The sequence below is a fragment of the Lynx canadensis genome, chromosome D3 (genome assembly GCF_007474595.2).
Source record: "Lynx canadensis isolate LIC74 chromosome D3, mLynCan4.pri.v2, whole genome shotgun sequence".
Classification (NCBI taxonomy): domain Eukaryota; kingdom Metazoa; phylum Chordata; class Mammalia; order Carnivora; family Felidae; genus Lynx; species Lynx canadensis.
The window spans coordinates 20,233,576-20,377,754 of record NC_044314.2 but is presented as its reverse complement, the minus strand read 5'-3'; positions in this window follow the sequence as shown (position 1 = coordinate 20,377,754).

Below are 144,179 nucleotides of genomic sequence, written 5' to 3'. Positions count from 1 at the left end.
GGATTTCTGAGTTATCCCCCATCTGAATTCAAAATGGAGAATGCATAAATTCATATTTTTTCTATTGTTCCTGTACTGGCGTAAGTGTAAGCAGAGGCTGCGTCCAAATTCAGTATTTAAAATTTAGTATAATTAACATGAAATGTCAAATGTAGAGACAGATACCTCTACAGACTTCACTGTATTCTGACATTGAATCCAATGTTCCAAAATAAACAATTTTCCTTTCACCTTTGTTCATTTAGCACTTGATGTATCAGTGGAGGCCCCCTCAAGAAACAAAAGCCACATAGTAACTTGAACAGATTATATAGATGACAATAGAAAGAACAATTAACTTAGGGCTGGAGTAACAAGTACTGGGTTAGTTAAAGAAAACAACACAAAAATATAGAATAGCAGATATGAGGAGCAGCCTCTAGGCCTCGGACCGAAATAGAACACCAGAGAGAGATCTTCCTCCCTAAACAGAGCTGAGATATAGACTTCATTAAAAAAAGGCATGACTGTAGCTCACTGGACAGCAAGAAGCAGCTGAGGGGTCATGCAGTCAGGACATGCTGGAGATCTGTCCTCTGGGATGCTGGGGAAAGCCATCCACAGGCAGGTGCTGTGCCTCAGAACTCACTGCCAGGTCACCCAGGAGAGGAGTGGGAGAGCGTATTCATGGGCCCGTGCCTTCCTGGCAGCACTCCACTCTGAAGCCTTCCTAGGAGGTTCCGGGGAAGCTGCTGGCTGCTGTCGATCCCATTGAGTTTTTGGAACTGGGACCTACAACAGCCTTCCGAGACGGGAGCAGGTAGGTAACAGAGAAATTGTGCTCTGTAGGAACCTGGCGGGTGAAGCACACCAGAACACGGAAGAGAAACCCGTACCTCCTCCAGTGTCCCTCCAACACCCTCTAGAACGACAACATTTAATACTGTGCCAGTTGGCAAAGAAGAAGTATTCACAAAGGCCGCCTCCGTTATTACAGAGCAGCAGGCTAAGAAGGGCATATTTTGAGTTAAGAGGTAACACATCAGCACTAGCACACTCGGTGTTTGTGAGTATGCCTTCAGTGTGCTGTGGCTCTTCATCACGGTTGCAAATTTCATAATTGTCCATTTCTCCATACAACACCATAAATCTACCTGGAAGCCTTTTTGTAACCATTCATTCAACAAGTACTTACCGAGTGCCTTTGGTGAGTGCTGTGTTCTCAAAAATCAGGAGGAAAAGACAAAAAAATTATAATCCAAGCCATAAAAGATCGTACACTTGGAGAGTAAATGAATCAGGGGTTGGATGCAACGGGCTGAGCACTCTACCAGAGATATAGGTGCCCGATGACCAAGCAGCACAGAGGAGAAGCTGAGTGTGCCCTGGAGAAGAGAGGATTGAGGGTGGTTACGGTTCTGAAGAGAAGGTGGCATCTTATTTGCATCTTGAAAGATGACTGGGAGTTTTCCAGGAAGACAGGAAGTGAAACGTCCTCCCTCTGAGGGTACAGAACGTGCAAAGGGTCAAGGTCCTAAAAATAATGACTTACTGACTGAAGGGCCAGTGTTTCCAGGATGCTGGAAACTGCCAAGGTAGCTAGAAGCCAGATGGAAGGCCTTCTGATAAAAAAAAAAAAAATTAAAACTTGACTTTAAAGGTTATCCTTTCTCCATTTCCTGAAACGGTTTTGTTGTTTGAGAAATTACTATTTTCATTTGTCTTCGTGGGGAATTGAAGATGGTAAAATTAAATCCTTTAGATCTGTACTTCCTGAAAGAAGCAGACTGAATGCAAAAAAGAACAAACACTACTTAAAAAGAAGTGACTTGCTCTGTTTTGTGTGTGTGGTTTTTTTAAATTCAAATGTGACTCTGGAGTGCAACCAACATAATATATTGGAGGATCAGAACATCTGAGCCACATCACTGATTAGCTTCTTTTCACCCAAACTGAAGGGGAAAAAAATATTGATGAATTAAATAAATGACTCATTGAAAATGACTGAGCATGCAACATTTTGGTAAATGTGGCATGGCAACTGTTCTGAGCCATATTTTAATTTTGCACCACAGCAGAGGGCAATACAATTCCCTGGTTTTCAGTTTAGGATTTTAGAAAAGCTAATAAAGGTTTAGTGCTATATTATGGAGATCTGAGTTGCTGCCCAGCACAGAAGAGGAGGGAAGTCTCAGGATTGATTTTGATTGCTGGGGAAGATCCTGTTTTCTTGTCTTCTTGACTGCAGGAAACATGTGTGGTCTGAGCATAGTGAGACTGAGGGAGAGGTTCTTGCATCCAAAACTCTCGTTTATAACTTTAAAGAGAGGTCCTGTAGCAAATCCTGTTCTAAGTCAGGTTAAAAATCCGGTGTTAGCTCTAACACTTGTACATGGCCCTTGAGAGACCCATCAAACTAGCTATAAAAGCTGATTAAGGTTCAAGGCTAGTTTGACCCATGGGTAGAGCAGGTAATCACTTATATAACCCTCTCTGCACAAAGAATTCCCCCAAAGCCTTGAATTCCCTGCTCTGTTGCCTAGCCTTTTACCATATTACATAATGTATTTTATAATATCGATTAAGTGATATTATTAAGTGATCAATTAAGGGATTACCATTTCTGGAAATCCCCTGCAAACAGTATGTACCTCTATGATAGATGGTAATATCTAGCATTTATTTGGTACTTACTATTTCTTCCTATGTCTACATTATTAAAAACAATATACTCGTTTAGTCTTTTACTTTGGAATAGGTTTTTTCAGTAACTCTATTTTCCAGATGAGTAAACTGAAGCACAGAGAGATTAAGTAATTTGTCAAAAGTCATACAGCTAGTACACGTTGAAGCTGATACCTGAAGGCAGGAAGCTTTCACTATGCCAAGACCTTATATTGACCCAACACTTGCCACTAGAACCTTAATTAGGATTACATCATAGAGGAATGAGTGCTTTTATGAACTAATCACTGTTTTAAACATTTTAGATACATTATTTCACGTTCTCTTTAAATGTAATACTCCTCAAAGATGGGTAAATGTTCTATTTTGTAAAAGAGGAAACTGAGGTACAGTAAGATAAAGAGATGATCCCAAGATCACACAATTATTAAGGACAAGAGCCAGATTTAGGACCAAGGTCAGCCCGATTCCCAGTCCTGCAGCTCAAGCCAATTTCTCGGTTCTCCCAATCATTACCCACTCACTAACCCTCCCCCAATATATACTTTGGCCATACATATTCTTACTTTTACAGATTTTAGTAGGATTCTTAGAGTTATAGTTGGCAATATAAATGGAAGGGGGGGTGCTAAGAATTTTTCTTAAAGTCGTATTTGTATAGCAAACCCATTGTGTTTGGCTGAGCTGGAGGTGATTATGAAGGGTGGAGGTTAAGTGATCTGTTAGTGACACTATTTCCAGAATCTTTTTGCTTATCCTTTCTTTCCAGCTGAGGGCATTTCTCCCATGAAGCAATTTCGATCTCTCTACTCTTCCTCCTCTTCCACCATTTTGATAGCTATCATGTATGCAAAAAAAGAAGAAAGAGGGGCACCTGGGTGGCTCGGTTGAGTGTTGGACTTCAGCTCAGGTCATGGGGCTCAAGGTTTGTGTGTTCGAGCCCCACGTCAGACTTGCTGCTGTCAGCACAGAGCCTGCTTGGGATTCTCTCTCTCCCTCTCTCTGCCCCTCCCCTGCTTTGCTTGCACTTGCTCGCTCTCTCTCTCTCTCAAAAATAAAATAAACATTTAAAACAGAGGAGAAAGAACCATTATTTTAAAATCACTAAGTTTTGGTGACAGCACTGTACTCTATAGATCTGTATCTCATGGATTCTGAAACATACAATATTATTCACATATTAATGCCCCCAAAATTGGGATGCTCCTCACAATTCACTGTGTCTGATCATCACTGCTGACCAGCCAGCAGTCATGACACAATTATCATTGTTCAGTTATTATTCTTTTGTTAATATGTTTTATTTCTTTATTTTTGAGAGAGGAGAGAACATAAGCAGGAGAGGGGCAGAGAGAGAGAGGGAGACACAGAGTCTGAAGCAGACTCCAGGCTCTGAGCTATAAGCATAGAGCCTGATGCGGGGCTGGAACTCACAGACAGTGAGATCATGTCCTGAGCCAAAGTCGGTTGCTTAACCAACTGAGCCACCCAGGAGCCCCTTGAAGGAATGACTAGACAACTCCAACCCTTTGTTGACACTTTAGTCAGCAAAACACTTAAGGACCATTTGAACATGGATGACCATTTCAGCTGGTGTTTGAAAACCTGATGCCCAGCGTCTAAGCTTGCCGTTGAGTGAGAGTATCACGGCTGAAATCCCAGATGCAAGAGTCATTCGCTCTTATAGGACATAGGCTGCATCAGCATTGCTCCTGTAGGCCCAGAGAAGGATATTGTAGGAAAAGCACAGATATCAAGATCTCTGATTCAGAGTACCCCTGAATCAACCTCTTAGTGCCTCTGTATTTCCAGAATCTCTCTGCTTATCCTTAACTACGGAAGGTCAGATGTGAAGAAGTCTAGAAATATGTAGCTCATTTATTTCTATCATATTTCCCCTTTCATGTATGCCCAAGAGTCATATTTGATTTTTAACATTTATTTATTTATTTTGAGAGAGAGAGAGAGTTGAAGCAGGGGAGGGGCAGAGAGAGAGAGAGAGAGAGAGAGAGAATCCCAAGTAAGCTCCGTGCTGTCAGCGCAGAGCCCAATGTGGGACTCGATCCCACAAACTGCAAGATCATGACCTGAGCCAAAATCCAGAGTCAGACGCTTAACCGACTGAGCCATGCAGGTGCCCCCGTGTTTGATTTTTAAAAAGAAAGCCTATATCTAAATAAGTTTAAAAGAGCTCTTTGAATAAATAAATAAATAAATAAATAAACAAATAAATATTCTAAGTAATAAGAAAGATTGTAGATTAATTGGCAATATTTTTCTCTTTCTTAGTGAAACATTAAATAATATTGCCATTTACAGTAAGTTATATCTTAGATTTGGGGAAATAACAATGCCCCTCCCCGATGTCTCACACTAAGCCTATGAAGTAGTTTTATTGTTCTCATTGTTCTCTTTTAGAAGCAGCAGAGACTGCTCAGCTGGAAGAAATTAGACCCCATAGTCTTGCCTTTTCGTTATCCCAAGTGGTCTTTATGGGGTTTGGGGTCTGCCACTTAGCAGTCTTGGACAAATCATTTAACTTGCACAGGTTTCTGTTTCTACTTCTGTAAAAACACCAGCTATTTCACCGACTTGCCAGGAGGATTAAATGTGGCCAGACTTCACAAGCTTCCAAATCTGTAGACATGGCAGGCATCCTCCTTGCCGTGAATTAGCCTCTTCCCCATGGCAGTTCTCGAAATGCCTGCCTTTTGTCAGAGCACAGCCGGAGATGTTTTCCGGGTTTCTGTGCACGTACAATGGCAACTAGATGGTCAGCATTTTGAGGACAGGGATTTGTCGTTGGGATCTATTTGAACATTTGTAGCATCCTGTGCACATAGCTGGCACGGAATGGATATTTGTCTAAAGGAATAAAAAAGCATTTGAAAAGTTGTGAAGTGTTCAATGCTACTGATGTTACTCCCTGTGAACCTGTTGAAACAGAGGATAGGCTGGGAACAGCATATGTTGGTGACGATTTGGCTGCAAAAAGTGTGAGACTTTTTAATAAAACTGCACTAGACCACATTCTCTCCCATGATGATGTTTATGACATTTTAGGTAGCAGGAGAAGAAGACTCTGGAGAGAGGAAATATCGGCACATGAGACAGAACAAAGAGTTGGAAGAGCCGATTTATTTTTTTTTTTTTTACAGAATGCGAGGCCGTGAAAGAGTCCCACTTGCTGTGTGATACACGCCTTTTCATTGTGTACTAAGTCATATGAGACCCTGTAGAAGGAGTTTCTGTCCTTAGAAAGCAATTTCCAGTCAAGTTCCAAAATAATGTCAAATAAGTATCTTCTTAAATACATGTTTATGTATTGTAATTAACTTTAGAATCGGCGTTTCTAATCCCCAGTGCCTAAGAAATTCTCTGGTAGTAAGTTAGTTATTTAGGGAGGGGCATTCATTCTGGGCCTGTAAATTTTATTTAAAATTGAGCCGTCTTCCTGCTGTTTGCTTAACAGTCCCTGTGTTGTTTGCGGGAAAGCAATACATCTCCCTAAATGCACCTAACTCTGTACCAGCGAGTGAGTCGGACACAGGGGCCTCGATGTATGATACCGAGAAGAAATTTGTACACACGAAACATATGCCGACATTGCAGATTTTTTTTTTTATAGCCAAGATGTATGTGCTTTTTCCTTCTAGAGCCCCTCCACCCAGCTTAACACCCATTTCACAGAGAGGGTGCTTTGAAGTCTGGGTGCAGGGACGAGGATGCTGAACACCCCAGAGACTCCCCAACGGTTCCCATGTGTGGAACGCTTTGACTCAAATTCATGCATACAGAGGCAGGGAGTAAAGATTTGTTTCGTAATTCTGATGAATTGCACGTCTGGGGCCCCATGTGAAAGAGGGGAGCTGGGCAGGAAATTTGATTTGGGGGATGCCCCCAAGTCCTGGGACCCCAAATCCTCTCTCTATGCTCTTGCCATGGCTTCCAAATCTCCTGCCAGGAATGTTATGCCTTTATATAACGTCCTCTCGCCAAACACAAGGGACACAAAGGGCTGAGTGAAGATTTTATCAGTTAGTGTTAGTCCCCAGTTATCCTGAATCCGCTTCCTCTATAGTATCCCACGGGGCTCTTTGAATCCCATACATTTGAATCCCATACATCTAAGGATCCCATACATTTTTACACCAAAGTTTAAAATTAAAAATGATGTGGGATCAGGGGGGCCATGCTCAAGGAGACCAACCCAGTTGGGGACAGCATCCCACCCTGGCCGCACATCCAGCTTCTCTGTGCCCAGGTGTGCAAGGGTGGGGGGTGGGGGGGGGGAGTACAACAAGAGGAAGAAAGTCAAAACAACAAAGACAATTCTATTTCTTTAACCACCGTAGCTGGCTCAGGGGGGTTCGCCTTTTAGAAAGAACGATACACCCTTCGGAGGACTGACCCATCGTATCTTAATTTGAGCCGTACCGCAACGTACGGTGAAGCGATGGGAATTCACATCACATGGGAGTAGGAGGGTCAGCCGGGACAGCAAATAACAGCCACACACAGCCCAGCCTACCTTCCCGGGTTGCAAAGCACACTGGCAAAACCAATTACGGCGGGCGGCGCCGCATTACAGAATTCAAAAGCTATAACCCATTGTTATAAAGAGAAAATTGAGCCACATGCTACGGGTTGCTGGTTCCCCCCCCCCCCCCGCTTTCCATTAAATCATAACAGAGTATCGTTGGCCTAATGTCCCCTGTGAGACGGGTTGGGGTGATTTGTGTAGAAATTCTCACTTGACAAGCAGCTGTGAAAGCAAGCTCGCCGGGTTGACAGGCAGAGCAGAGCATCATCAATAGACATAATATTGCAAAACACTGCAGCAGGATAAACACAGCTCTCACATCTATTTGATTTTTCTCCCTCATCTGTCAACACAATTGAGAAGTCGCGCTTGCTAATTGTCTTCAATTGGCAGACTCCGCCGACTTTGACGGGACTGCGACGCTTGGATGTCACAGTCGTTGCCGCCCGTGGTCGCCGGCCTGGCAGCCTTGCAAGCGGCCTCCATTTTGGGCGGGCTGCGTTCATCTGCACGACTTCTCTCTGTCTGGATGAGGCGCGCTCTCCATTATGCAGTTCTCATCATTAGCACCGACTGAAGAATCTGTGCCATGTTCTCTGTATCCAAAATATTTGAGGGAGGCAAAGAATCCCAGGAAGTCAATGAAAATGCGCTTCTATTGCCAGCTAGCATTTGCAACTGCCAGACTTCCTTGCATTCAAATTAGATTACCCAGCCGAGGAAGGACGGAGAGGGACCGGTTTCAAACCAGGCTTTCTTTTGTGACTAATTGGCTACGTTTGAAACGAGTACATGATTTGCGCCCTGAGAGGTCATGCCCATCGGCTTCTTCGCTCACTCCATGCAGGACGGTAAGGTCACCAGCAAACTTTTAAAGTCCCCAGAGACGGGGACGGTGATGACTGCGTCCCTCCGCACACACCCGACACGGCGCTCCACAGACAGTTGAGGGCTGGCAGATCCTGGCCATACTGACCAAGGGGTGCTGGCACTGCAGAGGACAAAGGAAACTGTCCCAGGAGCTGGTGGGCCTGCGACTTTCTAGGAGGAGGGCGTCCTCCGGGCTCCAACGCTCTAGATAGTGTCTGCGGAATGAATTCATCCGGTCTGCTTGGCAGCGATTGTCCAAGCTGTCTTTGCCAAGTCCCAGGCAGGAGATCCCTGAAGTGGACAGTCAAGGTATGCCAACCTTACAGGTGAACCGGAGTGGGCAGTGCTGGCCGCCCTGGTGAGTAGAGCGGCTGTACTCCATTCCACCCTTCAAAGACCTTCTCGGAGATTGCCAGGGGCAGTGCCAGGAGCTTCCCCTGTTCCCGCGCCTGCCTCCTTCGCATCCCTGGGGTCACCAAGCAAGAACCGAATCTCCTCCGGTTTGCAAGTTGATGCCTTGAAACAAGCTGTCCTCTCTTGGCTACTCCACTGCTCTCTCCCAGGCACCTTTACCTTGCCTTATAATCTCAATCTCTCTCTTTCTATCTCGACCTACATATACGCATACACACAACAGATCCGCACGCACGCACACACACACGCACACCTCTTTATTTTGGACAATTTCAAATATACCAAGTAGACAGGGTGTATCATTGAGCTCCATGTACTCCAACACAGCTTCAGGTAATATCAACTCAGGGCCAACTTACTCCATCCATTTTCCCTCTCACACCTCTCACACCATTGCGAAGCAAGACCCAGATCTCATGTCATATTATCTATAAATAATTCGGGGACATATCTTTAAAAGGAAACCAAGTAGCGTCTCTGAGAAACCTCACAGCCCACCGCACACGGCTTTGGACTCCCTCCTTTGTGCTTCCGTGATATTTTGCTCACTCTCGACTAGAACAAAATTGTTGTCTAGTCTGTTTCCAGATTGTCTCTTTTGCTGGATCGTGGAAGCCTGAGATCCTGGCCTCGCAGACAGAAGCTAGCTGAATTGTACTGTGTTGAATAGATCGGCACCCCTTCTGCCCACCACTGGCTACCCTCCCAACCCCTAAACCACGTAGGCACAGAGGGGAGGGAGCAAAACAGCCCCCTTGTTATTTCCCTTTGAGATAAACCATCAAGATATGTGAGGAGACAAATGACAGTGTGGTTTTTAGACTAGTTCTTAAGGGTTTGGGTTTTTTTGTTTGTTTTTTTCTTTTTCCTAAACTAGCCATCGTTTTGGTGCCTGGCCTCAAAGGCTGTGGGAATCACCAGCTTCATTTCCCCACTTCCTGCAGAGGACCTCATGTTTTCACACTTCTGATTCAGGCACTGAATTTTCCTGCCAGAAAACACAGCTTTAGGTTATAAAATCACAGCCACTGAAACAAACTGCTGCCCATTTCCATCTAGATTTCTCAGCTGCAAAAACCATTGTTTTTTTGAGACAGTGTTTGTACATTTCATCAGTAAGTAGCCACCCTCTGCTTTCATTTTTGATGGTAAAATAATAGAGAGGAGGAAAAATGGTTTTTATGAGAGTATTCAAAGTTGTACATCGCAAGTCTGATTTCTAATTGCAATTTCCCTGGTCATAACCCTCCTTAAGTTTTAATACACGGTCAAATTACTTGGCTATAAAATCACAGAGTGAAGAACAATTTTGATACTCCGTGTTAAAATAACCATTTTACAGAAGAAGCAGGAGAGCCAAAAGTGGATTTTATCTTAAGATCTTTAATAGTGTCATTTTGTGGAATAGAAAAAGTTGTCATCAGACCTGAGACACCTGGAAAAAGAAAGAAAAATATTTTTATTTTTTAAAAAATCAGTGATTAAAGATGTTTGTCCATAGGGCAATTACGTAGAGCAATGTGTCATAGAATGGAAATCTTTTGATTTTGTGAGACCCAGGTTCTAGTGGTGAATGTGCCACAAAAGTAGCTCTGTGACCTTGAACTTACCACCTGAATGCCCTGGGTCTAGGGTTGCCAGACAAAATATAGGACAACTTAAATTTGAATTTCAGAAAACAATAAATACTTTTTCGGGATAAAAGTGTCCCGACTATTGCATTGGAAAACCTAACCTAAAAAAATATTTGTTGCTTATCTGAAATTCAGAGTCAGCTGAGATTTTCTATATTTTGATTTGTTCAATCGTGCGCTCAGCCTGGGTCGCATTATCTTCAGAGGCCCACGGTTCCTGTCTTAGCTTTTCCTTTCTGCCCTCCTTTATCAATTCACGAGAAAAGATTTTTGCTAATTTGCATTTCACTGATCTTTGAGTTGTTAATCTTTAAATTGTTAAAGAAATATTATTTCTATTCCTTTATTAATTTTCCAAAGGTGTTTTGAATGTATCATATTTCCTATGCATATGTCATCATTTTTGGATACAATCTCAGAATATTAGAATCTTTGCAGTTCAAAACAAATGCTCTCAGGTTATTTCAAGCTTTGTCAAACTGAAATCAAAGAAAGACCTAAACTCTGCCTGTCATTTTATAACCATTTTCCCTTTGGTAAACGTGGCAAGACTGCCATCCATCTTCCTGCATGCCCATGAACAGAAAGGAGAGTCAAGCCCAACAATTACTTGTAAACATCATGTTACTAAGAGAACGTAAGATCCATGGCCAGAGTCTTGAAAAACCAGCCTGGCACAGCATCAACTGTTCTTTTATTTTTTTAATTTTTTATGTTTATTTATTTTTGAGAGAGAGGGAGAGAGAAAGAGCACGAGTGGGGAAAGGGCAGAGAGAGAGGGAGACACAGAACACAAAGCAGCTCCAGTCTCTGAGCTGTCAGCACAGAGACCGCTGTGGACTCGAACTTACAGGCCATGAGGTCATGACCTGAGCCGAGGTCGGATGCTTAACCGACTGAGCCACCCGGGCGCCCCAAATGTTCTTTATTTGCTATTGAAATCCGGAAGTTAATTTCTCCATGTTTTCTAAGTCAGTTTTACCTGAAAAACAGGTTAGTTGACATTAAAAAATACAAAAATTGCATTGACTTTGAACAAGTGAGTTTACATCTCACAGGTTATATATTCCATTCTTGGCAGCCTGCATTAGTTAATGCTTGAGAGCGAGGTATAAATATATAACATCCTCAGAAAGAATAAGTAGGAAAACATTTCCTCAAGACCTGATTTGGGTTTCCCCCATGATGGTATATTCCTTGTGATACTCTTGGTCAAAACATGTCTTTAGTGTTTGTGCTTTTAATAAATTACAGAACACTTTTTTTTCTCTTTGAAATCTCTGTTTCTCACAAAGCTAATGAAAACAATATGGTATGGCTCTAATTATAATAACAAAAATAAAACGTTTGGGATTCATTTGGTCTTATTGAAGAGAATGTTATTGAGACATCCTTGATCTTGTATTGTAAAGATTCAAATGGAAATCCGAGCCTCATCAGGACAGGTGGCAACTAACGGAGTCTTTCCTGAATTCTTAGTTTTAATGATATTTTAAATTCTGCTGGTACCCCGGGCAGAGAAGGATAAAAAACAAGCTCAGTACTGATGGTGTATGAGTTAATGGCAGGGTAACTGATAAAATTAAACCTTTGCAACCTGCTGAGCTAACCTAAACTTGCTAAGCTATGAGAACATTAATGAGTAAGAGATCTTAATTAAATTGTTTGTAATTAACTCTCCCAAGAGTAAAAAGTGTAAAAGTAGCTCAAACTAAATACCTGTGGTACATACTTGCAATAGACAAAGCAATTTCGACACAAATGATATGCATAAATACATGTGAAATATGTGTATTCCCCACGTATGTCAATGCCATACAAACGACAGTGATTTCTTTTCTCTTGAAATTCCCCTGAGCTACCGTTTTAGAATATTTATATTAATATCTACCTGCTACTTGATGGAAATAATACATTCTGTCTTACCAGAGATAACACTGAGTCCTAAGACGAACTAAGGATTTCTAATTAAAGGTATACCATTTTCTATCTAAATTTAACGAGAGGTAGATCGTCTGAAGACTGTAAGACAAATTTACACACTAAAAGACCTGGTTAGGAAGGGCCCAATGAGCAGTGATGTTTACAAAAGTATCAACATCATCTCGGGCTTTTCCATGGGATCAAGACAGCCATTCATGTGACAGTTGTGCAGTCCCACTCTGGGGTGGCCTGGCGTGACAGTCAGCCAGGTGGACTATAACCCACTGAGCCAACCAAACTTAGTACACACCCTGTGTCATGAATGGCTTATTCATGAGCCCAGGCATTGCATTAGGTGCTGAGATGCCAAAGTGCAAAAGACATGGCCCCTGGCTTAAGCATATTGCAATCCAGTGGAGTGATGGCACGGAGAGGTAAAAGTTTTGACCAGCTGAATTCAATTCCATTTTTGTGGTTTTTCACATGTTCTTACAGAAACTACATTGCTTATTACATGAAAACTTATAAATGATGAAAAGCGAAAAAAACCAAAAGTGTACATGGGTATGTTTTAGGAGCTGTAAGAGTCTAATGCACGTATTAATATTATGCCAGTGTAACCCAACTTATTCACACTGTCTTTGACCTTGACTCTGGCCGTGACACTGCCGTAGACCAATGGCCCCCAAACTTGTGTAAGCCTAGTAGTGCCTTAAGAAACAGAATAGCAGACTGGGCAGACTGAGCCGACATGGGCCCCACTGTGCACTGCCTTTGCCAGAGTAAACTTCAAATGGCCACCATCCCCACTGTTCAATGGGTCCTTCATTACCTTGAGGCTGCTGAGATCGCCGAACCTGTCCTTCCAAAGACTTGAGGGCCAATTGTGGCCCTGAGGAGTCACATCTGCTCCATTTATGTCATCATTACTCTTGATCTTGGAGCTGTCTCTGCATTACCTGCTGGCAGCAGTGATGTTAAGCTGAAAGAAAGAGTCCTCTGCAGACTACAAGGCACTATTGCACTAATCCAGGGACTGGCTGACTCAGACAGAAAAGGATGTTCGGCCAGCAGCCTCATTGCCCCTCTCTTCCCTCCACTTCCAGAGGTGAACCGTTTTCCTAATGCATTACATCCATCACAGGTGCAACTTTTCTCAGCTCCTGTTTTCTCTTAGCAGAGGAAGCTCCAAGGTAGGCTCCCTGCTGCAAAGTCACCTGACATTTTATTTACTTATGCTTGTGCTCAACTTCCAAGAGACTTGCTTCTCTGGACACCTGCGCCCTCAAGTTGCCTTAAGCTTTCCTCCATTCCCAATTCTCAGATTCCAAAATCCAGTCGAAAGCCTGTGTTCACCCATGGCTTTATATTCCTGAATCATCTCACCTGTGAGCCTATGGTTTCCGAGCTCAAGTTTCAGATTTCTTTTTCTGTGCTTAGTTTATCTTTCTAAGAAACTCTGCCCCTTCGAACATTCAAACTTTGGCCAAGTTCGTTAATACCTCTAACCCTGAATTCTTCATCCCTGACATTGGAAAAAATTCTATTTCCGACTCTGTTGACTTGCCATGAATTTGAATGGCATCAAATGTGCACGAGGGTTGCAATGGCATCTGCCATATCGGCTATTCATATCCCCCATTCATGTCTTTTGCTCGTTTATATTTAGACATAGCTGTGATGATTAATATTATGTGTCAACTTGACTGGGCCTTGGGGTGCCCAAATGTTTAGTTAGACATTATTTCTGAGTATGTCTATGAGGGTGTTTCTGGATGAGATTGAATCAGTTGTCTGGGTAGAGCAGATTGCCCTTCCTGATGTGGATGGGACTCATCCTGTTCATCGAAGCCAGAGTAGAAGAAAAGGCCAAGTAGCAAGAATTCCTTCTCTCTGCTTCACCTTCTTTGGGGTGGGATATCTGTCTTCCACCTTTAGCCTCAGACTCAGACTGGAACCATAACATCAGCTCTCTTCGATCTGAACTTAGCCCGCAAAATCGCATGATCCAATTCCTTATCACTGTAAATGTATTTTCCAGACTGGCGCCTCACTTTTGATCTCATTAATCCTGTGTTTGGACTTAGTAAGTTAAACATTTTTGTGTAGCTACCTATTTCTCAAGACTTCCTCTTAGCCTTCGTGGAACTGAATGAAGCAATTCTGCTACTTTAATAATGATGTCTCTAGTACACCTTCCTATAATTAGCTTCTAAAAGAGAACTTTGCCCAAAGATCGGCCCTCTGACTTGTTTTCTTTTTACAAATTTTATCTCAGTATAGCATATACACACATTTGAATCGTAAGTGTTCAGCTCAAAATATGTTAAAGTGAACACACTTACGGAGCAAGCACCTAGATCAAGAAATGAAAGAAAACCCAGGATGCCAGAAGCCCCTTGTGTCCCCATTCCAATGGCAACCACTTGGCTGACTTCTAACAGTATACGCAACCTGGCCTGTCTTTGGTCTAAATAATCACACAAGGATGCACTTCTTTGAGTCTGATCTCATCTACTCAGTGTTACCCCAGCGAGATTCAGCCATGCTGTTTGGAGTTATCGCCTACCAATGCTCTCCGCCTACTAGTATCCTCTTGAACAATAAGCCATGATTCATTAATCCGTCCACCATTGGTCAACTCTTGGGTTGCTTCCACTTCTCACTGTCATGTATGGGCCTGTTAAAAACAATCTTATAGACATCTTCTGTGAGCATACATGTCCATCGTGGTCAGGTAACTCTAGCAGCGGAATTGTGGGCTTGTACAATGCTTCTGCATTTGTGTACCCTATTTCTATATATTTTGCTTTATTTTATTAACACTTATGTATTGGATTATCCTCTAAACATGAGTAACTTGCAGTTTTGTATCCCCACCTTTCTGCTCTCTTATGCACCGACAGAATTATACATTGGTCATAAAAAAGTCCAGGTTCAAGTCTTTGACTACCATCCTTCCCCCTGCCATTGTGGACTGACCCTCCCATGGCCTCCCCAGGCAAAGGGGCATTATGTACAGCTGGAAGTTTGAACTCAGACACCCACCTAGCCTCTCACCTCTGGACCATATGTCAAATATAAAGATTAATTTTGTCCATTTATTTAAGGCCTGGGAGGGGAAAAAAAGCCAGGGTGAGACTCCCCCCACCTTCCCCACTTTCTGGAAGGCCCTGCCCTGGTTCCTCTCTGGGTTTCTAAAGTGGGAAGGGTTTAAAGATAGAATGGAATGCCTCCATAGCAGGGAAAGTTCCAACGCCTGCCTCACCACACCAGCTGCATGAGAGACAGTTCCAAGACAGAGACGATTCAAAGAGGAAACGGTCCTTGCATGCAGAAGAGAGAGCACTAACCACCTCACTCCTCCCTTAGCATGCTTACGCCAAATGCCTGAGTCTGCTTATGATTTTGACCATATCCGGGCTCCTCCTTGGATACAGAAGGAGGGGAGGGAAGCTCAAGTTTCGTGTGTTCCACCAACCCAGAGTCCACGTGTAATAGTTCTTATCCGGAACACCTTTAATCTAACATATGCAAAAACAAACCCTTATCTTTTCCCCCAAACCAAATTCCCTTTCAGACTTCTCAGTTTCTGTCAGCTGTAATATCATAATCATGCTGCTCAAAACCTTAGAAACCATCTCAGATTCTTTTCCTTTACCTAGTCAGTCAACATATATTTTTTTCTTCTTCATTAAAACTGTCCATTCTTCCTCAAAACGCCTTTTGTGTCCACTTGATATTGGCCGTTAGCACCTCCCAACTGAATTATTACCAAGGCCTCCTGACTATTTTGCCAGCTCAGTCTACTACCCCACCCAGCTTTGCCACCACCTTGACATCCATCTTCCTAAAACGATGATGTCCTGACGTTACTTAGCTGACTACCCTGGAGTGATGGGCTTTTCAACTAAAAATGAGCAGCTATAATTTACATAATCAAATAGTTTTTTTTTCAAAAAAATATAGATGGGGTGCTGTTGAATGATGGAGTCTAGAAGAATCAAAACTAGGAAAACTTATCCCATTTTCGACTTCCAATTGATCAGTGCACTTGAGAGAACAGTCACAGTAGAACATTGCAGCTGAAGGCCCAGGCAGATGGCGGTGAGGTGAGAGAACAGAGATACCTTGTGGACAGCTGGAATGCAGGCTTGTGAGGACTCGTGGCTGGTGAGTTTTGAATAATGCAGAAAAAACAAAATGTTCCCCCATGGGAAGCCCAAAATGGACAGTCTCTCCCTGCATCTCCCTAAATAGCACATGAGCCTGAGCACCTAATAAATCTCTCCATGCTGGAAATGGCCAGTTGAACTCATTCCCCTTCCTGTTCCTATCACTTATGGCCAAAGCTCACATAGGCGACCTAACCCCCAACCCACTCATTTCTGGTCAGTCTCTTTATAGTTCAAGATTCCCAGCTTCAACTTCTGTCTTTTTCACTCCTGTGCCATATTCCACCATATGTACACAAGCGTATTCACAGGACTCTACTAGGAATCCTGCAAAGGATGTAAAATTCAGGCTGGCTTGACCAATCCTTCACTTCCTTCTTCTGTTTTCCTACAAATATGAGGTGAGGACCTACTTTCTGCCACATTACTATGGATTTTTGTGAAGGCAAAATTAAATATCATATAGTTCCTATCTTCAAGGAACTGACCTGCTAGATGATGACTTAAGACTCTCTCTCTCTCTCTCTCTCTCTCTCTCTTTCTTCCTTTCTTTCTCTCACTCATGCTCACAGGAGCATATGCACACACACACACGCACACACACAATTATGATATTGGGGTTAAGGAACAATTGCATGTGATCTGTTTGTCTACTGTACCTTGTATTATAGGGTTAAGTAAGTGGCAGAATGCTTTGGGTATAACAGGCCTCATTAAACTTAAGCTTCTGCAAATAGAGTCACTTTCACAGGTAATCCACACAGCCTGGGGACTAAGCAAGGTGGAGGAGGTTAGGAGAAGAGAGAGATGGGAATAGCAAATGGAAGGGCCAAAAGAGCAAACAGAAAATACAGCTCCCTTTTCTCACGCCTTTTGTTCATAGAGCTGATGCTTTAGGAGAAGTGTGCTCTGAAGGGCACCAATTCTTCCAGAATTTTTGTTCTTCCAGACTACTCAGCCTGTCATTGAGTCTCGTGTAGGCAGCAAATACAGCAGGTGAGGGCTTCCTTCAGGGCTGCCTTTAGGAGATACTGAAGGTGAGCATCTTTGGGAGGCTGCTAATTGCTGAAGCATGAAGATGACGGCTAAGACAAAAAACATCTGCCAGCTTGCTGACTTGTAAAGGGGTCCTGTCGACCCCTTCTCATCTCCATTTAGGCCTCCTGAGAGGTTCCTGGCATGGAGCTGGACACTGCATGGGCCAGGACTTTGATCTCTTTGAACGTGGTTTCAACCTCAGAACAGGCAAATAGGCGGTTGTGAGTGTTTCTCAGGGGATACCTCACACCTGCCATCTCTGTCTGAGCCCTAGAAACACAGGCGTAGAGGGTGGCAAAAAAGTTGAGATTTTCCTTATTTTCTCTATCACTCAAGAGGCGGAAACGTAGAGTGTTAGTTGCTGGTTTCTTGGCCACACGTTATTTGATTAACCTCACGTCAAGAGCTGAAGTCTTTGAAGCCTCCCCTGGAATCTAGGTAGACCTCTGTGGTTGCTTTGACCATTTGGACTACGATGGAAATGATACTTTCAAGGTCAGGTCCTAAAAGACCGTGAAACTTCTACCTCATTCTCATGGGACACTTATTCTGAGGGAAGCCAGTGTCCATGCAAGTCTGAGTAACAGGCAGCCATCGTGCTGCAGATGCTACATGAAAGGACTTCAACTATCACTCCCAGCTGAGCCCCACTTTCCAGTCAAGCCACCAAAACGCCAGATACATATGGTTGTTCTGGTTCCTCCAGACCAGGCCTTCTGCCAGCGAGAACCACTTATGGACCTTGGTAAATGCCAAAAGGAACAAAAGAATCCCCCAGGTAAGCCCTGCCTGAATTCCTGAACTATAGAATCCAGGAGATATAATAAAATGCATGCTGTATTAAGCTTCTGTGTTTGGGGATAGTTTGCTACACAGTGATTGTAACCAGCACAGAAATGTATGCAGTCTGGGGATAAGTGCCAAAAGTGGGGTTAAGGGTGCTTTGGGAGTAGGGAGGGAAGGTTGTGTATAAGTTGATGTTGCTGAGTACCATGATCTCTGCCTCCGTCCTCACATGGCATCCCCCTCACATGCATGTCTATGTCCAAATTTCTCCTTTCTGTACGGACACTAGGCATATTGAATTGAGACCCCTTCCAATAACCTCATCTTTTTTTTAATTTTTAAAATGTTTACCTTTATTTTTGAGACAGAGAGAGACAGAGCATGAGCAGGGGAGAGGCAGAGAGAGGGAGACACAGAATCTAAAGCAGGCTCCAGGCTCTGAACTGTCAGCACAGAGCCCAACGCAGGGCTCGAACTCATCAACTGCAAGATCATGACCTGAGCTGAAGTCGGACGCTCAACCGACTGAGCCACCCAGGCACCCCTAATAACCTCATCTTAACTAATCACATCTACAATGACTTTATTGCCAAGTAAAGTCACATTCTGAGGTACTACGTGATAGAACTTCAACATACGAATTTGGGGGATAGGCACACAACTCAAGCCACAGCTGGACTATATAATCTTGACTATAATGGAAAGTACTAATGCCTTGACTACCCCTCCAAAGAGATGCTGTAAGATTTAAATAAAGTAGGCAAACTCGAAGGACTATGTGCTGGGTGTCAATGCCTCAGTCTTCCTGCTCTTGTCCTGAGCAAGGCGGTTTGTGAGGTGTGCAGTGTGATGTCCCACACGCCAGGTGCTCAGCTGCTGTGCCTGTGTGAGGGTGTGGGCTGAATGGGAGTCTCGGTGGCATTTTGTGAGGGGATTTTTTTGGCTGGTGTTTCTGTGCTGCGTGGGCTGGAGCGCATTTGTGTTATTTTCACTTCCTACATTAGCAAAGGCAGGTGCACAATTATGGAGAACTTCATCCCTCCTTGTCTGCATAGGGGGTTTGTGTGTGGTCAAGTTGTTATGATTAAAAGCAGCACGCTGAACACAAGGGGGCACAAAGCAGCAAAGAATTCAACCCAGGCTACTTCCCTTGCCCTATTCAGCTGGGGCTTGGCAAGTCATGATGAGAAACGAGCAGCCACTTCTACACAGAGGCCCTAAGGCAGGGGTCTCAGTACCCAGAAGGCAGAGATGCCTGCCCAAATTCGTCATCTATAGCCTCGTCCGTCCTTCTCCCCTCACGCCCAGTGGACGCTTGACCCAGTGCCTCACAGAGTCCCAACATCTGCATTGTGTCCATGGCTGCCAGTGGGGAAGTGTCTTGGGAAGCCTTCTCAGAGGGGCCTGAGTTTACAGAAAAAGCCCAGTTTTCCAGAAAATAGAGACATACATGACTTACTCATTTTGCAAAGGCCAGGTGGATTCTGAACCAGTGTCTGCTGAAAGCCCGAGTAGAGGTCTGGACTGTGTTGAAAATCATTTCTCTTTAAGCATTTGTGCTTCTACATCTGAAAGCCAAATCTGACCATAGGAACAAACTCAGCCTTAGTGAGGGCATCTCAAGTGGCCTAGGATGGGATTATGCCAGGAAGCCCATAGAACTCTGCACACTGGGACCAGAACTCCCTCGGGATTCATTGGAATTAGTTGAGGATTAGTTGAGGAATTAGTTGAGGATTATTCAAGGAATAATGTATTGAGTGACGTTCTCTGGGGCTACTATCTCAAAGCCCAATGAAGTAAAGGCCCATGATCCTGCTTCCAAAAAAGTCTTCTCACTAGTGACAAGCAAATGTACATTTTAGTTGCAGACTATACACTTGATTCAACCCCCACCCCCATGTCGATGGACATCCTCCCACAGCTCTATCCTACCCCTCCCCATGCCTTTTCTATTCTCCTCTAAGATCATGTCCTCTCTATTCACATGAGGCCAAGAAAATCCCTGATACGGGAGCTAGGTTTACCAAAGTATGTTCTGAGGTCGCCTTATATCAGAATTACCTTTCCAAGTAGGGAAGGAAATCAAAAGGCAGAGATCTCAGCTCTGTCTTAAACTCATGGAAACAGAGTCTTTGGACGTGGGGTTCTGTTTAGGTCCTAGGTACTTAAAGGATGGTCCAAGGACCAGGAGCACCAACAGCACCTAGCGCTTTGTTAGAAAGTCAAACTCTCTGGCTATACTCAGGACCAACTAAATTAGCAATTTCATTTTATCAAGACTCCCCAGGGTGAATCGCAGACACATTTATGCACATTAATGCTCAGAGGCCTATTCATTGATCTGACTCTTCATAGCCAGATTTGGGTTTCCTGCCTGCCTTTTGGTATTAGCAGCAGGACAATAATTCAAGAAGAAGCACTTTAGCCAGTTGCCCTTAATTTCCATCTCCCTCTTACTTTATCTGGATAAAATAATCAGAGACTACAATAAAGGTTCTCTAGCCCCTAAAGAGTCAGTATCATATCTCCCCTCCCTGCATCCTGAAATTGCCTTTGGTCTTCACATTTTCTGACTTTCAAAGCACAAAACACCTTTTATTAAAGCACGAATAGAATTGTCACCTAGAACAAGGCACCGAGCTTCACGTACTGACATACTATCCGGCACCTCCTTTTGAATGCAGCCAGTGTTGTTTCTTGGTGCCTCATGCTAACCTTCCGTTGCAACACTTACATACGGATAAAATATCTGTATGAAATGATAGAAAACCGATGATCCCCTCCAGGGAAGAAGGGAGGAGGTGGGTGGCTTTGGAAACAGGGGTGAGTGGCGTCTCCCTGTATTCCCATTTGTAACTGTTAGGGTATGAAGCTTTACAAAGAAAAGAAAAGAAAATTTAAAGTAAACATGAAACTGGAAAATCATCCTGTCCTTTAATTATCCTGTGCAAAGGCTACATAGTTGTGACCGTTTCTGGTGGCTCACATGCCAATCAGCCAAACGTGTGTATCGATTAATGGATGCATTCTTGGAGGAGAAAAGAAAGCTGAAGACAGTGGAGGGAGAAAGAAAGAAAGAGAAGAGAAGAAATGAAACTTATCTCAGCACAAAGGAATTGGCTGGAAAATTAGGGGAAAAGCTGGAGGTTTAGGGAAAGTGCGATGCGTATGGTCTTCCTTTCTTCTCGCCCCAGCTAGCCCGTGTTCACCTTCTTCTAAAATCTCTGCGTGATGCTCACAGGAGCCAAAATGTTCAGAGCCACCTGAGACTCATCTTCCTTGGGTGAATTCCCAAACGTTGCCCCACATCACTGTTGGACATTTTGGAATTCACCGAAGCGGCCACAAAACCTTTAGTGAGAGTTTGACGGAGATATGGAATGATATGAGACATAGGACAGGAAGAGGGTGGAAGAAAGTTACTTTCGGGACCTTCTTGGAAGAGGTCCCATGCTCATGACTTCATTTTGAAATGGCAGGAAAAACAAAACACATTGAAACAGGGCTTCAGTAGCAGTCCCAACTCAAAACGGATGCACGGAGAGCTGCTGAAGTGTTCAAAATACTGCCAACTGGCACTTACATATGCAAATGAGCTACAAATGTGACGGTCCAAATTTTGGGTTATGTGTGCCAGGACAGAGGGGACAGAGGGAGCATGTGTCTATTTCGAGACTGCACCTTTTTTAGAAGCGGATTTCTACATTGTCAGCTTCCCTGAAACCATTATCTCACATTTTGAATTATAAACATATCTTTAATTCCATTGCCTGATTCACATTTCAGAGAGACTATCATGTGTATCTGGAGGATGTAATTGGTGTCGAGTGCTATGATGTTGAACAACACTGTTCTCAACAATAGCATCTTTTTTTTTTTTTAAAGATCATCAGGATCTGATCTGCTGGCAAACGCATTTGCTGAAAAGTATAAATGTCAGTAGACCCAGGGTTTAATGAGGACACACTAAGAAAGACGCACTATATTTTTATTCTCCTCTAGGAAAATCTATTATAGCATCTCAAAAATAAGATGTCATCCTCAAAGCATCTTTTCTATCTTGTCTTCGCATGCGTGAGTTAACCCAGGACTAACTTGCAAAATGCGGGCTCGGTCTCCTCACTCCCAACTTGCCGCCATTTGTAGCCCTGCTCAAGTCGCACGTGGGGACTGGCTCTGCCTGGGGAAAGAACACAGCATCTACCCTCCTGCTGGCTGGGCACTCACCTCTGCTACCAAGTTCTCCCCCAAGCCCTGCTCACCCTGCCCTGAACCTGTCGTGCCCTTTCAGGTCTCCTGGCTCTCCAGGGTTACGCAGCTCTGGGATTTGCATCTAGCCTTATAACCTGGCATTTGTGTCCTGGTTCTTATCTGTATGCCCGGCCTCTGACCTGTTCCTGGCTTTAAATGTCACACTTCCTGGCCGCCTCGTTTGACCTGTGGACCTCTCGGTGACTCACCAGGCTCTCGGGGCTTTATGGTGCCAACTTCTTGCATCAGCAAAGTTGCTTCTGATTCTTCGAGCTGCATCCAGTTGGTGGGCACCCATGCCCTGTGTCATGCATTCAGTTTTATTCAACCTAAAATTAGTAACGAAGATTTGACTGACACAGAACCTTCTTGCCAGTTATTGTCCTCAACCCACAAACACTACAGAGATGTGGAAAGAGCAATAAAATCTTCAGGTATAAGACGCTTCATAAAAAACTACACATAATGAATGTGTGCCATCCTACCTGAGCCGTGAACAAAAGTGGTTCATTTGGAGAACAGGGAAGAGAGGAACCACAGGAGTGCAATTCTCCACTCAGAGCACACCTGAGAGCCAAACAGGTTCCAGAGCCTTCCTGCTTACTCAACGCAACCTGTCTTCTCAACTTGAGCTCCCTTTCTTATCAAGAACTGGGCAGGGTCTGGGATTTTACCCCATTCTAAGCTTATAAGTACTTGTTATCATTTCATGGCTGTTGGTGGAAGAATCAAGTCCCCAGGGACAGAGACAAAGGACTTTATCATTTCTGGCAAAAGCAGTTCCTGTTCCTGTTCCTGTTCCATGTGTTCCTGTTCTCACAGATACCCCAAGAACCCCATGTCCCACACGGTAGTGCAAGGGCCCACTGTGGATGGCCGCATGGGCAGTGGGCCACAGTAGAGGACAGGAACAGAGATTGGAGGATTCACCTCTTGTATGGCAAGCAGCCACAAGCCTGCTCTGACTCCATACCTCAAGGCTGTACATTGCAAACACTTCGAGTTGCCCGGGGGTCCGCGTCAGAGGTGGTCAGCACCTCGCCTTCTTGGCATTCTCAGCAAGGATGAGCCAGACTTCCAGGACCTGGGTTGAATTGCCAGCCCTCTCGCTCTTACCCCGACCACCTCCAGGTGTGCGGGCCTCAGGGCTCTGCCCTGAAGACAGTCTGTGCACCTGGATCCCAGGACACACTGTCCCCCAAACTTCTACCCAAGGAAAGTGATCCTTCCTCAAGCATCTTTGCAGAGATCTCTCCTCCCCACCCCCCACCCAATGAAGCCTTCCCTGATTCCTCTTCCCATCTCTAAAGGATGCTTCTCCTACAGCTCAGATTATGTGCAACATTCACTTCTTGTTTGGGCATTAGTTGCATGTGTGTCTGACTCTCCTCCAGACTAGAAGGCCTGTGTGCAGCTCTGTGTCTTGTGTAAGCTCATGTGCATGTCAGATAAACCAAAATGACCAAGGGAGAGAAAAATGTTGAAATCCAAGGAAAAAAACTATAAAGATATATTAAAACCAACCACCGCCCTTTCGGATCTTGATTTCTAAACACCGTTCTATAATAAAAGAAACTAGAACCCCTTGGAGAAACGGCTGGTTCCAGGCCTGGGGCAGGGACAGTCTTAGATGCACCTAGAATATCCAGTGGTGTCAGAAGGCAAAGAAGTGCTCAGAAAGGATGGGGGCATGTTGGAAGGACTCAAGAGTCAAGTCAAGGAGCTCCAATGGCCACAGCCAGAACAATTTGAACAAGTAAAAAACAATAATATTGTACTATAACCCAAAATCTAAAAGAAATATCCATGAGTCCATATCGATAGAAATCAATGGTTGAATAAACCAACACAAGGGAAAGAAGGGACAACTCTTTCTTATAAGAAAATTCTGATTAATAATGTAGAAAGAATGATCGTTCTCAGAACGCCACGGTAATAATGCTAATACCAGCATGCAACTGTTTAAGGAGAACCAGAATTCTGGCATAGTCTCCAAGTACCTCCCCCAAGCCATTTATTACACACAAAGGGAAAATGATGGCTTAAGGTGGAGAAACCGAGCAGATACCATCTCACCTATGTGATCAACGGTACCTTCACCGGTCGTAAGACATAGTGACATCACGCACCCCTGGTAGGATACACGGAGAAAGGCGTGTCACCTCTGCCATATTCTTTCCTCAAATACATAACTCGAATCTGTTCACAAGAAAAAATCAGACAAACCCTAATTGAGGGACTTTCTCCAAAATACTTGACCAGTTCTCTTGAAAAAGATCAAGGCTATGAAAAACAAAAGATTAAGGAACCATCACAGATTGGAGAAAACTAAGGAGACATGAGAAATAAACATAATAGGGTCTTTTGATTAGATCTTGGGGGTGGGCGGGATACAAAGGACATGGGTGAAATTCCAGTGAAGTCTGTTGTGAGTTCATAGTGCTGTTCCAATACTACTGTCTCAGGCTGAATCACTGCGCCATGATTGTGCAGGATTCCATTAGGGGCAACTGAAAGGAAGACACATAGGAAGTCTCTATAACATATCTGCAACTCCTTTTTAAGTCTAAAATTATTTTAAAATTAAAAAAAAAGTTTTAGGAAAACAAGTAGTGAGAATTCAAGGAAAGTAGCTAAGCACTTTACATATATGAACTCCTTAATTTATACAACAACACTAAGAGGGAGGTACCTGTATTGTACCCATGTTATACCTGATAAAACTGAAACATAACGGGTCTTGGCTATTAAGTAATAAGGCCAGGATTGCAACCCAGGCTCCTGACTCCAGAATCTGTGTGCTTAGCCTCTTCAGGCAAGGCCATGTGGTTCTTAGGGACATTATTTTGTTTTTTTCCTCAGTGCTCTAGGCTCCAGAGTAGAGGTTATCAATAACTGAGAACCTACTTTGTTCTAAGCACAAATAAAAAATCCCTGCAACCATTTTACTCCTTTGGGAGCCTCATTCCCATTTTACAGATGAAGAAACTAAAGCCCAGAGAGGTGTACCAGATACTATTTTTTGATAGAATAGTCTCTGCTTTTCTAAGGTCCCCCCCCCCTCCACCCCGTAGCCAGGTTCACAAAGTAAAAACCCAGTTTCCCAGTGTTCTGAGCCAACAGGTCCCACACTAGATTCTACGCAGGACAGGCCTTTGTGCGGGGTCTGAAGATGAAAAAGAAGAAGCCTTGTCCTACGGCTGCAACCAAGCCAAGGCGCAGGCTGCAGGCTGCAGGTGGGAGGTTCTGCCTGTGGCTTCCAGGCGGCTTCCAAAGAATCTCCCCACCCCCTTCAGATGAGTCAGCTGGAGTCAGCTTCTCCACAACCCCTGTATTTACTGATATTTGTTTTCCCAGCCTCTAATTCCCCGTATGGAACTTTTTTGAAGTACCTAAGTTGGCTTTTGTTTTCCTGACCAAACGCTGCTTACGAATTTAAATGACTTTCCCCAAATCACACAGCTGGTAAGTAGCAAGGCTGCATCTATGAATCTGCTCTTGTAACAAATATTTACTGAATACCTAAACTTTTCCAGTTCTACACTTGGAAGAGAGCCTTTTTTTTTTTAGCCCCCAGAAGACCATTTGGTTGGAAGTCTGACAATCTTCCTAGCTTTCCGTGTCTCTGTCCACTTTCACCCCCCGTGAATCCCGCTTCAAACCAGATGAACATCTCTCTAGGGAGGATGCTAAATTCAATTCGCCTATGAGCATCACCATGGCTGAAACCCATCTACCGCCTTTGACGCTTTCAATCACCGTGGATTGAGCTGCATTTTACTACTCATCCCCTCTCTGGGACATATGTTCTTCTGCTTCCCCTCTTCCAGAACAGTATTAGAACCAATCATTCCTCAATTCCTGCCTATTTCTTTTTGCTGCTGCTGAGGTTCCAACACACATCTTTGCCAAAGCCAAGTTGTTGATGACAGGCAGCTAACACCAAGTGCAATACTCACACAGAGGAACTTTGTAAGCTTTGCAAACTGTGAAGTGCTAATAAAAATTAATTCTTTTCTTTTATGGCATCAGTCACAGTCCAATTCTGTCACTAGAGACCTGGCTGAGAAAATGTAATTTAAAAGGAAATATTGACTTATTAATTAGTGTTAGGAAAGCATCAACCACAAGCTCAAAGTATTAATAGGCACAGGTCTGTCGTGATTCTAATTAAGCAATACCAGTGTTGCAGATTTCTGGTTTATTGTGCCAAATTCGACATAAGCAGCCATTTCTGGCTAACGCTACTAATACCCAGTTAATGTAAATGTTAGCCAGGTTTATTCTTCAACACGAACAGTTTTAGATTGAATTTGATAATTATAAAGCTATGTGGGAAATAATGTGAAGACGGGAAAGAGGAAGCAGAGTTGGAAGGAAGCACAAATTCACAGCAAGGACTCATCCCTGCTGTCCCCCGAGCCAGCTGTCCCCAGCCATAACAGAGTTTTGTGATGTCCAGAGGAAAAGAGACAGGATGGGCCACAGCAAGATGACAGAACACACATGCCTTGTCCAAAGAGGGTAACATCTGCTGAGCTCCAGCCAGAAGTGACTGGGCTGAAATGTGGGTCCGGCATGGCCAGACTTTCCAATTTTTCCAGAGAAGTTAGAGTCAGAAATATACATATACGTATTTACATATATATACACACAAATTTTATATATAATATATATATTATATATAGAAATTATATATAATGTATAAATTATATATGTGTGTGTGTGTATATATACATATATATAATCTTGCTCTTTGAATGTTGACAACGAATCACATTTCATTAAAACAAATAAAACTGGGCCTGTCACCTCTGATTTTCTGACTTCCTTGAGGTTTAAGACACCTATATATATTTAAAATAAGAGGACCTTGGGGCACCTGGGTGGCTCAGTTAAGCATCCACCTCTTGATTTCAGTTCGGATCATGAGCTCCTGGTTCGTGAGTTCAAGCCCCACGTCGGGCTCTGAGCTGGCAACACAGAGCCTGCTTGGGATTCTCTGTCTCCCCCTCTCTCTGCCCTTCCCCAGCTCATGCTCTCTTTCTCTCTCAAAGTAAATATAAAAATATATTTTTTTTAAAAGAGGACCCTTAAGAGGAAGCTGGAAGAAGGAATCCTCCTTTCTGAAGCTTCCATTTGTTAAGCACCACATTAGCGTCAGGCTCTGCGTTATCGCATCTATAGAAGGAAGCAACTGAGAATGGAGGTTGAAAAACAAGAGGGAAGAAAGGAAAGAAGAAAAGCCTTTGATGCCCCACTCTGTGCTAGAGGAGAAGGGGCGCTCTGGTGAGGACACAAGATTTCTAAGGCAGGCAAAGCGGCAGCCTCTTCCTGAAAACTTGGCTAGTTTGTTTATTAATTTATTTCCTTCACATGTTTGCTTTTATTTTTAGAATAACTGATACACTTGGAATCCTAATGTATCATCCCTTAGGGAATTAAAGTCTGCAGCTTCCTTGCTTCAAGTCGCTGATTAAATTTCAAAGGAGCTGGTCGACAGGTCTCATCTGTGTGTGTGTGACCCAGCGTTCTCGCCCCCTCGGTCTCTCGCCCGTCACCGCTGCCCCGCAGGGCTGTGACGACATGCACTGGAAGGGAGTGCTTGCAAACAACAGTCGAGGGCAGTTGGTGGTGTCAGTTCCCTGGAGAGGGTGGGGCATGTGCCAGCCTTCCAGACTTCTCCATTGCAACCCCGCTGGGGAGGACCCAAGATCTGTGCCTCCACGCTGCCAGCCCACTCTCTGCCTATTGTTCCCCAAGTCTGATTTCATACTTAATAATGGGGAGTGCATTCATTTTCCAGGCTGCTGGAACGAAGTACCCCAAACCGGGAGGCCTAAACCACAGACAGCTATTGTCTCACTGTTCTGGAGGCTACTAGTCCAAAATCAAGATGTCAGCAGGATCGGTCACTTCTGAGGGCTGGGGGAGAGAATGTGTTCCGTGCCTGTCTCGTAGCTTCTGGTGCCTCGCTGACAATCGTTGGTGTTCCTTGATGTGTGGAATCCGTGCCCCAATCTCTGCTTCAAGTCCACATGGCCTTCTCCCTCTGCTCATGTCTCTGTGGCCAACTTTTTCCTTTTCACTAGGATATCATCCTATTAGATTAGGGCCCGCCTTAATGACTTCATCCTTTTTTCTTTTTTGATGTTTATTTATTTTTGAGGGAAAGAGACAGAGACAGAGAGAGAGAGAGAGAGAGAGAGCATGAGTTGGGGAAGTGTAGAGAGAGACACACACACAGAATCAGAAACAGTCTCCAGGCACTGAGCTGTCAGCATAGAGCCCAATGTGGGGCTCCAAGTCATGAACCGTTATATTGTGACCTAAGCCTAAGTCGGACGCTTAACCAACTGAGCCACCCAAGGACCCTAATGATTTCATCTTAATTTAACTAATTACATCTTCAACAGCCCATATTTCTAAATAAAGTCACATCCTGAGGTACAGAGACTTCCCTATATGAATGTGGGGGCACACCCATTATATGGAAGGAGTCTCCCCCAGTTGCTAGAGACAAAATAGAAGTTGCAACCCCAAGAAGACTGAGTAGGGTTGAGATCCAAACCTGTTCTCTGCTGTTCATGGAGAAAATCACAAATGTCTGGAAGCTGGAAACAATCCAGAAGCTCCCCAGCGCCTCCCTGCAACCCAGGAGCACTGGCAGTCTCCAAGGCTGAGAGCCACTTGATCATGCAATGCCAGAACTGTCCCTGCTCATAAAATTCCTTGGCCTCCCTCGCCTCCCCACTTTCACCTTGAGCGTGGACAGCTCCCGTGCCCATAACAAACCTGTGAAGGGGACATGAGTGCCTCTACTAATTGCTGATATGGCCAGTGTGCCATTGTCTGTGGTGGTCAGTTGAGAAGAGCTATACACATCAACCTGCATTCTGTTTATTTTTGTCAACTCCACTATATGCACATCTCTGACTTTGAGTGTTAGTCTTAGGAGAATGGATAAGACCTTCCATAGTGGGTTGCAAAAGATCGGTCTCTAGTCACTACACAAATTATTTTAGCCATTTCGAAGTGAATTCTCTTCTTCACTTACATGCTCCTAACTACTCGGAAACTGCTGGAATTCCCACTTGCATTCTGTGAATTCCCTCTGGAGTGATCCTTTTGGTTGCTTCTAAGCAGAGCTGGGGGAGGCACCTGGGCTGTGAGATGCTGGACCTGGTTGGGGTCCAAGCCCTCTGGCAGTGCATGCCCCACCCTCTCCTGCTCTCTGAGCTATCACAATTCACTTCCAAAATCGTCCCCAGCCCTGCTGTCATAACACAGAGCTCACTTCTCACTCCAAAGTACAGCATCTAGACGTGCTTCCTAAAGTCCAGAGGGTCTGGCAGGCAGGAGAGCCAGAAGGGATGTTCCTACATTTTACTTTTGTCTTTGGGCCCAAATGTGCATATATTAATATTTCTACTGCTGTGTGCAATTCTCTCACTGCGTGTCTACAGCTATACCCAGTGCAGGGAGTGACGGATCTACAACTCTTGGTCATGGGTTCCTATTGACATTTAATTAAGACCTCTCTTAATTTTACGTTTGAGGCCGTTCAACAGGGAATGGGACCAAAGTTTATCTTTAGATTTTATGTAAAATATTCATTATGCAAACTGATAATGCCAACCATATTTCCAGGGAGAACTTTTAAACTGTTCCCCCCCTCCCCCAGAACTACCATTAACAAAGTACCACAAACTGAGTAGCTTAAAACAATAGAAACTTATTCTTTCATGGTTCTGGAGGCTAGAAGTCTGAAATCAAGGCATGTGCTGGGACTTCCTTTCTCTGAAACCAATAGGGAAGGACCCTTCCTTGCCTCTTTCCAGTTTCTGCTGGTGGCCATCAATCTTTGGCATTCCTTGTCCTGCAGCTACACCTCTCCAATCTCTGCCTGTTGTCACATGGCATTCTCTTCTCTCTCTGAGTGTCTTTGTGTCCAAATGACCCTCTTCTTATAAGGACATTAGTCATATTGGATTAGGACCACCCTGATGACATCATCTTAACTTGATTACACCTGCATTTACCCTATTTCCAAATAAGGTCACATGCACAGTTACCGGGGCTTAAGACATAAATATATCTCTTTTTTGGGGGGGGGCACAATTCAACCCATAACGCTGTTTAAAGGTAAAATTCTCTTTAGATACTTCCAAAACATACATTTAAATACTGACAATAGCCACACAAACTAAAAATAACTTGGCTCTGAAAACCTCAGTGGTTCCCCGTTATCTACATAATGTTGAAATACCTGGGTCTAAGCAATAGATCCAACCCATCTTTCTGCTCTTCTAGTCCTTGCCAGTATGAGATCCATCATTTTTGTGAGCACATGTGAGAGTTTGCCACTCCTGATGCACCCTGCTGGGAATACTTTTCCCATACACCAACATCTCTCAATATCTCTCCTGTGAAATCTTACCCAACTGCTCAGTTTTTAGCTTATAAATATCTATTGACTATATACTATGTGCCAGGCAGGGTGGGGGCCGATGGAAAGCACACACCCTTCCTTCCAGGTGTCCCCAGTCCAGTGGAGAACACACGAAACAATTGTGGTGCTAGAAACCAGCTTCCAGGACCATGGAGGAGGCAAAGTTGACTGTATGCACCGAGTCCCTCTCTCACATAACAGACCCTGGGCCAGGCACATTGCTTTCATTATCTCTTCTCATCCTCACACACACACTGTGGGTGGCATTAGTAACTCCATTCTGCAGATAAGAAATCTAAAGCTATGGGAGAGTCAGTGACTAGACTCAGTCACCCAGTCAGCAAGTGAAGACTTACTCTTACATGCATCTCACTCCCCAATCCTTGCTGTTAACACTAGAACCTTTTGAAGTTGAATGGCAGCTACCTGGGGATCTTTAACACTGTTCTAATACTTCACATTTGAAAGTGTTTGTACTGAAAATATTTCAGAAACAAAGAATGAAAGCCTTGCTATTAACCACTGCATGGAACCTAACAGGCAGGGCCTTGGATGTCAGCATCCAGAGGTTTACTTCTGAACTCTCCTTGCTCCTGTCTGGACCACTCATGTAGAGCATCATACTTGTATGTGTACTCTATTTTCCATCAATATCAACTCCCAACACACACACACACACACACACACACACACACACACAGAGGCAAGTCTGAAAAAGAATAGAGAAACAATATACTTACTATACAATTGTAAATATATATGACTATTTATTGACCAGCATGGTGATTTGCATGTATTACTAAGAACAAATATTAATTAAAATATTAATTAATTAATTAATTAATTAAAAGACATTGCCTAGAGCTCATTTGTTTTATTAAGCCCTTGAAAATAGCAAAACTGTCTTATTTACAATGTATTATTTAGACCTTTCGCTGTTATCACTATAGTACCTTATTTGATATTAGTTTATACACCTTTAATTAAGTTGTTAATACAAATTAATGATATATGGTCACTCGCCCCCACATACATAAGTACATACTTGTTATCCATATGAATTTAAGCCTCAAATGGGGTGATTTGTGTCTGCTTTTACTCATTAATGATTCACAAGCATCTGGACTAGTACCATGTACACAGTAGGTGTTTAACAATTACTTGTTAAGTGAATTAATGGATGGGCCAATAACACATAGGTCCTATGGACGATCGTGGGGAAGAAGTGCAAATAAGTCACTAATTTTGTATCAGTCTGTAAACACCATCCACATATCAGCAGTCATGTATTTTGGGTTGCATTGAAATAGTACTTCAGCTTAGGTGATTTGGTTTTACTTAACAGTGATACCTTACCCAGATATCATTTAATAGGTCACCCTTGAGCAGCCAGAGTTCAATCTAAAAAGAGCAGCAAAGCAGAAAATACCATGGAATTACCATAACACGTATTACAGAGCTTCTGTCCTTATGAGCTATTCTAATAAGGTTGGCTATCTGTTTTTCTGTATCTCAAGAGAATGCAAATATTAAAATAAGAGGGCCATGATAACATCAGACCAAATGGACATCCATACGTAAAAAAAAATCTCAAACTACAACCTCACATCTTATACAAAAATTAACAGATCAAAGACCTAACCACAAAACACAAAGCTATCAGCATTTTAGAAGAAAACATAAAAGAAAAATTTTATAGCATTGAGTTTGGCAAGCGTTTCTTAGATACAGTACCAAAAACATAATCTACAAAGAAGAAAGTAATAAATTACAATTCCACAAAATTAAAAACTCTGTGAAGGTCATTGTAAAGAGAATGAGAAAACAAGGCACAGATTGAGAAAAAAATATTTGCAAATCACATATTCACAAAGGGCTTGTATCCAGAATACATAAAGAAACTTAAAGCTCAGAAATAATAAAATATACAACATCATCTTTAAAATGGACAAAAAATTATTTGAAGAAACACTTCACTAAAAAAGGTACATGGGGGCACCTGGGTGTCTCCGTGGGTTCAGTGTCCAACTCTTGATTTCAGCTCAGGTCAAAATCTCACAGCTCATGAATTCAAGCCCAGTGTCTGTCTCTGCCCTGACAACGTGGAGCCTGCTTGGGATTCTCTCTTTCTCTCTCTCTCTGTCTCTGCTCCTCCCCTGCTCATGCTCTCTTTCTCTCTCTCAAAATAAAATAAACAAAACTTAAAAGAATTTTTTTTAAGGCACATGGATAGCAGGTAAGCACATAAAAACATGCTCATCACCATTAGTCGCTGGGAAATGCAAATTAAAACCGCCACGAGATACTACCTCACACTCATCAGAATGGCTAAAATAAAAAGTAGCAACAATACCGAGCCATGGGGAGGTTACAGAGCAACTAGATCTCTCATTCACTGTGGGTAAAAATGTAAAGCAGGATAGCAACTCCAGAAAACAGGCAGTTCTGTAAAAAGTTGAAACATACACACGCTTCCCATATGACCCCCAATCCCAGGAGAAAGCAAATTTACTTCATATAAACCCCTACACACAGTACCCTTCAATGGAGGAATGAATAACAAACTGATGGAATTCCTCTGATGGAATACTACTCAGTAATAAAGAAGAAAGACTTGTTACGTGCGCCAGCTCGGATGAATCTCCAAGGCAACATGCTAGGCGAAAGGGTATGACTCCGAAAGCGGACTGTATGATTCCATTTATATGACATTCTCCAACAGATAAAACTGTGAGGACAGAGAACAGATCTGGGGTGTTGGGCTTTAGGGGTAAAAGGAAGGTCTGACTACAAAGAGCACAAAGGATTCTGTTGGAGTACCCTAACTGTGATGCTGGTTAGCCAACGTACCCATGTGGAAATGTGTAGAATTGCATACCGAAAAAAGCATCTAAGTTATTTTAATAGATGAGGTTTTAGAAAAGGTCACTGAGCAGCTGAAGATATGATTGTACCAGCAGTAGTTGATAGCTGACAGGCCAACTGAGGGCGAGGTTGCTACAGCAATCTGGGGCTAAGGGAAGACTAACATCCAGAGGACATATTTCCACGTGCCTACGGCCATTGGTATGCTCTAGTACAGAGAAGGCACGGTGCTGATGACCTTGCTAATTCAATAATGGCAGATGATATTATTTTCAGCATGGAGTTTTTATTTTCTGGGGAAAAATATATATACATACCTATGTATGTGAATATGTATGTTTTTGAGGATAACAATGATTCATCATGAGCTGTCAGAGCCAGAATTCCCAGAAGACAATTCATGACAGAATTTCCTTAGGTCAACTTGGCAAGGTACCGCCTCAGCATGATCAATACCAATCTAGGAGATAGGGCACCATGAGTCAAGGAAAGCTCTAGTTCAGAGGCAAGAGACCCAAGTGACCCAAAGAACTGAGCTGAATCACCTGGACACAGGGGCAAAGCTCAAAAGAGGCTTCAAGTAAAGAGGGTGTCCCAAACAGGAGCACATGAGGACAGAGTGACACATGGCCATGGGCCAGCCCGTCCCAGAGCTACTCTCTTCTTCTCTCCTGAAACATCTGGTTTTCTCTAACCATCCTAAGAATGGGATTTTTAAGTGGCAATCTCCTGCCGGACTAGCCTGGAAGTTTACAGTGCTTTTTTTTAAAGGAGATTTCTATGCCAAATGATTAATACTAATATTTTTAAACTCATAATACGGTACACTTTGTTTCTTGACAAAACCACTTACAAGGAATAGCTCATTTGCTGATGAAACTGGATTATTGATGTGTTTCTATCTCTGCCTTGTGATTTCTATAATAGCAGAATAATGAAGTATTATTTAGCTTAATACAATCACTCGAGTTTCTCTATGGTCTTGGAAGGAAGAGATACAAGCTAGGAACCTTTTTGAGGTATAATCAGTTTCCTATACAAGACATTATATAAATAAAAAGTGGAATTAATTTAAATGACAAGTGGACGGCCGTATATCTTCATTATGTCCTAGGACTAGTGGTACCAGGAAATTACTCAACTGAGAACACTTTGTTATTATAGAGGCTGTGAGAATCTAGAATAGGTCTATATAAAATGATCCTCTAAATAAGATTAAGGTTAAAGAGCCTTATGAACTTTTATGTTTCATAAAACAGCAAAACTCTGTTAAGTGAGAGAAAAAAAATACAAGTATGTAACATTTAATAGGACAAGAATACTAAGTCAGAGTGGACTTTTCATTGAGTCAAATGAAGTCTCAATTCCACCGTCTGGCATTTTGCATTTATCTGTCTGCAACGTAATTTCTAAATGAGTTGACTGATTTTTAACCAAATTCAATACCCTCCCTAACAAAGAGTAATAAGATACATCTTAAACCCCTTTTGCTGCTCAGTTCTTTTCTTGCAACAGCTGATAGAATTCTGTAAACTGATCTTACCAGGAAATTGTACCAGCTTGTTTTGCAAATAACTGGTTATTATTTAAAAAAAGATCTGTGTGAAAGATACGTGTATGGCCATGGCTTATTTGCAAATTGGGTTTACTGCTATGTCCCTCAAGTAGGACTCTCACTTGGGGTGAATACATTCCATAGCTCAGCAGCCTTTCCCACAGGAAACCTGTTGAAAACAAAGATAAAACATCTTGAAAACTTGCCTCAGAATCAAAGTGATGTAGATTGTCGCCGTGGGACAGAAGTCCCAAAGAGCTAGTGATTTCTCCATAATTGAATGATTCTTCAGAACCGCTGGTTAGGGAAACCAGTGACAATGGAAGCTCGAAAGTTGGGTTGCACATATTGGACAATTAGGGGTTCCAGAAGATAAGTAAGTGAATGCAGGCTTTGTTGATTAAAACAACAACAGAGAAGCAATTGATAGTGAAGCACTTCAGATTCTCCTTAGTCAAATGATCACATATCGTCATTATCTGGAAGGCTGCTTGGTTAGGATGGAGACTTCAGGTTGTCCGATAGAATTGCTGGGTGGCGGTGGGGCTCGTGTTTTCTATGGCAGATACAAAATAGTTATGCACTTCAGGTTTAGGGTCAGAGCAAAGGAAAGCTACTCATCAAATATGCCTTCAAAATGGATGTAAACTCCAGAAGTGTGTAGGCTACAAATTGTGGGGCACAGAACTGCAGAGGAAATGTAATGAGCAAGGGAGAAAAGGTGTCAATTGTACGAGGCTATAAACTGTGATGCAGTCATTTTAATTAGGGGTTTCCACTACATTCTCTGGGCTATTTTGAAAATGTGAGAATGTGTCATGGTATACCAGTTGGATCTTTTAAACTGGATCCTAGAATTAGAATAGGAAACTCAGTAAACACGATGCATCTGAATTTAATAAAACACCCGAAAGTAAAGTGTTTTCCTCAAATGTGATTTGAAGAATTGGATTGAACTGGGTCGGATGGAGGCCAGCCACAGAAGCAGAAAGTTGGCCAGCGGTCCACATGCACAACAGGGGATGCTAACCCGCCAACTGTGGGGAAGGAGGGAACAAGGAGAATAGGGTGAAGGCCTGGTTATGCCAAAATATTCATTCGTGGTTTCAAAGGGCTCTGAAAGTATACATATGTAAAATAATTAACCTGAGAATACAAAACGGGAACAGAAAACTATTCATTCGTTCCTTATTGATGGCAGCAAATTCACACCTTGGTTCTGGACAGAGATCTGGAAAAGACGAAATCTACACCTCTGTTTAATTATCCTTGGCTGCATCACCCTTTCTCTGTGTCCTTTGAGAACCTCTCATCTCCTATTTTAGTAGTTATACTTTGAACGATGCCAGCTTACGTTTAATATTATTACCTCATATGTATTAAGTGTTTCCATTCAGAGGGCATTTTAAACGTATTTTATCCTTATAATAGCCCTATGAGGTAGAGATTATTATACTTAAAAAAAATCGATGAGGACAAAGACTTCAAGAAATGAATTTCCCACAGTCACAAAATGGGCACTACTTAGATCCTAGCAGTCAGCCTCCATAGCCCAGAACCCCAACCCCAAACTGTCTCTCATGTCATTATTCCATGTATTTAATATGTTTTTTTTCCATTGAAATAGCAGTTAAAAAAAAAAAAAAAAACCTTTATCTCCTTTGTCCTTGCTTTCTCTTTCATGTTGGACAAGCCATAAATATTTGAAACAAACCCAGAACTGACAAGCAGCCATCAGGCACAATGAGAAATATATCCTCTTATTAGAAGGTGGACGCGACGCCTGCTCGTAACTACAGTTCTGGGGCAGGAAGCTTGGAGAAGTACCTAAAGCCTTCCTAAGCACTGCTGGGCTTATTTCTGAAGGGCAAATACCTTTCAGGGATATTGAAAATCCTGTGGGACTGAAGGGGCAAAAGAGCAGGGGAAGGGGTTAGGGCTGAAAGGGCCTTTGGAGAAAACCTCCTCTCTTCAATAAAATCAACATGACATAAATTGGGTCTTTGGATCAAACTTCAAAATGGAGCATTCAGCAATGTCTCTGATCTTTGTAACATGTTGTCGTTTTCAGCTGTCACTCTGTGTTCAGCTGTTCAGGTCTCCAAATGTGATTGGTTCTTTGCCAGAAAATAATTGTGCAGGTCCATTCTTAGCTTCTTTCTGAGTGAGCGCTGTGTTCACAGGAAAACATGTTGTTTCTAAATAAAGGCTCCATCTTATTAAATTCTTTAGCCTATGCTTTTTTTTTTTTTTTCCTGAGTGAAAAAGATTTTCAAGAGTTCCTAGAAAAAAAAAAACAAACCCAACTCCTGTCATGGCCGTACATGGCTCTGTGCCTGTGTTTTTTGGGTTCAGAACATGAAGGGGAGTGTAAAGCACCCAGATCGGTCTGTTCTACAACAGCATTGAGCACCTTACTGGCTTCAATTTCCTTTTGAGATTCGCTCTGTTAAACTTCGCAAGGATAGGTCTGCCTGTATTCCCTGAGTTAAAGAACATGATATTTTATCCAATTTAAACAAGGACCTCATAAAAGCCAACGTGGCAATATGTTCTCCAAATGGTTTCCTGACCTCAGCAGCCACGTGCTCCAAGAGGCAATTAAGTACTGAGTAAAGAGTAGTAAATGACACGATTCGAGGGATAATGGAAACTCCTTCCCCACCCCAAATGATTCCCTCTCTACGTCACCCCCAACTTGCATGAACGGAGGTTTACTTCTTTGCAGAAAACACTTTTGTAAGTGCAACTACTCTCAGGAGCGATTAAACTATTTGCCATCATTAATAACTTAATGAATTAATTGAGGGCATAATTGAGAGAAAATCAGGCATAGGACAGAAAAAGAGAATGGGTCATCGTAAGGCACTGGCCCAGAAGTCGTGAGGACAAGTGTGTTGGTCTCTTCAAAGATGCATCTAAGTGATGTTCAGGATGGGGGTTGAAGCAAAAAAAGAAGCACAAATAAGGAGAAAGTCAGCAATTTGCACAATTGCAGAATGCGCTACTTTAGGTCACCCCTGAACAAGACCGTTGGTGTCATTCACTTAACTACCGGAAAATCTGTGGAAGGCTATGATTGCAATGATGATAACCACAGAGTTTGAAAGCCACCAAAAAACTGAGGCTACATTTGCTAGCTAATTTACAATATTTGAATGACTGCAACACCACAGATTATAAAAGTGAGTCACCAGAGGCCCCAAGTCAAATCCCTGAGTAGCTTTCTAACTGCCTGTGTGGTGCCAGACCAGAGTTTCTCCCCTAACAAGGGAAGCTGAATGGGAGCGGGGCACACCCACACTTGGCTAGGTTAGAAGCACGTACACCTTATGATCCTATCCACCTCACGGGAAAGCTTATTGAATTTGTGAAGGCCAGACAGAGGAATTACTGGTAATATCTTCCCTTCCTCACAAATCTGTCATTAATCTCCAAATCTATTTGATTCAGGATGGCGTTCCTGGGTCATCGGTAATGACTGCAATTACAGGCAGATTCCAAGTTCTAAAGCATCTAGAAAAAAAAAATCTAAAAGGTTATTTGTTGATTAGGTATTTTCTATTTCAATCTTTGTCACATCTCCTGCTAGCTCACTCCCTGCTGCTTTGGTGTGGTTATCAAAAGCAGAGTTTGCAGGATTCAAGTTCAGCCAAAGCAAACAGACCAAAAATTGGGGAAATGATTTATCTTAATCCAAAGGTGGTAATCCAATTTATTTGACTTGAATGCTTTAGATTTCATCAGCTAAACTAGCAGCGCTAGGGCTTGGCAAAATGATGTCTAGCGAAAGCTGGCCCTGCAGTGTTGACCGCTTGTGAACAGAATGATTTTCATCTTAAAAACACACATTGTTCTACCTTTTCGTGTTTGTGGCTAGCTAGCACAGTTGGTGATAAAGAGGTTGAAGTCTTTCATTTTGATGCCCTGTATTCCCAGTCTGACCAGTCACTGCATAAATGTAGTCGCTGATGATAAGGGAGTGAGAGGTGGTGAATGAATTGATGCACGTCTATCTTCACACATGGAAGACTCCCAGACCAGAGTGCAATGTACCTTTCATGAAGATAGTATACTATTTGAATGGAAGAAGAGATTGTTTGGTCCATGTCCCCGAGGCTAAGGAAGACTGAATCCATCCTACTTAAAGAATCCACAATACAGAAAGAATGGAGATTGCATCCCAGATCTCATGGGATCATTAATCTGCATTTATTTAAAACTGCTTTCATGTCTTTGAAAAATAGCAACATAAATAAAGTAGCATCAAATGGGACAAAAGGCCTTTAATTAGGAATCTATTGCCCTGGGTTCTAGTTGTGCTCTGCCCCAAGTTTTACGTAATTTCTCTGATTAAGCCCCTTTACCTGTAAGTCTCTAGGTATGATATGAAGACATTCCTAAAGTCTTTATAATGATAATTCTAAGCTTAATTGAAGTAACTTTTTGTGTCCATTGTCATATTGCTAGATTCCTACCACTGTCATGTTTAGGAAGTCCTTCCCAGTTTTGTTCTATTTAATTTCTGTGGTAGTCAAAATACAGAATGAAGCATGCCCTGTGCCAGCGATGGTGAGGAGTAGGTTGTTGGCATCTTGGAAGATGCATTTAAGAGGTATTTGAGATGGAGGGTGGTGAGAGGTACTCACAAAAGAAGAAGCACAAATAAGGAAAAAGTAGGCAATTTGCCTACTGCACAATTTTAGGTCACTTCTGAACAAGACCATTGCTATCATTCACTTAATTATCAAGAATCCTGCATAAGGCTATGATTTCAATGATACTGCAGAGTTATCATGCCATGGCCAAGAAAGAGCAGTGATGAATCAATTTGGATTATATCCTCCCTTATTCTTCTACACCTTTGATCTATGGGCCAAATCAGTCTACTTCCTGTTTTAGTCAATAAAGTTTTATTGGAACACAGCCACACTCTTTCTTTATGGATTGTCTGTGGCTGCTTTCCCACAACTCAACTATAGCAGAGTTGAATGGTTGTGATAGAGACTATATGGCCTGCAAAGCCAAAAATATTTACCATCTGGTCCTTTGCAGAAAAACTTTGCCAGCCCTATTCTACACACTTAACTCTATATGCACTGTTTTTCCATTGCAATGTATGCTGGTTTCTTTTATTTTTCTTGGACTTTGGCTTCTCATCTAACCAACATCTTTGACCTCATGAATGTCCCAACCCTTCCTAGTATTTTTATCCCAGTTCTCCTTGTCTTTCTGTTCATTCTAAGGTCATGCTTTGTGTGTTCATACAATCCTTTCTTTTGACCTAGACTCATTTGCCAATTTAATATCAGCCAACATTCCTCCCTTTAAAACCTTTAAAACCCTCTTAGAAAGTTGGCACTGGAGAAGGATTTTAATGACAATGCCTGGTAGTTAATGCGTCCTTAGTCTGTGCTGCATTGTTCTGAGTTCTTAGGGCATTTGTAGTGATAGATTGAAAATTGTTCAGGGTCAGAGACTAGGTCCTTTGTTTGTTACCTCATATACACAGAACTGCCTTGAGCTGCCAGTGTTTACAATGCTATGTAAATTACTTTTATTTTCTGTTGTGAACAATTCTTCTCCGTGAATTCTCTTATTGACCCCCAAACCTGGCCTATCCACAAGCATTTCCATTTCTAAGCAAACACAATTCTAACACATTTGAATTTGTTGCTTCAAAAAATTGGTGTAATTCTTTTTACAGAACTTTACAGAATGGTGGTTGTATGCAAGTCCATGAAAGAGCCTTGTTCTCAATTGACAAATGAAGACATTTGAGCTTGGGAGCTGGCTTGTGCTCTTCACTAGGAAGTTTGGTAACATCTATTATCATATGTAACCTGGTAATGAAAGCATGACTCCTCGCAGCTTTAAGTTTGATAAAAGGAGGCAAGTGAATTTGTTAAAAACATTGCAGAAGAATAGAAATGCAATATGAAAAATAATTTGCCATCATATTGTATCCCATTGTTAGCCTAGTCTGTCTTGATGCAAAGACACATATGTAAGAAACACCTTGCTCTTCCCCAATATGCTGAATTCGGCCCTTATACAATTAGCTCTGATGCTGGGGACACTTGAAATTTCACAAATATTAGTGAAAATACAAAGACACACCCCAAAATGACTGACTTATATAGCTCAAGCTGTATTTCCATTAATGGAGAGGTTCTTCAAAGGGAGAAAGGCATGTTGACTCAGACTGCAGTAGGTGATAGTTCTCTGTGGGAACATAACTGATCTATAATGAGGATTGATTCTGTATCTTGGCCACTGTGATCAGAAGGAGCTTAAAGAAATTGCATGGTCACCTAACACAAAAATTTAATGATAAGAAATGTCTGTTTTTTTGGTTTTGTTTTTTACTTTCTCGTTCAAAGATTCTTAAAAGTACAAGTGTAATAACTACTCAATAGTAGACATAAAATTCATTTAAAAAAACACTGAGTGAGGGGCGCCTGGGTGGGTCAGTCGGTTAAGCGTCCAACTTCAGCTCAGGTCATGATCTCGCTCATGGTTTCGAGCCCCATGTTGGGCTCTGTGCTGACAGCTCAGAGCCTGGAGCCTGTTTCAGATTCTGTGTCTCCCTCTCTCTCTGACCCTCCCCCATTCATGCTCTGTCTCTCTCTGTTTCAAAAATAAACAAATGTTAAAATTTTTTTTTCAGAAAAAAAACACTGAGTGAGTAGGGGCAAAGGAGTAAATATAGAATGGGGCTCCTGGTGCTATAGTCACATCATAGGCTCTATTATTTATGAGATATTTTTGCTGTATCTTCTCTACCAAAGGGTATTTACTGTATTACTGGACAGGTTTATGTGTAAAAAATTTAAGATGGCATTCAATCCCAATGCAGATTTCCCCTCCAACAAGTAGTAACAAACCTTTATTTGACCACTTCCCAAGGCATCATAGGAAGTTTGTTATGAAGGGTGGTTGTTGTTTTTTCCCTCTTTGGTTGTATTTCTTTTTTTTTTTTTTTTTTTTTAAAGTTAACTTTTATTTATTTTTGGGACAGAGCGAGACAGAGCATGAATGGGGGAGGGGCAGAGAGAGAGGGAGACACAGAATCGGAAACAGGCTCCAGGCTCTGAGCCATCAGCCCAGAGCCTGATGCGGGGCTCGAACTCCCGGACCGCGAGATCGTGACCTGGCTGAAGTCGGACGCTTAACCGACTGCGCCACCCACGCGCCCCTCTTTGGTTGTATTTCTATCATTTATAACTAAGAGAAAACCAAAACAAGCCCTTTTAATGTATTTGAGTCAAAGGTTCTAGTAAACCTTTGTCTTCATACATGGGATAGTCATTCATGAAGCATTGTGTCAGTTTCTACTCAGAGCCAGGGACTGTGCTGGGTGCTGAGGATATGAACAAGAAGATAGCTTACTACCTGACTCCTAAGAGTTCACAGCTAATTTTTGAGAAGGCAAATAAATAATTCCAGTCAATAGAAGTATGTGTGAGTACTATTGGGACACAGAGAGTAGAAAAGTTTTCCTGGAAGAAGTCTCAGATGAACTGCATCTTGAAAGTCAACTCAAAATCTATTGGGTAGAGAATGTAGGGAACAGCATTTCTTGACCTGAGGAACATCATGGGCCAGACCATGGAGATATAAGAGTGGGCAACATGATCAAGGAAAGATCAGCAGTTTGGAGTTGTTTGAGCTAAAATATGTGATTAAGGAAAACCATAAGCTAAAACCAACTGCAGATAGACTGACATCAGACAGAAAAACAAAAATCTTTGTGATTTTCCAAAGAAATTTTAACTTTATCCACTAGACAATAGGTCTCCCAAAGCAGGGCTGTACCTTGAACAAATTTACATTGTAGGAAACATCTTTTAATGTATGAATATAACTGGAAGCTAGAAAACCTGGAGACAGAGTCCAATGAGAAGACAGAACAATATGGGTATCTTTTTCATGGTGAACTTCGGGATGCAACTCCCTGGCATAATTGGCGAAGTAAACTTTTCAAGGTTCAGACGTTCCCCTGCTGAAGAGCAGCATAGTGAGTGATGACCTGTGTGTTCTTCCTCTGGTTCTCCACCAAGCACTTTTCCTTTCTCACCATCTTTGTTTTCAACCTTTCGCTTTTTAGAAGGAGAGTGCATGGTATTGATGGCGACTGATAAATTAGTTTGGTAATGGGCACAAAACTAGTAATGAAAATTGAAGGGAAGGGATAGATTCAAGAGAGACTTAAATGATAAGGTTAATTGAATTTGGGGAAACATTGGACACTTGGTGGGGAGGCAGAGCGTGGCTAAGGATCACCAGAGTTTCTAGCTGGGGTTAATAAATTGCACCCCAGTAAAAGTGGACAGTAGAAGAAAGAGAAATGAGAAAAACATGAGTTGGTTTGAGATATGTTGCAGTGTGGTTTCTCAGCGATGTCTGGTCTGCACTGTCTATGTGTTCATTAGAAATATAAGTCTATATCAGCAGAGAAGGGGGTGAATATATTTATTTGAGAGTTGATGTTATTTCATGGTGGTCAAAGCCATCATAATGAAGGTGATCATCAAAGAATACATTCAGACAAAGAATGAAAACAGAACCAAAGGTCACAAATAAATCCATAGGGATTATCAAACTTTGAGTAACAGGCAGAAGATCTATAGGAAGTGGAAAAGAGAGAGAGACACAACCCTGGAGTGGTATTTCTGAACTCAGAGAGAGTTTTAGGATAATGTTATCAGTGTCAAGCCATGATTGATAAATACAGTTTAAGTATGACAGGTACTGTAAAGAGAAAATTAAGTAGCTGGGTACTCCATCCAAAAAACATTCAGAGTAAATGATTGTGGTGGTTGAGTGGGATGGGTATTTGAGGGGGTAGGAGCCCAACTGCAGTAAATTGAACAGTGTGGGGAATGTGGGAAAATAGAGACAGAGGGTCTGACTGCTCTTAGATGATTTCCAAGAAGCTTGTGTTTTGAACCACGGATTCAATCACCACAACACTATCGTGAAAGGGTAAAACAATAGGAATTGAATGAAAAGGAAAAGATCCCACGGAAGCTGCGGGTTAGAGGGCAAGCTCTTTGGGCCCAGAGACCATGTACCATGTGGCCTTTTGCAGGGCCAGCCTCATAGGCAGGTAACCTGTGTGGTCACACAGGGCCACATGCTTAGAAGGGCCTCCACACTCCATTTAATGTTTTACTGTTTTCATCTTGAAATTCTTTTTTTTAATGCTTATTTATTTATTTTGAGAGAGAGAGAGAGAGTGGAAGCAGGGGAGGGGAAGAGAGCGAGACAGAGAATCCCAAGCAGGCTCTGCACTGTCAGCACAGAGCCCGACATGGGGCTCGAATTCACAAACTGTGACATCATGACCTGAACTGAACTCAAGAGTCGGACGCTTAACTAACCGAGCTGTTCAGGTGCCCTGTCATCTTGAAATTCTTAATAAGTTTTGGGAAGGTCACATTTTTTATTCTACGTGGAGCTTTGCACATTATGGAGCCAGCTCTGGGCCTTTGTATCTCCCAATTGGCCCAAAGGAAAACTGATTGCTATCTAACTTAGATGATCTACCAACCTCTGAATATGAATATGGTGAAAAAAAATTGAGCGTTTTGTCTTATCTTTTGTTACCTTAAGAGCAGCCAGACCCCATTTTCCCACTAATTTGAACAATGACATAATAATTGCTAATGTGTATTGACCAATTACTATGTGCAAGACACTTTTGATGCACTTTCCACCTACTAATTCATTTAACCACTACAACAATTCCGTGAGTAGGTATCATTATCACTATTCTTTAAAATGAGCAAATGGAGGCAAAATGTGGTAACAACTTACTCGGGGTCACACAATTAGTAAGGGGGAAAGCTCAGGCTCAAACCCAGATAGTCTGTCTTCAGAGTTGTTGAAATTAAACACACTGCTCGGTCATCTTCATTCTCTGGGTCCACAGTCAAGGAGATCTTTCTTACCTTTGTCCCCATATACCTAACACACAGCCTATCACCAGATATCTGCTCTGGACACAGCTCCTTCAATGCAGGGAAGGAGGAAAACATTCTTCTCCAAAGGAATTGTGGAAGATATCCTATGTGTGGGTTTAGGGATCCATAAACCACTAAAATATCCTGAATTGGAGAACACGTCTCTCCCATGTGACATGGAGTAAGATCATTGAGATGGAGTATGAGTGGACTATGGTCCCTACCCTATGGTCCTGTCCCCTCCTCTTCTCCCTGTCCCCTCCTCACACCTTTGAGTATCATCAAAACTTTTAGTTCTCTTCCAGAAAGGTCAAGATTTGCATTTAAGCATGGGATTGCACATGTGGTCACTGTTCTCTGAGAGTTGTACACTTACTATTTTCTCCCAAATTCCCCCATTTCTCAGAGAGTTAAAGTAAGGGCAATCACACTTACATGTGGAAAATAAATTAGTCAAACCCATAGAAACAGAAAGTAGGATAGTGGTTACCAGATCCTTGGGGGCTGGGGAAGGGGAAGATGTTGGCCAAGAGGTACAAAGTCTCAATTGTGCAAGGCAAATAAGTTCTGGAGATCCTAACGTATGGCATGGTGACTACAGGTAACCATGTCATACTGTATACTTGAAGTTTGCTGAGAAGGTAGATTCTGAGTGTTCTTAACACACACACACACACACACACACACACACACACACGGTAACTATGTGAGGCAATGGATATGTTAATTGGCTTGAGTGTAGTGATTATTTCACAATTTATACATCTATCAAATCATCTAGTCGTACATCTTAAATACATTACAATTAAAAAAAAGAGTGCAAATAGGTCAAGGCTTTTTTGGAAGACAGTTTGATAAAATGTATTAAAAGTGTTAAAAAGCACAACAAAGAGTAAGACAGATCACCAACAATAGGATTTGCAGAATGAGGCTAAGATGGGATCCATCAGCATTTCTAAGAAAAAATCACTCCAGATATAAAGGGGTAGAGATGGCAGGGTGGTCTTTAAAATTCTCACCACTAGATGCTTTTGAGGAAATGAATACATATACATATACACATATACTGATGTATATATCAGTATTTGAGTAATATAAACTTATTATTTCGAAGTTTTAGAACTCTGACATTGGCTGCTTATAAAGTCAGTCAAAGGGGCCATGAGAGAGTTTCTAACAACATAAATATTTTTAGTTTTTCAGTAAAGTTTGTGGATAGCAATTTAAGACTTATTTCTGCCTCAGTATCCATGTGATTATAATAAAGTTTTGAAAAAGTTTTGAAGCAACACCTCCATTTTAAAACTATGGACTTTGATTACAACAGAAGATCTCAAGGCAGCGTTGAGGGGGGAAAATGACAACAGTTCCGTGCTTGTGGCTGCCTTTCCAGGAAAGCTAAAGAACCACAATGTGTTGGACTTGAAGCGTTAGGTAAACAAAGCCATGAGTATTAAAGTTTAGGCTCTAGTGATTAGTAGGGAAGCACAGGATAATAAGCACAGCAGGGTGTCCCTCAAGGTATTTTAGACTCCGACTGTGTTTATTATCCAGTATCAGTATGGAAATATATGCCTGACTACATTTATGGTGCCATTTAGAACTTTAAAATAGGCTCTTATGCTCAGAAAGAGGTTACTAAATTACTCACCCTGTAAGGTTTTCCTCGATTAGCATAATTCTACCCATTCCGTGCCTTATCAAGAATACGTTTCCATTGTGGGCACGTGTTTTGAAGAGACATCAGGGGTACATATTCATGTCAATCCTGAGGTACCCACCTTTCACCGATTTCATGGTGAACTTCGCGAGGCAACTCCCTGGCATAATTGGCGAAGTAAACTTTTCGAGGTTCACACGTTCCCCTGCTGAAGAGCAGCATAGTGGGTGATGACCTGTGTGTTCTTCCTCTGACTCTCCACCAAGCTCTCTTCTTTTCTCACCACCTCTGATTTCAACCTTCCGCTTCTTAGAGGGAGAGTGCCTGAGTATGGATGGCGAGCGCGGTAAAGCTGGAAGCTTCGCGTGGACTTCAGGATTCTGTCGTAAGTGGTGAGGAGGCAAGTGGGAGAACCGACCACGTCTATAACCAGAAGTGGGGCTGTCATGAGGAGAAAGGCGGCCATGGTGCCGCCACCACTTAACAGGAGTGGTGTCGCTTCCAGTGGGAACTCCTGCCCTCGGTTCTCTATGTTCATCAGCATCTCTTCAGCACATCATGAAGTTCCTGAGTCCACACTAGGTGGCAGCATGGTACACAGGTCATGTGGGAAGAGCTGAGGCCCCAGCAGCCAGAGCCTACAAGGCTCAGTCTCAGAACACACACACGCGCGCACACACGCGCACACACACGACTTCTAAAGGGTCCCCGCTTCTCCAGTGTCATCTGTGACTCTACTTCACCTGGCAACGTGGGTCTGAGTGCCGGAAAACCCACCCTAGGACTGCAGCCGCCCTCTCTACTGAACCATGGGTTTCCCTCAAGCATCGTGAATGGACTTTTACTCTGTGCAGCCCTGTTCCCCATCTCGTCCCCGGATGCCTGTGCTTTTACAAGGTGAACGAGGTCTGCAGTTGCTCTACGTTCACTTTGTGAACGCCGACAGGCTCCTTTGGGTTCAGTGCGTGCAACGTGCACGCTGGACGTGTTTGGCTCTGCAGGCTTTCCTTGCAGAACTGATGATTCCATTGAAAAACAACCCCCACCCAGTTGCACAGTGATTCAACATCCCCGACTCAAGAGGAGCTGAAAGTCAAAGGGGACCTCTGCTCAGATCAGGAGTTCATACTACAATTTCAAGGGCCGAGGGAGGGGAGTCTGACCTTGGCATCTTGGACACGAATAGGAGCTTAGAGTTCATCCGAGTCAGTCAACCCCATTTGACAGATAAGAAAACTGAGGTCCAGAATTTGCCCAAGGCCACACAGCTTGGTAGAAGCCATGCCAGGACTAGAAAACTGGTTTCCGGACACCCTGTCCAGCACCTTTTCCATCGCTCCTTGTGTGACTTATAGAGAGTCATAAATACACGGCAGACGAAACCTCAGAAGCCTCTGAGCTGGTTTTCCTCCCCTCCCCGTACCTGGCAACTCTGTACACCCCAGCCCAGCCCGGCCTGGACACCGGATCTCTCTGCCCCCAGGGTCTCCTTCTCCATGGGCAGGAAGGGGGTGGGACAAAGAGAAACAGAGAATCGATATTCATTGGGAAATTGGATGACAGATACAGAAGTACTGAAATACTGCAGTCCTTCCCTTGGCATTTCCTCTTGACCAGAAGAAGGAAATACCAGAAATCTCATAAGCGAGCCCATTTGGGCAATTTTTTTTATACTCAGCATTCATATATTTCACATTTTTCTCCAAACCTTTGAGTACTAATTCAAACCGTCCAGCCTCCAGACCCCCTAGGGGTTCACCTATCACTAAATGTTGTTGATTTGCAAAACACACGGATTCTTTTCATAGAACAGGCTCTGCTTTCATGGCTGTCTTCAGACGCTGAGCCTTTTCCCAATTAAGCGATGCCCCAGCTTCTCTCTGGTTAGGATTACAAACAAACACCACTACCCTTTGCCTTTGCTCCAGCCACCCCTCCCTTCACTTTGACACATGGTTCTTTTGATCTCAACCCCAGACCATAGCAACAGCCTCCTAATTATTCACCAGCCATAAATCATGGCAGTAATGTGGTCCTTGCTAAGGAAAAGGAGTATTGCTGGGCCATCAGAGTCTGGAAAGCTGGGTGTGTTTAGCATTTCCAAAAGCAAAGCAGTAGAGGAAAGGAAAGCAGGAAGAGAAAAGATGTTTTAAATGTTTGTAGAAATAGTTGCTTTGATGTTAAACCCTCTCCCAGAGGAAGTCAAGAGTCTGAAAATGAAGTCTATATTTTCATATTCAGAGGAATAATAAAATCCACAACCCCCATGAAGAGGCAGGTGTATGTTAGGGCCTCCTGCAGTAAATGTGAAGTACATTTCCAAGTCATCAGAGCAAGCAGAATAAACATGCTTCTGTCTGTCCACCTCCTAATTTTTTTTTAATTTAATTTTAGCTATTCACTTGCATGGGAAATCTTAATTCCTCTGTGACCTTATCGAATAGTAGTTAATCTGGTTAGATTTGGCATTTTCACCAGGAGGAAATTCTCTGGGAATCCAAAATTATTTTTTTAATTTGTCTTGGGCTGAGATGTGCCACTGAGTCCACAGAAATCCCAGTATTGGTAAGACTGGTCGGTATCAGTCTAACCTATGGCTAGACCACGTGACTATAATATCTTTCTAATGAGGTTTGTGGGTTCAATTGAACTGGAAATCATTCTCTTTTTACTTTGGGATGTGATATGTGATAAGAGAAAGCAAAGACTATGCTATAGATATTCTTTAGTGGTAAATTCTTCCTCAGAAACAAATACAAAATAAGACATTTTTATTCATTCAATTTTGTTATGTCAGCCACTCTAATTGGCTGTAACATGTAGACAAAATGGGGCTGGAGGAGTATCGTGAGGTTTGTCTTTGTTCAACAAATATTTACTGAAAATCTACTCTGGGCTAGATCCTGGAGTGATGACAGCTATGAATTCAAGAACAGATTAATGCACATATTGCTTATGGTACATTAGAGCAGGGGCTCTAGACAAATGCCTAGTCTAGACCTGGGTTGGCAAACTTTTTCCTAAGTTGCCAGATAATAAATATTTTAGGCTCTGCAGGCTATAGGATCTCTATCATGACTTCTTGACTCTGCCTTTATAACATGAAACCAGCCATAAACAATACATAAAGAGCATAGCTGTGATCCAATAAACTTTATTTAAAAACATAGGAAGGGGGCCAGATATGGCCCATGAGCTCTAATGTTCTAACCCTCGGTCTAGAGGGGGATACCTTTAAGTTTGGAGAAAACTGCAATGAAGAGGAAGTACAGAAAACTAGGCAAAGTCAGAGAAGGGCAATATGCCTAATTAGAGAGTTCGTAGAAGGCCTGGGGGGAGGGTGGCGTAAGCAATAACAATAGCTAAGTTAAGACCTGCTGGGTTCCTAAGAGTCAATCCAGTGAAGAGGACTGGGGAAGAATGTTTCAAGGCAAGGCAATGGCACATTTACAACTCAGAGGTGAAAGCACAATCCACAATCCAGAGCAGGGAACTGAAAGTTCTGGATCCCTGGTTGGAGAGAGCAAGGATAGGAAAGATGAAGCGAAGCTGGAGTCAAGGCACAGCATAAAGAGGTTCACCCAGGGGGAAACGGGAGCCAATAAAAGGTTTGAACAAAAAGTCAGAGATCGGGCACATACTTCTGAGAGATCACTTTGGCAGTTGTATAGCAAATATTTTCAGGATCTTTTCAGCAACCTCACTGTCTCCACATCCAAATGAAACAGAAAATGCTTTACTGCTCCTTTCCTTCATCTCCTCTCCAAAAAGTGTTCCCAGGGACAGCGAATACAGTTCCTAGAATTCTTCCCACAGCATCTGTATTTTAATAGAAATCAAAGCCTAGGCTAAATGGATGAAATTCTAATGGTAGAATTTTAGGCAATAGCCCATGCAAGGAAAGGATTTGGTTGTGGGAGGAGAGGAGAGGAGAGAGACTAGAGCAATCTCAGCCTCCTTGAAATCATACCACATAGTCATTTTTTCCACCAAAGCATCAGGTTCCACTTATAAGTTTCTCTTCACGAGGTTTTCTAACTAAATTGTTCAGTTGAATCATCAGAAATTGAGATTTTATGTTAACCAAGTAATCAAGATTAACCAGGATTACTAATCACATTAATAATGTGAACCCCTCAATATGATGCACTGAGAAAGGTACAAAGTAATTTCTGTGATATTCTTATCAAAAAATGTGGAAACTCATCCTAATCATGAGAAAAAATCAGATGGACCCAAACTGAGGAACATTCTCCAATATTACCAAATACTTGTCAAAAGTATCAGGTCATAAAAGACAAAGAAAGACTGAGAGAAACTGTCACTGATTGGAGAAGATGAAGGAGAAATAACAATTAAATGCAATGTGGGATCCCGGATTGGATTCTTGAATAAAAAAAGGATATTAGTGGAAAAAACTGGTGAAATCCAAATATAGTCTATAGTTTAATTAACAGGACTGTACCAATACTATTGTGCTAGTTTTAAAATTTACACCATAGTCATGTTAACACGAGGGGAGCTGGGTGAGAGGTATTTAGGAGCTGTTATTTTTGCAACTTTTCTCTAAGTCTAAAATAGGATGAAAATATTTTTTTAAAGAAATAGAGATTTCTAATTGAAATAATCTTGATGTATTCTCCCATTCTAGACAAAAATGATATTAAGTGATATTAATTGTTTTCTTGTCCAGTTGTTAGTTTCTCTGTTAATAACCATGGTGATTACCAATTAGCTTTCAAGTTCTTCAGGTCTCACAGCACTAAAAGTTATTGTATGGACACAATAGAGAATCTTACCAGTTAATTACCCACTCATTTGGAGTCTCCCCTTCCACTTCCTGCTGACCATGCCCTGAAGAAGCTTCCCTAAAGAATGCCACCTCTACCTTTCTCTCCTTTGTGGTCTTGGGACAAAGCTTACTCAATGCTGTGTCTGTGTCTTCAATGAGTAACAATGGTTCTCTACTACCTTACACGGTTGGCGGAACATGGTGGAGCTTTGTGAAGTAGAGAATTCTGGATGGGAAGTATGGAAACTGGGATTCTTGGGTAATTATTCCATTCTTGGGCCTGGAATCTTGGGTAATCACTGACTTCAGATTCTTCACCTGTAAATTCAGGTCCTTTCATGAAAGATCTAATATCTAGATCAATAATTTTTTTTTTATCAATAATGCTTCTACTTGCCTAGGCTTTGAAATCATCCAAGAAGCTTGCTTTTTTTTTTTTTTTTAATGCTGGTGCCTGGTCCCACTCTCAGACATCCTGATTTAACTCCTTTAGGATGCAGAGCAGGCATCCAGATTGTTTTAAAGCTCCCCAGAGTGGTGTTAACAGGTAGCTAGGGTTGAGAACCACTGATCTAGATGATCTCTAAATTCTAACCTCCTAAGGCTTATCAGTAATTATTATTTAAACAAGATGAGTCAACAAAACCAGGTCCTGGAAACTATTATCTCACATCTAAAGGAATTCTGGCCGTGGGTAGATAAGACTACAGTAAGTACTTTGCATCGTTTCTTCAAACCTCTGTGGTCTGTGCCTGTCTGATATGTTATCATCTTGACTAATGACTTACACAAAAACTCGAGTATTTGGCTTGTGGGACATACCGTGAAGATCACAAACTGTATACAGATACTTTAGGACAGGGATGTGATTTTTACTATCCTTACACTTCTGTTACCACGTTCTCTTTCTGTCACCTTTCCTTCTTCCTCCAGCTTTATATTCTGCTTTTATACCTACATAGAGACTGACATCTAAAAATAAGGTGAAAATGGTTGACGTTGGTGAAGTGTGTCTATTTAGGTGGGTTGAGAGAGGAAGAAGGAAAAAACCGCATTATTGAAAAGATAGCAAGAAGGTAGAGCAGCAGCAACAAATCCAAATATCTACAGGGGGGCCAACATGGAAGGCAGACAATAGAGACGCGAGGCCTCGTGGGAACCAGAGAGCTCATGACCCTCCTAATGGTCCCTCCTAAGGAATCACTTTTACTCTGCTCCAGCCCATGGGAGCCAGGGACCTGTTGGCTCAGTAGTGCCTGAACTTTCAATCTTCAAGAGAATCAAGAAATCCATAATTGATTTGTAAATGCTAAAAACAATTTTTTTTTAAATGTAAACACTATGTAGGCCAGAGCAAACACTTTTATAGACTAGATCTTGCCAGTTTGTAAGTTCTTCTTTAAAGGTTAAAAACTGTGATAGGTAGAATTGTAGGCAAAACTTAGGGTGAAAGAGGTATATTGTTTTAATTGGGTTTGGGTTTTTTTGATTGCGGGGTGGGGGGTGTTGAGAATATAAGAATCTTTCAGTTGTTCTAAGACATGCCGGACCCTCCCAATCCAGGCTTGTTAGGAGCAGGATATTAGTGCCCGGCCAGATGGGGACTGGGTAAATGAGCTCACATACAGAAGCTGCCTCTGATGAGAACAAATCGACAGTATCCAGCACAGGGTTCAAGCTTAGCTGTGGTGCAGCTAATTATCAATGTCAAGGGCTGAACATACGACAAGCAGGAGTTTGAGAGCCAGAGGGCACGGAGGACAGAGGATAGATGACCTGGAGCCAGGTGATTCTGAGGTGTTATCAATGCCCTTAGAACAGATGCCTTCCAGTAGGTGGTGCTATTGTAGGAAAATTGTACCAACTCAGGCAAGAAGGGGAGTGAAGGGAAGGGTCTTGGCCCCAAACAAAAAGCCTATAGCTCAAATGCCAGAGAGAGGCAAGACTGGGTAGAGTATTCCAAGGACTAGAGCAATGGTAGCATGGACATGGGAAGAAGCAGGAGCCAACCTTTAAGGTTGGCCCACAGCAACGAAGGCAGCTGGTCTGCACTGGCTTATCAGAAATCAAACCTATTGGGAAAGATTTTTCATTCCAAACCCTACCATTTGGAAGACTGGGACTGTAAGTTAACTTTTGCCCTGATCAGGACTAACTCCAGAATGGAGATAGATCTTGGTGTACAGGTACAGCTCATTCGTACATAGATCAGTGGAGAACTGAGAATGAACATGGCAGAAAAAATGATCAGGTCCCCTGAGGTTACCCCAGTGGGCAAGGTGTTTTCTCTGCTTGTGTTTGAAATACTAAAAACACAAACAAACAAAAAATAGAATTTTCACATGACCCACCTTTGCCAGCTCTCTTAGGTCACAGTGAATCGTCAGCTTTACTTATTCACATATAAATCTTGTCTCAGAATAACACACAGATAAATTCTAGATAGACTGCCCCAGAAGCACATCAGGGAACTACCCAGTCATCTTTGCAGTGATTTTTGGTTTTTTGGTTTTTTTTTACTTTCTGAGAGCAAACATGGACCATTATTCTTCAAAGAAGTAGCATATTGGCATCAGAGGAATTATCAGATTCCTTAGTGTGCTCATCTACAAAGTCCCATTCCCAAAACAAATGCCACCTTCACTCACATAATCCTTGCTTTGGCTAACCATGCAGTACACCAGAGTGGTAACAGCATAACAGAAAAAGTCTTAACCTGTGAGTAGGTTCTGGCTGCACTGCTTAGTGTAAGCAGGTTATTTGGGAAAGTAATTGTATTTTTCTGAGCCTCAGTTTCCATGTGTTCAAATGAATTTGACAACATATATTCTACTTCCCAACTTCACAGGGTTGTAAGAAAACTAATGTGATGACTTGGTTAAAGAACTTCATGATTGCCAGCAATCTCTGTTGTCAACGCAGAGGGGCAAGCCCTCCTGGAAAGAGTATATCCAAATTTGTGGGCAGTTTGAAAAAGGATCGAAACTACACTTTTATTTAGGAAAGCAAGTTCAATAAAACCTTCAGTGTTGATTTTCACCTTGTGGCAGCTCCTCATGTGCAGATAAGGCTGTGACAAATATTTTGGTTTTTCCAAAAGAGATAGGGTTTTGAAAAGATGCACAACACTGGTCTATATAAATATCTCAGTTGGTTTATTTCCATCACACTTAGCGTTCTTATTTGCCTTATGTTCGCAAAGGGGTGCATATTATAAACAGGAGGCAAACACTTCTTAGGCTGCTTTAATCTGGTGTTTTTGTTTATTTGGTCGGTTGGCTGATTGGTTGTTTAAAGCAACTTTCACACTTAAAACCTTGAACCTGACTCTCCTTTAGTGTCCCTACCCTTTGAGAAATTTCAAAGGAAACCTAACAAAAATACGGCCTTTGAGCAGGTCACCCAAAAGGATGGCAATCACACATGAGGTTTATTTTATTTTATGCTATGTTATTTGGGAGAGAGAGTTGTACACATTTTATCCTCAATGGTAGAAACAGTTTTGTTGGCTTGACTGCAGCTGTGATAAACAGAGAGCTCCTTGCTGTTTTGCATGTAGATGTTTATGCATGGCCAGGGAAGTGCTGAAGCATTCCTCGTTAACCCACACACCTACAGATTTCATAAAATCTGAGTGAAAACAATCAGTACAAAGGTTCAAATTCTGAGTCACACTTCAAAAATCTCAACCCAGCCTCCATATCATTATAGTAAAAATGCTAATGTTACTTTTCTGTAAAACATTGTTTTTACCTGCCTTATCTTTCCATAAGCATTCATTTCTCCCTGCATTTAAGAAAAGATTAGGTATGATGGAAAGCATTTGTTGCGGGGGGTGGGGCGGGGAGGTGGATTCTAGATAAATTTGGGCTGTCTCCATTGTTTACAATTTATATGGCTGGGGTCAATGTATCTTAAATTCCCTCCTGTCTTCTTCTGTAAAATGTGGATCAACTCACAGTGCTTTTTTGAGGAATGAGAAGATATATGTATGTATATGTGTGTGTGTGTGTGTGTGTGTGTGTATACACATATATATGTATATACACACATACATACAGGGGAGCCTGGGTGGCTCAGTCCATTAAGTGTCTGGCTTCGGCTCAGGTCATGATCTTACAGTTCATGAGTTCAAGCTCCCCATCGGGGCTCTGTTGTCAGAGACCCCGATGTGATATATATATCACATGGAAGATCATAATAAATACTTCGTAATAACTGTTAATTTCCCTTTAACTTTTTTTCTATGAACTCATCTGCTATCTAATTTTCATTCTCTGTTACTCAAATTGCAGATAAAAGATGGTTCAGTGGTAGAAATAATCTATTACAACACTTATTTTATACACTAGGGAAGACACTGGGGGCCAGAAAACTGAAGGGCTTTTCCCAAGATCACATGGAGAATCTCAGAGCCAAAACCAATCATGTCTCCCAATTCCCAGACCAGAGATCTCTCCATGAAACAATATTTAATGGTTTCTTCTATTAATCAGCAGAACTTATTTCAAGGCTACTTTGCCTAAAATTATTTGTAAGACAGTCCTAAAAATCCTTAGTTCGAACTTTTTATTACTAATTCATTGAATCCTTTCAGTTCTTAGAGCTTCATTGTGCTGTGATCTTCAGCATATATACCAATGAAAACACATGTGTCAGAAATTATTTGCAATAGATACTTTTGCAATAAACTATTCTTAGATCATCCACGGCATGGACCAAGACTTCGAACACCTATCACAACCACAAACTCTTCTAAGGATTCATGTCTATAACCTCACCTGAGCAAGGCTGCCCTGGGAGATTCTTTACTCATTCTCTGGCCATGGTTCTCTACTACATCCTGGCCTCAGCTCATTGGACAAAGTGTGGACCACCTGACCAAAGGCAAACAATTCGTTGGTTTGTCAGCATCCTATAAAGGGGCCTGTGATGGATGTTTTAACCAAAAAAGATGAAGAATAATGGAACCAATTATTCTGTTTCAGGGGGAAGAAGAACCAATTAGTTGCTAACAAGTGCTAGACTATTCTATATGAAAGCTGAAAACAAAACAAAACAAAGAGTCGTTACTTCATTAGTCATGATGATGGTGATATGAGTGGAAACATACAACAGGGTCATAAAAAACATGGAGCCGTAAAATTGAAATACATTATCTTTAAGCTTTGGTCCAGATATCTCAACAAAGAAAGAATAACATCAAAAAATGTCTAGAAACATAAACCAGTAGATATCCTTATATCTTAAAATTTCTAATTTAGAAAAGTGCAATTTGTGTTATGTTCCATCCATCTTATCAAGGGTTTCAAACTTTAATCAAAGACACCTTTCCTTTCCAGGCAAGGCACACATCATGAAAGATATTTATAAAAGTCTTCAATATTTTAAGTAATATTTTCAAATTAACTGAAGGATCTGTGACAACATTTTGTAATAACATTCTGCATATCTTAGTGACAGAGAAACCAAACTAGAGGATGAGGTTGAGAAGGGCAAACAGCACAAGAACCAAGGTCAGGTGCAGTCCAACAGGTGCCCCAGTCTGCATCAGGATATGTGAATTGGACAATTTTATGATCACAGATTAAACTGTCTTTGTACGTTCATGAAAAATATCATTTAAAATTTGGCAGATGTTTTAAAAATGATGATTCTTTTAAACTACCATACTAGACAATGTCATTTGTAAATCAATTTGTAATCAAACTAGTAACACTTTGGAAAGATGTCCATATCAGGGCTCCAGATTTTCTCCACATTTGGTCAACTTAACCCTCAGATTCTTGCGTAGCCTGTTGACCATTTTGACTGAAGCAGCACCTCCCCAAAGACAAATACTGGTCGTTTCAGTCCAGAGATATTTCTACATACAAAATTAATCTGCAAAAATTCTTGATGGATTTCAGGATATATTTGGAAATCCAATTGATAGAGAATTTTACTGTTTTATCAAATTTTACCCCTTAATTATTTATTCTAACTTTTCCGTGTGGTTTTATGCAGTAATGATTTGAATGTAATATGTGAAGAGATGACAGTAAAATGAATTTGGCATTATTTGGATCAAGCACCTGGTTGATTTAAACCAGTTATATCACTTGTCTCCAATCCACTGCCAAGTACTAGTCTAGGCTCCCGTTCCCATCACCTGGATACTTCCATCTGGTTTCTCTGCTTCTCCTCTTACTCCTCCAATCTATTCTCAACAAAGAAGCACAAATGAAGAGATATTAATTGTATCACATCACTCCCCTTCATGCATTTAATAAGTCCTAATCACAACTCTTCAGTAGCTTCCCACCGTCTTAAGAATAAAAACTTGAACTTCCCGCTCTGGCTTTTAAATCCATCCTTCATCTGACCCCTGTTCCTCTTCCCCTGGGTTTCTTTCATTCAGTTCCTAAAACACATGCTCTTCCTCACCTCAAGGCAGTGGTAATGCTGTTTGCTCTCCCTGCAATGCTCTCTCCCATCCCTCCCTTCTTTTTGCCTAGAACATTCTTTTTCATCCTTTTCAACTTAAATGTCACCTCTTCAAAAAGGACATGACCACCTAGCTAAAGGATTACCTCCCCACACCTCAGTCCCTTGCTGGTTACCTTCATGACACTTACCACAATTTGTAATTATTCTTTTGGTTTATTGTGTTTTATCTACAGGGGCTGACAAATGTCTGTCTTGTTGATTTTTTGTATTCCCAGAATCTAACAGGGTGCCTGGCCCTCAGTAGGTATCCAACAAGTATTTGCTGAATGAATAAATGACATTTTCCCTCCTCAAATCTTTGCCATCAACCAATCTGAAAGTTGAGGATGCAATGGATGAATTTTCCAAAGATAGTCTAGATATCTTTATCTTTCTTATATTCAGAAAATGGCCATGCTCGCTTCTGGGGCTGAATGGTTAGATCTGCTTTCCCAAAGGAGGAGGTGAGGGTCCCAACAAATACATCAAGTCCATCATGTCCCATCTTGTGTCATAACTACACTCAACTCTTTGTTGTCCTGCTCTCAACATAGTCCGGAAGTAATGGGAGAAAGTGAGGACAGGATAGGCCTGAGGTGGAGTTTCCTGTGCTCCACGAGGGAGTGCAGGGTGGTTTAGAGTAGGTTCTCTGGACTAAAGTTCAACAACTCAAATGCAAACAGTCAGAACAATGGTAGGTGGGTACACCCCTGAACTCCTCAGACTGAGTTTGGGAGCTACTGGAAGAATTTGGAACACTCTGCTGCGTTAACCGAAGAGAACACTTTCAGGTTCTGAGAACTTTCCATTTTCCAAGGACACATTTGTGAACTGTTCTTTCTAATCCCCAGCACTCTTGCACATGGGGTCACAGGATTCTGGGTGGTATTGTCTGAACCATAAGCTCTTTCTGCCTAGTCTATATAGACTGGGATCTTCCGTGGGAAATTCATTTTCTAAAGGGGTGTATCATTCTGTGGTTTCTTCGTAGATTTGAGGGGTGACGCTATCAATTGTCCCTTGGTGCGAAGAATCAGTGGTGAGGGGAATTGCAGGCAGTCCAGAGAATGCTGGGAGTTTCAACTCCCTCCTTTTGGCTGACTGAAGGGTCCTTCCTCTTTATGTACCACCAGAGAGTGGGTAGAGTTTATCAAATAAGCTCCTCTGGGCAAGATGACTTGGTGAGACTGGAGGCCCAGAGAATCTGAGTAGGGCCAAATCCAGAAACTGCGGCCCTGAATTATAAGCCACATGTCCAGTGGGAGAATTCGCTTGAGAGAGCCCTACCCAAAAGTCCGTCAGTTTTTGTAGCTGTTTTGGATCGTTTACTTTACCAAGCCCCTCCTCAACTTCACCCCCACATCTACCTTTGTTTGTTCAACCTTTCCATTTATTGACGCTAAATTAAAAATAAACTTTAAAAAATTTAACACAATAGAGATTCAATGGCTAAGTGATCACGCAGCACTTGCCCTAAAGAATGAAACAATTAAAATCCAATCAGTCCTGATAACGTTCTGTACTGTGATGCTAGACTTCCCTTTGCTTTGACCCCTCTCCTTCCGGCATCCTGTTCTGGGACAGAAATGACACCACAAAGGTTTCCTGTGCCTGTCCTCTCCACTTCTGACCCCTCACTACATCCTCTCTCCATCTATTTGGAGAGCAATGACTTGGTTCCTCTGGAATTCCTACCATTTAATATATTAGATGACACTTGTTGCTAATTTGAAATGCCAAAAATGCCAAGGAAGTCTGAACCGAGTTCATGTCAGCTGTGAGCCTCCCAGTCACTTGCTTATTAGCAAAATAGGGAATGCGATATTTCCAGTTATGATTGGTCATGATTTGTTGTGGGGTCCCTTCTCCCTGCAGTCTGCCCAGCCTGGCTATCTGAAACATATTAACTCCTTAAAATCTTTTGGGTAACTTCTGGATGTTCACTCATTTGAGAGGACTTTCCTGAGGTGTCAGAAATCAGTGTCCTTCAGGGCACCCTGAGAGAGGGACCTCTGGACAGAGCCTGAGGCCAAGGCCACTCAGTCTTAGACTGAGTTGCTACCATCCTGCTGCTTACCCTTGGGCCTTCCGAGCCTTCTCTTTGCCCTCTGAGGATCTTGTGTCTATAGAACTAAGATTTCAGCCCATTGCATCACAGCCAACAGCGATGCTTAATCCTGCGGTCTGCAGAACACTTAGCACATTGTTGCCAGTCAGAATACATAAATAGGAGTCATGCCCATAATACCATAGAATAATAATTAGAAGAAGATGGGCCCCATTGCCATTGCAGCACCCTCCCCCCTAAAACTTAGGAGCCCATGGGGTTGAGAGGCCAGACCAGGTGCAGAAATGAGGTCCCTGGCTGTGGCACTGAGGTGCTGTTTGCTGTCTACGTGTCTGCCCTGCGTCAGGGGGCCTTGGTCCCAAGCCCTGTGCTGCCTGCCTGCCAGCCAGCCGCCCCTGGACTCCCGCAGCTGCCCCCCTGCCGCTCCAGACACACAACTGGAATTCACTTCCAAACTGTACACATTGGCCACATATTTTCGTCTTCTTCCTTCTTAAAGTGAAATCATCTTTTTCTATCTGCTGAGAGAACTTTCTCTTAATTCACACCTGCGTGTGATCATTTACCGCCCCCCACCCCCCAGAAACCAAGAATGCATTGTCAGCCTTGTTTAGGCCTTCATGTCCAGAGCCCAGAAATGCTAGAAATGTCGAACAAAGTGCCTGGCCCAGAGGTAGCACCAAAATGTATTTGCTGAAGAAAGGAAAGAAGAAGGGAGGGAGGGATCAGAGAAGTAGGGAGAAATGTTTTCTGACATTCTAAAACCCAGAGACATTCAAGTGTCAAAGCTCTTGTGGGTCATTCCAAGCCTTTAAAAATGAACTAAATCTAAGAGAAAACAATAATTTTACCACCTGCTACTCTGTTATGTGCTTTGTGACAAGCAAAGATATGAGAAAGCTGGGAAGGATAGAATAACAAAACATCAGCTAGAATAACAGTCCCTAACAGTTACTGAGAACTTTTATAAGCCACTCTGTAAACCTTGTTTGTGCAGAACTCACCAAATTCTCAAAACAACCCTATGGATGCAGTAGGTAATACTGTTATCTCTCTTTTATAGATGAGCAGACAGAATTTAAAGAGATTAAGTGGCAGGTAGGAAGTTTGGGGGGACTGAATTAGATTCCACATCTGTAGTGATTTCTTGAGGTCTCTTTCTGAATGTCCTGGGACCCTTCTCCCTCGTGCCAAGTTCTCTTTGGCTTTGAGCCGGGAGAGGATGAAGGAAGTGCATCCAACCAGCCATCAGCGATACACTGAGTCCTTCTTGCCACTGGGCCTCAGGACCCCCGGCTCCCTGATCCTGGCAGTCTCTTGAAATGACAGCCATGCTTCTCTTTGTGGCCTCCTCATCTTCCGGGGGGTGGGGGGGGATGACAATGGTTCGGTCTGTCTCAGCTGGATGCCATCAAGGCTTTTCTGAGCTGCTGCTATGGAGACAAAGCACAGGTACCGTTTCCATTTGCCACCACTTGCTATTAAAAGACAGGCACGGATTGTGAGCCCAAGATGTTCAGTGAATCAACCTGGAACTTACCCCTTTTTAAAAATTCTAATAGAAGGTAATTCATGCAAGTTTGTTGGCAAGCCATCTGCCTCAGGGACCAAGCACAGGTTAGATAATTAAACTCAACCTGTTCCTGCATGGCTGTCTGACTTACCATTTACCTCATCTCAGACTCCTCGCCTCCAAAAACCCACTCTCCAAACTGGTTAACTCATTGTTCCCCCAAAACACCTGCCTTCCCATCTTATTTTTACTCATGCTATTCCATCCACCTGGAATGAATGCCCTTCCTTTCCTGTCCCTCTCGAAATCTTTCTCATTTGATTCACAATATGGTCACAATGATCAGTCTCTCTCTCCTGAATTCCAATAGTAACGGATCGTATACAATTCAGCTGGTAATTAATCATATGCTGCCTTATGATATTCCTTCTATTGTTACCTTGAACTGTTATTTAAATCTTTAATTTTAACATAACTGTCTCCATATGTTTATCTTGTTTCCATAATTGAAATATAAGATCTTCAAAAGCAGGAGATATATTATGATTTTATCCCCTGCAGTACCTAGCATGGAGCTGATTTGCTGATAGTTTTTCCTTTTTTTTTTCTTTTTTGTCTTTTTTTTCTTTTTATGACCAAAATTATAAAACGTCACCCAATTACTTTGGTAATAGTAGATTGTATTTACTGAGTGATAAATATGTGTGGGTGATTACAGAATGTGGTCTGTGGTCCGTCAGGTACCTCTTAACCCAAAGAACTGAGAAATGAGCAGGAAAGGGGGAGCCATACTTGTGGAATAGCAGGAGCAGGAAGGAGATTCAACCAGCCAGGACTGGTTGAAGATTCTCCCCCATGTGAGTGTTCAGGTCAGACCACAGTCCCAACCAACACCTTAATGGCAGCCTTCTGAGAGACCCTTAGCCAGAGAACCGAGCGAAGATGCTGAGATTCCTGATTCACACTAACTTTGAAATTACAAATATTTGCTATTGTAATCACCAAGTTTTTAAAGGAATTGGCTACATAGCAATAGACAACGAATACAGTGTTTAATTATAGGAAACTATTCAGGAAATGGCCGAGATCAACTGAATGCCTCTGATTATGTGTATGACATTTTCCTTCTGTGAGCTTGAAAAGCAGGGATGGTTCATTTCAGATACAATAACTGAGCTAACACCGAGGTGGTTGCTATGTTTCTTATTTGCTGCCTGTCTTTCGTTGTGGTGAAACTAGCTGATAGCAAGCAACACAGATCATGAACCGGGCAAAGACTTCACAGCTAGCTAAATATCTGGTAAAATAGGCAGTGTGAAATAAATCAGTTAGCCTGCTCCAAATCTCAAGATGTTCAGGGAAAGGCTGGTATTCTCAAGGGCTTAGTACCCAAAAGCCAGTCAAATTCTAGTGATTAATCACAAACGAATTAAGCAATTATTTCACTATTTGTCATTATACCCTCACTCATCTGAATACATTTCACTAGTTTAATGGAGGAATTGGGGTCAGCAAGCCATAGCGCATAGGCCAGATCTTTATTATTATTTTTATAAATGAAGTTTTATTGGAACACAGTCACACCCATTCATTTAGATATTGCCTCTGGCTGGTTTTGCACTGCACTGACAGAGCTGAATAGTTGTGACAGAGTCAGTGAAATCCACAAAACCTAAAATATTTATCATCTGGCCCTTTACAGAAAAGTGTGTTGAACTCTACCAGAAGGCAATTATTTGTAAAAGGTATATTCAAAGGAACTCTATTTCTGTGGAATGTTAATAAATATTATAAGGGAAAACAATGTGTTCTGTGGTCAAATGTTCAGGAAATACTGAGTTAAATAAAGTTATACAAAATGCTTTGTGACATGATTCTCTGAGCCCTTAGTGAATGTCCAAGAGGGGAACATGGAATACTACCTTTTAAAAACGTTTTTGGCCATGAAGCTCTTTGTTTCAGATCACCTCTCAAGATACTAGTGTCCAACTCACTGGGAAATGCTACTCTAGAGCTATGAAAGCAGCAGTTTTCAAAGTATTAACTTTGCAAAAAATGCACCTGACGTAAGCATCTATAAACTTTGACTTTTAAAAGCCTCCATAACAATTTGAAAATGCACGTGGAGATGGCCTTACAGATCATGAGCCCGGTATGAAACTGACATTTGGGAAGTGGCGTAAACATAAATATATAAGTTGTGTGCTAACAGCAGGCTCTGTTTTTGCAGGGCCAGTCACACTCAAAATAATTTTAAAGTTGGAAGGAGACAACATAATATTCTACTTCTGTAGGTCTCAAAATTTGAACCATGGAACCACCATAATTCACATAAATGCCTTGAGGACTCTAGCTGGGAATTAAGGAGGATCTAAGTTTCATGAGCCAATTTTAAAAATCAGGTTCTATTACTCAAAAGCAACTTGAAAATTATTAATCTATTCCAAACTATTTTTCTAGAAATGAAAAACAGATTTCTAAAAAACCAGAGAGATCATGGTCTCAGGTGATCAGCCACTGACCCATGGTCAAGGTTCAGACCTATGTTATGACTGTCCTTTCCCTTACATCCTGCTTATGGCCTTTGGGACACATTTTTGTGGATGACTGGCCAGGGCTAGGTAGGTGCCTAGTCCGTGAGCCTGGGAAACTGCTAACTCACAACCTCGGTCTGAATCAGCTTGGGATAAGAAGACAGGAAGAATTTGGTAAGCTCAAGTGAAGAAAATAAATCACAGTGTATGACACTAATATAATAGGATGTAGCGTAGGATGTTTCCTGCTGTCCCAGAACCATGGCCAAGGTCCAAAGCTGAGCTTAAGTCTATTGGTGACAAGTACTTCCCTACTGTGTTTACTAGAGACTCCAACTCTGAACTGTCTCCAATCAAATTAAGGAAAAAACTACATTGGTGGGTAGTAACTAGCCTTTGGTGATGTCCATGTGAATGAAGAGAGTCTTTTCTCTCATTTCTCTGTGGTTATGGAGGGTGTCTCTCTCTCTCCCCAAAGCCACATAAGAAAGTCTGCAAGAGAACTGTGAATAAATACTGAAGGTGACTCTGTGAAAGGAAGAGATGGGCTGAGCTGCAGCCCTCAGGTCTTCTCTGATGCAGCTACAGGAATGGGGCCTTGAGAGTTATTTAAAAAAATTTGTTTTAATAGTTTATCTATTTTTGAGACAGAGAGAGACAGAGCACAAGCAGGGGAGGGGCAGAGAGAGAGGGAGATGCAGAATCCGAAGCAGGCTCCAGGCTCTGAGCTGTCAGCACAGAGCCGGACGCAAGGCTCAAACTCACAAACTACAAGATCCTGACCTGAGTCGAAGTTGGACCCTTAACCGACTGAGCCACCCAGGCGCCCCAAAAAGTTATGGAGTGGACAAGGAAACAAAAAGTATGGCATGCTGTCCTTTCCATTTCTTCATTTTTTTTTTATGTTTATTTTTGAGAGAGAGGGAGAGACAGAGCATGAGCAGGGGAGGGGCAGAGAGAGAGGGAGACACAGAATCTGAAGCAGGCTCCAGGCTCTGAGCTGTCAGCACAGAGCCCCACGCAGGGCTCGAACTCACGAACCGCGAGATCATGACCTGAGCCAAAGTCAGATGCTCAGGCAACTGAGCCACCCAGGCACCCCTGTCCTTTCCATTTCTTAATAACAGCAAGGCAAGAGGAGAGAAGAGTGTTTATTTGATACCTATCACCTAGAGTCTTTTTCTTGGGTGGAGGGAGTATATTTGAATATAGACAATAGTGTTCACTTAGAGACCAGAAATTTCTCAAGGCAGTTGGTCTAGGTCAGTAGGTCCAGTAAGCAGGGCTTGTCAGGTTGTATGCCTGGATATGAGATGTGGGTAGGTCCAGCCATCTCAAGTGTCTGTGGACATGGGAAACACAGAAGAGGATTCCAGTAGTTTCCAGAGCTCTATGTGAAGCAACATGCATGATGGTAGGAGAGGGGCCATGGAGCCATTTAGGATAGCCATTGGATAGAGTGATGGGAGGCCCAGACAAGGGGTCAGAGATGTTTATCATTGGCATTCTCAGTGATAGAAGGGACCAGAATAAAGCTGTCCCTCAAAACACAACAAACAGCACACATATACACTCGCAAATACATCACCTCCACGGAGGCTGACTCATGAAATGAGAACACAACATCATAAAGGAGCAGAGTGAAGGAGAGCTAGACTAGAACCACTTCCTGTCACTAAGCATTCCAGCCCATTGGTTCTTTCCTTGCTGACCATGCCACAGTGGGCCAGCAGAGGCTCGGCAACCTTCTGAAGTCTAAAGGAAGAAGTTCAAAAAGAGGAGGAAGTGGGTAAGTACTTGAAGAACAGACCGCCAACCTTCAAGCCACCGGAGCCACAAGGGTGGAAAGGAGACAACACTGGGCGGCGGGGAGGAGGACACAGCTTTGAATCTGATCTGAGACTGAAATATCGAAATAAATAGGACCGAGTCTTAAATAACAGAATGGACTGTTCCAATAACCAAAAGTGACAGGGAAGTTAGAGGAGCTGGCCATGTTGCTGTTAAGGGAGTTCCTTCTCAGCAGGAAAGGTAGGTCAACATATCCTAGTGGAAGAGACTGTGGCTGGATAAGCATAAAACGGTTTCATTTTTATACTCAAACATGTTGAGACTCCCCAATAAATTTGTTACATAAGATAAACACTTTGGACAGAATTTTAATGTTTTCATATTTCTAATGTTTTTCTTTCAAGGGATTCTGAAGGCAACATGCCAATATTTTCCCCGTTCTGCAAATTGGCACACCGAGAACGGTATTGGTTATCAAAGGGACTCTGGTCTATCCACAGCCTTCTGTCTTCTGCAGCTATCATGAGGCGGCTGACTCCCTCTCAGACCCAAATGCGATCCATTTATAATTGGGAACAGAACTTTCCAATTCTTGAATCCAAAACAAATTAAAGAGGAGAACGAGGAGAAGGAGGGGACAGAAATGGGAAATGTTTTGCTCTACCCCTTATTTGAGAATCTGTGACTTCTCACTGGTTTTATCAGTACTAAGATCTTTTTGTTTTGTTTTGTTTTGTGTTCTTTCAATTTTTTTAAAAAAAATTTTCACAGTTCTCTATTCAAGACTAAAATTATCTGTTTTAAAAAAATCCATCTGGCTTTTGTGTTATGGAAACCCACACAAGCCTACACCAACCGTTCTAGAAGCAACAAAGAGTTATCAAATGGAATGAGTTTCCAATGAAGGGACAGCAAGCTAATTAAGGGCTGAGTTGCTTAATAAGGGATAAGGCACAGAGGAGAGTTGAATGATGCCAAAACACACAAAAGTTTCAAAGACTAAAACTGTTTGTGAGAAAAAAATACAGCAGAAATGACTTGGCCAAGTTTTCAGGTCCTACCCTCAAAATAAATACATCATATCAACAGACAAGTGTAAATATCACTCAAATAATCTCAAACTAACATTAACATTAGAATGAAATATAAATAGTTCTGAATATAAAGACCAAGTGTAAAATGTACCAAAATATAAATATAATAAAATTAGAAATAACATTACATTACATTCAATGTTAAGAGACTGTCACTGGTTTTCTTCAGAAGCTTTATTTTTCTGCCTCAACCACACTAAGATAGATTTCCCTCTTATACAGTATTCTGGACAGTTTAATTTTTCTTTGACCAACAAATGGATAATGTCCAATAAAATGAAAACTTTCTGCAAGAAAGTCATTTTGTTCAAATGATCTGGTATAAATGAAATGCATTGTTATTTGGCTTTATTGCTAATGTTTATTATTAATGTTAATGGACAAGACAAATGTGAAAAATTACTTAGGAGAGATCAATATTCCCCCAAGTATTGGAAAGAGTGTAGATTTAAAAATGTACAATATATTTCTGCCATATTGGCATGGTCTAGAGTGGGAGCCTACAGAAACTAGGAATGAAGAGGTTTGAAAAGGTTTTTTTTTCAGTTCTGCCTCAAATGTGTTTAGGAAAAATGCTTTCTTACATTGTACCTCGGTTCACTCCTCAAAACAAGAAAGCTAACCACAGCAAACCCTCATCGCCTCTGGGAAATGAATTAAGAATCCATTTGTGAAATGTTTCTCTGCATTTCATAAAGCATTGGCATGTTGTTATTGAGTGACGTCACAAAGTATAAGCAGGGTGTGGTTATGTTAGAGCATTTCTTTGGCTAAACTAAAAAGAAACAAGCAGCCCCTTCTAGATCTCTCAGTTTTTCTGAAAGTAGATTTCCTGGGGGGCAAATCAAATTGTTGCAAATTATAGAAATGGAGGGAAGACAGAGAGATGGATGGAGAATTCTGAGGAGGGCAGAGACCAGAAAAACTCCAAAAGCTCAGTTACCATCCTGTTAAAATATAAGCCCTGAAATGTTACACCATAGCAGTCTTCACAGCCATCTGCTTCTGCCATCGTTTTTGATTCCCACAAACAGATTTCGAAAGTTGAATCTGGCCCTCAGTGACTTTAGGAATATTTAGCAGGATTTTCTGCCTAGGGTCAGAAAAGTCACTAATGAACTCATCATTCCTGTCTCCAGAGACAAACTACCTCTCTCTCTCTCCTCCTTTCAATCAAGGGATAGCACAGTCTCACAATTCCTTGGGTCTCTTCACATCCTTCACAGAACAGAAGACAACAGATCTAGAGCAGAATTTGAATGGAGCGTGCGCTGCAAACTCTTCTCTCCCCCAGCACCCCTACCCCCAGGTCTGACAGACATCTAGTCTCCTTTCCTTAGCTGGATTATTGCAATAGCCTCCTACTGGTTTCCTGTCCTCCACTCTGGATTCCTTCTATGCTCGCCTCCATGGCCAGAACTTTGTCAAAAGTAAATCAGAACATCATCTCCCCTGCTTAAAACCTTCCAGGGGCTTTATGTTGCATTTGGAAACACACAAAAAACAAAAAACCCAAACTCAATACAATAGCTGCTGAGGCTCTACAAGTCATTTAAGTTCTTGCTGCCTTAACAAACCAGCTCCAAATCCAGGGCCGCAAAATATTTTTCTCTCTCGTGTCAATGGGCTAGACGTGGCTGTGGTCATGCGTGTATCTGTGGGTTGGGTGGGGTTCTGCTTCACATATCTCTCATTCTCCTACATGCAGACCATGTGCTAATAGGCCAGATGTTAGCGAGGATTTTTTTTTTTTTTTTTTTGTAGCCCAACACAGTCTGGGAGTGGATTAACCAATTAGGCAGGATGTGTGCAATGCCGAGAGCCCACAATACTTTTAGGAGTCCACAAAACTGTTGTTTTGGGGTTTTTTTTAAATGTTTATTTATTTTCAGAGTGTGTGTGTGTGTGTGTGTGTGTGTGTGTGTGAGCGAGAGAGGTTTATTTATTTTTAGAGGGAGAGAGAGAATCCCGAGTGCTGACAGTGCAGAGCCTGATGTGGGGTTTGATCTCATGAACCATGAGATCATGACCTGAGCTGAAATCAAGAGTTGGACACTTAACCGACTGAGCCACCCAGGTGTCCTCACACAATTGTTTTAATTTCATTTTAAAATCTGAAGGAAAAATTGGACATGATAATAATGATCATATCTAATCACCGTATAATAATGAATCCACAAGTATTTTGTCTTTATTCCAACCCAGTCATAAGTTATAATTTTTAATAGTCTTTTTATGGATGAAGTGGCCCTTGAAGGCAAAAGTGCCTGGGGCCACAGAAGCCATAACGTAAACTTGCATAATCCTAATTAGTCAAACGAAAAACCTAGCAAGCTGATTATTGGACCTCTTTTTTCATTTAACTGAGCCAAGGATATTATGAGATCTCTGGTGAGAGTTTCGTCTACCCACTCTCGAAACGGGGTGCCCCAAATGCTGGATGATTCTGCCCTGCACTCAGTAACTTGCTCTACCCTAGTGCCCTTGACTGTTTTCCATCTAGGGGACACACGATGTCACGTGAATTCTGTCCTACATTTGGTCTATTGCCCTGAAGGGCTTATCATCCTCACTGGGATCATGAGTTGTCAACATGGAATAACTCTGGAGAGTTACTTTAGTCCTATGCATAGAACAGTGGAAGACTCTTTCCTGCAAGAGTTTATGCTATTTTCCAGGCAGATCATTGGCTCGTTTTATTTACATAGACGTCCCTTTTGCATTTTATTTACCTAGAAGTCCCATTAATAGTATCAATTCTACTAGGTTTATAGAAATCCAAACATCATGAGACCTGGAAGGGACACAAAATGGAAGTTACTGCTTGCAGAAGAGATGCCAAACCATCCTTCACCTGTAAAGATAATTAGATTCAGTTCGGAAGTAAGAACTTTCTTTATCTGGTATAGTCTCATCATTCCCACGAGAATAAATGTGCTTAGTAGCCATATACATTGTTCGAATTATTCCACCCTTTTTTAAAGAAGCTATGCACCTTTTAAAATCACTGCATATGGTATATTCCAAAGTTAACTTTGTCTTGTGAAACTCTGAATTAGCTTTACGATTTTAAAATTATTTTGACATAATTCTGTTTTTTAATAGGTAGTTCATTTCCTGTTTCCGGGTGCCTCTTAATGACTGTGTGAGAGCTTGGATCACTTCTCCTCTCTGGTTCCCAAACCACAAATGGGAAAAACTGCCGTCCTGCAATAGCCATGTAAGCTACCTAAATATTTGCACAGATCCTGTGATTTCTTTCCTCGCTGAACTGAGAGAGGAACTTTCATGGCATTTTCACCCTTCTGGAATGTAGAATTCATTTAATCTCGCCTCTGTTTACACGCATTCCTCTTCAGTATTCCTAATGCTTCCACTGGGCTCCACAACAGTATGGCTTTTCACACCCTCCACTTCGGGGGCTCTTTGTGCCTTGTGACCCAGGAATCGGAGAAAATGCTCCTTCTTCTGCAGCTCTCTTTTGAATGGGACCCCTAAAATTTCCTAAGCGTGAGCCAGTCTCCTACTCAGCCTCTTTACCACGCCTCTGAAGGTGACACTGAAACACATCCTTAAATGATGTGGAGGGACACTTCGGAATGCCCAAATGTGTCCCCTGTAGCATGGACTCCTGGGCGGGAACCACAGCGGGCCGGCTCTGGCCAGCTCAACTAGGTGTCACCTGGGGAACAAGCTGGAGTCCAAGCAAGGTGGCCGCTTCCCCTCAGTTGCCTCCTTTCCTCACATTAAGGAGGGGATCCCTGGCTTACCTCGTGGGATTAAGGCAACGGTTCTCAGAGGACAGTCCCTGCACCAGCAGCACAGGCATCACCCGGGAACTTGTTAGAAATGCCAGTTATCAGGCCCTACCTCAGACCTCCTGCACTGCAGACCCAGGCGGTGGGGCCCAGCTACCCGTGTTTTATAGTCCCTCTGGGTGATTACAATGCTAAAGTTGGGGAACTGCTGGGCTAAGACTTTGTTTTTATTAAAACTAAAAGTTAAACACATGAGCTATTTACTTCGCCCCACCAGGGCCTTTTGGAGATCTGTGCTTCCTGGTCCCTATTGGCTCTGTTTCAGGTGCTCACAGCAGCCCATGTGCTCTTGGGTCACAGGCAGGGTTGGCAAAGGGCCACTGGAAGAAGCATGCAGAGCTTGTATTTGACCTTTCAGCGCCTCGATCCTGCACATCCCCTTACTGTGCCACAGCCACACCAAGTGCAGTTCCCTTGATCTCTTAGCCCTACCCCATTTGAGGATGTTTGTTGGTAAAGGCTGAAACTGCTGGTCTTCCAAAGATGGCTTAAACTTTTTTTGTTTGTTTAGAAAGAGAGAGACTGACAGCAGGGGAGAGCGGCAAAGGGGGAGAGAGGGAGAAAGAGAGAGAGAGAGAGAGAGAGAGAGAGAGAGAGGATCTTAAGCAGGCTCCATGCTTAGGACAGAGCCCAGCACAGGGCTCAATCTCATGACTCTGGGATCATGACCTGAGCCAAAATCAAGAGTCAGATGCTCAACTGACTGAGCCACCCAGGTGCCCCCTAGGATGACATAAAGTATAATGCAGTATCTTAAAGGTCTAAAAAACATCATTATCATCTGCATCAGTCTGCAAATCTAGATCGTACTTGCTAACAAACAACCCCAAACCACCAAGGATTATTACCCCCTACACTGCACATCTGTTGTAAACCCATGGAGGACAGAGAGTTCTGCTGATCGGTGTGACCCTCAGTGTGGAACTCAGGCTGGCACAGACTAGAATTTGACCTGCAAATGTGGCAGAGAGAAAGAGTATGACAACGCACGGACTGGCTCACCAGGCTTCTGTCCAGAGTGGTACACATTATTGCTTTACTGTGTTGTCGGCCAGACCAGCTAACATGGCCAAACTTGGTCTCAACGGGGCACTGAAGTTTAATCATCCCCCAGGGAGAAGAAATGGCTACAGCTGAACCATGATACAGTCTTAGTCCATCACCCAAGGGGTAAACCACCAATCTGAGCCACAGTCCATGGTGGGTAATGAGAAAACTTCTGGATGTATATACATGTGGATATACACCCATTAGGGAGGCTCACAATGGAGAGGGATCCCCTGGGGAAGGCTGCTTCTTGTTGGGCCTCATGCACAATCCTATGGACTATTTCCTAGAGGAAAAGGGAACTAACATCGATAGATTGCCGCCTACGTGCTGGTAACTGTGCCAGACCTTTTTCCTTAATCCTCACCTCAGGCAGAAGAGAAGGGCACTGACTGGTACAAGGATGCCAAGACCCAAAGCAATTTGGAACTTACGCATAGTGACATGGGACATGGTAGAACTGGGTTACTGACTTCCTGGGCACCCACAAAGCTAGACCTACTGCCAGAAAAATAACAGGCTGCGGGCGAGACCATTTTCCCACACAGCAAAGAGAAGCATTGATTCTTCCACCAGCCCCAAGGGTACTGGTCCCGAATCAACCACAGGTAATGGGATGGTGATCACTCCCAGGCCAACAGGATTATCGCTGTCAATGGGAAACTGTTTCCTCACTATGAATACAAATCTTCAGGATTCTAATTGAAGAAGCAGTAGGGAAAGCCATAGCATTCTTATTAATGAATACTGACAAATCCACTCCATCTAGAGTGCCCCTAGATGAATGACACCAATAAACTAGTTTAATCAGGCCAATAAACTCCACTGTTTTAGTAAAGAATTCTTCATATCGTGTTTGCAGGAAACTCTCTGGTTTACGTCATTAATGATATACAAAAGAAAAATCTCTTTGGCTCGATTTCAATCTCTATACCACTGAACAATAAGCACCAATAATGCACATTAGAAAATACCATTGGTGGAGAAATTCTTAGTTTCTTAGGATGGACATCCAGGAAGCAGAAGTGCACAAAACTCCATGCAAAGTAGGTAACCAGCGGATAACTTTGTCAACACTGCCTCCAAAAGTGCTTACCTCACTTCGAAACAGCACCGAAGCTCTTCGTGCAAACGCATCATGAAATTATGTCGATGCGATGCTGCACTCAGCAGCTCCATCAGCAGGGCGCCAGCTGACTTCAAACACCTCCTAAGAACACCGTGAACTAATAACCATGAGCGCTGTCCAGGGTCAACCCCCAAACACCCCAGGACACAAATGCTAAAAGTCCAGGAAGGATGTGATCTTTCAAAGTGTTGCAGATTTCCCCAAGCCCTTCTAAGTGAATGGATGGCACGAGGACAGCTAAATCTTAGTTGCTCTTAATCCCCACATTGTCACCATTATACATTAGACAATTTCTAAGAGATTTGTTGGCATTTATTTTCAAACCTAATAGAGGCACTTTTGCAAAGGAAGAGATCTTGCTAGCTGAAGACAAGTACCACAATAATATAGCACGGTGATATCAAAAGCAAGCATTTGTTTTCCTTCCAATCCCCAGGAGTGACTTGGGTTAAAGTAATATATAAACTTGAAAGCACTCAGTATAAGTTATGGAAACTAGCATAAATTAATCTCTAGGCCAACTGCCTATAACATAATCACTTGCTGTATAAATTCTATAGAAATGATAAATCCAGCCTGACTTTAATTACTATGGTATCTTTCTGTATTGCCAATAATGTACACACATAAATCCTAAAATTCAACAAATAATGAAGCAAAAACAGCTGAGTGCACATACAATTTTCGGAATACTCCAAACTGGCTGATGATCCTATCATTAGCCTGTTAAAATCCACCGGCTCATTCTATAATTTTCCCTTTTACCGTGCTTTAGATTCTCTCTTCATTCCAATGATGATGCTGAACACGTTCATACATCACATATAATATATCTTTCCATGTTTTCCAGATGGTATTTGATAAAATGGAAATACAAGAAAAGCAGAACAAAGAAAAATAGATGTTTTCCTATTTTGGTTCTGGAAACAGTTTCTCCCTTGATAGGGAAAAATAGGAAACCACTCATGCAGTTCTAATGAATAAACTCAAGAGATACGGTTCATCTAGAAGCAACATCCACTGGCCTCAGAGGTTTAGGCTACTTTTTGGGTTTCAGCCAAGCTCTATGAACAAAAGGCGAAGATTTCTGTAAGTCAGTTGTAAGTTCTTACTAGCTTGGGCTAGAAGGAAATAAGCAATGGCTTAAGTGTGTGGTTTGGATATAAATAAACTCAAGCTATCATGTGTTCCCACACTGATCACGAGGTTTAAGGAGAAAAAAAAAACATCCACAGTTAGAGTAATTCAGATTTTTTTTAAAAAAATTAAGACTTATAGACTCTAAGACTTTTAAAACATAAAATTACCAATTTCACATGCACCAGAAAAATATTTTAATAGGTCATTTGAAGAGTAAAAATACCAAGTCATAATATAACTTTTCCCAAACTCCCTATATATGATTTTTGTAAAGATGACCTTGAGATGATTTTTCTTTCAAGAAATTTAGATATAAATACTTATGTCTTAAAGGTCATTTATGAAGCAAACACACCAAATACAATTGTCTCGAAATAAATTGCATGGATGGTGAGAAAAATAATTTTGAAGAAGCAGTAAATATTATGCATAATCCATTTCTCTCATTTCCAAATAACACTTGCCATTTTGTTGAATTCAGCCCCTGGAAATAAGTTGGAGCTGTTTGTAAGCCCTGATGAACTATGACTATGAGCCCCTGTCCACTGTGCATTTACTATCGGGGCTTACTCCGATAGTCAAGGAGGTGAATCTCAGGGTCCCTGAGCAATACTGACTCTGAGCATCATCTGGCCACACCTCCAACAAGGGCATCTGGCCTCTTGATTTCAATCCCCTGACCCATTAACCTTGACTCCTGTCTCTTATCATCCTAAGCGAATGCCCAAAGGGGGATACAGGTGCCTGTCTTCTGGTGATCCTCTGAAGCCATCTGCTAATGCACTCAGTTGAAGGGAGAAAAGATGGCCTTTCTAGCTCTGCCTGAATCCTTTCATGCAAACCTTCCAGGTCAGCCCCACCTGCATGTTGCTCAGCCCATGCTTCCCAAGAGACACCATGGAATGCGCAACCTGGATTCACGTTTCTCCCCAACACAAATGAGCTGCACAACTTGTATGGGTTACTAAGACAACCTGAGCCTTAATTTCATCATCTGAAAAATGGGATAATGATTCCTCCTTTATGGGTGCTTCTGAAGACTAAAGGAGATAACGTTTGTGAAAGTGCAAAGTAGGAAGTACCTGGCACATGATAGATGTGCAAGACAACTTCCTTTTTTTCAGTCAGTAATACACAGTTTTCCAACTAACCCCAGCTCTCCCTCTTACTGTCTGAATCGTTTCAGCCTGTTCTAAAAAACTTCACAAGAAACACTCTGGCATCATGCATTATCAGAGCTGGAAAAGCCCTTAGACATCACGCAATCTTACTGGGATTTTTGCTATGCATTCACCCCCATCCTCACACCCAGTTCAGGGAGTCTCAAGCCACTGATCCGAATGCTGATACCCTCTTTATTGTTTTTATAATTTGAATAACCTCAAACATTATCCAAGGCAAAGGAGCATGATCTATTAGCACTGCCACGTATGGTTCTTACAGGGGAGTTAGTGTTTATTGAATACTTACTATGTGCCAGGCGCTCAGACTTCGTCATCCTATTAGACATCACAATACCTTTGTAAGAAAGGTTGCATATCCTCTATTGTTTTGTTTTATTTGTACCTAGAACACAGAGGTCACATGGTCAGTAAGTGGCAGATCCAGTTTCAAACCCACACAAGTAACACCCAAAGCCTGTGTTCTTCTCTGAAACCTTCTGGCAAAGCCACGGCAAAAGCGATAACCACCAGGGGTAGAAAGGTGAGCATTGAGACTGAGATGGGAGGTAGAATGTTCTAAAGTAATAAAGTCCACCACTGCCAGTTGTAAGCACTTGGACCGTGGCTTGGGGGGGTTATTGCTGTAGTAACTTTGAAGAAACATTGGAAAGGATGGAATTCTTATCAGAAACCGAACCATCCATTGAGGAGAAAGCACATTCTGAACCTTGCTAACACTGAACAGAATACAAAGGTACAGAGGAATAAACATAAACACATAAGAATTGAGAGAGAACATTTGTGGAATTAAATCCAGATTGGTTTGAAAGAAGGACATATGTTGTATGCTGAGCTACTCTTAATGGAGTCAAATCGGTTATGTTATTACTATGTTGTGGAGAGGAAAAAAAAAAACGAAATGCTGTTTGAAAGCCCTTTGAAAAAAGAAAAGCTCTATAAAATGGACCGAGTCATTAGTTTATTGAAGAGCACCCTGGACTGGGAATCAGAGAGACCTGAGACTTGGTGTCAGCTCTGTCTCTAACTAATTGTGTGACCTTGGGTCATGCACTTAAATTCTGTAGTCCTCAATTTCATCAACAGAAAAATTAAGGGTTTGAGCAAAGTGGCTTCCTTTTGCTGTAAAATTTTTTCCCAATGGCTCATATCATTGTACTCCCTGACAATTCCCTGCTGGCTCGATGCTATACGCATCTCAGGAATTCCCGTGCCCCTGGACTCCAGGGTGACTGAGAGCCAGAGCTGAGGTTTGTTCCCTCAGCATTGTTCCAAGCAAGTTCTAAATTTGCACATTGTACAGAATCGTGAGCGAGCACGCACACACCGAGAAAGACAGATGGCAACAGACAAACTTGCTAACCTTTAAAAAGATTCCAGTCTGGCTGCCCCAGCAGTCTAGTGGCAGGGATCTGTGCCCAGAGGAGTTGAGACAGGTGAGGAACGCCCTGGCTGCAGTGCACAGACACTGACGATTCAGCACGCTTCACCCCTGCCCAGAAAAGAGCAGCCACGTGGCTCCCAAGCGACTGTCCCACCCATGCCAGGCTCTGGGCAGCAAGCCCCTGGAGGAGGCCCTTGCTCTCTCCTGCTTCAAGCCTACTGGGGGCCAAGGCGCTCGTGTGAAAAATTGGGAAAGAAAGGAATCCCACGTCAGACCTTAGAACAGGCTTATTTTCTTTGTTCAGTAGAGTCCTGGTCTGGTGGTAGGTTCGAATGGCGTCTATAAAGCCCGGGGCTTGTTCAAGAAGTCCGAACTCATGGACCTCAATGACACCTTCCTCCACAGAGTGGACCCCTCAAGTGTCCACTTCCCCTGAGCAAAACTTTTTAGAAATTTGCCTCAAGGAGCACCCATTAAAAAAAAAAAATGGATTCTAGGAGCACCTGGGTGGCTCAGTCAGTTAAGCATCTGACTTCAGCTCAGGCCATGATCTCACGGTTTGTGGGTTCGAGCCCCACATCAGGCTCTGCGCTGACAGCTCAGACCATGGAGCCTGCTTCAGATTCTGTGTCTCCCTCTCTCTCTGCCCCTCCCCCACTTGCATTCTGTCTCTGTCTCTCTCAAAAATAAATAAACATTAAAAACAACAACAACAACAAAAAAGGAACTGTGCTCCCTCTGAAGCCCTGAGGAAAAGACTCCTCCTTGCCTCTTCCACTGTCTGGTACCTCCAGGTGTTCCATGGCTCTCAGCTGCCAGAACTCCAATCTCTGCCTCATCTTCACAGAGCCTTCGTCCCCCTTCCCCCTCTCCCGGTGCCTTCGTCCCTTTGGGTCTTCACGTGGCATTTTCCCTGTGCATCTGTGTCCGTTTCCAAATTTCCCTCGGTAAAGATGCCAGTCAGACTGGATTAAGGCCCACCCTAGTGATGTGATTAAACCTGCAAATGTTATTTCCAAATAAGATCATGACACATTCACAGGCTCTGGAGGTTAGGACTGATACATACCTTTTTCTGTTGGGGAGGACGAGGAGGACACAATGCAGTCTATAATAAAAACCCTGTCCTTCAGGTTGTAGAATCCAGGATTCTTTATATTTTAATTAAAAACATGTTTTTAACCTTCATTTATTTCTGAGAGAGAGAGAGAGAGAGAGAGAGAGAGACACTATGAGCAGGGAAGGGGCAGAAAGAGAGGGAGACACAGAATCCGAAGCAGGCTCCAGGCTCTGAGCTGTCAGCACGGAGCCCGACACGGGGCTCGAACCCACAGTGGGTGAGATTATGACCTGAGCCAAAGTCAGATGCCTAACTGACTGAGCCACCCAGGTGTGCCAGAACCTATGGTTCTGCCAACACCTTGGTTTGGGACTTTTAGCCTCCAGACTGTGAAACAATAAGTTTCCGTTATTTTAAGCCACCCAATTTGTGGTACGTCATTATGGCAGCCTGAGGAAAGGAATACAATTTATTTATCTGTTTGGCCAAAAACTAGCTGTATGACCTCTGGACACGTTCCCTAAGCTGTCTGGTACTGAGTAGCCTCAGCTGTAAAATAGGAGCAATGATAGCACCTGCTTCTCAAAGTTGGCATGGAAATGAAACAATAATATTAATTAACTACATTCAATAAATATGATGCCTGTCACGTAGTAACAGCTTAGATGACAGTGACGATGATGATGATACTACATTGAATCCTCCCCCAAAACAATCAGTGGTGTTAGACGTTCACTGCTCCGACCAAAAAGACGTTTAGAGATGGTTGTGTGAGTAAGATGGGTACTTGACTTAAAACAAGAACATGATCTAACTTTTAAATAGTGAGAGTGGGTGTGTAAGTGTTCAGGCATTTGAAAAGTCCAAGGTGCCGATAAATGTCCATCAAAATGGCCCATAACCAAATGTATGACTTGACAAAAAAAAAAAAAAAAAGCAGATATACTGGGAAATTTTATTGTCACGAGTGGCATGCCCAGACATTTCCTCTGCTTCACATCCACAGAAACATCCACAGAAAAACAGAGCTGCATCTTCTAGTCCAACCGTTAAAGAGAGCAAAGGCTGAACTTGGGGACACCTTTGCTTTTTGCCACACCCACGTGGCATACAAATGTTGCTCACCTCCTACAGCTGGGTGTCCCTGAAGTACCCGGAAAAATTCAGAGGCCCAGCAGGTTTAGGTATGAGTGTTAGCAAGAAAGGAAAATATGTTGTTTTAAGCACAAATGTTCTTTCCTGGTGGGACAGCATTATTTGAATTTTGGCAAGTTCTTTTCTGATAGTTTCAATAAATGTAAACCCAGTGTGTTTGCCTTTATGACCTGGTTTGTACAGGTACTTTGAAAGGGGCAAAGTTTTCACCTTTCTGAAAAAGAAACCAGTACTCTACACTGCACGGAACACATCCTTCTGGGGTGCGTAGCAGAGGAAATGTCTTCAATGTTTTGCAATATATGTAATGCGACTTGCATCTACTGAGCAGCAAGATTCAGGATCTGCCTATGGGTCTTCACTCCCCAGAGCCTTAGCTCTTCCCACAACCTTGAACTGTCCAGTCTTGTTGGGTACCCAAGACTTATACTTTAAGAGAGAAAACATAGAACAGTGTATAACTGAGGGTCAAAATACTAAATTCCATCATTACATGATACAAGATTGGGAGAAAAGAGCGAGCTAGTTGGCTGGAGAAGGCAGGAAAGGCGCACAACTTTGACAGAACTGTGTTTTCTATCTAGTATTGGGGAGCAGGTGAGTCGCTTGCTTCCCACACCAGCAGGAGAAAGAATAACATACTCATTCGAAATACTTGGGATTCTACAATAAATCATGGAGAAATTCAGAAAGCGGGACATCCTTGTCTACGTAAATGTTTACTGCCTGCATTCTAAAAACCGTCTGGGCCAAAAGGTTTCGATCGACTACATCCCGAGATAAAAGACAACATCTATTTAAAAATGGTAACAAAGGCAAGACCCAATGCGTGCGCAGAGTTGCAGATGCTGTGCTCTCCGGGGTAACCGCTAATGTCATGGTTCAGTTCTTATTTACAGGTGCACTAATATCATTCATTCTTTCATTCCTTCAAATATGAATCGAAAGACTTAAGTATTCCAAGAACTTTGTCATTCTTTCCTTTGTTTGGGAGTATTTTGAAATCTGCTGCCTTTCTTGGAAGGCTTGTGTTATATTGTTAAAAAATGTTGGTTTTGAATATACAGTCAGTAAGACTTCTACATGGTGCTGATATATCTGCCAAATATCGATTCCAGACTCCCAGAGATATTTTCTTAGAAAGGTTTATATTGCAGGAAAGCCTCAGTCCATTCTCTTTTTATTCTCTATCTTTTCTCCTTCAGGCCCTGTGACCCTAAGCAAACGGTTCATCGAAATTCCCAAGAACGGTACCAGTCGAATCTATAAAAATTTCATAGTTGGTAGATTTAATAAAGTAGTACTCCACATTTACGAAAAAAGGAATGAGAAGAGTTTGAAAAGTTGCTTCTTGAGATTTGTTTGTTTTTTATTATTAGTTTAATCACAAAGACCACACGAACATTTTAATTCTCTGGAACCGAGCCTAGCAGCTAAAATGAGAAATGCGACAGTTCTGGCTCAGAACTGCAGAAGGGTATATGAGCAGGGGAGGGGCAGCTGTCACAAAAGCAATAATAGCTGCTTATCTCTCCATCTTATATAATCATTAATAGATTCCTATAAATCACGAGGCAGGAATTACTCCTATTTTTAGATGAGCTTATTAAAATAGTTTGTGTTGGCTTCACTTCAGTGTAGAAAATACAGGCAACCATGTACTTCTTAGGTCTGGCAAAACAGAGCTATGCCATAACTTCAGCCACTCCAGACATACAGTACTTATTTATTTGTTCTCCCATTTATTCATCCAACAAATATGTATTGATTTGCTCTGATGTGCTAAGGACCCGTCAGGCATGTGGGATGCAACAGGGAATAAAATCCTCTTGGCACATATATTCTAGTGTTGGCCAAAGAGTAGGTGGAAATAGAGACCATCAACAAAACATGTAGGGGAGACACATAGCCCTTCGGACCGTGGCTAGTGCCATGGAGAAAAATCAAGTGAGGGAGATTAGGGAGTGCCAGTGGTTGGTAGAGGGTATTTTGGGAAAGTTTCCAGGGAAAGGTGACATTTCTTTAAGGACCTGAAGGTGGTAAGGCAGTGGGACTTGCAGAGTTGGGAGGGAAAAGGAGAAAGAGAACCCCAAGAAAAAGCCCTGAGAAGGGAGCATGCCAGAAAGGGTTCCAGAAACAGAAATGAGGATAGTGTGGTTAGAATGTAGTCAATGAGAGGCCACATCATGGAGGGCAGGGTTGCAGTCCAGCAGAGGGGGTAGGCTTTTCCTCTGAGTAAGATGGAAGCCATGGGTGAGGTTGCCAGATTTAGCAAGTAAAAGCACAGAATACTCAGAAACTAATGAAATTTGAATTTCAGGTAAACAGTGTGCTAGGCCAAATAATGGCTCCCCAAGGATGCCACTATCTTAATCCCCAGAATCTATTTCCTTATATAGAATATGTTACCTTCTATGACAAAAGGGGATTTGCAGATATGATTATGTTAACTGTGTAGAGATGGGACCATTATCCTGGATTATTCAGGTGAGCCCAATGTCATCACAAAGATCCTTAGAAAATACGAGAGGGAGGCAGGTGGGTTGGAGAAGGAGATGAGATGGCCCAGGTTGAAGTCTGCGTGATACGATTGTTGCCCTATGAAGATGAAGGAAGGTGTCCAGAGCCAAGCTGCCTCTATAAAGTGGAAGAGATAAGGAAACAGACATTCTCCTAGAGCCCTCAGAAGGAACTCAATCTTGTCAACGCTTTGATTTTAGCCCATTTTGGACTTCAGTTCTCCAGAACTTTAAGGTAATAAACTTGTGGGGTTTTTCTTAAGTCACTGTTTATAAAAATTTGCTACAGCAATAGGAAAGCAATACAAATATTCTTTAGTGTAAATATGCCCCATGCAACTTTTGAGATACTAATGCTAAAAAATTTTCATTATTTATTTGAAATTTACATTTAACTGGGCATCCCATATTTTATCTGGAAACCCTGTGGAAGCTCAGAAGCTTAAAATCCTCTGATTTCCATTGTAAAAGAATTGCTTAGGCTCCTGTGTCGGAAACAAGGGTGGGAAGGTGAGGCTAAAAGCAAAGAGAACCCTTAGGGGGTTACTGCAACCATCCAGGCGAAAGATGTTCATGGCTTGGATCAGGATGGCAGTCGTGGAGGTGGTAAGAAGTGGGTCCGTATGCATCATGTCTGACAGACTCTGCTGACCAGTACACTGAGGGAGATGTCTTCACCTTGACACTTCCCTTATGCCTTGCACCTTTCTATTTACCACTAAGCAGAATTCAGCTTTCAACTAATTCACATGGTTCCAGTTTACAGAAGCCCCTCCAAAAAAGAGAAGATCTTTCCAGACCCACAAAACAAAAGTAACACATGGTATTTTCATGCGTGCAGAGAACACACTGCCATGTCTATTTTTTTCTGCCACTCCAAACTTGTGAGCCATTTAGAAATAAGGCACCTGAGGCATTTATTAATCTGTGGATGTTATTCATCTGTCCAAGAAGCAAACCATGTTTTTAATTCCGAAGACCAATGTTTTGGTGCACATGTGGTTTTTCTTGGTATAACTACCAATATGTATTTAGAAACATATTGGTCTGATGCATGGCAGAGTTGGCTGGCTGTCTCAGATTGTCTGATGAGCATCTTGCTTCACTCTTGTCTCTTCTTAGAGATCTTGTTTCTGACTTTTATAAAGGCTTAGAAGTCCCGTGGCCAAAGACCTAAAATATGAATTCTCTCATGTTGGCTACAAGTGTTCTTCTGACCCACTTGGCCAGGAGAATACTTCTCCACATTTTTATTTACCTCTGCTTTGCAATCCATTAATGTAAGTGGGTTGTTGGTTGGTGACCTCTGCCACCAAAACCTTACCAACCAGGGGAGGGTGACGACACATATGAATGAAGTTGCTGCGAGGGCCAGGTGAGCACACTCAGGTTCCAAGGCGTCATCTTCACCAAGGTCTGTAGCTCTTCTCATTTGAAGAGGACGTCTGGCTCAGACACGGGTTTTGAAAAGGACAAGTAAAGGTTTGGTCTGATGTTGGTCTCTTTCTCGGCCAGAGAGAATGAATGATACATAATACAAATACAAAGGCAACAGTCAAAATTAAAGTGATCCAAATATTCTCCCAGTTTTATACAACAAATGTTTATAGACTTCCCATTTCTGAAAAAGCATGATACCAGTTGTTTCTAAAGATGAATGAATCCCTGCCATCAGTTTCATGGAGAAAGTATACAAGCAATTAGAATAACTCTCTCTAGGTGGTTGTCTTCAACCCAAGCCCTCTTCTCGACTTTAACTCTTCTCACATTTTGTTCTGGAAGATTTGTCAACAGATTTGAAACTTATGAGTCCATTCATGGCATTTATACAAGTATAACAATGTGATAAATTCTGGAAGTTATGCCTATATCAGGCACACTCTCTGATCAGACAAAGTTTTCTTATCAGTCAAGTCAGCAACTATTTTTTGAGCTCATAGGGGACATTTTGTAAGGTACCAGATGCTTGGGTACAAACAAAAGGATAGGCATATTTCTTTCCTTTAGGGACTTATATTCTAATTGAGAGAACAGAATTGTCAGTAGAACACAATCACTAGAAATGTATACAGGCAGACACCTTAATCCCCGTCTTTGTAAATGGGAAGTAAATTGTAGAGATCAGCACTATGTGGGGAAACAGGAGAAGGGTTGGAAATGGAGATAAGATGGCTTATTTTCTAGGGCCGGCTGGTATCCCTCAGATGTTCTTCCAAAGTCCCTATTTGGGCATCTCCTGGAACGTGTCTCCAAGTTAGCTGAACCTTTATTTGCAAGGTCAATAAAAACCTGAAATAAAGCGGCGGTTCCTGGGACATCTCACGTGTGTTCTGATTTTTTCCTGGGAGTGTTCTTGACAGCATCAATTCACAAATAACACCCCCCCCCCCCCGCAGGTCATATAACAAACCCAGTGACAAGTCATGAGTTTTGGATCTCTGAGACAACCCTGGTGCTAACAATTTCATTCTAACGGTTTACTTAATATCCTGAAAAAGGAACAAATGATCACAGAACTTAACCACCTACTTAAAAAAAAAAAAAAAAAAAAGGTTCCCTCCCCCAGGTCTGTAAAGTATCACACATTGACGTTCCTTGTTTTCTTGATTGCCTTTCTTTCTCAAAATATGGGTAAAGAATGTGCCAGAGGCTGCCGCATTGTGGAGTCACACCTCCTTTCAAAATGATCAAGACAAAGCCAGGGGAGAGCTTGAATTAGACTTCACGACCTGCTGGTTTCCTCCAGCTCTCCCTCCTCAGCCCTTCTCTCCTCCCCAGCTCCCTCTATCGTCCTGTGAAGCCATCAAATGGGGACCAGATGGGAGACAAGAATGCTCACTGACCTGCCAGCCTTACCTGTAGAATTCTGTCCACACAGGATTCTCTTCTGGTTTTGCTCCTGCTCCGCCATCTTGCAAGTCATGAAGTAATGTTTCAGGCCAGTGCCCGATGTCTTCTATCACTTCATTTCCTGACTCCTTTAAAGCCTTGCACCTGTGTTGTATCCACACAGGACGTTTAAATTAATAGCAGCCTCACAGAGGATGGGCTGACCTCCCGGGTTTTTTAAGTGAATTTTGATGTTGTAAGGCTTTAAATTGTAACATACTTCCCTGGAAATGGTCTGTTCTCCGGGACATGTGAAAAGGCTAAATGGAAAACAACAGTGCTGTCTGCTTTTCTTTTTTAAAGAAAACAGAGGATGTGACTTAAAGGTCTGAGGATTTCAGGTTGGAACGTGGGAGACAAGGAAGAGGTTCCTCTCCGTGTTCTTGAAGACAGTGACTCATTTTGAAACAGCTCGAATCCAAAGATAATATAGAGTTTTCATGGATGTGCCAGTGAAAGCAAATGCCCAAATTTGTAATGAAGCTTCATGAAAATACTGCTCTGTAACATCAGATTCCCTTTGATAAAAATGATTTTTACACATGCAAGCCTAGAAGACAAAAGCATGCAAAAGCGTTTGTATTGAGGACCATACAGTTCAACATGCCACATTCATAAGTCGTTTTCTTTCTTCTACAAACATTTTATTGATCTTCTTTATATACTAGGTGCTGGGGGCTCAGAGATCAGAAAGAAGCAGCCCCTGATTTTATGGGCTATACGGTCATGATTGCCATTGTCTCTGCACAGGAAAGCTGGAAGGGGTCTCTGACATCTCCTCTCAGCCCTGCATTTGACACAGGGGGATATCAAGAGTGAGAGAATTTTAGATACTTATGCAAGGACACGCAAGTCCAGAACTTCTGAGTCCTGCTCATGGATCTGTCCAGAAAGCCCAGCTTTGCTCACTGAAGACGCAGGGGGGCAAAATGGAAAGAGCACAGTTTAGAAGGAGGGGGACTCAGCGTCCACCCAGCTTGGGCACTAACCAGCTGGATGTAGGCACACGTATGAGGTCAGCGTTTCTGTCAGGCTACCTGAACGGCTTGTTTAGAATGCTCATGGTCAGGCCTCTCCCCTGGAAATGCTGACTTGGTAGGTCTAGACTGAGGCCACACCTCCCCATGGGTCTCATCTTCAGAAATTTCTGGAACAAATGCATCAAATGAGCTCTAACCCTCCAACTATAAGAATATTTAAACTGAAGTCAAAGCAGGTACAGCAAAACCCACATTGGTATGCACCCAGGCCATTGCCTCTAAAGGGCAAAAACTTCTATCAAGCTGTTTCTGGGATCAATATTCTTTGCCTGCTGATCTGACCGGCATCTTCTGAGAAAACCAATCCCAGTTGCATAGACAGAGGACTCCTAAAACTCATAGAAACTTCCAGCTACCTCAGACCATTGCCTATGATAGAACGATCTCACTTTGTATAAATTTGGGGTGTATATGAGCCTGCAGAAAGAACATATATTGACATATTTAAATCTCAACAGAGGGACAAACAGATACACCTCCACCAAAATTCCACCTGATATATTAGATATGTTTTGGGGGAATGTTGTTGTTATCGAACCTAGAAAAGCAAAAGCTGTGCTTCTATTTCCCCTTTTGTTTCCAAGGACAGTTGCTAATGTTTAAATACACTATTCTGAGAGGTCAAATATTCCTAGGAAGAAAAATGAAAGCCTTCAGTTAATCACACACATCACTGGATTAAAATCAGAAATGTCCCCACAGGCACAGATCTGTGAATCCAGTTCGCAGGGTTTTGACTCACTGATTACTTTGACTTTTGCCACTGTAGTAACCCCAGACCGAGGATTTGGTTGGGGATTCCAGTCCCACCATTTCCCTCTGTGAGAAGGGCTAAAGCCACGTCAAGCCCAGTAATGGTGGTGGGATGATCTGTAAGCTTTGTTTTGTCTTCCCTTGCACTTCTTTGAGTCACAGAATTAAAGACATTGATTTCTGCTATGAAAGACGAACTGGCTGAAGACATTATGAAAATGTCTTGGCCTGAAGTGTCTGGCAAATCCAGGTTACAGGCTGGACGGGAAAATCAAAAAAAGTAAGAGACTGGAATAATTCAAGCAACACCGCATTCCTGATGCCTGAGGGTGTGTGTGTGTGTGTGTGTGTGTGTGTGTGTGTGTGTTTAGTTCTGAGTTTCTTCCTGCAGTGTGCATGGATCTAATTGTTTATTCTCCCAACAGGTAATTGTTGACTTCCTCTGCCTGACTTCCGGCACAGTCTGGACAATGTGGGGACAATATGGGGACAAGCTAGAATAAAGAGGTAGTCCCTGAGCATGAAGAGGTATCACTGTAACCATTATTTACATTTTCTCACCTGTAAAATGGCCTTGGGGGTGGGAGGGCAGCAGTGAGGGAGGTAGAATGAGCAAGAATCAGGAAACGGCTATATTCCCAGGGCTGACCCTGACTAACTGTAAATGGGGCCTCAGTTTTTTTACCTATACAATGGGAAGCCTTTTCAACCCTAAGAGTTGATTATTCCATGTAATACAGAGGGATTTGTGAAGAAGAGTTACTTAATGATCTCGATGATATAAGAAAATAGAGTCAATGTCAATTACTTTCCTAGGATAACTTTAAGGGTCATCTGGCCTGGGAAGAATGGGACATTTTGGGTTGTTGGAGACCAGTTTTTCCTTCCTTCCTTCCTCCCTTCCTTCCTTCCTTCCTTCCCTCTTTTCCTTCTTTTTCATCTTTCTTCTTTCGTTTTTTCCTTTTTTCTTTCTTTCCTTGAAAGGAGAGGGGACATGGGTACATTATCCTTGTCTTTTCTTCTCTGTTTTCTGAAGAAAGTCCTCTGCCCCTTGCTTGGTTACTACCGACCAACTCCCTTGTTCTCCTGATGGAGGGTAACAGTGCAGAGGCAAGATAAGTCTTTAAGAGATGATTTGAGACTTCAAACCCAAGCAGAAGTGGTAGATTTAAAATTCCGAGCCCAGCACAAACCTCTTCATTTTCAAGTTCATTTACCCTTGGCAACATGCAACCTCCTGTTTACTATGAGGGGAAAAAAGCTTTAAAAGGCTCATTTAAAAGGCTAAGGAGCCTTTTGGGATCTCCGCAAGCTCTTTAAAAACATATTTTGATGATACAAGTGTAAACAAATCAAAAGCATATGGATTGAATTTCCCTTAAATTACACAGGATTTTTTAAATGATGGGAGGGTGGAAATGTGTTCGGAAAAATATGTTTTTGGTTTTACTGACTCAGAAACATGCGAATGAGCTGAAGCTTTTGACAGACCCGAAACGATGGAAGGTTGGCCATCATCTGTCTTTGAGGGTCTGTAGTCCTTCACAAGCCTTCTCTGGCTTTGTACCCAGGGAGTAGAGATTTTCTGTTAGCGCAAACTCCCGGAGAGAGAAAGACCAAAGCCACGCACTGTGAGTCCGACCTTTCCCTTGAGTTAAAGAGCCCTATTTCAATTGGACTCTTGAATTTGGCAGCGTGGACTCCCCTTGGACCAGTCGGAGGGATTAGTGTTCATTTTATAAAATATAAGTCTATCCAGGGCTGTACAACCTGGACCCAGGTGCCGACATCAGCATCCAGGCCGACCTCTGCAGCCCCTGACCTGAGAGCCACTGTGAAACCTTCCCCCTGCTCTTTGCAGAGTAACCTGGAGAGTCCGTTGTTCAACAACCCGGGCCACTGCCTCCGAAGTGTTCCTGATGCCAGGATTTCGGAATAAGGGAACCAGGCCGAGAGAAGGGTGGCGTGTCCTGGGCATTATGGCCTCCCCTACAAAGCAGAAGGTCGGCACCTCTCACGGAGACACTCCTGTCCAAATCTAGTCCTATGGGAAAATGCTTTAAAAATCTCTAGTCACTCGCTCTGCTCTCCTGCTTTCTTCGCCTGAAAATACTTCGGACAAGGGTCAGCGTAACCCCAGAGAGCTTCTGGAAGATTCAGGAAGGTGCCAGGTGGGTTTAGAGGACCAGAATCCCCTGAAGACCTGTTCAGTCATCTGATTCACAGCTAAGCAAACCATCAAAATCACTTCAAGGCAAAGAGAGCTTTGTGCTCCCCTCACAAAACTGACTGGGCTGCTTTGAAGAATATTCCATTTGGAAAGTTGAATTGGAAACATGCAGTTACATGAGAGCTTGACTTACCTGAGGTAAAAAGATACTGTGTCATTTTTCTTGTTATGAGGAAAACCCACAAACCTACTCAGTGCCTCTCCTTTCCACGCAGGAACTCAAAGAGAGAAGTTAAGGTTACACCCCCCTCCCCGCTTCTTCTTTTTTTTTTTTTAAACTTCAGAGAAGTGATGTGAGAAAGTCGTTTGGAAAAATAAAGGGCTCTCTGGTAAAAATAGCTGCTACCCTCACTCCTGCCTCTGGTCCCAGAGACTTCTGTCCCGTTGCTACAATGGTGAATGCCTAACCAGTGCATAATTTTAACAGCACAATTTGTATCGCCTAGGCAGCTGTCTGCACACCAACTCTTTATGAAATCCACCCACGGCATTTGACTCAATTACCTCCTGCAGCTGCGAATTCCACAGGTCGACCACACTCTGCATGGAAAAGTATTTCTTTGTATTTGTTCCAAATTTATTAGCCATTTGAACCATTCCTTTTAGCGACTTGTATATTTTTAAGTGTTCATATATCACCGGTTTCTGCCCAAGTCCCACTGGCCTGCATTTAATATGCAGCTCAGAATATTACAGTACAGTCTTCAAAGGACCTGTAGAAAAGCAGACCTTGTGTGTTGACCTCCACTTGAGCTTTGCTCGGAGTTCTCCAGCCATAGACTTCCTCACAGCCCATCAGCCCCACAAACGTGTGATCGTGAGCGTGAGAGGGACAATACCTGTCAGGGACCAGGGAAGGAACCGTTCAAACCTCCTCCCACTAGAAATGAGTTGGGGCCATACCTGATACACAGGGATATCCCTAAAAGGTAGGCGAGTACACTGCTCTACAGATGAAGAAACTGAGTCACAGAGAAGTGAGGTCACTTCCCATAAGTCACAGGAGTAGTGTACAAAAAAATCCACACCAAATGTCCAAAATAAGCATTCTGAAGACAAGGGCAGCGTTCTTACCCTTACCACAGAAGGTTCCATGTAAGAAGATAAGAGCAAGAGTCATGGATAAGTAAGTTAATGGAGGGACATTCATGGCTCCCTGGAGTTAGGTCCCTGATCACCGGGTGCCATGCTTCTCCCCCTAAGAAGTGCACTGTGGACCCTGGCAGTTCCCCTCCACGATCCTGGAAATGGGCCTCAAAACACATCTCCAAGCTTGGACTTCCAGTGTCTTTGTCTAGTTTGACAAGTGACATCCTGGGCCATTTCCAGGTTCTTGCCTCCCTGTCATCAGCCTCCAGGGGAAACCACATCGAGGCCTCACTCCCCCCTCTACCCCTAGGTAACCCCAGTTCCCATCCAGGCCAGGCTGTGTGACTTTTGGGACCCCCGTCTCTCACTACAGTTCTACTGGGAATGGAGGGACTAAATAAGATGGTCTCCGAGCTTCCATGCATAGCAGACAGAGCTCAGCCTTCGCGGTTAGATCTCTGTGATCCCATCTCTGCGGCTTCCAAACTGTGACTACAGGCAAGTTCTTTCATCTCGAAGCCACCAGAGCGGCGATTCCTCAGCGCCGTCAGTAAAGACAACGTCTGGTGTGCAAGACCCTCACGAAGGTTAGCCACGATGCATCCAATGTTTCCAGCCCTGCGTCCAGCCCACAACAGGTACACCGTACCCAGGGGCTTGCCTTTTGCAAGTTTGTGCTATACCTTAATAACCGGGGCTAAAAGGATTCTGAGGCTGCAACAGCCATCACAGCCTACTGCTTTAGGAGGGGTGGTTCGACTCACTTCACAGCCGCATCTTCAAGCCAGGTGTAGCAGAGACAAAAATCCAGAACTTAGGGCTAGAGCTCAAACCTTTCTTCATGCTTATGTGTGACCCGAGATTAACTTATCACGGCATTTACAAAAACAGAGCTGCTTGATTAACAGAAAAGAAAGCTTTGTGCCAAGACCCCTCCCTCCCACAAAAGAAGAAGAAAATGCCAGTTGGAAGTGAATTTAACAGCGACATGTTAAGCTGGGCGCATCTGCGTCTATTCCATGTCAAGAAATTACAGTCCACGCTTGCGTTCAGCAATTTATTCTTTTTCTGAAAGTTTCTTTGCTGTCATGTACGGGCTATGTTTAGGGTTTAGTGTTTCAAGATGGTTTTACTGTAAAGGGAAATGAAAACAACCATGGGGTAGAGAGAATCTATTGATCTTTAGTGTCTATAGGACCGGCATTTCCTTTGCCTTTTCAAACAATGCAATCGTTTTAACCACTTTTTCTCCCCCTTTCAAATTCTGAATCAGGGTATTGTTTTCTGATGGTAAATTTAATAACCTGTTGTTAGCAATTCAGGAAAACATTGAAAGGTTCCCCAGCGGGGTGGAATCAAAACATTATACATTAAAAAGATCTTCAGGAGCACCTGGGTGGCTCAGTTGGTTAAGCCGCTGACTTCGGTTCAGGTCATGATCTCACGGTTCATGAGTTCAAGGCCTGCATCGGGCTCTGTGCCAATAGCGCGGAGCCTGCTTGGGAACCTCTGTCCCCCTCGCTCTCTGCCCCTCCCCCGCTTGAGCACACACTCTCTCTGTCAAAAATAAATGAACATTTATGGGGCACCTGGGCGGCTCAGTCAGTTAAGCGTCCGACTTCAGCTCAGGTCATGATCTCACAGTTCGTGAGTTCGAGCCCCGCATCGGGCTCTGTGCTGACAGCTCAGAGCCTGGAGCCTGCTTCCGACTCTGTGTCTCCCTTTCTCTCTGCCCCTCCCCCGCTCATGCTCTGCCTCTCTCTGTCTCAAAAATAAAGAAAACATTAAAAAAACATCTAATCTCTTTAGTCTATTTTATCAAAGCATCCTTAACCCAATTTCACGTCTACCTATCCCCTTGGAGGTGAAGATGGTGACCTTCTTATATTCTCAAGGAGCAAGTCTATGCAACTGTAGATGTGAATTTAGATTTAGATGCCAACTTTAGCCAGGTATGCATTACAAATGGGCCAGATGAAACTGCCTACCTGATCCGTCTCACACACGGTGCAATTTGAGGGAGACCTGAAGTTCCAATTGGGCCTCTATGTGCTCGGCTCTGGGCAGTCTGACCCTCTACCCCATTCCTAGCTGAATCCGCCTGGACAAGTTGCTTACGCTCTGCACGTCCCTTAAGAAACAAACACAGATCATTGAGAGATCATGTGCGTGCCATACAACTCACCCACGTGAAGTGTAAATTCAATATTTTTTAGTGTATTCACAGGGCTGTGCAACCATTACCACAGTCAATTTTAGAACCTGCTGTCTGTCCTAAAAGAAATCCCGTACACATTAGCTGCCACCTGCCATTGCACACACAGCCCTCTCCAGCCCCTGGCCGCTGCTAATCTGCTTTCAACCCCTGTAGATTTCCCTATTCTGGAAACTGCATATAAATGGAATCGTACAGCACGTGACCTCGTGTGACTACCTTCTTTCACTTGACATCATGTGTCTAAGGTTTACCTGTGTGGTAGCATGTATCAGCACTTCATTCCTTTTTATGGCTAAATAATATTCCATTCTATGGATGGACCACCTTTTACTTACCTATTCATCAAGTGAAAGACATCTGAGTTGTTTCCACTTCCAGGCTATTATGAACAGCATTGCCAAGAATGTTCATGTACAAGTCTGCACATCAACTTTTGCCTCTACAAAATTCTATCGCTTTCTTCACATGGCTGTTCTGATTATTCAGATTCATGTAAAAACCTTAGCAAATAACTGGAAAGACAAACTCCTCATTTTCCACACGATCTTCCACTCTTCTGCCCTTCCTGATGGTACCACTTTGTTCCAGGTACTTGGGCCCTTCCGATATCTAAACGGTCTCCTCACTTGGCATTTCACATTGAAATAGTATTTGAATCCTTCTAAATGTCTAGGCTGTGTCTTGAATCCATACTTTCTTTTCTTTCTCGGTGTTTGTCTTAAAGTCAAAACCTCATTTTCTGATCGCTTTCTTCTTCTCACTGAAAAGCGTCCTCACCATTAACTAGTTACCCAACTATGAGCTCATCCTCTTCTTTCTACTTTTAAAATGTTACTTCTAGGAATTGCGTACTTAAAAGTCTTAATAGCTCTCCACTAAAAGGTTCACTAAACTGAATTCTTTACCAGGTACAAAATTTGCAAGCCATGAACCTGGGTGCATAAAAACTATAAATTTGATTATTTTTTTGTAAATGAACTTAAATTATCTTCTAAGCTCCTGGGGCATATGGGTGCCTCAGTCAGCTAAGCATCTGACTCTTTGTTTTGGCTCAGGTCATGATCTCATGGTTTTTGGGTTCGAGCGCAGAGCCTGCTTGGGATTCTCTCTCTCTGCCCCTCCCCCACTCATGCTGTCTCTGGCTTTTTCAAAATAAGCAAACAAACTTTGAAAAAAATTATCTTTTTAACCTCCTGTTTAGCCTACTGGCAAAAGACTTACTCTAGTTACAGCCAGGTAAACTCAGACACGTCACTGACTGCTTAGAACTCTCTGGTTTGAAATTAGTGTCTCCCAGGTTGGCTTCCAGTCAGCTCTCCCCCTGGCTGGGGGAGGCCAAGGCATCCAGGTCTATGAATGAGGAAGAACCCACATCCAGTCCTCAGGCAACCCCTACTGTCCACAGGGGACGCCTCCTTTCCCACCTGCTCTAGTCTCTTCCACATCCCTCCTCTCTGCCTTGCCCACCTCCAACCTGCCAATAGTCAGTTCTGCTGTAGGTCCACACCCCATGTTGACATGAAAGGCTTCTTGTCGAAGCCCAAAGCCCCTTCAGACATCCAGGCAGTGAGTCACCTGCCCACTTGTCTGGGATTTCCATTGTCCAGCCCAGCCCAGGGTGGTGGGCAAGGAATAGGACCCATTCTCAGAGAAAAGGCCACAGATGAGCTGTCTTTTCTCTCTCTACCATCTCAGACAATCTTTGTACAGTCTGTGCAAACAAGCTAGTTGAGCCCTTTATGAATTTTCTTTCCAATATGTTTTTTGTATCATAAATTGAAGGCTCATATTCCTTCTGGTGTTGTGTTTTCCAAAACACTCAGCTCTTGCATTAGGAGCCTTGGCTCTCAAGGCTATTATTGCCTCTACAAGCTTCAAGAGCCCTATCTGAAAACAGCTAGTTCTCAGGCCTGCTTGAATCCAATGCCGATGTGCGCCCTTAAACACTGTGGAACATTGCCTCCTGAGTTCTAGAGGGTATTAAGGGCTGGGCCTCAGTGGACAACCCTTTCAGTCTCTGCCAAAGAACCTGTCAGTGTCCAGGGAGGCAGCAGGGAACTCCTGGCCAGAAAGTTTCCTCCAGATACATGCACGTTGTCTTCCTGTTTGGTTAGAGCCACTGCAACATCTTCCTGGGTCCGGTCCAGCCCAGCCTGGCCCGGATTTCTAATTTTAAGGGCCATAGCTGGCCTCTGACCTGGCATTCTGTTTGCAGTGCACAGTTCTGGAAGGTCAGCAATGTGTCCAAAGAACACTGCCATTCCTTAAGACGCTTGAGCCCTGGGTCTGTCTCTGCTGAGGCATCTGCAGGCTGGACAAGGACTTTGGAGCCAGGACCTTGACAGTTAACCTAGGAAAGTGAAGCCTCCACAGCTGTGTGGAGTCCCTTCTCAGGAAAGACACTCAGCAAAAATGCATTGTAAATATTATTAAAATTTGAGAGGAAAAAAAAGGAGAAGCTAACACAATAAGAACCCAATGTTTCCACTAGGTCAAAAGTAGAATCCTAGTTCATTGTCTGACCTGTGAAGAAAGTACCAAATGTGTAGAAAGCAAGAAAACATGATAGTCAGTTCCGAGGGGGAGGGTAGAGGGGGGTTGGGAGAGAAGCCATATGAGAGTTTTGGGGTTTGTTTAAATTGTCTATTTCTTGCTGTTAATGGAGAAAGGTAAAGGCTGTAATTACATATAATCATTGTTGCGAATTCAGAAACGCGAGCTTCTGGTGAGACTGACTTTCTGAATATCCAAGTTTTTGCTGCTATCTTAAAATGGAAAGGATTTGAATTGATTGGAGCAAGCAGAAAAAGGATTTGAATTTTTTCCCTCTGTGTGTCCTTCTAACTTCTAACATAATTGAAAGATGAATTCATTTGGCGAGAAGTACCGCTCAAATTCAAATTTGGTTCTTTGAAAGAAAGAGATCAAAACTGATTTTTTCGTTGGAGTTAGAGAATAATGAAGCACAGAGAGGATATGTTTTGCATATTTGTTTGCAAAAGACACAATGTTCTTATGCATATATATATATATATATATATATATATATATATTGTCTTGAATATGGGTCGTTGTAAAAGGAAAGTCATCTTGCAGGATTACTTCATTTGCTTATATCCCTTTAAAGACTTAAGAGCAACTCTCTATCCATATTATCTGATAAATCCTCTGAAATTCCCTGCTAAAACAAGTCCCATTGATAGCAGATAACCCGGGCTCAGCCTTCTTAAGTCTTATTTCGATTAATCTCTGATTCATGTTAACGATCTTTCAACTGTTTTATTCCTTCTGATGCTGGAATTTTTTTTATCATCTTAATGTGCTTATGACATACCTAATCCACCCCTTTTTATCCTTGGTTGACTGTTGCCTACATGATTTCTCCTACATGAAACCTCCTTCCCTTCTCTACCAGCTAGCTCCCCTCCCTATATATCCTTGGAGAACTCACCTGGACCAGACACAGAGTGTGTTTCGCTCTGATTTCCACAGGTTTCTAGTTTAAAGATAGCGCTTTTTTTTTTATTTGTTGTTGTATGTGTGTTTATAGATTTAATATGCTCATTTCTGCATTTGTATTTAATTGTCATTTTCCTAAGGGACCACGTCTCTCCCCAATTAATTTCTAATGACCCATTTTCAGGGGCATCTGTACCACAGAGGCAGCAGCTGATTCAGATTATGCCTGAATTTTCTCAGCAGGAACTACCACTGACCTAAGCATCCCTTTCACAACACTGTCCCAGGCACAAGAACAAGCCGGTGGCCATCCAGGCTCTCAGCCCTCTTGGCTTAGTGAGCTGCTACTTCTAATTATTTCTAAATTATTTTAATTGCTTGAAGCCATTAAAAACACACACTCAACATTTGTGCATTTTGAGAGAATTGCCAGAGTCTCCTCAGACCAACGTTTCCACTGACACAATATGACTTAGAAAAAACATCAAAGGCTTGCAAACGAGACCACTGAAAGCATTCTTGCTTCTCCACCCATCAGGGCTCGACATTGTCTAAAACAATGTGATTTCCAGAAGGAGCTGGCTAACTACAGGCCCTAAGAACTCTAGCAAGGCTGGCTAAAGCAGAGTCTTTAGCCTTTGAAGGAATTGAGGGTTTGCTACTTGTAGGGAAGAAAACCATGGAGTCCCTTTGTTAAGATGTTGGTCTCACATTACATTAGAAAAAGAGACAAGATGGTCGTGGTCCAAAATCTATACTTAAAGCACTGGGTTCACAGAATCTCTAAGGCTTTGAGGGAATTTAAATGTGTCTCTGAGAAGATGTATCAAATTCTAGTATAACTAGCTTAGGGTGATTTAGAATTCAGGAAATGGGATACAATGTGCAAGTACATCTTCCAAATCTTCATGGAAATTTCAGCTTGGCATGGCTAATTGTGGGGAAGGATTATGAAGGAGCCATGTCACATCCCAAACATGTAGCTCAATACTTGGCAACAAGTGTTGGTCGAATGAGTAAATGAATGAATGATTGAATGAGCTAACAAGTCTGGAGTTCAAACTGAAAATAAAACTAGTCATGTATTTCTTTCTTCCCGTCCTCCCTTATTTCAAGTAGCAGTATACCTTTCCTTACATAAGACTGTTTTCTACCAACACCCTGGACCCCATCCACTCCTACCATGTTGGAGACCTTACTCCAAGAATTAATGTTTTATTCCCTGTATCATCAATAACTATCATTCTGTGACAGTTATTTATATTCTGTGACGTCTACCCCTTTAATCTCTCTCACTGCTACTGCCTTGGTTTGGGGGTTCATCATCTGTTCATTTGAACTATTTCAATACTCTACTAATGGAAATGCAGCTCTGGAAATGTAACTAGGATCTAGTTTCTCCCTCTGTCCCTGTCAGCCTTGCTTCTTCAGTGTGGAATTCATTCTTGGCAAACTCTTCCCTTCTAGTCACAAGATGGCTGCCAGGAGGTCTCCTGGTGCTTCCTTCTTTGTCACATCTAGCAGGACAAAATAAAGCATTCTTTGCAATACTTAAAATAAAATGAGGACAAACTTTCTACCAGAGGTATTCCAAACACCTGTGAAATCACTTTCCTCTGTTTCTCTCTGTTATGTCCATCTTTGAATTAATCACCATACCAAAGGAGGGAATAAAATAGACTTATTGGTTTAAACCAATCAGGTACCACCCCTGGAACTGGAGGTGGGGACAATTTCAACAAAACTCAAAGGCAGACAAGAGGGGGTAGGTGAATTCCCAAAGAGAAGCCAGAGTATGATGGTGGGAGGAGGAGGAGGAACTATGTTGGGGAGGCAACCAAAATTGTCTAGGGCAGGGGGTCAACAGAGAGGCATCAACAGCAGGGGCTAAGACCAGAAATTTCTTCAGATAGAAATGGAAAGAAGGAAAATCAGAGTCCTGGCCAGAAAAGTTAGTAAAGACAGAAAAAGCAGCATCTATCAGCCAGAGCATAAAATGAGTCATGTTCATAAAATCCAGTTGAAGCAATGGTTACCTGAGCTGGTTCATCATTAGAATCACCCAGAAGAATTTCTTGTTTAATACAGATTTCTTCGTACCATCCCCAAAGATTCCACTTTTGTCAACCTGAAGCTCTTAAAATGTTTCAAAGGGCTAGCCTTTGAAACAGTGGATAGAGCCATGCAGGAATTCTTGGCTGAGATGGCTGGCTGAGGAAGAAAAGTGTCAGTTCCGTTCGCTGTCCCTCCTACCCTCTGGTGGGGGTGTGGCAGGTGGGCAGAGTTATGTTCTTCTCTCCAATGAAAAAACCTCAGCAGCAGGTCACCAAGCCACTTTTGTTACTATTTTTTTTAATGTTTATTTTTGAGAGAGAGAGAGAAAGAGAGAGAGAGAGAGAGAACAAGCAGGGGAGGGGCAGAGAGAGAGGGGAACAGAGGATGCAAAGCAGGCTTCATGCTGACAGCAGTGAGCCCAGTGCAAGGCTTGAACTCATGAACCTCGAGATCATGACCTGAGCCGAAGTCAGAAGCTTAACCGACAGAGCCAACTAGGCGCCCCACCAAGCCACTTTTGAAAGGTCACACACAGTGGGCTGGCAGCCACAGCAAGTCCAAATGGACTGCCTTTTATTTTCCAGGTATGTTGACTTGATTGCTTTGCCCAAAATGGGTGAATTCAGAACTTCTTACGAAAACATGCACTGTGATCCATAATTGGTCAAATATATCTATGTTTTACATCTTGTACTTACAAACCGGTTGGGCAATAATAACCACCTACTAATGGGTCTGGATGTAAACTTTCACTAAGAAACTAGAACATTTCATGAGATAACTTGTCACTCATTTCCTCCCTTGCTAGATAGGGCCCTACACTGTGTTAAAAAATAAGAAGACTAGAAGAACTCAGGTGCCGGAAGGAGCCAGGGTGCTATGTTCTTCCACAATCCTTGCCACTGAAATGAACCCAATATGTATTTACTTCCTATCAACGTAAGCGATCCTTCTCAGCCCCTGATAGAAGGTAAAGGAAAGAGTACGGAACCTGAGGGCTGGGAGGAGATGTTGCTGGTTCAAATGTGCAGAAGGAAGGAGATGCCAAAAGCCAGTCTAGAACTTCTCTACCTCCTCTTCCCGGCCCCTCCCCTCCGACAAGCCGCATTAGTCCAGGCAGGGTAGGATGTGAGCCTGCAAGATAACACAGGTCCTGCTCTGCCCTTTCAGACCCCAGCCTGTGCTCCCAGCCCGAAATCCTGCAAAGGGAATCTATCTCCCTGTTGATGGACGAAAGATGAGAAACACAGTAGCTTTTGGGTGAATTTTCTTATGCATCTGTTCCAAAGTCAATTGTTTGAAGATTTTTTTTTTTTTTTCCTTTTAAGGTCCAGTACATCTTTGGGCTTCTCGCCTTCCATGGAGAGGAATCCACCACAGGCGGCCCCAGTGACTGCACTGACTTTCCATTCTACCGAGTCCTTCATTTCATTTTGGCCAAAGATCAGCATTGATCTAGGTTGCTGCCAGCTGTGCAACAGCTGTGCAATTCAAGAAAACCACAGTGGGCTCAGGAGGCTAAGAGACTTTATTAAATCAGAAAAAAAAAAAAAAGAGGCAGGTTGGGAGTTCTTTCTTTCCCTCTCAATCTCCCCTAAATAATTCCCTCCAATATCGATGACGTGGTATATGGGGAAACCCAGGCTTCACACCTCTCCGGGATTTAATTAAAGAGTTTTATTTCTACTAGGAGGAAGAAGCCATAGAGATGGAAACCTGCTCTCACGCTGTGGTGGGGATGAAGCAGGGCTGGGTTAAGAGGCGCTCATCGTTTCGACATCAGGCAAACTTTCCAAGGGCGATGTCTTTCCTCCCCCAAAAGCCAGAGACTAGATGGGCCTCTTCAATAAAGTGAATCTGGGGACTGAAGCTGAGCTCTTCAGATTGCCAAGACTTCATAGCATGCAGGCTACCATAATAAATAAATTTCTCCTCCTAAGGTCCCAAACGCATGAAGAAGTTATAGAAAGGATCTTTCTAATACATTGGGTAACAGACCCACTAGGATACGTTTAAAATGGATTTATGTGGGGGCGCCTGGGTGGCGCAGTCGGTTAAGCGTCCGACTTCAGCCAGGTCACGATCTCGCGGTCCGGGAGTTCGAGCCCCGCGTCAGGCTCTGGGCTGACGGCTCGGAGCCTGGAGCCTGTTTCCGATTCTGTGTCTCCCTCTCTCTCTGCCCCTCCCCCGTTCATGCTCTGTCTCTCTCTGTCTCAAAAATAAATAAAAAAAAAAAAAAAACGTTGAAAAAAAAAATTAAAATGGATTTATGTTTTATTTGCAATGAGCTATACGGAAGGTGGACAAAGGAATGATCTATTTGCATGAACTGCTATTAGCCTCAAATGAAATAAAACATCTAATTTGTAAATTCATGAGATATGTATTCCTTCCTCAGCTGATTTTTTTGTTTTTGACCTTGATAATGCTGTAATGGTCACGGTCAGTACGGGAAACCAGAGTTTTCACCCTCTAACCCCACCTGAAGCCAGAAATTCAGACTAGCTGTTCACAGCCTCTGAGCTACGTTGTCACCTCCAAGACCTGTGCCGCCCTGTCACATTAGCATTGACACATTGAAATTGTTTCCTGCTTGGCAATGTCAGATATGAACATGAAAATCACATAGAATATGAGATGTAGTATTTTCTTAGCAGTGTCTCTCTTCCAATAAACTTTTGAATGAGATTACTGGAAGCTTAGGGGTAATCACGGGTAGCTGATTATTTTGTAGGAGAGAAAGGTATCATCTTTGCCACGGAAGGTGAGGTCATCAGCGGGACTCGGGCTATGAGATATTCAGCTAGAAGAGGACATAGGTTCACTTCTCGGCATACCTGGCCCTGGACTGGAGCTGTGTGCCCGGAAAGATGGGTGACCAGGTTAGAGGGGAAGCCTGTGGCTGTGGAAGAAAGACGTGCCGGCTGGCCCTTGTGGGAAGTAAGCCTGTCACCTGGGACTGTTTAGAACTCATTTGTTAATCAGTCTGCGTCTATCTGAAAAAAAAGAAAGAAAAAGCAAATACCCATCTTGCTTTAAAGATCCATGACTATTTTACAAGAAAGATGGACATATGCTGAGTTGTGGCTTCCAGTTCATTTTACATTTAGTACAATGATAAATTCATCTTTTTCTTGTTTTGACAAGTGAAATTTTTGGTGAACAGAGGGAAAACAGTAGTGAATGTCTATGTTTTTAGCCTAACTCACAGGCTGGAGGCAGTTTCAAACTTACTATAATGTATTCATCTCTCTTTACATAACTTCCCCGTGCTTTCTAAAAGAGAGTGCTTAAGCAATTCTTAAAAGTAAAAAAAGCTTCCCATAAGTTCCCTAGTCAGCATTTACTTTTTACTGAATGTGACTTTATTTAATTGCCAAAAAATGTATTAATTATAAAATGACAGCCAGCCAGCAGAGACTGGTTACAACTGTATGAGTATGATGTCTTTTGCTGTAAATTACCAGTTTCATACTCCTTAATCGTGGTTTCCAGGGTGATCATTATTTGGTCTTTTGAGTGGTCTGTGGATGGGTAATGGATATGCAGGTCAATCCAAGAATCCAGATGGATGCTGTCTCCGAACTCCTACCCACCCCTTCCACACCACTTCTGAAGTACTCTGACCCACCTTACGGTCTTTAGCAGCTACGTTTTTTGGACGCACAGATGTTTGGCAGGCCTGAGTCATTCATTTGAGCGAAATAAAATGAGTCAAGGATCTCACATAGTATACTTGACCCTGCCCTTTGATGTTTGCAACAAGCATATTGCATTTGCACATTTAAGGTGCCCTAAATGTTCACCCCATCTTGGGAGTGAACGAAGGGTGAGCTGGGTGAGCTGAAAACCCAGGGGAAGGCCAGTGTGGTCTTCTGGGCAAATCTTGAGGAGCAAAGTTGCAATTGGTGATTCCCCAGTCACTGTGCAGGTAGGAAAGAAAGAGCTACTCCACACCCAGGTAAGAAAGAAATCTACAAAGAGGGCTCTTCGGAAAAATCTAATAACACTTCTTAAGGTGGTCTTCTGGATTGAGGCTTGATTGGGCCAAGACAATGTCCAGGAAACTGAGCAGAGCTGATGCAATGATAGATACCTCAATAACTGACCCAGCGAGAAGCATGGAGTTGTCGGTCGGAGGCGGAGAGCTCGTCGGGAGGGAAGCCTGCTCTGTCCAGCCTACTGAAGAGGCAGTGGGCCTCTTGCAGTGGGTCTTAGCATCATAGTTTCCTGGTCCAGCTTGTAAATGACATCCAGAGCCTCTGAGAGGAGCTGGATGCAAATGTCTCGGCATCAGCGAGGCCAAAACCATGCTGTCAAAGCACTGGAGTTGAATAAGCCTTGTGGCTGAACCTAGAACTTTCTTATGGGGGGTGGGGGGTGGGGGGCTTGGTGGTGGTCAGACTGCACCGCAGTTCAGTGTGTTTGCCAGGCTTGGGAGGAGGAAGAGTTCAAGATAAGGGAGGGAGATGTCCTGGGCTTGCCTACCCAACAAGCTCACAGGGCTCCTCAGGCAGGAAGTTAACCATCTTTTTCCAGAGATAAGCATTAGGAAGTTGGTTTTTATTTGTTTGCAGTTGATCTACTTGGGCATCTGTTCTAGATGCCAAATACCTGAGCAAGACTACCTCAGAAGCTTACAGAAAAGAGGACTTTATTGTCATCTTTAAAAAATTAGTCCCTTCTCTGAAGCTACCACTTGCCCTATTGTTCAGCGTGTGTGTTGGGATGGGGGGCGGGGCGGTGGGTGGAGAGAGAGAGAGAAATGTGGGTTGGAGTAATAAGTGGGTGGCCAGTAATACAGATTCTTTCCCTAGACAAATCTATGCCCCACCTGAGACATTTTTCCTGGCTCTGAATAAGTTATCAGGATCTGTTGTACTAAAATTAAACTCATGCCCCTACACATATACACAGATGTGTCTCTTCCTCCCGGAACCCCTATGAGTATATTCAAACACCTAACTGCTTCACAAGGGCATTGTACTAAAGGACAAAGAAACTCTGAATGGGGCACCTACTCCATTCCCCATGTACCAGTTATAGGGTTACAGGTAGCCTCAACCTTCTTATAATCTACATTTTGAATATCGAACATTGATAAGGCTAGGCCTCCTATCTCCAGCCAAATTTGGTCTTTCAAAAAATCAGTTGACACAAAAGGACATTCCAAAAACCCCTGCTGCTGTGGGAAAGAGGGGATCTCAGAAGGAAAACTAAACTTCCACTGAGGTCAAGGGGGATATTCTCGTGATAGGAGAAATTCAGAGCGCCCTCCCTTCTACCTGCCAGCACCCCATAAACACACACACACACTCACATAGACATGTCCCAACCCTCAGGCAGAGGCATGTTTGAATTTTTCTCACCCCCACAGCCAAGCCCAGGAGTTCTCCACTGAAACTTTGCACTGGCTGGAACGTGAAGCCCACTTCTGTTGGGTCACATCAGGGTGGGGTCTCTCGTTAGCCAAGATGCCCCCGCACCTAAGCAGTACCTGAGATACCTGGGACAAAGTTGGTTAGAGGTTCATTTGAGATATGTCCGTAGGGAGCAGCAGCAAATGATGGGGGAGTAAAAAACAGAAGGAGGGAAAGACAAAACAAAGGTGACCTAGAGAGCGAACCATCACTGAAGGACGTGGGCATTTGATAGCCTTATAAAGCGAGCGTCAGCACCAGCTAGCTACCTGATGCATAGACAGAAGAATGAGCAAATGGTTCAAACTTTCTGTCTCCTGTTGGCAAACAGGTGCTCCATAGGGCTTCGACTCCTTGACACTTCTAGATTATTCTTTTGAGTGCCCCCCCCCCCCACTATACCATGGAGTGAAAGATGTGCTAGGACCCACATCAGATAGGCCTGGGCATGCTTAAGGGGAGGTGTTGAGAGCACGAAGCAGGAAACCTTTGTCAAAGCTGGAGCCAGAGGATATGAGGCAGGGTACAGAGGCTTGTTATCTACAGCCAACTGCCATCTTACCCCACTGTTCTCCCTCCCACCGTTCAGGGTAGATGTTAATAAGGCAGTGGGGCAAGGGTCCTCTTCTGGCCAGAGGTAGCAGCCAGGGCCCCTTTCGATTCCTGATTTGGGAGTAAAGAAAGACCCTTTTCGGGGCGCCTGGGTGGCGCAGTCGGTTAAGCGTCCGACTTCAGCCAGGTCACGATCTCGCGGTCCGTGAGTTCGAGCCCCGCGTCGGGCTCTGGGCTGACGGCTCGGAGCCTGGAGCCTGTTTCCGATTCTGTGTCTCCCTCTCTCTCTGCCCCTCCCCCGTTCATGCTCTGTCTCTCTCTGTCCCAAAAATAAATAAACGTTGAAAAAAAAAAAAAAAAAAAAAAAAGAAAGACCCTTTTCCTACCTGCTGAGGTGTGGACTTTTAAAGGTTCAGGGGTTACCGACCTGTCTTCCTTGACCCCTGCAGGAGGATCACGAAGTGACAAGAGGTTGGAAGGGAACAGGGAAAAAAAAAAAAAAAAAAAAAGAAGAAGAAAGAAAAGGTGGGGCTTGATTTCCTTAATCCTTTATTCATCCAATTAACAATCTTTTATGAAGCTACTAAATGGTTAAATAATGTGCCAGGCCTTACAGATACAGACATAAACCAACAAAGTAGCTCTGCCTCTTTGAGAACTAAGAGTCTCTGGATGACCAAGGCTATCTGGCTGCCTGAGCCATAAGCTGCCTTTCCAGAGCTGACCTCCCCCTCTTCCGCCAGCCCTAAAAGTTCTCAGTCATATAATCGGGTACCTTCAAGGACTACTTTTATGAATTTTATAAAGACAATTAACTTTCCTTCCCCATCTCAACCAACAATACATGTCTATTGTTCAACTTTGGGAAATTCTATTTTCAAAGAAGTTTACTATGTAGGAAATTAGAATGTTGCCTACGGAAGAAACATACATGTTACAGAGGATGCTTTCAAGGAATTTATAGCATCAGGGCCTTAGAGGGTCTAACAGGGTTATTGAGACCATCCATATCAGCTAGCTAATAGTGAAAGATCAAAAACACGAGACGGTTTTGGCAAAAGGAAAAGAACCGTAGATAGCTACTGACCCAAAAGCAGAGGAGCAGTTATTCCAAAACCAGTATTTATTCTACAGGGTGGCGTATCTACAGTTTCCATTTGCTTTATATTTTTCAAGTACCAATTTCAATATGCTATACCCTTATTTCAAAAAAACATTAAAATGTACCAGGAATTTGAACATGTTGGTCTCTAAACTGCATCTTCTGTCCTGCTTCTCATTCTTGAGAACAGTGCATGAGTATTTTGGTTTTGATTTAGAAAATATCCCTCTCAAAATTAAACCACTTGAAGTTGCCCTCTGAGTTGAATTCGGTGGAGACCACAGAAAGAAGACTAGGTCTAGAGCTGTGCCATCCAATATGGTAGCCATGAGTCACATGCAGCTGTTGAATTAAATACATGCTAGATTCCCAATATTTTTAAAAATGTAAAATATTTCTGGGGCCCCTGGGTGACTCAGTCAGTTGAGCAGCTGACTTTGGCTCAGGTCATGATCTTGTGGTCTGTGAGTTCGAGCCCCACGTCGGGCTCTGTGCTGACAGCTCAGAGCCTGGAGCCTGTTTCAGATTCTGTGTCTCCCTCTCTTTCTGCCCCTCCTCTGTTCATTCTCTCTCTCTCTCTCTCTCTCTCTCTAAAAAATAAGTAAACATTAAAAAATGTTTTTAAATGTAAAATATCAGTAATGGTTTACATTGATTATATTGCCGAAATCATAGTGTTTTGATAGTCTGAGTTAAATTAAGTACATTAAACTGATCTTACTTTTTGCTTTTTTAATGTAGCTAATAAAAATTTTTAAATCGTAGATATTGCTCACATTGTATTTCTATTGGATAGCACTGTTCTAGAAGTATAATGATCTAACATGGTATTAAATAAAATTAATTTGGAAGTTCCACTCATTTATTGGGAAGCGAGTCTGTTTAGGACCCGGAAGCCACGACCTTCGTAAGCAGTGCATTGGTAACTAGGAAGTAACTCGGGCTTGAGGAGAATCCCAGATTGCCCATGCTATGTACTAGCTGGCATGTCACAGTTGAATCACTGCTTCACTAGGATTTGGGAAGCCTGCCCTCTCATCCTCACACTGTGCCTGAATAATTGTGCCCTTCAGAAAGTTACTTAGTATCCCTGGCCTTACTTATTACAATATAAGGAATTCGAACTAAACCATCACTAAGTCTCCCTTACCCCCCACAGTCTGTGATCCCAAATCCTCTCTGTTCACATAACATGGGAACATGACAAGGATAGTAATCAATTATAGCTACTGACCAAACAAGAAACTTCAAACCAGCTTAGAGGAAAGGCAATGTTATCCTGTTTCCAGTGTGTTAGAGATAAAGGAATATGCTCAAACCATCAGCTACCAGATCCCTGACGCTTGGGCTTAAGAGATGTGCTACATCTGGGATTTGCTAAGTTGAGTCAGCAAAGACTTTCTATTTCCTTGAAACGACTTCCTGAAGTCATTTTTCACAAAGTTCCAACTCTCTAAGATGTTCTGCCATAAATGCCTTTGCTGTCAGCAGGCAAGGAGCCTGCCAAACTTGGTCTCTCCAGGACTTTCTGCCGGGTTCTCCCTGTTCCCATGAAGTCGAGGACCATGGATGCTACCTCCCTTTGGCGAGTACAAATTATTCTCTCTCCTTTGATCACATACAGTGAATATTGTGGTCAGTTGCAGTGCCCTTGCAGAGCTCGGCACACTGTCTACATACTCTCACTGAGAGACTGGAGACACAGGAAGTTACTAGACCAATAGCTTTGCTGATTATTGAAAAATCAATATGCTCCAAATAGAAAACAGAGCTGCTATGATGAACAACAGAAGAGAGTGGGGGTTGCAGAATACTGACAGAGCATTTGGAGATGTCAAATCACAGAGGATGTGAAAAGCAAATCTTCATGAGGTGCCCTCGCCACATTTTTAGTTTGACCACTCACTCCTTCATGCACACCTTTTCATGTGCAATGTTTGTCATGACATTATGACATTTTGAAGCCCCCATCTCTAAGCCTAATTTGCCTTTTCAACCTGTATGAGGGAGAAACAACCAGCTGGTCCAAAAGAGAAAAGCCCAAACACACATTAGGAATGGAATACTCGGAAGAAAGTGACAACAATGGAACTTCACATGGTTGTAGGAGGAATGGGCCAAACGACTCAAGTTGGCTTCTAAATTGGGGGAGTCATGAAATAGATTTTCTAGACATTGAGTAGCAAGCCTGGCTCCGCTTCAGTTCTGAGGACCTTGGGAAACAAAACCAAATGCACTGAACTCCATTACCCTGCATCCCACCAGGTCCACAGTAGAAAACATTTCTCTCTCTCAATATCTCTCTCTCAATGTCTCTCTCTCTCTCTCTCTCTCTCTCTCTCTCTCTCTCCCTATCTCTTATTTTGTAATGGTAAGCAAAGAAATATGAGACTGAGGCTGTTTCCCTCTGCAGCCTCAGTGCTATGCATGATATCTGGTCCTAGCCAGGCAGGAAATGTTGAATGAACGAACAAATCAATCAAGTATAGAAATAAGTCATCTAGCCTCATCATTCTTTGCTAACAATTGACCTCATGTTTTAATTTATGACTTGCTGATTGTAAACAAATTTCCCGTTGGGATGAAATAATATTAGTGCTGAGCTTCACATGCAAAACCAGCGCTCGTGGCCCCCATCCCTCTTTATGATGAACTTGCAATGAGTCGTCTTCTCTTTTCCTTTGAGGCCAGTGACTTACGTGTGGGACATGGTCATGTTAATTCCAGTGTCAACATCACCAAACTCACTGTATCTGAACAACCCCTCAACTTCTAATCACTCATATCTTCTGCTTTAAGCCCATAAATGTCAGCACTATGAAACTCCTTTCTTTCTCTCCACTGCTGTCTTATTGGCAACCACCAGACAAGATTTTGCACTCTCATTTCTTAGCCAACAGCTAGCACTATTTAGCACGTATATATGTATAATGGCTAGTCTAGTGGTCAACATGTCCATCTTATACACAGAAGTGCAAGTTTCTTGAAGAAGGGAATAATCTCTCTTTCTCATCTTTCAATTCTCCCTCTACCAGCAGCTAACCACCGCACCACGCCTTTGCCAGATAGATCCTCCATAAATGCCTACTGACTTGAGGAACTGATGATGTTTCTAAACTTGTACACTGTCCCTTTAAAATGGGATTTTCGTGCTGATTTTGTCTTGCCTTCCTGAGTCTGTCCCTCTGTGCTCGACAGGTCTGCCTAACAGTGTTTCTGAGAAGGTGCCATCTGCTACTGTGAATTTACAGTCTCTTTCAGAAAATAGGGAAAGTAAATAGGGAAAGCAGAAACCAAATTTCTTTAACTAAAAAACTGACACAGCACAAATGTGCCCTGGAGAAATATTTCATTGATGTGTCCAGTCTTAAGTGGAATAATTCCAGGTACACCTTGCTTCACCCTGATATCTTCCGTCTGGAAGACAACCATGTGAAAATATAGCTTGTCAACTGATCTTTGATTTCCTGGAGTCAGTCCACATTCCTTGATCTTTCAGTGGAGTGAAATGCAGGAAATTCAGCTTGAATCTTACTGCTCATTCCATGGGCCCAGAGAGAAACCACTAAAATTCCCAGGCATAAATTTATTACATTATTAGTGAGTCTACAGACTGCTTGGGGAATATCAAGATGCTTCTATACACATAAAGTGCTCAGAAAGTACATTTTGAAAATAACGGCATGTTACTGAAAATGAATCTCTCTCAATTCACTTTCCCAGCTATGACATCCCAGAGCCTTAACGACAATGTTAGGTCAACATCAAATACTAAATCTAAGAGAAAAAAATTACTAAAACTACCTTTCTTTCCATGAATATATCTTTACAAATTGTATGTGCTCTGGAGTTGAGCTCACTGAATTCAAATACTTTTTCTGTTTTTTTTTGGGGGGGAGGGGCGTGGACAGAGGGAGAGAGAGAATCTTAAGCAGACTCCATGTTCAGCACAGAACCCGATGCAGGGCTGGATCTCACCACCCTGGGATGGTGACCTGAGCCGAAATCAAGTTGGACACTTAACCGACTGAGCCACCCAGCTGCCCCTTGAATTCTTTTTCCAAAAATTAACATGAGCAAGTCCTTAGAAAAGAACTTGAGTTCTTCAGACCTCAGTATCCTGATCTGTGAGATGCTGACTTAACAGTTACTACTTCATAGAATTGTTGAGACAGTTGCATTCACGTTAAATTAAACTCTGTGTCTCCAAACCATTGTTTCTTATGAATAAAAATGCATTTTAAGTATCTATAAATGATTTCTATCCTTAGTAGAGCCTCACAAATATTGACTGCAACTCCCGTATCCTGTAACTTGGAACCACACCACTGTTTCTTTCTTAGCTTTGCAATATACACTCAGAGGCCCCAGGAAAGCCGTTTCTAGGTTTTATCATTTATCTCTGCAGCTTAGAGCTACTGCTGGGCCTCCCAGGTCCGAGCTGCACTCAGCCGTGTGTGAAGAAACCCAGAACGAGGAAATACTTGCGGCCCTATTGAAAGGTATGGTTCATTCACTTTTGGCTAACACGCCGTCAGACGATTTGACCTCCAGTACGGGCTGAACTTCAGCCTCATCTCATGTAATTCCCCTCATCCAGAAATGACAGGCCACTTCGAGCACAGGTGCAGAAAATCACGTCAGTCTCCACAACCTAAAGTGACGTGTTTGCATCTGCTTCATTCCAGAGGAATCTTCTAGCGAGTGGGGGCAGATTTCACTTGGGAACCTTTTGAAGATGATCTCGGACCCATTCTCATTTTGAATACCTTGTTATCACCACGGAGAATCTTGCAGTGTAAATGATTTCCAGCCGCCTCTGTAGAAAATGACAGTCTGTCCTGCCAGCCGCTCATGGAATTTCTGTATCTCGTTAGTGGGGGTTGAGTTCACTGATACTTAAAAGCAACAAAGGCTGAAAGTTCCCAGATTTGCAAATCCAGTTCCTTTGAAGGTAGGTATGAGACTTCTCCCCCTTTTCCTTTTGTCTCCTCAGCTTCTCTGCCCCTCTTTCTCTTCTGCCTTTTCCTACTTTCTTTTTTAAACAATCAAGAACATAATTAATTGCCACCCTGGTATCTGAATTCAGGGCTCTAGAAGGCTCTTTATTCTGGGAAACACGTAGGCTGAGCATTGCTGAGATGGAATCAACAAAACCTGTGCACTCCCAGGTGTGAAGAGGTAATTGCAGGTGGAAATCAGCGATGGCTCCAACAGCAGGCAACTCAGCGCAATAAGCAAGCTGCGTCCCCACGCCTCGGTGCGCTCCTGGGAACTCGCGTTTTTACTTGAATTCATCTGCATTTCTCCAGCATAGGAGGTGCGTCGGCAAACCCTGCGTATTCCACCAGCCTCATCAGTCTGTGGAGGAATTTTGCCTTCTGCTGGCCCTTGTAACTCACAGGGGTGTGTGTGTGTGTGAGGGTGAGTGTGTGTGTGTGTGTGTGTGTGTGCGCGCGCGCGCGCGCACGCACCCCATGCACACGTGACAGGTAACTGGCGTGGCAAAGCTGGGAGGGCGTGCATAGGGTAGCAGTGCTCTGTTTGGAGTCTCTCAACGTAGGAGCTGCTTGTTTGAAAATTCTATCAAAATGCAGGAGTCTGAATGATTTCCAGAACTCTATGGCCACACGCGGACTGAGAAAGGGAAAGTCAAGAGGGTGTTGGGGGAGGGATCAGTCATAGTGGCGGAAAGCGTGACCTTTGTCTGAAGCCTGAGCTGATGAACAAGGCACTGCTCTCCTCGGCTTTTCTTCTTTCTTCCACTCACCGAGCTTCTCTTTCCTGCCTTTTCCCTTCTCCTTCCCCCACGCCCCAGTCAGAAAGGTTTTTGCCCAGTTGACAAAGACGGTGAGGCTAAAAAGGAACCGAGAAAGCCGCAGAACATTCTCCAACTTCCATTTGTCCCCAAATCACGGTCTAGGCAAAGTAAAATACTTTCTGGAATATTAACGGTAAAAATAAGAAGACTTTGCTGTTTCGACTGTGTTTCGGAAGGTACATCACAAGCCCATGAACAAGAGGAGTCTTGCCTCCACCAGAACGTAGCTTGCTAGGCCCTGGGGACATCAGGGCAAACCCCATGGCTTTCTGCACCACATCTCACTTTATTTTTATTTTTTTTTCAATATATGAAATCTATTGTCAAATTGGTTTCCATACAACACCCAGTGCTCATCCCAAAAGGTGCCCTCCTCAATACCCATCACCCGCCCTCCCCTCCCTCCTGCCCCCCATCAACCCTCAGTTTGTTCTCAGTTTTTAAGAGTCTCTTATGCTTTGGCTCTCTCCCACTCTAACCTCTTTTTTTTTTTTCACATCTCACTTTAAACAGGTAACAGAAAAGAACTACATTGGAATTTCCTGCAAAGGTATTGTAAGAGGGTATATACGTTTTCTATTGATGTTGCAACAAATTACCACAGATTTAGTGGCTTAAGACAACACCAAAGTTGTATTTTTCTGTTATAGAAGTCAGAAGTCCAAAATGGGGCTCGCTGGGTTAAAATCAAGATCTTAGCAGGGCTCCTCCCTACTGGAGGCTCTGGGGAAGAATCTGTTTCCTTGCCTTTTCCAGCTTCTAGAAGCCACCTGCGTTCCTTGGCTCTCAGCCTCTTCATCTTCAAAGCCAGCAATGTAGCACCCTCAAATCTCTCTCTGATTCTGGTTCTCTTCTCCCTCCCTTGTCCACTTTAAAGGACCCTTGTGATTCCATTGGGCCAATCCAGATAATCCAGAATGATCTCCCTATTTAAAAGCCACCTGAGGGGCGCCTGGGTGGCGCAGTCGGTTAAGCGTCCGACTTCAGCCAGGTCACGATCTCGCGGTCCGTGAGTTCGAGCCCCGCGTCGGGCTCTGGGCTGATGGCTCGGAGCCTGGAGCCTGTTTCCGATTCTGTGTCTCCCTCTCTCTCTGCCCCTCCCCCGCTCATGCTCTGTCTCTCTCTGTCCCAAAAATAAATAAAACGTTGAAAAAAAAATTTTATAAAAAAAAAAAATAATAAAAAATAAAAGCCACCTGAAAAGCAAACTTACTTCTACCTGCAAACTTAATGCCTCTTTACCTTGTAATATAACAGAGGCCCGGGTTCTGGGGATTAGGATATGGACAACTTTGAGGAGACTTCATTCTGCCAACCACAGATGGAAAAAAGGACAACTCAGAGTCACAGACCCGTAGAAAATGGAGGCATGTCAAAAGATAATGGCCATCGGAGCAGAGAAAAACCACAGCTTGGTATTTCAATACACGCTAACGACACTAAGAAAATAATAGAAGCAACGAAAGAAAAACATAAATTCAAGTTAAGAAATCTCAGATGTGAGTTAGCTAAGCAATAGCAAGGATGGAAAAAAAATACTGCTGACAGAGCTCAGGAGCCATTCAGAAAGGAGAGAAAGGCAAAGCAAACAAATGGAAAGGAAGTTTCAGAAATGAACCTCGCAGCCAGTGTCTGTGGGTGGCAGGGTCTCTGGGAAAGAGAGGTCGGTTCTGTCGAATGGTGCTGAGACCAGATCTCCCAGGAAGCTGGAATCAGCACATCACATGCCCCCTCAGCAGCACGCCCCTCCACACCCCCTCTGCTACAGCTTTCTCCTTCAAGGCTTCATCTCTGCCCGTCTGTAGATAGAGAAACTTTGGGAGGCAGATGGGAGGGGTAAGAGTACGGAGCCACTTGCTCTCCTGGGCTGCCAGGATGTCAGGCTAGTGGTCCCTCATCCAACCACATCACTTCTTGCTTTCCCTCCCACAAGCCATCGTACCGTCCCACTCATTTTTCTGCCCTATCTTTGAGAATAGTATTTTCCGCCAGTTAAGGAAAGAGACTGTGCCTTGCTCGTCCCCGTGACTTCAGGGGCTAGTAGATTGTTTGGCACACGTTAGGTTGCGTGCGCCCCAGCTGCAATGCCGTTTCATTTAGCCCTTGTTCAATGGAAGGGCCTTATCAGCACGTCACCCAGATTGGAGATCCAGCGGCTTAACTGAACTGCTCTTTAAGTTGCTTGAGATCTGGGTTCTGAGAATGGCAGTGACCACCAGTTGGTCTGTGCCATCAACGTGAATGGCACCTGCTTGAAGAACAGGAACGCAACGAAAAATACCTACCCATCAGGGGCGAGCCAAGAGACAGGTGGAGTCTGTGGCCATGCACTTCTCCCCTGGGCTAGGGCCGCATCCTGGTGTCCCTGCATACTCTGGCAACCGGCGTGAGCAGGACTCCATGCTGCAGTGGCCCAGGCTCTCAGCTGCTGGGCTCATGTCTCCCCTGCCCCTGCACAGTGAATGTCTGCAGGTCCTTGCAAGGCAGCTGGTAATAAAGCACAGTGGGGACAGCACTTGTCACACTGCCCAAATCTTACCTCCTACTCGTCTTCGTGCACCTGCTAAGACAACAGACTAAGGCACTAAGTGATGACGCTGGGGAGCGTCAAGGCCCATCCATCCTGAAAACGGCCACTGAGCACCTACTGTGTCCAATGCCCAGGTCTAGGCCAGAAGGACAGGCAGGAGTAAAGTCTCACACAGCAAGGTCAGAGTGAAGTGAGGAGGGCACGGTGGGGTGGACATTTTTAATTCATATTGTTTAGACCAGGTAAACGTTTCTGAACAAATGAATTGGCAAGTGCACTGGGAGACTTTAAAAGTTCTAACATTTGGAGGCAGCGACTTCAGTTTTAGCCTTGTGTCTGACAGAAGTAATCAACTGACCACAAAGATTTATAAATAAAAAGGTTCCTTCCAGCGTCATTTAGAATGTTGAAAAACAAGACATAGACTACAACAATAACACATCAATAGTTGACAAAATTCTGGGAAAGCCATGTATGGGATATTTTGTAGTCTTTAAGTTGTAGTTTTGAAGAAGAGGAATTACTTGGTAAAATGAGTCAAGTGAAATGACCAGGACTCAAAATTTTAAACACACTGTAATCCACACCTGGGCTTTAAAAACATAGTCGTAGAAAAAGCTATAAACTGTCAAAATTACACTATTTATTATCTGGAGTTACAGGTGATCTTCCTTCTTTCTCTCCTTTTCTTCTGGGTTTCTAAACTTTCTACAATGGGCATGAATTGATTTTATAACCAGACAAGGAGGTGGGGGTGAAGGGAGCATTTCCATGTTATCATCCCTGAAACTGTCTCACATTTTTTTTCACTCCCTTAGTATCTAATCAAATAAACAAAATATTTTTTTAAAGCTATAAACTGCAACCATGTACGTAAAGAACTAACCCAATGTTTTAAACTTCAAAGAGTGATGACCCAAGAAAGAAACAGTGAATTTAAGAGCAGAGGGTGGGGGGGTGCCTGGGTGACTCAGTCAGTTAAACGTCCGACTTTGGCTCAGGTCATGATCTCACAGTTTGTGAGTTCAAGCCCCACGTTGGGCTCTTTGCTGTTAGTGCAGAGCCCACTTGGGATCCTCTATCGCCCTCTGTCTCTGCTCCTTCCACACAATCTCTCCCCATCTCTCTCAAAAATAAATAAACATTAAAAAAAAAAAAGAGCAGAGGTGAAGCATGTTCGGTTCTTAACGTCACCCCCAACCAAAATCATATCATTTGAGGTTGAAAAGCTTTGAAAATACTTGCTAATAGCCTCCTTAGTTACAAGTAATAATAGAGAAGGATACTGCATGATAGCATAATGTCCCCTATTTCTGCATGAGGAGGGGGAAAAAAAAGGAGTTGTGTGCCTACGGGGAGGGGGGGCATCTCTCACTGTGGGAAGTGCAGTCTCCCAGGACTCATGTCGAATATTCTCCCACTTGAGTGGGATGAATGCCAAGTTTAGGTGGATGTATCTTTGAGACTCTAAATCTTATCCCAGAATAGAGAGCAAATCCATGTGTTCTAAAAAAAAATAAAAAATAAAAAAAATGGCTGCTTGACCCTACACTGCCTCAGCTCAACCTACACAAAAGTGAGAAAAGAAGAAACACCCAGCCCTCAGCCTGTACTTTAGAAGGAAGGAGAGAAGAAAGAGAGGTGGAACAGAGTTAGGAAGTCACTCATACAATGTCAGAGTAAATGGAAGTGTGACAGAGCCCTGCCCAAGCATGGACAATATAGAGAGAAACAGCCTGGCAATGATGTCAATATAGGCAGCATAAAAATTACAAAAAAAGGCATAGGATGAAAAACATGCATAAAGGCAACAGCCTAGAATAAAAAAATCAAGAAAAATAAAGATATATGGGGCACCTGGGGGGCTCAGTAGGCTAAGCATGCGACTTGGGCTCAGGTCATGATCTCACAGTGCATAGGTTTGAGCCCCGCATCGGGCTCTGTGCTGATGGCTCGGAGCCTGGAGCCTGCTTCGGATTCTGGGTCTCCCTCTCTCTCTCTCTGCCCCTCCCCCACTCAATCTCTGTTCTCTCTCTCTCTCTCTCTCTCTCTGGGTCTCTCTCTCTCTCTCTCAAAAATGAACATTAAAAAATTTTTTTAGGGGCGCCTGGGTGGCGCAGTCGGTTAAGCGTCCGACTTCAGCCAGGTCACGATCTCGCGGTCCGTGAGTTCGAGCCCCGCGTCGGGCTCTGGGCTGATGGCTCAGAGCCTGGAGCCTGTTTCCGATTCTGTGTCTCCCTCTCTCTCTGCCCCTCCCCCGTTCATGCTCTGTCTCTCTCTGTCCCAAAAATAAATAAACGTTGAAAAAAAAAAATTTTTTTTTTAATTTTTTTAAAAAGAAAAAGAAAGAAAGATATTCACAATGCCTTCATGGTAACTAAGAAAGCTTAATAACAAACTCAACAAAACAAGATCTCAGAGTTAAGAGGTGAAACAGCCAAATGAGATGAAAAGAGAGACTATAGGCCTAAGGAAAAAAAGTCTAGGGTCAAAAGAACACTATAACAGTTACGAAAATAACAAAGAAATGAATGTCATTGGAAGAAATCTATCAATAACATAGAAGAAAAGAGCACATCCTCACAGTGAATGCAGACTAAGGAAAAAATGGGAAGACTAAATATATTGAATTATAAAATTAAACACAAACATAAAATTAATTAAGCATAAAAGTCAACAAATAGAAAAGAAAGATACATTCATAGAGACAGTGTTAAAAATTAACAAAAAAGAAGGGCACATAGTGTTACAAGAAAATCTGGTAAACATTAAACACTCAAATAAATCCTATTTATGTCACTGAAAATCAAGAATAAAATTATTTCTTCAGTCATTCAGATAAGAAAAGCAAAGAACTTACATGGGGAAAGCATCAGGCTGACCTGAACTTTCTGTAAAATTCGGTAATATGAGAAGACAATGATACACAGTTCTTAGGGCAAGACACCCAAGAATGTCAAACCAGCTTGCAGTCATTAAAATTAAAAGGAAACCAGAAAAGCTTTCAAAAATTACATAACTCATGAGCTCTCCTCCAAAAGGAATTTTCACTTCTGTACTTTTTATCTTTTATAAAATGCAATTAAAATTAACTGTACCTCAGTAGCCTTAAGGATGCCTAAAATCCAGACCGTAGCTTCTCATTACCAATCTCAACTAGCACAAGTAATGGTTCAGTGGAAATGTGGCAGGAAAACTCTAAGCCTAGAATCTTATGTTAGCAATCCATGGGCATCAGGGCGCCTGGATGGCTCAGTTGGTTGAGCGTCCAACTTTGTCTCTGGTCATAATCTCATGGTTCGTGAGTTTGAGCCCCACATCGAGCTCTTTGCTGACAGCTCAGAGCCTGGAACCTACTTGGATTCTGTGTCTCCCTCTCTCTCTGCACAACCCCCCTTCAAAAATAAATAAGTATTTAAAAAGTTGTTTTTGTTTTTGTTTTTTTAAGAAATCCACAGGCATCTCAAAGATCCATCAAAATGGCCCCGCACCCAAATTGAGGAAACTCTAACTGGCCAAAGGTGAAACAATTTGAGCATCAAAAAATGCCTGTGGTAAAGAATTATAACAGTTTGATTAAAGAAAGAATCCATGAGCTTATACTGATATGGAAAATAGGAGATTGAAACACTAGCTAAAAATGTAACATCATCATTGTTAGAATTTACTCAGCCAAGGATCATCAGTAGGTGCTGAAAAGCATCACATGAAAAGCTGTGGGAGGATAGGCTACATACATACTCTCAAAATTATCACCCCAGGGTTCACTTATTTAGAAATGGAAACAGCACCTTTACAGCGGAGAAATCTGGTCAAAACCAACTGTAGCCAGTATTCAAAGTTAGCATCATTGATAGTGGGACAGACAGGAACTATATGCCAGCTTAAGGAGGCTATGGGAGTTATACATCACCCATATAGTGTCCCGATCCAAAATGCTTGACCTATGTGTAAACCATCCATGTTTGGAGAGATTCTATAGAATAATTGTCCTGGAATTTTCAAATATATAAATTTCATGAAGACTAAAAGAGTTCAAAGAGACATGACAACTGAGTGCAATGTATGATTCTAGAGTGGATAAAAAAACAAAACCATATAAAGAAAGAAATACTGAGTGGCATCTGGGTGGTTCAGTCGGTTAAGAGCCCAACTGCAGCTCAGGTTATGATCTCACATTCATGAGTTCGAGCCCCACATGGGCCTCTGTGCTGACAGTGCAGAGGCTGCTTGAGATTCTCTCTCTCCCTCTCTGCCCCTCCCCCACTCGTGCTTTTTTTTCCCTCTCTTTCTTAAAATAAATAAACTTAAAATATTTTTAAAGTATTGAAAAAATTGGACAAATGAGCTTATAGACTATATATTAAATAACAGTAGTACATTGATATTCAATTTCTTAGTTCGATAATGATGTAGTTTTGTCAGAAAATATTGAAGTATTTACAGATAATGAATCAGGGGGAAGGTTTGGAAAAAAGTTCCTTGGTGTGGGTACAGCTCTTGGATTAGCAAATCAGAAAGAAGAAGCTACCTGGGAAAATTTATTAAGTATGTGCCATGAATGATACCCCATAGAGTATGTACTTCTTTAGAAAGATGCCAATGTAATAAATCAAAGCCTTTCCTCTTGTTCAAGTAACCAAAAAGTGAAGAGATACTCTAAATAGTAACCTGTAAGTATAAGAACATAAGAAAGAACTCAAACATCATCAATAGGCATTACTATTACTGTGCTGAGTTCTTAAAAGAATAAAGCATGGATAGCACCATGAAGTTTAGGGTCCAATTGGCAAGACATAACTTATACACATGAAACAATTTAAAAGAAAGGCAAGACACCATGTCCTCAAAGGCCAAATTCTGTGGTTTGAACTAGAAATGTCATAGGAATTTTTGGAAGGAAGAGATCAATGTCGGATGAAGTCACTGGGAATTGGGACGTGTGACACATTAAAACAAGTACAGAACTTGATCTTAGTGCAAAAGCTCCCCACATGTGTGCTGGGGAAGTTTACTAATGGGGAGTGTGTGATTAAAGCCAGGTTTTGTTAGTCAGAAGAGCTTTGATGGGGGGAGAATTTTGAGGAAAATTTGAAGGAGAGATGCAAATTATAGGACTCGTTAAATATATGTTAGAGAGAAAGCGACCTTAGAGATCATTTTTCCAGTTTCATATGTTTATGAGTAAAGAATCTCAGGCCCACAGAAAGGCTGCAGCTTATAAGAGAGAAAGGGGAAATATGGTTATGGCAGGAAGCTGGATGGGAATCTAGCGACCTGTTCAACTTTGGCAAGCCGTTCAGCATTTCTAAACCTTTGGTAACGAGGCAGAGGGAATGTTTTTCCATCAGAATAAGGTGTCTAATCTCCTTCCTTTGGATCTGGACTCCCTTAGTGACTTATTTGACCAATTGAATGCAGTGGAAATGACAAGCAGAGGACTTCTGAAGCGAGGTCATTGAAGCCTCTACATAAATAGTCCAGCTACTCAGAGACCACCATCTGTGAGAAGCCCAAGCTCCACTGAGAGGTCCTGGAGGATGAGGAGTAATATAGGGAGACAGGGGAAGCCGAGGAGCACCAAGGCTCCAGACACATGAGTGAAGAAGCCATATTGGAAGTGGTTCCTCCAGCCCCAGCTGCCCCAGCTGATGCCATGTGGGTTGGAGATGAATTACCAATCCAAATCTGTACTGAATTCCTTGTGCACCAGTGAGTGAAATAAAATGATTGTTGTAAACCACTAAGCTTTGAGGTAGTTTAGTACAAAGTAATAGATAACCCAACGGCCAGTTTCTAGTGTCCCTCATAACTCTGCATTTCTCTACTTTTATAAAATTCCACAGGAAAAAAAAACAATTTACAAGTGCTCGGTTAAAGAAGTAAGCAAGTGGAAGAGAAACAAGTTGGTCTGAATAGCGTGATAGTTTGTAACAGAAATAATAGGAAATACATCTGGGAAATGAGGGAGTGTCCAAAATTAAGATTCTTGTGTCACTTTCTAAGGATATGGAAACTTATTTCTGATTGGCAAAAGCAGCCCCATTTTCCTTCTGCCCGTGTAACTGACAGTCTTCTCTTTAAGTGTAATAATGCTTTTCTGCAAAATCTGAATGATAATATTGGTTCTCCCACTTCAAAGAATGGCTATGATAGCAAAATATGGCCATCACCAATGCTCTTCACCAATAATTTCTAGCTCTTTTCCAGGTACATGGTAAGACTGTACTCCTGTCCCTTTGAGGTTGAGGGAGGCTCTGTGATTAGATATTTGGGTTGTGAGCAGAGGTAACACATGTCACTTCCACGCCAAGGCATTTAATTGCCTGTTCTAGACTTTCCAGAGCTCTCTTTCCCTTCTGGCCCAGTGACCAACAACTGACATAGTCTGGTTCTGTCATCCTAGACTCCTTAATAAATCTGGTGATCAAGGCTCCCTGCCAACCCATGATAGACATGTAACGTGAAGGAGAAATAAACTTTTGTTCATTTAAGGTCATGACAAGGGAAGTAACCCAAACGATTCACTCAGCTGTCTAAGATTGCAAGTGCTTATGGCCCCACCTAACTTAAGAGGTTATCCAGCTTCCCTGAGACAAAGTTCTCTGTGTAGAAGATGATAATAATAAGAGTTACAACAATAGCGATGGCAGGAAGAACATCCACCATTTATTGAATACCTACTGTGTGACTGGAAACCATTATATATATGATTTCCAATCCTCACAACGTATCTGTTGAACCACCCATGTTTTTACAGATATAGAAACTGGAACTAAAGAAGTAGAACACTCTTCTCTTCCTTTTTCTTTCCAATCTTTGGATCTCCACTTAGGAAAGGAAGTCTAGTGCTGTGGTGAAGAAAAGTGAGGGTCTTCTCCATTAAACCCATATAGAATGTGGCAGAAGTTCTGAACACATTATATGCTTGCTTTCACTGGTGTTTTAAAGGGAAGCTAAATGCAGCTGAGACCGCCCTGTATCCAAATCATCTGTTGCCCATGTGTGAAGATGTGCGTGCTTTCCTGTGTCCTCACAGGATGGCACAGATATTAATTGCTTAATATGTAAGAGGCAGAGGCTGGGAATAATAATCCTCAATTCCAAAGTCAGCTTGGTTTTACCTTCCTGGGCCCCAGCACGGCGCTACCCACAGGCCTCTCGTGGCTTAAAAGCACCAATAGGAGCTTCAGCCCCACTCAGGGCATGTGGGGGAATAACACCACAGCCATAGCACCAACCCAATTAGGCACATATGGTAAACTTGAAGGGCAAAGATGTTCAAAATGTCCCTGGCCACGCCCCAAATTTTGGGTGGCCCCCACACAGCCTGGAACTAGTGTTTGCATGCAGAGATCTTAAATTAGAGCACATCAAATAATTCCTATCAGAGCGTTTTGGTCTGGTCTAGGACATTAAGACATGTGGACAGGTTTGGGAGAGAGGACAAGAGCTCGCACTGACGTGATTCCTACCGGAGTGATATGGATCTGAGCAAAATTCCACTGACCTGTCTCTCTCCCTCTCCTGGAGACACCAGCACAAGCACGGTTTTCCTCTGCTAATCGACTCCCTCCCTTCTGATAGCCCTCACCCCAAGCCTCAAATATTGCCCTCCCCTCCCAACCTTTTTCCTATGCTCCTGAAATTCTGCTGTCTCCTCCAAGACCTCGCCAGGAAGTGAAGTCTTTTACTCCAGGCGTCTCTCCTGGGTCCAGAGCTCCTGCATTTCAACTTTATGTCTTTCCTTCCCAGAGTGACTCCCCAGAGGTGTGTGTAATTACACCCTGCAACTTCCCTTGGCTTCCTAGACATGCGCATACACTTTCCTCATTCACTCCTTCAATTAATACGAGTGTCAGCCGCCCAATGTGCAAGACACTGGGCTTGGCATTGGGCATGGTCATGAATCACGGAGACCATCCGTGTCTTTATGGCACCTCGTTCTAGCAGTGCTGTACTGTCCCTCCCTTAAACCCTCCCACTGCCCATCCACCAACAATCCTCCCTATGTGCTTCCGTCTGCTTGGGTATCAGTCCTTTTCGGTAGGGATCTTATCAACATCTATCAAGTTCCTCTTAGCAGAATAGTTGCTATTAAAAAAGGAGACTCCTTCCATTGAGTGTATTCTATTCACAATATAAAAATACACGGTTATCATTTCGAATGAGTCCATAGACAATGCAGAGTGGAGAGAGAACATTTGACACTAAGCAAATAGTGCTAAGCCCTGTGTTCAGTGCTGAGCATACAGTTAGAGAGACAAGGTACTTGTCCTCAAAGGGCTTAGATTCTACTAAAGAGCATGGCACGTTGCTTGTGACTTCAGTTTTTCACACTATTTGTCTATGTCCTTTGGTAGTACACTCTTACACTGACTCTGTGTTTTGCCTGGCAGTTAATTTTGGCTAATAGACTGGGCAGAAGCAACCCAAGAAGCCTTGCGCACTTTTACACACTCACACACACTCTCCCTCTCTCAGAACTCCATCACTGCCTTGTGAATGAGCCCAGGCTAGCCCACTGGAGTCTGAAAGAGGATGTAGAGGGGAAACAAGATGCCAGGGTTGAAAGCCAGATCACCACTAGACGCTTGAGTGAGCCCAGCCAAGGCCAGAACTACCCTGTGACCCATAGACTTTGGGAGCAAAAGGAAATACATAATAATAAACGCGTACTATAGTAAACTATCCAGTGCTTTGTTCCATAGCAATTTCTAACTGATATAAGGGGGAAACACATTAAGCATGTAGACAAGCTAATACATCATATATATTCTAGAATAACATGTATCCTAAAATAATATATCTAGAATAAATGTGAAGATAACAAATGAAATAGTATAAATAAAATCAGGGCGCCTGGGTGGCTCATTCGGCTAAGCCACCGACTTCAGCTCAGGTCATGATCTCACAGGTTCGTGAGTTCAAGCCCCGCATCCAGCTCTGTGCTGACACTATGGAGCCTGATTCGGATCCTCTCTCTCCCTCTCTCTCTGTCCCTCCTGTGCTCATGCTCTCTCTCTCAAAAATAAATAAACATTAAAAAAAAAGAATTAGTATAAATAAAATAGAATAATAGAGAGTGATAGGTTGGGGCTGTAAAGGGATCATTTGGTTAAGATAGCAGGGAAAGCCTTAGAGAAGAAATGACATTGGTGTTGAGATTTAATTGATGAAAAGGAGACAATTGTCTCCATTTGGAAGAATTTCATTCGAAACAGAAGTGACAAACGGGGCGGGTCAACGTCCAGGCTGCGATGCAACACAGGCAGCTGAGCTCAGGGGAGAAGTCCAGACCAAAGACCTGAATGTCACAGGATGAGTCGAGACTACCTAGAGACTCTGATGAAATGTGCATCACAGACACACTATCTGGTTTTCTGAAAAGTACATTCAGGAGGTAGAGTCAGATTCATGGGGTAACAAAATGTTAGGATACTGAGATGTGATGATGAATAATATAGCAAGTTTGGAGTTCTGAGGTTGATTAGAATATATATATATAAATGTTTATTTATTTATTTTGAGAGAGAGAGAGAACATGCGTGCATGCCCAAAAGAGGGAGGGGCAGAGAGAGAGAGAGAGAGAGAGAGAGAGAGAGAGAATCCCAAGCAGGCTCCGTGCTGTCAACTCGAACTCACTCAAACTCACGAACCATGAGATCGTGACTTGAGCAGAAATCAACAGTTGGATGTTTCACCGACTGAGCCCCCCAGGCACCCCTGAGGGTGACTATAGAGTATGAGGGTGGAATGTACATGGAGAGTGTTTCCTGGAAAACTGGAAACTAAGAGCATGGGAAAGTGAAGATTGAGGGCATTGTCTTGTCTTGTCTGCAGCTAGAGACATTATGGCAACAGGGAGGTTGCTAAGATCAAAACCTTGAGGGTGGCCAGTCATATCCCAGATGGAAAGAAAGGGCTGACGCATGAGCCCAGGTTATATATGAAGACTTTGAGGTGGTTGGTCTCATCTCTGTGCCATTAAACAGCCATCTGGCTTTGGATAAGTCTTCACTATCTCAAGGCTTCAGTTTCTTTCTTTATAAAGTGAGGTCGTGATGTCTTTCTCCAGTGGCTAGTATTCTTTAAATTACAAGGGACGCATCTCTTACTGGTTTAGGCAAAGAGAAAATTGATTGGTTCAAGTAAAGATGTAAAGCCCCAAAGTTGCTCTGATTTATAAGAATCTTAAAAGATATCACAACCCCCCTCCTTCTCCGAGTCTGTCTGTCTGTCTCTCTCTATCTCTCTCTCTCAGTCTGTCTTTTTAGACACACACACCCCACTCTATTTATTTCCTTTATTCTCAGGATAATTCTATGTGTAGGGGCCTGTAAGCAGGTTTAACTTGAGTTATCCATACAGTTAGTAATGTCAGAGAAAAAGAGATTCTTTTTCCCAATGATGCAAGTTCAAATCCTGGAATTTGGTATCATTGATTGGCTTGGATCATGTCCAACCTTGACATGCTCTGTTTAAGAAGACAGAATATGTTAAGTGTCTAGGCCTAAGTCCTATGCTCACTTCTGGATATATAAGTATGTGGGGAAATGGGGTGGGAGAAGCCTACCACAGATATTTGAGATCCTGCTATTAAAAGAAAAAAAAAATTGGGGCACCTGGGTGGCTTAGTCGGTTAAGCATCTGACTCTTGGTTTTGGCTCAGGTCATGATCTCACAGTTCATGTGTTCGAGCCCTGAATCAGGCTCTGTGCTGATGGTGCTGAGCCTGCTTAGGATTTTTTCTCTCTCTCTCTTTCTACCCCTTCCCCACTTGCCCACCCATATTCTCTCTCTCTCTCTCAAAATAAATAAATTTAAAAAAGAAAACGAAAAGAAATTACAGAGTGCCAAAAGCTAGTATAAAGCCCCGTATACTTATGACAAAGGGCAGCTAATACCTACTGGGTGCCTGGTATGTGCCTTGCTTAATGCTAGATCCATTAGCATAATCCATGTTATCATTTAATCCCTATAACAACTCTACACAAGAAGGTATTATGATAAGCCTCCCTGAGAAGAACTGGAAAAGTATAAACGAAGATAGGAATATAAAGAATCAACATCACTACGTTTATACTACTCTTTTAGTTTAAGTTTCTGGATGTCCTTTTTTGTCAATTTTCTCCTTAATTTCTATCTTGGTAGGGTGTAGGAGGGCATCTCGAGGAAGAGCAGTCACAGGGCAGACGTCTAAGAGAAGTGAGAACCTTCTTTTCCCTTGTGTGGCTGAGAAGGGGTTAGCATGGGAAGAGTTTTGATTAGGAATGAGAAGTGATAGGAGAGGGAATTGGCAGACCAGAGGTGGGGAATAGAGTCGTCTCACCGCAAAACTACCTCTGGCACCGCCTTGAGCACACTTTCCCTGGCTTTACCTTCATTCTGTGCCCAGGGCATTTAGCCCACCTCTATCCATATCGAAGCCTAATTTGGAAGATAGGTTTTGCCTTCATCTTACTCAATTGCCTTTTTATTTATCCTAATTCTCCACCATTTGGACCTATACCGGCCACCTTCCAGCTCCTATCTCTGGCTGCCTTCCCTTTTCTCACTGTCCACACCTTCTCCTGCCCAGCCAAACTTTATTACTCAGTCCTAACTTCTCCACGAAGTCTTCCCAGAGCCTAGCTTTCTTCTAGAACCTTCTAAAGTATAAATTCCCTTTGCTCTCTCTCTTTCTTGCTTTGTACGTTGGTTATCAGTTGGTGGCTTGTCTTTCCAAGCAGACCGCAAGCTCGCTCCTAGCACAGTATTACATATCCTGTATCTCTGAATCTTGCATAGTACCCAGGGCCCTTAGGAGGCAACAGACAGAATTTGCTGGATACTCTGTTGAGTGGCCTCCATATCCATTAGCATTGGGCGCTACCTACATGGCACTTTGAAGAAAGCAGACCAGTTAATTGAAAATAACTGGTCAATTCCATGCTTTAAAAAATCAATTCAACTATTTGTTTCATTGAATTAACTGGTTAATGCAGTTTTGCTTCTGTAGAACTGAGTTAAAAGGAAATGACCTCAGTAGTTTTCAAATTAAATCGTGTCAGAGGAAGATCATTTCAAATTGGCAACTTGCAAGGGAAACTATTCCACATTGCAATGTGCTTTCTCCCTTTAAATGCCTGACTGTTTTATTATTGTAGAACTGCTTCTACGCATGGTCGGAATGACCCCGGGGTCTGGATTTCTAAATCAAATGGCCCTGGAGTGTTCTTTCTCTGACCAGACTTACAAGGCTGAATGGAGACTTGTGTTTTACACATTCAATAAATAATAACAGGAAGAACTCTGTGCTATGTGCTGAGTGGTTTCATGACAAAGCTTTATCTAATTAACCCAATATCATAAGACTATGTTAAATAATTTATGTGTGTTTTAATTTTGCAGCCCGAGTAGCATATCTGTGGAAGGAAGGAGCACAGTTCACAGGAGCAACAGCTTGCAGATTGGTGCAGAGGGGATTTGAGAGGAAGAAAAAAATTACTTAAATGTCTACAGATCAGCCCCCTTCCCAAGCTGTTGCCTCTGTTTAGCCTGCTGTGGCTAGCGAGGTGTTCAGTACTACCCATGGGCAGATTCACAGGCAGCCTCTCAGAAACCAGTGGCTGAGGAGGGGGGGAGGGTTGGTGGGTGGAGTGGGCAGGGCCAGCCACTAGGGCAGTTGGATTATTCTTACCCCAGTGTTCCATCTCTAAAAGGTCAACCCGGCTGACTGGCAATGACTGGCTGTCTGGCCAACAGAAAACAAGAGCCAAGTAAGTCATTCTGACCTAGTTCATCTGACCTAATCCACTTGCCTTCTCTGAACCTCGGGCTTGAAGTTACTTACTGTGTGATGAGAAGAATCAGAAGCCACCCCCAGGAGAGTGAGGTGTTGGATCTGAATAGGACAGAAGGGACCAGACATTAGAATACCAACATGTGTCCATGTAGAAGTGCTTCAGGTGGAGGGTGGGGCAGAAAGGGGTAAGAGAGGCATTGGTTGGAACATTCACTATATTCTGGCTACTGTGCTAGGCACTAGGGATTGCCTGTTTTCTGCTCCCAAGAAGCTGGAGAGGAGACGTGGTTACGAGTGAGACTGCTGGGGAGATGAAGAAGTAAATCAGCAAGTATGTGCAAGATTTCCAAGGGCACCTGGTCAGATTGGAAAGCTCTGTAGAAGGAGAACTGTTGTATTTAAACAGTGAGCACTGAGACCAAAGGGAGGTTCCAGGGAGACAGTACAGCGAGAGAAAGAAAACATGGAGCTAGAAACAGGTGGATGCACTCAGGCAATAGATTTTAATCTGAATAGCCCGTGAACTTTACTGAAGACACAGTTGGTCCTCAGTGCCCCCAAACCTGCTGAGCAAGAATCTCTTAAAGCAATGGCAATGCCTGTAGAGGTTGTTTTCTTTTTTTTAAGATTTTTTTTTGAAGTAATCTCTACCCCCAACATGGAGCTCAAACTCAAGACCCTGAGATTGAGAGTCCCATGCTCTTCCAACTGAGCCAACCAGCACCCCGTCTGTACAGTTTTTTATATGCCTGCTAGGTGATTCTAATGCAGCCCCTTTGCTAAGAGCTTGTGAGTTAGGAGGCTGCAGTTTGGCTGGAGCAAAGGGAGTGGCTGCACAAGCCATCTGATAGGACAATTGAAAAGCCTGAGCAATGGTTTTGCGTGCTCCCCTAAGGAACATGAAACTTCCTCTGAAAGCAAGGAGAAGCACGAAAGCGTTTTAATTACAAAGTCCCATGTTCAGATACACGTTTCAGAAACATTGCTTTGGCAGCCCGGGGAGAATGGGTGTGAGTGTTGGGATTGGAGGGGAACAAAGCAAAGGAGGTGATGGCCACATGCAGGGGTCCAGGAGGTGATTTTTAGTGAGCCAGGAGGTGAGGACAAGCAGAAAAAAGTGACAGTGATGGATGGATCTGCCACCTCCTTGGTGAGAGGTGAGAGGGTGGAACCCAGAATCACTTCAGTAATGGTGCAGTGGAAAAGAAACAGTGTAGGTACATGTGGTTTCCTCTTTCTGCTGTAACAAATCACCACAAATTTAGAGGCTTAAAACCACACGCATTTATCGCCTTATGGTTCTGGGGATTCAGAATTCCAAAATGTTTTCTTTCTAGAGGCTCTAGAAGGGAATCGATTTCCTTGTCTACAGCTTCTAGAAGCCTCTCGTACGTATTTCTTGGCTCATGGCTCGACATCACTCCTATTTCTGTTTCCCCTTCTCTGGCTCTAACACTCTTCCCTCCCTTTTCCCCTTGTGATTACATGACAGAATCCATTGATGGCATTGGGCCCACCTAGATAATCCAAGATAATCTTCCCATCTCAAGAGTTTTAACCATATCTGCAAAGTCCCTTTCGCCATGTAAGCTAGTCTATCCACAGGTTCTAGAAATAGGATGTGGACATCTTTGGAAGGTCCTTACTCTACCCAGCACAAGAGGGCTTCGAAGAGGGAGGTGTAGGGCCGGGGGGATGATTTCAGTTTGAATGTATTGACATGGATGTGTCCCAAGGGCGTCCGAGTGAAAATGTCCAATCTGTGATGGAATATCAGGGCTTGAACCTCAGAACAGAGGTGGAAATTCCTGAGTCAACGACATGAAAGTGTAGCAGGAGTTCTGAGTTTGCATGAGGGTATACATGGGTCATGGAGGACTGAGATCAGAGGCCTGTTAGATACTGGCATTTAAGTGGCAAGGAGAAGAGCAGACACTTGCCAAGGGCACTAAGAAGAAATAGGTAGAGTTAGGAAGAAACCCAAATCCGAGGGAAGGAGGAGGAGCAAATATGAAGGGGAAAAGGTATGACATTAGTGTCAAATGCCACAGGGAGGTGAAATAAGACCAGAGCAGAAACACACCTGTGGACGTCGGCAGCACACAAGTCGCAGGTAGCCTAAGGAGAGAGAAGTTTCAAGAAACTACTAGAAGAGGAAACCAGGTTGCACTGGAATGACACGTAAAGAGCAGTGAGCAAAACTACCAGAGGGCCACTTAAACCCAGTGAACAAATTGATGGTTGTCAGAGGGGAGCTGGGTGGGGTGGTGGGCAAAATAGGTGAAGGGGGTTAAGAGGTACAAACTTTCAGCTATAAAATAAATAAGTCAGGAAGGTGACAGGCAAAGCACAGGGAATATAGTCAATAATATTGCAGCAACGTTGTATGCTGACAAATGGTGACCACATTTATCACGGTGAGAGCACTGAGTAATGTGTAGAATTGTCAAATGAATATACTGTGCACCTAAAACTATTATAACACCGTTTGTCAACTATACATCAATAATAATTTTTTAAAAAATATATAGCAGACTCTATACATTTTTATGAAATATCTTAAACATAAGAGAAGTATAGAAAATAATTTAAGGAGCACCCACTAGTCAGCTTAACATTTTACTACATTTGCTTAACATTTTACTTTATTTGCTTTTTTTCAAAGCTTAACATTTTTCTCAAAACTTAACATTTTACTATATTTGCTTCAGATTTTTTGAAAGAAATAATATACTACCGATGCAGTTGAAATGTCGTTTTCTTCTTTTATCCCATTCTCTTTTCTCCTGCCCCAGTGGACCCACTGTCCTGAGTTCAATACTGATCATTCTGCACATATTTATAAAACCACTACATGTGTCCATATTAACAAAAAGTATCTAATATTGTTTTGAATATTTCCAAAAGTATCTAATATTGTTTTGAATATTTCCTAATGTATAGATCCTTGGATTTATTTTTTGAGTTATTCACTCAGTATTATCATTTTGAAGTGTAACCATTAAGATATATATCCCTAATAATTTCATTTGTAACTGTTATCTAGTATTCTATTATATGTTTGAAATACCATTTACTTACCCATCTTTCTTGTTGGTGTATAATTAATTTGTTACTATTTGTTACGACAAACAAGGATAGAGTGAACATTCTTATCTTAGTCTACTCTAGCTGCTATAACAAATCACCATAGACTGGGTGGTTTACACAACAAATGTTTATGTCTCACAGTTATGAAGACTGGCAAGTTCAACATAAAGTTGCTGGTTGATTCAGGTCTTCATGACAGCCCTCTTCCTGGTTTGCAGATGGTGGCTTTCTTATTGTATCCTAAGATAGTAGAAAGCAAAGACATGAACAAGTCTGAAATTTCTCCTTATAAGCGCACAATTTCCATGATAAGGGCTCTACCCTCATGACCTTATTATATTCCAAAGACCCCCTTCCCCAAATACTATCACATTGTGCATTAGGGTTTCAATGTAAGAACTGGAGAGAGACACAAACATGCAGTCCATAATAATTTTTTTTTAAGTTTTATATTTATTTTGAAAGAGAGAGAGTGACAGTGAGGGAGGGAGGGGCAGAGAGAGAGGGAGAGAGAGGATCCCAAGCAGTCTCCAGGCTGATAGCATGCAGCCTGACATGGGGCTCAATCTCATGAACCATGAGATCATGACCTGAGCCAAAACCAAGAGTCAGACACTTAACCTACTGAGCCATGCAGATGCCCTCATAACAATTCGTAAGCACGCATCCTTGAATTAACACCCAAAATTTTTCTGGACCATCTCAGCTTTACTAATATTAACAAATTGCCCACCAAAGTAATATCAATCTCCATTACTACTGAGTATGAAAGTTTCAATTATTCTGCAACCTAACTAATAAATTTTTTACATGGGTGTGCTTTGGTATTTCATTGGGTTTTTAATGTGAATTTCTCTGATTTCTAGTGAAATTGTGAGTCATTTCATATTTATTGACTATTTGGGTTTCTTCTATGAATTGTCAGTTCTTATTTTCCATCTGTCTATTGAGTTGTCTTACTTTTATTGGATTCCAGATTTTTCATATATTTTTATTTTTTCTTAAAGCTTTGTGAAGTTTTTCTTTTTACATTTAGGTCTTTAAATAAAGTGGAATTTATTTTTGTATATGGTGTGAGGAAGAGAGTGACTTTCCTGTAATTAGAGCTATGCAATTGTGTTAGAACTATGTGTTGGGGCGCCTGGGTGGCGCAGTCGGTTAAGCGTCCGACTTCAGCCAGGTCACGATCTCGCGGTCCGGGAGTTCGAGCCCCGCGTCGGGCTCTGGGCTGATGGCTCAGAGCCTGGAGCCTGTTTCCGATTCTGTGTCTCCCTCTCTCTCTGCCCCTCCCCCGTTCATGCTCTGTCTCTCTCTGTCCGAAAAATAAATAAACGTTGAAAAAAAAAAAAAAAAAGAACTATGTGTTGAATTGTTTATTATTGTACCTTTGATCAGAAAATACAAATTCTGTGATATGGAAGGTTTACATATGCCTGTACCTAATTCTATTTTTTCTACACTGTTCCATTTTTCTAAAAATCTGTCTGAGCATCTTAATATATCATCTAAAATACTTATAATGAATTTTTATTCCTGATAAAGCCACTTCTACAAGTTTTTCTTCAAAATTGTTATAGCTATTGTCTGTGTCTTTCTCCTCCCATAGTAATTTTAGGACTGAATTTGCAAGTTCTAAAAAAAAAAGGCTTTGGAATTTTTTATTGTATTATACTAAAATTCATTGGTAATTAAGGTAGAACAGCCATCATTATAATAGTCAATTTTCCTATCTGTAGACATGCTATATTTCTCTATATTTCTCTTCATTTATGTCCTCTAATAACTTTTATTTTTTTTAAATTTTCTCCAAAAAGCTGCTATTCATATTTTATCAGATTTACTAAAAAATTATTCCTTATTACCTTATAGGTTTTGATGAAGTATGTATGTGTTTGTTTGGCTGTTTTCTTTTGCAAATACATGTTCTCCCATAAAATTTTCTTATCAAAATTCTAATGATTTCTGTAGGTTGATCTTGTAATATGCAACCTTGCAGAAATCTCTTACAATTTAATAGCATGTAAAATCTCTTGGATTTTCTATGTAGAAAATTGTATCATCTGGAAAAAAAAAAGCTTTCATTTTTTGCAGATCTCCTCTATCAAATACTATCTTTATATCTTTTTGTTTTCTTTGAACTTTTAAATTTTGTTTTGTTTTGTTTCTTTCATTGCACTGGTTAAGGTCCCCATTTTATTATTAAACTGAAACAGTGATAATGCTTACCTTTGCTTTGTTCCTAACATTTATGGGCATGCCTTGACAGTTCACCATTAAGAATGACTCATCCATTTATTCCTTTGATAGATTCCTGATATGCTAAGAGGTTTTTTAAATCAAGCAACATATGTTGAATAAATTTTAATTTTCTCAGCATCTCAAAGTGTGGTCCCTGGATCATTACATCTGAAAAATTATTACAAATGTGGACTCTAGGGCTCCACCTCAGATCTGCTGAATCAGAATATCTGGGGTTGGGTTCAGTAATTGGTATTTTAACAGACCTTCCAGGCGATCCCCATGTGTGCTCAAATTTGCAAGCCATCAGCATAGAGAAAGAAGTAGACCACTACGCCCAAATGTTCTGAGGGAGATCCTTCAGCATGGGCAAAGGAGGAACGAGAGATAAGTATTATCCCCAACAGTGACCTGTGGGAAGTTTCTTAATGAAAAATGAATCCCAGATTATAGATCTAGCAATGCACAAGAATGATAGAAATGCAGTGTTATGGGGAAGCACAGCTCACTCTTTAATCCCACCTTGAACTTCTCAAGAGCACTCTCCCAAGTCCCTCAAGGGAGAATTCACATCCTTTCTTCTTCTTCTTTTTTTTTTTTTTAATCTTTTAAAGTTTATTTATTTTGAGATACAGAGAGTGTAGGCAGGGCAGAGAGAGAAGGAAAGAGACAAAATCCCAAGCACTTTCAGCACGGAGCCCTATGCAGGGCTCAAACTCATGAACTGCGAGATCATGACCTGAGCAGAAATCGAGTCAGACCCTTAACCAACTGAGCCCCCCAGGCGCCCCCACATCCTTTCTTCTTAAGTCAGCAATTCTTTGCTCCCACTTCTATTATCAATTGTCTTGTATTCGTTTGTTTCCTTATCTTTTTCCCTATTAGATAAAAAGTACTCTTTATTTTGAGTCCCATTTTTGGACTTGTAAAGCTAGATAAATGTTTGCTGAATTAATGAATTAATGTAAAAAGGTACAATTACTTCCGACTACAGGAAATAAGGAAAGCCTTCAGACTTTGAGATGGATCTTAAAAGAGTGCTTTTTGTCACCAAAGAAATTACAGTCTTTTGGAGAAAAAGATTATATGTGTGAAACATTACATATGAAAACTGATAGGGGAGATGTGTACTGATGCCTGAAACTTAATTTGAAATGCATCAAAATGAGATGGATAGAGGAACAGATACACGTGTGATAAAGCCAGCAGAGTAAAATATTTATAGTAGATTCTAGGTCAGGGATCAGGACAGCCTGTTTTGTAAATAAAGTTTTATTGGAACACGTCCATGCCACTCATTTACATATTGTCTATGGCTGCTTTTGCACCACAGTAGCAGAGCTGAGTAGTTGTCAGAGACCATATGTCCTGCAAAGTCTAAAATATTTACTATCCAATCCCTTACTGAAAAAAGTTTGCTGACCTCTGTTCCAGGCAATGGGTATATGGGTGCTAACTACATAATTTCTTTTACCTTTTTATATGTTTGAAAATTTGTATAATGAAATGGTGGGGCGGGGGAGAATAGAGAATGATTTAAGATAAAATATGATTGAAACCAAATTGAATATAAGGAAAGGCCAAAAGGGATTTATAAAAAGCATGAAGATAGAACAATAGAGGTTCTGTTGGTGCAAGATTCATAGAGACTGGAGTTAATATGAATCATGTCATGAAACAGGAGAAGTGGGAAGGATGAACGTGTTGGTGGAATTATCGATAAGTGAGAGGGTTTCCAAGAGCCCTGAGTCGCGTAAGTATGGGAGGGTCCATTTGGTGGGTACTTGCTGGTGTAGATGAGAGTCCACTTCCCCATCCATTCCCACCCATACTCCCATCTACACAGCAACACACAACACAAAACACACCAACATTAGTGTGCCCGTAGTCCTCCAGTCGTATGGACAGGAGATTTGCTTTCGCTGTACCTGGGAGAGGGGGGAGAAGTTTTAAAAAGTCAAGGAACTGAGAAGGGGAAAAAGAGAAGCTTAGGGGCATAGTGGTATTTATACCCCAGTAGGTTTCTTGAGTTGGTTTTGAGCCCTGTAGGGAGAGTCTGGGAAGCAGAAGCTGGTGAAATGGCTATAAACAGATTTTTGAGACGTCAAGTGAGGAAGAGCTGCTTTGCTAGTGCTGGCGACGGAGTGTGGTGCCATTTAGGGGAGGGAAGCCCCGTCTATATCACCTGTGATGGGCTCTGAGCATTAAAAACTTTGGGAGTGGGCGGGCACCTGGGTGGCTCAGTCGGTTGAGCGTCCAACTTTGGCTCAGGTCATGATCTCGTGGTTCACGAGTTCAAGCCCTGTGTCCGGCTCTGTGCTGACAGCTCAGAGCCTGGAGCCTGCTTTGGATTCTGTGTCTCCCTCTCTCTCTCTGCCCCTTCCCAGCTAGTTCTCTGTCTCTCTCTCTCTCTCTCTCTCTCTCTGTCTCTCTCTCTCTCCTTGAAAAATAAATAAACATTACAAAAAAGAAGAAGAAGAAGAACCTTTGGGAGCAACTTAGTCCAGCAAGTGGAATGGATATTGGGATTCTCATGGGGGAACTGTCCATGGTGAAGATTCTCCAAGGTGGGGTGGGAGCCCATGAAAGACAACTACAAGCTTGTAAGAACCAGAACCGGTCACCCATGTCACCTTAGACACAGGACAGAAACCGTCCCTCACTGTCCACAGTAACATAGCTTTCTATTTCTTGATCTTTATTAGTATGGCTTTAATTTTGCAGAAGTCTCCTGTCTGGGCGAATTCATTTGATTGTTCATTAAAGAAATCTCCCAAAAGGGTCCTGGAAGACTTATGAAAAATTTCAACGGACAGTCTACATCCTGATACTCTTTGACTCCCATACCTTAACATCTCACCTTGCTATTCTTTCCGAACCCCGGGCTGTTATACTGTGATCATTATCCAATGCTAATTAAGCCCCTTAATTTAGGGGCATTTAGGTGTGAAAGACACACCTGGAACCAAACTTCTAATTCTCTCTAAAATTCTGACCTTATCTCCCCTGTCTGAGATGCTACCAAAGCTTCTTTTTTTTTTTTTTTTTTTTTTCAACGTTTATTTATTTTTGGGACAGAGAGAGACAGAGCATGAACGGGGGAGGGGCAGAGAGAGAGGGAGACACAGAATCGGAAACAGGCTCCAGGCTCTGAGCCGTCAGCCCAGAGCCCGACGCGGGGCTCGAACTCACGGACCGCGAGATCGTGACCTGGCTGAAGTCGGACGCTTAACCGACTGCGCCACCCAGGCGCCCCTACCAAAGCTTCTTGAGGTAGTGTTCTCCTTCCTACTGTAAGTCATAAACTCAGCTTTGTCCGATCGATAGTTTATACTGGTGATATTTAAGGAGTCTCTCTTCCATACTGGAGAGAGAAAATGATAACAAAGAGTAAATACTACTGCAGCTAATAAATTTATGGGCACCCACACTGCTAACTCCAAGAAATGATGAGGGGCACTTTCTGCGGGGCTGAGGCTCCATTGGTACGACTGAGGCTTGGCATCATCAGAGCGTAATCCATCAGAGTATCGACTACAGAGTGGTCTTCTTACATGAGGATCTCCCTTCCCTTTGGTCTAAATTCCAAATTCTTCAGCAAATTTATTAGGCCCCACAAGTTGTGGCCCTGCCTGCTCAGTGATGATAACCAATATACTACTGTGGCCAGCACCGTCCCAGTTTTAGCACCGAAAGCCCGGTGTCCCAGGAAACCCTGGGGTCCCAGGCAACTCAGGACAGTTGGTCACTCCGCCCTCACAGTGAATCCCCTGGCACACAATCCAGCCATGATTGTGGACCGAGTGGGAGTTCTAGTTTCCGACAGCCTGTGTTTAGGCTCCCCATTCCGGCAGCAGAGTGACCTTAGGCAAGTCACTGGAGTCACCAGTGCCTCAGTTTACCCATCTGTAAAGTGATGCTAAAAAGTACCCATTTCATATGGTTGTTGTAGAAAGACATGAGGTAATGCTGGTGGAGCACTTTGAGCGTTCGGCACGTGGCAAGTGTTCAACAAATGCAGTCGCAAGAATGACTGGTTACTCTGAAAAACAATTAGCACAATCCTGCCTTGTTCGTGGTTTTATTCTCTGGCTTAGCAACAGGACTGGCACATAATAAACACTGAGTGAACGAATGAATGAATGAATGCTTACTACTTTTGTTTTCATTTCAGCTCCCCAAGCATGCATCCTGTCACCCTTGGACCACGCACTCCTGTGGTGTGGTCCGTTCGGCCTGGGGCATTCACCATCAGATGCCTGAGCTTTGCCTCCCTGCCTTTGACTCCTGGCCCGTCTGCTTGGTTGATGCTTGCTGAAGTTCCAGATTTCAAATTAAGCATTACTTCTTCCAGGAAGCCTTCCCTTCCCTTTCCCGTCATGGTCACCTGCTCCCCTCGTCATCCATGGCAGCACAGACTACATGCTATGGACTGAATGCATCCCCCCAGATTCATATGTGGAATCCTAATCCCCAGTGTGATGGAATGTGAAGGTGGGATCTTTGGGAATGGATTAGGCAACAAGGGTAGAACCTTCATGAAAAGAATTAGTGCTCTTACAATAAGAGACACGAGAAAGAGAGAGCTTGCTTCCTCTTTCTCGGCTCTCTGTCATGTCAGGAGACGGCAATCTGCAACCCAGGAAGTGGGTCTCCCCAGACACTGGACCTGTCAGTACCTTGCTCTTGAACTTCCCAACCTCCTGGAGGGTGAGGAATAAATGTCTAGGGTATATTTCTCACAGCAGGTGCATCTGAAACCAGATACCATGGATTGTTTAATGTTAGGTCACCCCCATTGATAATCAACTCCAAATGGACAGCAACACAATGGCTCTTCTAAAATTAATTTCTGGAGACTAGCACCCATTGGGCACTCAAGTACATATATACCAAAGAAGGAAGGAAATACATTCAACGAATTACTTTCAGTTGATCTCTTCCAGCTACCTTGGACATTTGAACATACTACTGTGTGCCACATTGTTGTGTGAGGGCTGGCTCAAATCCCAGGGAAGTCGTTTTCCGGTTCTTGAATAAAACGTGGAAGAACGTAAGAGCAGAGACACGGAACAATTTCTCTATTTTATCCAGACTAAGATTTTTTTTTTAAGGCAGATAATTTGGAGAATGAATTTCATCTTTGGAATTTGGTCCTAAACCTTTCTAGTCTAGCATTATATATACCAATTTTTCCTGGCGACATCGCGCTGAAATCTGATTAGCACCAGATTACAGCATGGGGCAGCTTTTTTAAAGAGCCTTGTGAACCAAATCCTCGGCAAGGGTTCAATGGGTCTCCAAAGCGGGCCTCTTGAAGGAAGCCAGTGAACCAGGACGCTGGGGTGGTAAGCAGAGGAGTTAACTTGTGACAATACTTGTCCAAGTCTTAAAAGTGGAGCATCTGCTTCTTGGCCTCAAAAGTGAAACAATCCAATAATTACAGTCCTTGGTGCTTTTTTTCTACCTCAGGAAACATTTTGCAACTAACTAGCAATTTCCAAAAATATGGCTCAAGCAACACATCTCCTTATCTCCTCGTGTAGGAGAGGGTGTGAGTTGTAACGAGGCAGGGGCTTGTTATCTTAGGGGGTTTTGGCAAGGTGCTCCCGGGGACAGCTTTTAATTGGGGAAGCATGTGATAGCTAGGTCTGCGGCTTTGAAACTATCTTCCGGGAGAAGCCAAGGCCCCATTTCCAAGGCGTCTAGTTAGGACAAATTGAAAAAGCAGCCGGGTGGGTAGGAGCAGGGATCCCCGGGGGAAAGAGAGGAAGTAAATAGTTTGGCATTTTCGTACCCTTCTCCGGAGGCTGGAATTTTGCATTCGATTTTTAAGAGATCCCAAGGTTTTGGAATCAGTTCGGGAAGAAAGACCAGAATTCCAGGTGCTCAGCTCACTTGTCACTATATGCAGGTACTAGGTGTGGGGATTGTGTGACCGTGGGACCCCCCTGACAAGGTTGATATCCTAGTCACTTAAACAGGAAAAAAAAAACCAAAAAAAACAAACACATTAAAGTTGAATTGTACTGACCTCTGCCTTGGAGTCGGTCTGGAAACCACTTACCCCGTTCAGGGTCACAGAAAATGTGGATGTTAGTAACAGCAGAACTGAGTTCTTTCTTAATTTCAAGGTCTTGTATCCAATAGCGGTAGTTCTCAAATTTCGTGGGCCTAAGAATCACCTCTGAGCATTAAAAACTTAGATTCTCAGGTTCAGCCTAGCACTCGCCTCCTCCAGGTAGTCTTCCCTGATTGTTGAGGCCTCTCGAACTCTCATAGCACTCCAGGAAGATCAAAAACAAAGAGACTTGTCTACCTTCCCACATTGTTTTGTTTAAAGCGCTATCTCTGGCCAACAATAGGTCCAACAGATCTATTTGAACCAAGACATGTTGGACTCACTCCACAAGTTTACTAAGGTGTATGAACACTTCCCAAGGCACATGCATGCAGATGGGGTAACAGGAGAGGATTTCCAAGACCCCGCATTCGCTATGTGCCCATCTTGCCTGAGCATGTGCCTATCTGCTAGCAGTCGTTCCCCAGCTCAGTTCTTAAATTCACAAAAAGAAAGTGGACCCGCTCAGCTGTGTCAGATCTTACCTTGGTACATGGCTCTGAGAGAGAGTGTAAACCCCCGGCAAGCATGAATCAGGGAAGGGACAAATGGAGAACACAGGGCCCCTGAGAGAGAGCGTTTGATGAGGGCAAACACAGGGTGTGCCAGAAATAAACACTGAAGGCTCATAGCAAGACTGGGTCTGTCTTTCTTCTTAGAATTAAAATTCAAGAGAGAGATGGTTGTTATGGGGACACTTTTATTTGAGTTGAAAAATGAAATAAAATTTTTTTTTTTCTGAAAGTAGGTTTGGTTTGGCTGGTGGAATTTTACAATAAAGGTAGATTTTATTAGTTCACAGGGTGGATTTTTGTTCTTCCTGTATTTTTTCTGAGCTCCAGGTTCATGGTGAAAACGTACTGAAAGCAGTTTTTAAAATCAGAGCATTTTTTTTTATAAGTCGACAAGATTATATTGACTAAGGTGTATTGAAATTAACAGCATTTCCATGTTCTCAACTTGTTCTGAGGATAAACAAGGTACCAAAGTGGCAGAGGAACTGTTGGTCATTCCATAAGGCTTGGGAAAGCCTTTTTGGTATATTTCCCAGAAACTAGAAATATGAATGACGCTAATGAGTGGGTAAGAAACGCTTTTACAAATCAGGTGGCTTCCGATTCTGTGCCTTCATCACCGCGAAGGAGACCTAATCGAATTGTCAGCTGAGAGATCATTAGGTGTGATGTTTGATGTTAGATCCCCACATAACGTCAAAGGCGCTCAGAGACCGAGGGATGCTGCTATAGCAAACCCCCCGACATTCCCCACTGTGCCTTTAGGTGAACGAGATGTCTCAGTTCCCACGACGACCGCCAGACAGAAAGAAAGTAGGAATGGAATCAGGGCCGTGACTCACCCACTAAAGCAAGAAGGAATATTCATCCTCAGACACAGAAAATCGGGAGGAAAAAAGAAAGTTACCCTGTTTCATTAGAGATGCTTTCTCCGTGGATTTTGGGCTTTATCTTTTCTGTCTAATATTTATCAACATTTGTACTGTATTTATGATGTTTTGCTTAGCTGTGCTCTAATAATAATTGCAATAATAGCTCAGCCCTAGAATAACTTTATTAAACTATTAGAACATTCTGGCGACATGAAATTAAAAAATACTTCAATTTTATACATATTTCTGATGCAGATGTGTTTGACAGGGCGATAAAGACTTTTAAGTATAAAAATATGTTACATTAAGAAAAAGTTATGTAGAAGTGGAATGGAAATACGAGTTTAAGGAGAAAACGTATGACATAAAATTACCTTCTGTTAAACAAGAGCTTGTTGAAAATTTTTATGGATATTCAGTTGCTCTTGCATTTAAATTCTGTTAGATACCTTCAAAAGAAGGATAAAATTGTTTTACTTCAAAATGCCTCTGTTTCCAATAGGTCAGAAATTCTATGCTTTTCAACTGTTTTAAATTAATGATGCAAAATTGTAGATGTCACCTTAAAAATGCATGAGGGTACTGTCTCAATTATTAATTTCTACAAAACAAACCACTCTCATCCTTGATGCTTAACACGACAGTTGTTTCATTTGCTCCTCATTCCGTGGATCCATCATTTGGGTCGGTCTCAGCTGGGAGATTGTTCTGCTGGTCTCGCCCGGGATCACCCTGGCAGTACAGTCATGTGGCTGCTCTATGGTCCCAGATGGCTTCATTTCCATTTCTAGAGGTTGGTGTCGGCTGTTGACTATTCCTCGTGTCCTACAGTTCAACTCAGTTTGAGCACTACGTGGAGATAGTCACAGATGCCACCGGAAAGGGGTTCAGTCCCACAAGACCACCCCCTAACATTTGCACTTCAGAGACCAGTCACAAGCCCAGGTTGTCACCTGTGCTTCTGACCCCCTGGCTATAAAGGGACCTCCTTGGTTGAATTTGCTACAGCAGCTCAGAGAACTCAGAGAAATGTTTTACTCACTAGATTATTGGTTTATTACAAAAGGCTATAGCTCAGGAATGAGATGGAAGTCAGATGGAAGAGATGTGGCAGGCCAGGTATGGGCAAGGTATGTGGGGAAGGAGCTCGGAGCTTCCATGCCCTCTCTGCGTGCGTCATTGTCCCCAAATCAGCCCATGTGCACCAACCTGTAAATTGTCCAAAGCCTGTCCTTTTGGGCTTTTATGGAGCGTTCATTACATAGGCATTGTTGATTAAATCTTGGTCTCAGGTGATTGATTGAATCTCTGCTCCCTGCCACTCCTCAGATCCTCAGAGGTCAGGGGGTGGGACCAAAAGTTGTAACTTTCCAATCATGTGGTTGACCCCCTGGCAACCACCCATAGGTAAGGGGGGGGGGGAGGAAGGGGGCATTCCCAAAGTCACCTCATTAGCAAAACAAAGATACTTTTATCAATCTCATCACTTAGGAAATTCCAAGGGGTTCTTGGAGCTCAGTGCCAGAAACAGGGACAAAGACCAAACATTTGTTTCTTGTTATAAATCACAGTATCACAGCAACGCAAGCAGACTGCTACATGAATATTTCTGGCATGAGAAATGAGCCTCACTCCTTGAATTCAGGGGTTGCCCAGCCTGCCCTTGGTCTTCTTTAGTTATTTTACTTTTTTTAAATGTTTATTTATTTTTGAGAAAGGAGAGAGAGAGAGATAGAGACAGAGCATGAGTGGGGGAGGGGCAGAGAGAGGGGAAGACACAGAATCCCAAGCAGGTGCCAGGCTCTGAGCTGTCAGCATAGAGCCTGATGCAGGACTGGAACCCTTGAGACAGGAGATGGTGACCTGAGCCGAAGTCGGATGCTCAACCAACTGAGCCACCCAGGCACCCCTTGTTTAGTTATTTTATACACTTAACTGAGTGTGGCTGATCTAGAGCAGCACCCATCACATTTTCTGAGGGATACTTTTTTTTTTATTCTTCAAGAATATTGAGGACCCCAAAGTGCTTTCATTCATGTTGATTATAATGTCTAATATATTTACCATATTAGAAATTAAAACTAAAAATTTTTTTAAATCTTTAAAGCAGCCAATTTTTAACCAAGAAAACAACATTTTACAAACAACAAAAAAAGAAGATTGTATTATTTTGATATTTGGAAATCTCATCAATTTCTGTCTTCATAAAACACATTTGGATTCTCTTGTCTGCTTCTGATTTCACTCCGTGGCAGGCTTGAAAATCCAGCCTCACAGATGTGTAATTCAAAAAGGGAAGAGTATTTAAAAGCCTTTTCAGGGGCGCCTGGGTGGCGCAGTCAGTTAAGCGTCCGACTTCAGCCAGGTCACGATCTCGCGGTCCCTGAGTTCGAGCCCCCAATCGGGCTCTGGGCTGATGGCTCGGAGCCTGGAGCCTGTTTCCGATTCTGTGTCTCCCTCTCTCTCTGCCCCTCCCCCGTTCATGCTCTGTCTCTCTCTGTCCCAAAAATAAATAAAAAACGTTGAAAAAAAATAAATAAATAAAAGCCTTTTCAGATAATTGTGGATTTTCTCTTTTGGTACTATACCAAAACTTGACAGGTAGTAGATCTTACAGGTTAGCTGGTTTATGGATTCTGAAACCGTATCAGTGAACTTCTGTACTCTGATATATTAAACTGCAGGGGTCTGTCCTGCACTTTGAACAATTCTCTTACCCATTCATGAATACATAGCATCGTGCATTGGTCATTTGATTTATTGGTTCCCTAAGCCATGAAGATCTTCCCAATATTGAAAGATTACACCACACACAAAAAAAAATCACATTGATTAATATCACCACTGAATTCCTCAGATAAAGCCTTCAAGTATTGGGAAGCTGTCAAGCTCACCGCAATCGATATAATTTTCCCAAATTTCCAGTGTGATTTTACAATGTTATTTTGGGTTTCCAGGAATTAGTATTGGTTCAGAGCCAGGGTGGGGGACCTCCGAAAAGTCTGATTACTTCTCCTTCCTCAGTGCCAGATCACTCTCGTAAATAGCCTCAGGTCCCTTTTGCAGAGGATTTGGAGGAAGGCTGATGGTGTGGATCTCGGCTGTGTGGTAGGGTCCTTCCTCTGGCTGCCCTTTGTTCGCAATGCTCCTGGTCCACGAACTGGCTTAAATCTGGGAGTTGACGGAGTGGCTGTGACTGTTCCGGTGATTCAGCTCAGACTTCCAGACCTTCGACTTCAGGCCTTCCAGTATTCCAGAACCAGCACATTTCCACTTACACAGATCACATGAGAATCTAGCAGCTTGCCCATCAATCTCTCTCCTGGCGACACCACAATCAACTGGGTAGGTCCTAGGGTCTCTGTAAGTCAGGCTGTTCTGATCACTGCTCTGACTCCATTGTCCCTTATAGTGACCAGCCCTACCTCACATTTGGAGATTATGTGCTGCCACCAGGCCCTGACCACCCCTGGATCCTGTTGTTCCCATTCTCTGAGTGATGCTGGGATAGGGGTCCCAGAAATTTATTTATGAATATTGTGAAGGTCATGTCCTTGGGTCCTTCCAGGGGAGGCGAACAGATTTTATATGATTAAATACACACTAGTGTTCTGATTTCCGTAAGCTTTTGGATGCCTTCCTCTGCAGGGTATCAAAGACGTTCTGCCATTTGGACTTCATTTAGTGGAGGCCTGCTTTGGGTGCATGTTTTAGTCAACCAACCAAGAAAACAGTGAGAGCCATTCCTAGCCTCCTGAACTTAAACATTGAATTTGAATTCTCTGCTTGCTGAGCCCAGAGCAGTACATTTGGCTTGATCATAGATTACTTTTTCCTCGGTCCCACACCCTTAAGACCCATTCCTACACATGTTCTCTGGGTTTCCATCAATATAATTTGCCAAAATCATCAAATTCTTTTGGTGTGTAACACACTTCCTAACGGGTCACAGTGTACCTCCAGGGCCACCTGGAATTTGAGTCTGGTTTGTATGTTTAGAAGCAAAAGAGGTGGTGCAGTTAGCTTCTAAGTATCTTCCTCAATGGAGGCCACTTTAAGTTCTTCGGGCAAGGGATGACTAGCCTCCTAGGTAGGCTGAGAAGGATTGCATCTACTGGCAAAGAAGGCTTGGCAGAATGTAGGAGCTCAAAGTCCTGAGTTGCCTCAGAATGCACCATTCTAGGGTGTCTCTATCCCCCCATCCAGTATGTCCTCACCACCCCATCCCAGTGTGTCCCCATTTCCTAAACCCCCATTCCAGTATGTCCCCACACCCCATCTTGGTATGGCCCTACACTTCTATCCCAGTAAGTCTTCACCCCCATCCTAATAAGTCCCATCCCCCATCCCAGTAAGTCCCCATCCCCCATCCCAGTATGTCCCCACCCCTATTCCAGTATGTTGCCATTGCCCATCCCAGGATGTCCACATCTCTCATCCCAGTGATCCCCAGCCCCCCATCCCAGTATGTTGCCATTGCCCATCCCAGGATGTCCACATCTCTCATCCCAGTGATCCCCAGCCCCACATCCCAGTATGTCCCCATCCCCCATCCCAGTATGTTTCCATCCCCCCATTTCAGTGTGTCCCCATTCCCATCACAATTTCCAGGATCCCATTCCTTCTCAGTGGATGCCCTAACTTTAACAAGAGACCCTGAATAGAGGTTGGAAATTCACTTTGTAACTCAGCTACCTGAAGGGTTAGACTTTTATTTGTTTTTCAAATGAAATCTTGGTCTCCAGAAGAAGAAAACATATCTTTCAGGGCAGCAGAAAAAACTGCTTTCGGGTCCCTTTTGTAGATGTTGAGGTGGGAATTTAAAGCCCTTAGTTCATCACTTTCTTTTTCCCAAGTTCTCTAACACAGAAATAACCAACCAATCCCATTCTGTTCCTGATTTTGAATAAAATGTTCTGTGCCAGTAACTACCCAGTCATGCAAAGCCTTGCCTTCTATTGGTTACAGGTATCTACATGTGAAGTCTTCTAGAGCAACTCTCTACTGCTTCCTCAGTCCCCAGGCCCTCTTCCACATGCTCAAAGCACGCCAGGCACATCTCCACTATTGCACATTTCCTTCTTTCTCACTTCTGGTCCCACTCTTCCCTCCCCAGCATCCCCCCCAAAGTTTGTGACCCTTCCCCCAGGATCTCTCCTCCTGTCAATTTCTAGGCAAGGGTTATACCATGATCACTGTTGCACACCCAACACTTACTCAACGGGTGCTCACCAGAGGTTTGAGGAGTGAATAAACATTTGATCTGTCTGGTGACAGGATGCAGTGACCTTTTAAAATAGGATGATGGGGCACCCAGGTGGCTCAGTAGGTTGAGCATCCGGCTCTTGATCTGGGCTCAGGTCATGATCCCAGAGTTGTAGGATCAAGCCCAATGTTGAGCTCCATGCTGAGCGTGGAGATTCTTTCTCTCTCCCTCTCCCCCTCTCCCCTGCTCATATGCTTTCTCTCTCTAAAAAAAAAAAAAAAAAAAGAAAGAAAGAAAAAAGAAAGAAAAAACTACAATAGGATGATAATGGAGGCACCTAAGAACTATTTCATCGGGAGAGTTCCCTGGGTAAGTTGGGAGGAGACCTGCTCTGCCTCCAGGCTGGGCCATTAGCTGTCTGGCCTCCAGCAATTCAGAAAGAGGAGCTTCCACAATGCTCTAAGTGTTGGTGGAGGGATAGATGGATACATCTTTAGTGACCCCTTCTTGCACTGGGTGTTTCAGGTGATTAACTCCTTGTGATCTATTCATCAAAATGATGCTCTCTTTGGGCCAGGGGCTATGATATGTGCTGTCTTGTATTCCCCTTCCTTCCCTTTATGGCTCCCTCTGGAAAGACAGTATGGTCTAGGGCACGGAATGGTAAACTTGGGGTCAGGTCATTCGGCCTTTAATCC